This window comes from Ambystoma mexicanum, chromosome 11 (assembly GCF_040938575.1).
Source record: "Ambystoma mexicanum isolate Mex_15411 chromosome 11, UKY_AmexF1_1, whole genome shotgun sequence".
Classification (NCBI taxonomy): Eukaryota; Metazoa; Chordata; class Amphibia; order Caudata; family Ambystomatidae; genus Ambystoma; species Ambystoma mexicanum.
Genome location: NC_090934.1, coordinates 687,932,355 through 688,076,533, shown reverse-complemented (window position 1 = coordinate 688,076,533; position 144,179 = coordinate 687,932,355). Strand labels below are relative to the sequence as shown.

Here is a 144,179-nt window from a genome sequence, read left to right as displayed (position 1 = left end):
CAGTTATTCCAATATCACTATGAATGCCGAACAATAATCTGGATGCTGGTCTTCCTTTAGCACCTTTTTATGCCGGATTCAACAAGCAGTGATAACCATCACCTCTCGGGGGCTCCAGGAGCAAGCCCTCCTGTACACAAAACATATTGACTTGATGAATCGGAGTAACACTTGCAGACAGTAAATTAACATAGCCCCTAGAGTTCCACGAGAGTCACTTGATTGTTGTAAAAGAAGCAGCCCTAATAGATTTGAGTTACTAATGAGTATGCGCATTCAAACAGGCCGCTTCCCAATTCCAGTCCATACCATCCCATGTTGCCCATTAAATTATTTATTGCGTGTCTACCAGCCCGCCCATCCTGAGAACAAGTAATAGTTAGAATTGGCTGGGGCTGGAGGGCTCGTATAACCTCAGATTGAATACTGGGCTCAGACATGACTGTCAAAACAGGGGGATTAGAGATTTGGACTGTAATTTGATATGAAGAGATAGGAAATCCCTAAGCCTCCAGTTGGGCCGAAGCTGTCGAAACCGAGTCCACAACTAGCCGAAAAGCAAAGTGGAGAATGACTTTATCTAGTCTTAGATTGTTCCAGAACTCCACATGCTTAATATCAGATGAAGTCAGATGGGATAATGTAGGCACTCTGGTGAGCAATTTCAGTACCGCCGTCCTATTCAGGAACAGTTGGACACAGTCCTTCAACTCCCAAGATAAGAGAAGCTGCATATTCGAGAATTCCCATTTGGGGGGGCTGATAGCTCAATTGGATCCTTATTAACAAGTTTGGAACAAAGTTCCCCCAATGTTAAAAAGGAGGGTGTTCTATCGCCCGCAGGTTCACCAAGGGACTCCTGAGGACTCAATCTTCTTTCTTCCTGAGCAATGGGTGGATTCAAATTAATGTTTGTAGCTAGCAGGCAATGGGCAGTCATTTCATGAACTTGTGGGGCAGCCACAGACTGCAACACCAGAGATCTAAAGATGCTCCCCTCCAGTACAGGGGCATTGGTTAAAGGGCCCCCACATTAATCCCCAAACCAGATGGCAGGATTTCGGATTGGTGATAAGTTGTACATCCAAAGCCACCGGCGAGGTCTGAGGTATTGCTTTACATGTTCTCATACCATGAGGTTCAGAGGGAAGGTGAGGTAACAACAGATTCCTGAGGAATTTTATTAAACCCATACCAGCATTCCTATGAACACGCTTCCTGTTCTTTGATTTCTTTGTAGCTGGTTGTCTGCTTGATGATGCCACTTGGTGTTCCGACTGTTTTGCATCAAAAAATACAGGTACCTTCTTTGTCTTACCTTTAGGGGCTCCAAAGACCAAAAAAAGGCAATCGAGATCACTTGGGTGATCAGCCGCATCCATAACAGTCAGATCAATGTGTAAACATGCCTCCACCATAATCCCCCTAGAATCTTCAAAAAAGCTGTCCACAGCTGCATCCAAGAGCTGCAAACAGCATCCAGCTACCTCCTCGGCTTTGGGGCCACTGCTCACTTGAGGGTTTAATGGCGCCCTTATCAGGGACTGTGCCCCCACTAGATCAGTGGGGAAGACTCTTCGCATAGAGTCAAACAACAGAGACCACTCCAGGTCTTTTAAAAAAGATTCCACATAGGACACATTATCCATCAAGACAGACAGTAAATGAGTATTTGTTCACACTGCCGTCGAGACCAGCTCAAGTTGGTCATATAATGCCTTTAAGGCCAATCGTGCATTTACACACACATTTCATGGTGCTAACCATTGATCTGTTGAACATAGCCCCACACTCTCTGACAGCTGACAGCTGTTTCCCATTGTTAAGACAGTGACATCTCATAGTTGGCAAGCAATTACTGGGAGCTCAACCTCCTGGATCACTTGAGATGATTCTTCGGTGATCAACAAAGCACCATTAGGACCCAAGTTCAAAGAGGCAGTTTTCCTCTGGTCAAGATCGGAGAGGACAGTGATCGAGGTATTCACATTGTGAGGGATACGATTTTAGGTTGCAGCAGGACAGCAATCGGTGACCAAACATCATCTCCGTCGAAGTAGGAACCAAGTTCTAGATCTGTAATCTCTTTTAAGATTTCCTTATTTTTGGTAAGAATAGCCAGAAAAGAGCCATTATCCACCGGGATCACCTCTGAGATGGAACCCAGATCAATGAGATGGCCAGTGGATGAGCAAGGCCCACAATTATTTCATTCCGGAAGGAGAAAGATTAGCAGTGAGATTTACCAAAGTGGAAAACCCTATCCCCTACTGCATGCCTCGGAATCCCAGGAGCAGCTGACTTGGGGGGGGGGGGGTCCCATGCGCTGTATCACAGAGTTGGAGTTGAGACTTGGAGGGCAGGGTGGAAGCGCACTTGCTTCAAGTCCGGAGAGCAAAAGGATGGAACTGCCTCAAATAACAAATTCTTCAATTGAGCCGGGCTAACAGAATTCCCTCACCCCTTCCAGTCCTCACCACCATCATCAAGGTTAAGTTCCAAAAAGCTTGAGTTTTCAGGGACTCTCCAACCAAATCCAGGATAGACATGTTTAAAGGTAAATCTTCCCATGACACAGGGTTCGCAGCAGATACCGACACTGGCTCAGGTAAGGGAGTGTAGAGCTTGCCCCCCATAAGGGGAGACTTGCTTTCACTATTACATGCAAAGGCCTGGGTTCTCGGTTCACAGAAGGGGCCTGCAGGGCCTGGGGGATGTACAGTAAGCCATGTCAAAGACTGGGCTGGACGAGAGAGAGAGAGAGAGAGAGAGTTACAACGGACGTGTGCGTAAATCATAGGTAGCCATTTCAGGGAGGGGGTTCTCCAACAAATAGTGGTTTTCACTAACACAACTCGCAGAGACAGGAGCTCTCACCTCCACATAGATGTACTCACGACAAGGGCACGAGAGGAGCTTGGTCATGCTCCCCAGGCCGCTCCCTGCCGCAAACTGCCGTAACTGCAGACTTGCAGACTCCACGGCACACCGCACCCTAAAAGAGATTTTCTCACGTTAGCATGTCAGAAATGGTAGACAGACTTCCACATGATCCTGCTTCACACTCGCACTGCACTGCCGGTAACTGCAGACTCACAGACTCTGTGGCGCTCAGCGCCCGAAAAGAGATTTTCTCATGTTAGCACTTAAGAAATGGTAGACACACTCGCACTGCACTGCTCTGCTGGTAACTACAGACTCGCAGACTCTGTGGTGCTCCACGTCTAAAAAGACATTAGCACGTCATAAATGTTAGACACACTACCACAGGATCTCACATCACACTCACACTGCACTGCTTTGCCAGTAACTGTACAAAACTTTGAGAAACCAAGTGAGATAATTTCACAAATTTTAGAGACATAAATGGAGAATATAACAAAAGGCCACAGGAGGAGAGGTCTCAGTTACCTAAAGAGGAAATCAATGTTAAGAGAGAGAAATACCCAACAAGAAATGGGTATATATCTAAGAGGATAAAAGGGAGAGAGAGAAGCCATGGAGCAAAATACTAAGGACAGAGATTACTATGTCAAGTTCAAAGACATTTAAGAGGAAAAAATAACCAAAGGTCCCAGGAGGACTGGCTTCTGATACCTGTAGGGGAGGATAGGTCATTAGGACCCCCCTCACATACATCTCCGACCCAGGTGGAGACTCATGGCTCGTTGGCAGCCCCCTCGCCCTAAGGGCCCAGGAGGTGGGGGGCTGCCGATCGACACATGAGGCTGCACGACTACAGTATAAGACATAGCATAGACCCCATTTTGTATTAAGACAACTCCATTGTGTGTAAAAAGGCGCTAAAATCCAGTCCATGCAAAGTTGCTCGCACACTCGCACACACAGAAAGATGCAGCCAGATCCCTGCTTGACTGCGCTTACAGGATTATACACTCCCCCCAGCCTCCACCTCATGGTAGATCCGCTGAAGGCTTGTTCTCACGAGCAATCAGACACGAACAAACAACAAAATAAACACTGTATCACTTGGCCTTCCACAGTACATCATTTGCCCCAGCCGTGACCGGGCTTGTTAGAAGGTAACGGAAACCAGCCCAATCGTGCATTCCCTGACCCTGTACCAAGCCCTCTAAATTGGAATGTGTGGCGCCCCTCACCCCCACCAACCCCGAGGCACCTTGCATAACGAAATAAGCATTTGTGTAATATATGTCGTGTTGACTAACGTTTGCTGCTATTCTGGAGACGTGTGATTTAAGAGTAATATGTGATCGCTCCTGTACATGATGTAACAAAGCGCATTTGTAATGCACGATGAACAACCGAGGCAGTGGAGGCAGATTGTACTGTGATGTAATATGCAGTGCTCTCTCTTACACACAACCCAACCTAATGCTACCTCATGTTCCTATGTCAACTACTGATGTGAAATGCTGTGTTAAATGGCAAAACCCTCTCCAGCCTGTGTTCCCATATTAATGTAAACATATGTGTATAATACCAGAAGCTCCAAGTGTTGCCACCCACCATTGCCAAAAGTACGGGGAGCTGCCCTGTGCAGGGAAACAGGCCCAGAGGTGTAAGGTCGTCTCCCCCCTCCTCCCTCCCAGGCCCGCCAGGGATAGCTGGTGTTCGAACAGCACAGCCTCGCCTCCCCTCCCAATCTTGCTGGACCCGCTTCAAGCATCCACCTCCCCATGTCAAGAGGCTGCCACAGCCTGACTCTATGAATTACAAGCTACCTGGTCCTAAATCCCACCATCTCCCGGGCACCGGTTACATGCCCCCCACGGCCCATTGGTATCCCCGTTCACCCCAAGTTAATGGCCCTCGAAGGGGGGCACCCACCCTTGTACTAACAGATCGTAATACCGTCCTTCATTATAGCCACCAGGACAGGGCGATCGAATAACCCCGATCGAAAGTACCCGTGGCCCGGCACATGGTCTCGTGGGACTACCATAATTGAACCCAAATGTCAGTACAACAGATGGATAGGGATGCCCCCTATCACATATCCATGTCCCTGTCTCCTCCTTGAGCTAAGGTCAATGTATTGCAGGATTTACAAAGACACCTGACATTGTAGAATGTGACGAATGATTACGAGTGTGTGGCCACAAGGGCAAGTGTTAGAGCAGCCACCAATCTTCAATACAAGTTATGTCCGGCCGGCAGCTCCACCCCGAAGAGCCCAGCTGACCCGTCTAACCCGCGTGGCACCGCACAGACGTCCGCCAATCCTGGAAGCAACTGTATACAATGTATACCACCTAGTCTTCACCACCCAATCCCTAAGACTATGTGCCCCCTATAGCTTGTGTCATGCGTGACGTTATTTTTGTAATAAGTAGGACTGTCTTTGCTATTGTCAGACAGAGCGCTCTCGGAGTTTGCAGAGTCCTTTGCATGCCCTATATTGATTTAGATAAAACCCTTTTGATCTCAACCGCACTTGGTCCTGGTCTCATTCCCCTCCTGGGGTGTGTCCTTTATTGCTTCTCACTAAGGGGGGTGCATTTTTGGAGGACGCTCACATTCAGTAGTGACCCCATAGACGTGATTTATTTTAATAATTGTCCCCTTGGCACAAGACGGCCCCAGTCTCAGTGGAGAAGCACGGCGCGCCTGCTCAACAGAGCCACCCACCTACGGCAACTGGTACGCAGAGACGTGCGCACGCATTTAGGGCGAGAGGGTTCGGGTCCCGTTTGAAAAAACCCTTAGTACCGCTCACCGGAGCCGGGTTGGGCCATTGAGTGTGAGGCCGCGCCGCTTGGACGGACCAAGTCCGGAGAGTCTCGGATCAAGACAGGCACGTGAGTATTAAGTGCGAGCGATACTAAAAGGGGAAAAAATCGAGAGGACAAGGGGAAATAAGTTGGGGACATAGAGGGGACTTTCTAATACTTTCTCTTTCTTTGCATATGGCCATTAGGATATAAAAGTGAAAAAGGAAAAAGAGGACGGGAACCGAACTCTGCAAGGGGGTAGAAGGCGGCACCGCGTATTGCTATCTCGACTAGTGCTGGGAATAAGTAAAACAATGGAAAAATAAATTGAGGGTGTCTAAGTAAAGAGACACAGTAAATACGTTAGAACTAGCCTTTCTTTCTCTTATTCTTATTTGGGGTAAAACAAGGTCCACATAAGGGAATAATAAATTAAAAAAAATATATATATATAAACAAAAGAAGGTGTGTGAGGGCTAGGGGGTGTCACCGTAGAGAAAGACTAAGGGCCAGGCAGGGAGGGTAAATGCTATGCGTGTATGTTGAAGTATGACGAATATCTGTCGTGTGTTGTGCACATTGTGTGTTTATGGGTTTTTGCAATCGATTGTCTCTATATATTAATACTGATTTAAGTGATTTCCAGGTGGTGTGGTCAATGTAAGTGTGACCTGGTAAAATTTGAGAAAGAAATGTCTTTGGTGGAGTAAAAGTATAAGTTGATCGTTAGAAACTGACAGTGAGTAGAGCCCCACATATACAGCTACACAAGTATAGTGATAGAGGAGATTGACTGAAGAGAATAGAGTAACACAGGTCTAGAAATGGGGGCGGAGACACCCTTAGCACACATTTCTAAAAGTTTACCGGGACATGCGGAAAGAATAACTAAGTACCATGACCAGTGGGTCACGGAACTGAAAGGGGAGGGTCTCCCCCAGCTTTGGCCACAAGGAGGGTCCTTTGATAAAAGTGTTCTTGATATGGTAGCCACCTGCATATTCCTAAAATACAAAGGAAAACATTTTCATAACAGGAGAGAAATACTAGATCTGTGGCGATTATTCAAGCAAATACCCCCACCGAAGAAAATAGACACCACACTCGATCAACCTGCCCTCACTGCCACCCCATCAGCAAGAGCAGAAGGTGGTAAGGAGGACGGGGGGAAAGAGGGACCGGTAGAGGTAACCCGATTGTACCCACTCTTGAATAAGCCTCCACCTGCTGAAGGGTATAGTGATCCCACATACGTGCCCACCAGAACCCCTGCCCCCACCGCACGACCAACAGCACCACCACCATATGATTGCCCCCGAACAAGTGGGCAGGCGAGTACGCCATCAGTGAACCTATGTAAACTAACAGAAGACTTAGATACACGACTCTCAATAGCTAGAGAAGAGCTATCAATGATACAAAGCATATGTGAACAAAGTGAGCCAGGCACGACAAGATCAGAGCGATTGTCCCAATCACACACCCTAGATAAATCAAATGAGGAGGGGTGGAAAAAGGGGGAGATACTATTCAGGATACAGGAGGAGCCCACAAGGATAGCAGAACTGGGAGCACACAACCTTGGAGGGAGTGCAGAGGGGGAAGAAGTGGCGGACGAAGGCAGAGAAGAGCTATGGTGTGATATAGAAGAAGACGAGCAAGAAGCTGGGAGATTAGGGATGGCCACAGGAGGTGATTTAGTGGAGTTTGGGGAGACACTATTAGGAAGAGCAATGGAACAAGAATGGACTGGGAGATTAAGGAACAGGATGGGAAGGATGGCCCTGGTGGGAAAGAAAGGGACAAAGGTGAGTATTGGGAGAGGAAGCAAGGGACGCCTACAACTCCCACTGATACACCGGGGGGCGGGAAGACCAAATTACATACCCTGGGCACAAATGGATAAGGTTTATTTTCTAAAATCATTGCCCCTGCTATCCGGAGGAGCCAGTAAGTGGATATGCGCCTTTGTGAAGCAAACCGCGGGAGTACCCCTGGCCATAGGAGATGTCAGGAGTTTACTTATTTCAGCAGTAGGTGACCAATCAGACCGGGTATGGGCAAAAGCAGGTTTCCCGGGAATAACATTGGATAGTGACAGACATGAAGGCTCTGTTTTCAAAACAGTGCGAGCGTGAGTTTGGCACGCGTTAAGGGAAACCTTCCCAGACACGGCAGATTTACTGTCAGTGATGCAATGCACCATGAATGATGGGGAAGAGGCTATGGATTACATTTTCAGAGTGCAGGAGATGTGAAGAGCTGAAACGGGTACGCCGTATGACCAATCAACATCCTTATTTTAATTCATAATAAAAAGGGGGCTCCCGAAAGAAGTCAAAAAAGCGCTTGATAAAATAGCAGGAATCGAGGCGAAGGGATGGCCAGAAATACAGAGCATAATAGTTCACCATTGCAAAAGAATCAAAGAAAGGGAGAAGGAGGTGATACAAAAAAGGCTGGCAGATGAAGCTAAACGAATACAAACAAAATTAGTGAAGGTCGCTGTAGCAGCACTCCCCCACGATAGAGACGCAGAGGAGGAGGAGGGATTGGTAGCGATACAGGGGAGGATGGCTGCAAATTACCAGGTTACTCACTGTAGTGACCACCTTACTCCTAGTCCATAGTCCCCTTTCCTCAATACTTGTGGGACATCTCTCCGTCCTGTGGGATGAGACCGGAGCACTTTGTAAAAAGCATCCAAATTGTTTTTAAAAATGTGTCCCTCCTCTCTTTCCTGCGCGGGGCCCGGCACGCGGCTGTAACCCCGCCCACCTTAGCTCCACCCATCAGTCCTTTTCTATCGCCAGGTCAAAGACCCATTAGCAATAACAGAGGGACCTTATTAGAGGGGACTGCGGGCGGGCGTATGGAGGAAAGGGGACTATGGACTAGGGGTAAAGTGGTCACTTCGGTGAGTAACCTGGTAATACTCCTACGTCCCGTCCCCTTTCCTCCATACTTGTGGGAGATTCCCAAGCACCCCTTACAGGAACTACGGGTGGATGGAAATACCCCTTACTGAAACAGGTTCTTCAGCACAGCCTGACCAAACTGAGCGTCAGCTCTTGAGCTCATGTCGAGACAGTAATGTTTACAGAAAGCAGATGGGGAGGCCCAAGTAGCTGCCCCAGCGATGGACTCCCAGGGGACATATTTCTGAAAAGCAACCAAGGCTGCCTTGCCCCGCACCAGGTGTGCATGGATACCCTTGGGAGGTTTCAGCCCTTGGACGGTGAAAGACTTTGTGATGCAGGCGGCGATCAACCTAGAAATAGTTGCCTTAGACGCCGGCTTACCCTGAGGGGTACCGAAGTACACAAAAAGTTGAGAAGAACTCCTAAGCTCGGAAGTCCTGTCCGGGTAGAATTTAAGAGCTCTTCGGTCATCAAGACAGTGTAGAACCCTTTCAGCCTCTGAGGCAGGGTTCGGAAAAAAGACCGGAAGTGAGATTGACTGATTCAGATGGAATTCGGTCACCACCTTCGGTAGAAAAGCCGGGTTTGTCCGAAGGACTACCTTGTCCTTGTGAAAGACCAAGAAAGGATGCTCCACCGACAATGCCTGGAGCTCACTCACTCTCCTTGCTGACGTAATGGCTACCGGAAAGGACACTTTCCAAGACAAAGGGCCTCATTACACGGAAGGCGGTGAGCCATGGCGCTATTAGCGCCATGGCTCATGCCGGTAAAATACCGGCACCGGCCTTGGCGGAAAGGGGATTTACCGCCCCATTCCAAGGTTGGAGGGGCGGTAAATCCCCCTTCCGCCATTGCCCTTCCCCATTCCCATTTCTGCCCCATAGGGCTCTATGGGAATGGGGAAGGCGCTAATTACGGCACCGCAATTTTGCGGTGCCGTAATTAGCTCCGAGGTCCCTTAGCGGGTTGGTTTTTAACGCCTGCAAAAAGCAGGTGTTAAAGCACCAACCCGCTAAGGGACCTCGTAGTAAGGCGGTAATGGTTAACGGTCACCGTTACCATTAACGGTGGCCGTTAACAATTACCGCCTTCCGTGTAATGAGGCCCAAATACTTGAGGTCCACCCATTGGTTCAAAGGGTTTATGGCACAACGCCGTCAGGACTACATTTAGGTCCCATGGCGAGTGCGGATTACGAACCGGAGGGTAGAGGCGTGTCAAGCCAGCAAAATGCCTCTTCACCACTGGGTTAGTTAGAGAATAAGAACACAGGTCTGTAGAAAGGTAAGCGGAAACCGCTGAGAGATAAGTCCTGCATGACAGGACATGAACCCCTGACTCTGCTAGGGAGGACACAAAGGACAGCACTGTGTCAATCGTGGCCACCCTCAGATCCAACTTCTTTTCCAAACACAAATGACAGAATCTGAGCCATTTACTCTTGTATTGAGATCTAGTCGAGGGTTTTCTGGCTGCCTGGATAATGCGCATGTTATCCGCAGACAAACTCAGATGCTCTAAAGACTTGAACTCAGGCACCATGCCGCCAAACTGAGCGATTGTGGGGAGGGGTGCCACATCTGTTGTTCCCCTTGGTGAAGAAGATCGGGAGTTACTGGTAACCTGATCGGCGGATACACCAACAGGTGTTGAGGTTCTGAGAACCAAAACCTGGCTGGCCACCACAGGGCTATGAGTAGAAGGGAACAGTTCACTGAGTTCAACTTCCAAATTGCACGGTGAACTAGAGACAGAGGTGGGAAGGCGTAAGCTCTCATGTTGTGCCATGGAATCTCGGGAGCATCCCCCAGAGAGGAGGCTCCCAGCCCCCCTCTGGAGACATACTGAGGAAGCTTCTTGTTCGCCGCCGTAGTGAAGAGGTCCACCTCCGGTATGCCCCAGCGTGAGAAAATCCATGAGAAGACCTCCGTCTTCAATTCCCACTCGTAGCTGACCACTGTCCGCCAGCTGAGGGCATCCGCTGTGACATTCAGCTGGCCACGGACGTGCACTGCAAGCAGCCAGACACCATGAAGCACAGCCCACTCCCAAATCTGGATGGACAGGTCCACGAGGGGGGGAGACTTTGTTCCCCCTTGTTTGTTTATGTAATACATTGACACCACATTGTCCGTTCTTATGCAGCCCACCTTGTTGACAATGAGCGGTCTGAACGCCCTGAGCGCTAGGAAGATCGCCAGAAGCTCCAAATGATTTATGTGCAGGAGCTTGTCCTGAGGCGACCAGAGGTCCGAAACCTGAAGATGATCTAACGTCGCACCCCACCTTTGAAGGGAGGAGTCTGTCATGATTGTCACCATGGGGACCGGGTCCTGACACCCAGCGCCCCAGACAGATTGCTGAGAGATGACCACCAATCCAGGTCAACTCTCATGGAATGTAGAATCCTTATCTGCATGGAATCCGGATCCACTACCTGATGCCATGAACTCCGAAGAGCCATCTGGGTCCGTCTCATTTTGAGACGAGCAAGAGGAAGAGCAAGTACACATGAAGTCATGAGACCCAGAAGCCTCTGGAACCACCAGGCCGACATGCTCTCCGACTGCGCAAACATTTGACACGTGGCTAACAGATCCGCCATTCTGTCCTCAGTCAGATACACTCTGCAGTCGATCGTGTTCCAACGAAAACCCAGGAAGATCAGGTCCTGGGAGACCGTCATGGAGGATTTCCACCAGTTCGACGACAGCCCAAGATAGAACAGGAGCTGAAGGAGAGACTGGAGGTTGCCCGCTGCTGCCAGCGGACAAGGGCTGCGTACGAGCCAGTCGTCCAAATAAGGATACACATGGATACCATGGAGACAAAGATAGGCCGCAATCACCGACATCATCTTCGTGAAGACACGCGGCGCCGAGCTGAGGCCAAAAGGAAGCACCCGAAACTGGATGTGCTCCTCTCACAAAGAGAAGCGGAAATATCTCCTGTGTGGATTCCAAATCAGGATATGCATATACGCATCCTGAAAATCCACAACGCTGAGCCAATCGCCCATCTGTAAGGAGGAGCGTATCTGGCTGAGCGTGATCATCTTGAATTTCTCTTGGGGTAGGAAAAGATTGAACTGGGAAAGGTCTAGGATGGTGCGCAGGCCAGCTGGTTGGGTTTGGGCACCGTAAACAGCCGGGAGTAGAAGTCCTCCCCTCGCTCCCCAAGGGGAACGGGTTCCACAGCTCTGAGGTCCACAAGTTTCTGAACTTCAGCCTTGAGGGAGGGTGAGCCCGACAGCTGAAAAGGAGGGTTGAGGGGTGGGGTAGGGCGTAAAGGTAAGCGGAAGCCCACTCGAGCGACTGACAAGACCCATCTGTCTTCTGTGATCGTCTGCCACGCCTCCTAATGAGACGCAATGCGTCCTCCCACCGGGGTCTCGTGTGAGCGCAGAAAACCCTCATTTGGCAGGTTTATCGGTGGCGGTGCCACCTGAACCCGATGAGGAGGCTGAGAAGCGGGAGAAAAACCACATGCGTTGTTGTCTACGGTGGTTATTCCCCGCAGGAGTATCCACTCTGCGAGATTTGCGGTCGGGAAGCCCCTAAAACCAGAGGAGGGTTGACTTTGCGACAATGGTCTCTGGGATTTGAAAGGAGCTTTGACCAGAACAGACAATGATTTAGCCGTCTGAGTGCTATCCTTGGTCTTGGTGAGCTCTACATCAGTAGTAGAATGAAAAACCTCCTTACCATCGAATGGAAGGTCCAACACCTTGTCTTGCACTTCCTTAGAAAATTTAGTGGCATGCAGCCACGCCTGCAGTGAGGTATCAACCCCAAGCATCAGGCCCGAGCCAAGGTGTCTACGTGGTGAGCTGCAGCCTCCAGGAAATCCTGGGCCAAGACTCTGGCATCGGAAAGGCCTCCTTTGAAGTCTTCCAACTTCTCGACCGAGATGTGCTCCTCAAACTCCGACAGACCTTTCCACATCCGCATGTTAGCTCCCGCCAATATCAACTCAGCATTGGCCTGCCTGAACTGCAAGGCTGAGTTGGCAAAGATGTTCCTCCCTAGGGAGTCCAGGAGCTTGTCTTCCTTTCCCAAGACCTGAGTAGCCGTCGTGGAAGAGGATGCTGCAGGTCTGGATTGCAAAGTAGCCGCAGCCACCACTGTGGAGGAGGGAGGCGGACAAGACGACAGGGACACCTCTTCCGAAGAATGCAGCCTGTACCTCGTCTCAATCTTCTTATTGACAAAAAGTCCTGAGTGTGGCTTTTCCCAGACTCTTCGGACCTCGGCCAGAACGTCCTTCTGCAGGAACAGGCCAGTACGCTCCAAGGGAGACAGGGTGAACGCCCCAGAAAGCACGCCCTCCTGCAGAGCGGGTGGCTCGGGCACCGGAACATCTAAGAAACTCATCATGTCCAGTACCCGGTCATGAAAGGCTCTGATAGAGCGGGGAAGGTCCTCGCTGTCCTGGCCGTGTCAGGCACTGCCTTGTCCACTGGGGACAATGGAGGCACAGGCGGAAGAGCCGGGGGAGGCACCACGTGCAAGGGAGGCACCGGCGGAACCACCGGCGGAACCACCGGAGGAACGGGTGCAGCCGGAGGTGCAGGTGGACATATCTCCTTGAAAAGCCCTTTGAAATATTCCCTCATGGGGTCGGTGCGCATAAGCACTTGAAAAGTACAGAAAAAAGCGTCCTCAGGAGATTGCTTCGGAACCTGAGGCGGCCTCTCATGATGTGGGCAAATCCAGGGACGTAACGGGGAAGGGTGCCACACCGGCCCCTCCACCGACGTATCCACATAAATCAAAGGAGCCGCCCCCGCGGGCAACAAAACATTGTGCGGAAGAGGCATCCAGGCGTTCCAATCATAAACCGGCCGGTAAGGATGCGCACAAGGGACCTTAGGATCACCCAAGGGACTGCGCCCTACACCAGAGGCTGATGGCGTAGTTGTAGGGGTAGCACCTAAAATGGCCACCGTGGTTGTGTCGGGAAAGGGCGCCATTTTATCCTCATCTGAGGGGAACTGCAGCACGTGAGGAAGTGAGGCAGGGGTCCCTGTCGATGGACCAGGGGTCTTAATCTTAGCCTTAACATAAGTAACCTCGGCCGAGCCGGTACTATGAGGCCTGGAATGTTTTTGTGACATACCAACTGCCAAATTAGCCTTCGAAAGAAAGGACCTCGGCACTGACGGTAAAAGAAGAACTTTGCTTCTTTGCCCCCTCAACAGATCTGGTATCATCACAAGAGCGGGAACAGTGAGCAACCGCTTTCACCGACAAAGCCTTGTCCGGCCTCTTAGAACTGTTGGTAGCTTTAGCCTCTGAACGAGGGACCTTGGACCCAGGCCCGGTAACAGCCTTATCTGCACGGGCCTCGAACATCCGTTCGGTAACAACCAGCCCAGCCAAGGCCTCTGGGCGCACCCCGGTCTTGTTTTTGAGGGAAGCCGACGGAGAGGCCTCAGAGCGAGCTCCGGTACCCCACGATTCAGTAGAACTGGGTCTACAAACAGCCCCCATAGGAGGGGCCTTGGAGCATACTCCGGTGTTCACAGGCCCCTTACGGAGACCCTCGGAGAAAACTCTGGTAGAATTATTAGGCCCAACGGGCACCTCAGGGCGAACCCCGGTGACAGAGCGATCAACGCCCCTCCCGGACCAAGAGAGGAACCCGGAAAGGTATCACCTGGCCGGAGTGCTCTGAAAAGTAAAGAACTTACCGGGCGTTTCTTCTTCTCGTCGATGAACGCCTGAAAATGCAAAGGAGGAGTTTGTCGGAACACCTCCTCCCACCGCTCCAACCGACATTGAAGTTCCCGGACCGAAAGGGAGTCACAGTAAAAACAGGAGTCCCAACGATGTCCCGGACCCAAACACTCTAAACAAAGAGGATGGGGATCCGCCCTCACGAGGCGACGGTGACACGATGAACAATCTGGAAAGTCTAATTTGAAAGACATAGACAGACTAGTAAACAAACGCTAACGAGAGCCAGAGAGGAAAAAAGGGAAGAAATATCTTCTGAGGATGCAAGTGCACCCGGCCCCGATCGAGCAGAGAAAAGGACTGCTGGGTGATGGGCGGGATGGAGCCAAGGTGGGCGGGGTTATGGCCGCGTGCCGGGCCCCGCGCAGGAAGGAGAGGAGGGACACATTTTTGAAAAAAATGTGGATGCATTTTACAAACTGCTCCGGTCCCGTCCCACAGGACGGAGAGATGTCCCAAAAGTATGGAGGAAAGGGGACGGGACGTAGGAGTATTGGGCGGTCAACGGCAAAGAGAGTGGAATGGACAGAAGGAATACGCAGGGCAGCAGTGGCAAGTGTGGCACCCCAGCAACAGGAGAGGTGGGTACAGGGGGTGCCGGAGAGGTGGACAGGGATATGGAGGTAATGGCGGAAATGGGGGACCAGGTCCCAGAGGAGACCAAGGAAACTGTTGGAATTGTGGGAGGTGGGGACATTTCTCACGTGAGTGTAGAAGCAGCCCGAACACAGCTTACCAAGATGATCAGTATTGCGGGCACCCCCATCCAGGGAGCCCCTACGGATTGCCCCGCGACGGGGGAAGAGAACAGCAAGAATACAGAGGGCAAGAACAAAATAGGGAACGACCACATAATGTTCAACAACACCGACAAAGTAGCGAACACCTCCCCTACACACAAAATAACCCCTTCACCACGACACCAAATGGTGCACCTGGCCCATGTGGAGGAGTAGCAGTAGTGTCAGGTAATGTCTTCAGTCAAGGAGGAACGACAAGACGCCCAGCATAGGAAAGCCCACAGGGAGCACTTGCGTGTCCAATCCTATCGACAACCTTCAATGCAACTGAGGAACCATTGATAGGGGCAGAGATAGGGAATAAGCAATTCATCTTCTCGGAGCCGAGAAGTCATGTATACGTGAAGGCCGGTTTCTGCTATCGAATCGTAAATTGGAGACGCAGGGGTTCTCTGGGGCAGTGTTCGAAGTTCCTTGCACAGAAGATTTGGATGTGACAGTAGGGGGAAAGACAGTAAGGGCACCCCTATTTTATTATGAGCAATCCCCTGTCAACCTACTGGGGAAGGATCTCCTCAGCAAGCTTAACATGACTATTTTGTTTACCAGAAGAGGAGGGATTGTTTGCTCAACCCTAGGGATGTGCTCTATGCGTGTAATGCTAGTGATATATTCGTGAGCAACATGCCCATAGGTGCGCGGCATACCGGTGGACCCAGATATGTTCATCCATGGGTTAAAAACATTGGCCCGAGTGGTCCCAGAGTTAAAAAAGCTTGAGTGGAGGGTGCCAGCAGAATTTGTTTTTCGTCCAATAGCGCGCCCAGAGATAGTGCCAGGGACAGTCATGTCACTGGACATACATGCAGTACAAATCTCAGTCAAAAGAATAGCTGTAATTGCAATGGACATACACGGGTGCGAGTGGCGTACAGTGTTATGCATAAACGCCGACATTGCACTCCAAGATCTGTCAGATGAGGAGCTTTTTTCAGACTCAGAGAGTGATGGAGAAATCACAATGGAAATAGCGATCCCTTGTGGTAAAATAATGATACAGCAAAGACAGGTGCCAGTACAGCTCATGGTGGTAGTGGGGGCCCCACCGTCGTTTTTTAATGATGACATGCAATCAGTGCCCTGCCAGTTATGGACAGCAGGACCCCATGACGTGGGGCTACTACATGGGGTCACTCCAGTGAAAATTAACCTTAAGCCTGGAGCCATACTGCCCCGAGTAAAACAATACCCCCTGTCCCGGGAAGCAGAAGAAGGGATAAAAGAAACGATCAACGCGCTAGTGACACAGGGGATAATAGTACCCTCAAACTCCCCATGTAACATATGCATTTACCCCATCAAAAAAGCAAAAGGAGGGGCATGGAGGATGGTCCAAGATCTACGCCCACTTAATGACGTCATTCAGAAAGAGTTCCCTTTGGTCTCAAATCCTGCATCTATTCTATGCAGTATCCCAAAAGATGCATCTAACTTCACTGTGGTGGATTTGAAGAATGCATTCTTTTCCATACCACTCGCAGAAGAGTGTAGATACCTGACAGCATTCACCCTAGGGGGGAGGAGGTATAAACACTGCAGATTGCCCCAGGGTTATTGTGAGAGCCCCAGCATATTCAACAGAATATTGAATGAAGACCTTGGAAACATGACAGCAGACAGCACGATAATTCAGTACGTGGATGATCTACTGATCTGCAGTAAAAACGAAGCCAAATGTAGAAAAGGCTCCATTGCCCTCTTGACATTGCTAGCCCAAAAGGGGTAAAAGGTAGACAGAGCAAAATTGCAATACTGTCAACGTGCAGTGCTGTACCTGGGGCAACTGATTTCGAAAGACGGCAAGAAAATAATACCAGACAGGGTGGCAGCCATTTCAGCTGTAGGAAGACCAAAAACAGTGAAGGATATGCAAAAGTTCCTAGCCATGTGCAACTACTGTCGTGCATGGATATTAAACTATGCTCCATACACACGCCCATTGCTTCAGGCACTCAAAGAAGCGCAGAAGGAAAATACAGAGATACAGTGGGACTCAGAATTATGTGATGCATTCACCTCACTCAAAGAACTCATTTCAAGCGATCCAGTGCTCGCGAACCCAGACTATGAACGCGAGTTCTACCTGTTCTCGCACTGCAAGGGAACACTCATGACAGCAGTCCTAAAACAAAAGACATCACTAGGTCACAAGCTTCTAGCATACTACAGCGGGACACTAGACGCAGTAATGCAGGGACACTTCGCACCCCTCACCCCCACCAACCCCCGAGGCACCGTGCATAACGAAATAAGCATTTGTGTAATTTATGTCGTGTTGACTAACGTTTGTTGCTATTCTGGAGACGTGTGATTTAAGAGTAATATGTGATCCCTCCTGTACATGATGTAACAAAGCGCATTTGTAATGCACGATGATCAGCCGAGGCAGTGGAGCCAGATTGTACTGTGATGTAATATGCAGTGCTCTCTCTTACACACAACCCAACCACCACAGCCGCCGCGATCGCCATTGAGAAAAGCGCCACCATAGTAATGGGATGTTCAGTGACACTATACATGGAACATTCCTTGTTCGCCATACTAGAACGATCAAAAAAGCACACTGACCACACAGAGAGCCACTGCATACGAGGTAATTATATCAAGCACCAACATACATGTAGTAAGGTGTAAGGTAGTAAACCCTGCAAGATTCATTCAGAACCATGCACTTTGGAGGATGTACAAGCACATGACTGTGCAACATATCAAGGAGAGGAACGGGGTGTAACAATAGTGAGTGAAAACGCGCTAGCTGAAGGTGAAATATTTTTCATAGCCGGGTCAGCCTCCATAAATTCAGAAAAAGGAGAAAAACATGTTGTGCGATTGGAAGAAGGTGAGTACGAAGTGCTAATACAGCAGCGCCTGCCTGTCCATTTCTCAGCACAAGCGGCAGAGCTCATAGCATTGATTGAAGCGCTGCGTGCTGCAAGGGGGTGTTCAGTCACAATCTACACAGACTAAGCATACATGACCACAACAGTACATGGTGGACTTGCAAGGTGGGGGAGAAGGGGATTTAACAGGGCTGATGGGTCTCCGGTGCAACATACAGAACTCTTGAAAGAGCTTATAGAAGCCTTGAAAGACCCCACTGCAGTAGCAATAGTCAAATGCCAGGCCCATACTACCAACACCGATTTCGTCTCTTTGGGAAACGCGGCAGCAGATGCTGCCGCAAAAGAAGCATCCTACTTTGTAAAAGAAAGGACAGGTGAGTACTTAGTGAGGAAGGAAACAGTGGAGGACCTCCCAGACGGTTACAACACTATGCCCATATCACAAATATTAGAGCTACAAGAAGGAGCAACAGAAGAGGAAAAAGAACTGTGGGAAAAGAGGGGATGCAGCCAGTCAGCAACTGATTTATTGTGGTGACAAAACAACACAGGGAAGGTGGTCATGCCCACTAAATTATTAGAAGTGGCCTTCCAGCAATTGCATTTTCCCGCAAACAATGCAAAACAACACATTGCTGCAGAAATACAAGATCACTGGTTCGTACCTGGGTTGCAAGAACAACTTTCAAAATTGGCAATGGAATGTACAACGTGCCAGATATACAATTCAGGCATGACTCTAAGAACATTAAGAGGGATAATACCCAAGCCAATAGGTCAATTCAGAGAGCTGCATATTGACTATGCAGACATGGGGGAAAGGTGCAATGGAGCTAGGTACATGATAGTGGTAGGGTGCGCATTCTCAAGGTGGGTCGAGGCAGGACCATGTGCACGTCCTGATGCAAGTGCGCTGCAAAATTTCTGGTGAGAGAGGTATTCCCCCGCTGGGGAATTTGCGACGTAATTCGCTCAGACAACGGCACTCACTTTGTTAATGACCTCTTTAAGGAAGTGACATCAATGTTGGATATTAAGCACAAACTGTGCTCGATTAATCACCCGCAAAGCAACGGCAGGGTGGAAAAAATAAATTGCCTGCTTAAAGGAAGACTCTCAAAGCTTTGCTTCACTCTTAAAAAAAACTGGGTGCACTGTCTCCCCTTGGCCCTATTCGAGCTGAGAAATCAGCCCAGCAAGGACCACCATCTGTCACCCCATGAGATTGTGACAAGAAGACGAATGCACACAGCAAGCTCACCCCTTCGCAGACATTCTGACGCCCACAGGAGCGCAATCATGCTGGGAGAGGAATTTAATGAGTATCTGACAAAACTCACTAAAGCAGCTTGCATGATAGCAAGTCAGCTCGCACCGCCATTCACAGGCGAGGGAGAAGGAGACGCATCAAATACAGGAAAAGAAACACCAACAAGGCAGCTAGAGCCAGGAGAAATGGTGTATATCAGAAGCTTTGTACGTAGGTGGAATGCCCCAAGATTTCATGGCCCATATGAGGTAATTAATTGCACGCCCACGGCGGTAAAAGTGAAGGGCCTGAGATATTGGATACATTTAACAGACATAAGGAAAGCTTATGACAGTATGAATACAGCTAACAGCACTGAAACAGATCAGGTTCAGGACACACAAGAGTAGGAGGGCAAAGGCATAGCTGCACTAAAGTTCACATAACTGTGCACATGAAAATGAATGCCGATATACGATGAAGAAAAATAGTTGAAAAGAAAATCATAAATACATGTAATGTATAAATATTCTATGTGTGCCAATCATTAAGAAGAAAGTGTAAATAAGTGAAATCTCTCTCTCTCTCTCTCTCTCCTTATCGTTCACTTCCTACTCACGCTGTTGAAAAGTTGAGAAATGTAAGTTTTCTTTATGACGAAATGCTTCATACCCCTTTATGTTTCAATATGTAGGAGAATCCATGGCAACGAACAGGCAGCCTGCAACGACTAGAGATAGGGAACTTAGGAATGGACATGTAACATTAAATCTGCGTACTTCATATGAGCGTGGCTTGACTGTTTGTGCAATTATATTTTTCACACTAATGTTCGGGCTTGTAATTTACTGGGCCGTTGCATTTATCTCCATTGAGATAAATGAGGGGGGAGGTAATGCGACCATTATGGAGAATGCAACAAAACTGTTTAAGGAGGGTAATTATTTGATATGGGATGGTTTCTAGCTGATATGGGGGTACGGCCCTCACCCCGACCAGGCTAAGCAGCATAATGTTAGCAGTAACAGCCCAACTACGCTCCCAAAGCCCCAACTCAATGCAAAAAATGTTAGTGTATATGATTTAAATGATCGCAATCCCTCTATATCATGGCTATATGACACCACTGCTACCCTGCCCACCCCAGCAACCAGTCAACCAACAGAAAATGTTTACATCACAGATAGAATGAAAGAAAATCCAGAAATGACTAATAACTTCATGACCCTGTATGACGAGTGGGAAAAAAGGGGGGACGGGGGAAAGGGATAAACTACTACGGGCAACCAGGAATGTGAAAAGATTAATTAAAAGCACTAGAAGGAGGAGAGAAGGGGGAGGAAAAGGTATGATGAATACTCCGGCCTAGGGCTAGATACAATAGAGGACCCCAGACACCCACACCAGTCTAATAAATGGTATGCAGACATGAGCTCCACAGCAAAGCAAACAACAAATGAGAGTTGCTATGTGTGCTCATTGATCCCCCATGCCTCAGGTACACCTAAGGTCTTGCTGCCACAAGAATTGCCTCTCACAGATGCCCAATGTCTCCTTCATCTTACCCTGTGCAGAATTAAGAACACCTTCCAGGCACACACGGTATCTTTTGAAATGATGCAAAATGAGAAAACATGCTACTCCAGAGTGAAAGGAGTGGTGGGCATGAAATAACCTTTTTTCATCATAAAAGGAACATTGTTTTCTGAAAACAAATGGAAGGATGACGTGATAACATGCAAAGCAGAAGTGCTGTGAGGATTGCCAACAGAAAAATTACAGTGGATCGAGAAAACATGCACCCCGGTCTGGACCGAACATATCTCTAAGCTAACATGGGTGAGCGCAATCAAAAAACCATTCAAACTGCAAAAACAATTGGACTATGAACTGTACTTCCAAGGGGAAGGAAAAATGGACATAGGAAGAAACAAAAACTGCAGTAAAACGCTCACGATTCCTGATATGAGGAAGGGAACGGCAGCACTCATGGACACTTACTGGGTGTGCGGCAAATGAGCATACCTGCACCTCCCGCCATCTTGGAGGGGCACATGCTCTCTTGCGACGCTGCAGTCTGCTCTAATGGTAATACCAGAAAGCCACATCGGAGAAGGGCGAACACCAGCAGCTCGGGACACGGAGACTGTACGACCAACCGAAGAGCCACCACTATATGCCCTGTCGAAGGACAACATCCAAGGGGTCGTATCCAGGAAACGAAGGTCGTCTAACTACATATCCAAGGCTTCATCCGAGCTACTGGCACAAATCCCAAACCGGTACAGACTGTTCAGCGCTGCCGAAGCTTTCTTTGCATCCCTTGTCCCAAGCATCCAGACACGAACAAATGCAAAGTGGCTCCAAATCACACGTTGGGAGCTGATCCAACTAGCCAACGACACTGAAGAAGGGTTCAACGTGATCAAGGTGGAATTAAGGGATCTGAGGCTAATGGCGATGCAGAACAGGTATGTCCTAGACCTGTTGACGGCGATGGATGGAGGTGTTTGCCGAAAAATCGGGAGCGTGTGTTGCACATTCGTGCCTTCTGAAGACGCAGATAATGGGACACTATCGCACGTTATCACTGCAGTGCACAACTTGGGGGAACGCATGAAGAAAGAAGGCGGCGCGGAGGCAAGCACATGGTTCGACAACATCTTTTCATGGGTGCCTTCCGGGATGGGACTTGCTGTCAAAATGCTGATGCCCATCATCGTGTTTTTTCCCTTCATTTTTTGTGTGTGCCAGCTGGGTCTTCGCTGCTGCGCAGACGCGGTCCCCAATGGAGCAATGATGATGGTGACAATGGGCAACACTAGAGGAGTTGCACGACCGCAACAGGAGGCACATGTGCAGACTGGTGAGAACTCTGAGCCAAAGTTTAGAATGGTCCCGATGTATTATGATGGAGATATAGTGGATAGGTTATATCACACTACGATAAAGGAGCCTTTGGAACTAGAATGGTACACGGAGGTATGGGTAGACCTGGAGGGAACAGGGGACTGTATATATATATATGACCTGCACGCCAGATGAGTACGCTAGAAGGGGGGAAAGCCTCCGGGGAGTCTGCAGAGCCTGGATGCCTATAAAAGGAACACCAGCAAGGGAGGAGGCAGTGTTAGATGAGAAGGAACGTGAACGGTTGGGGGAGCTGCGTTATTCGTTACTTAAGTAATGAAAGGGGGGAGATGTAGGTGCGGATAGGTCATTAGGACCCCCCTCACATACATCTCTGACCCAGGTGGAGACTCATGGCTCGTCGGCGGCCCCCTCGCCCTAAGGGCCCAGGAGGCGGGGGGGCTGTGGATTGACATGTGAGGCTGTACGACTACAGTATAAGACATAGCATAGACCCCATTTTATATTAAGACAACTCCATTTTGTCTAAAAAGCCGCTAAAATCCAGTCCATGCAAAGTTGCTCGCACACTCGCACACACAGAAAGATGCAGGCTGACCCCTGCTTGACTGAGCTCACAGGAGTAAACACTCCCCCCCAACCTCCACCTCATGGTAGATCCGCTGAAGGCTGTTCTCACGAGCAACCAGACACGAACAAACAACAAAATAAACACTGTATCACTTGGCGTTCCGCAGTACATCATTTGCCCCAGCCGTGACCGGGCTTGTTAGAAGGTAACTGAAACCAGCCCAATCCTGCATGCCCTGACCCTGTACCAAGCCCTCTAAGTTGGACTGTGTGGCGCCCCTCACCCCCACCAACCCCCGAGGCACCTTGCATAACGAAATAAGCATTTGTGTAATATATGTTGTGTTGACTAACGTTTGCTGCTATTCTGGAGACGTGTGATTTAAGAGTAATATGTGATCGCTCCTGTACATGATTTAACAAAGAGCATTTGTAATGCACGATGATCAGCCGAGGCAGTGGAGCCAGATTGTACTGTGATGTAATATGCAGTGCTCTCTCTTACACACAACCCAACCTAATGCTACCTCATGTTCCTATGTCAACTACTGATGTGTAATTCTGTGTTAAATGGCAAAACCCTCTCCAGCCTGTGTTCCCATATTAATTTAAACATATGTGTATAATACCAGAAGCTCCAAGTGTTGCCACCCACCATTGCCAAAAGTACGGGAGCTGCCCTGTGCAGGGAAACAGGCCCAGAGCTGCAAGGTCGTCTCCCCCTCCTCCCTCCCAGGCCCACCAGGGATAGCTGGTGTTCGAACAGCACAGCTTCGCCTCCCCTCCCAATCTTGCTGGACCTGCTTCAAGCATCCACCTCCCCTATGTCAAGAGGCCACCACAGCCTGACTCTATGAATTACGAGCAACCTGGTCATAAATCCCACCATCTCCCGGGCACCGGTTACTTGCCCCCCACGGCCCATTGGTATCCCTGTTCACCCCAGGTTAATGGCCCTCGAAGGGGGGCACCCCCTTGTACTAACAGATCGTAATACCGTCCTTCATTATAGCCACCAGGACAGGGCGATCGAATAACCCCCCCCCTCTGTACCCCTGGCCCTGCACATGGACTCATGGGACTACCATACTTGAACCCAAATGTCACTACAACAGATGGATACGGATACCCCCTATCACATATCCATGTCCCTGTCTCCTCCTTGAGCTAAGGTCAATGTATTGCAGGATTTACAAAGACACCTGACATTGTAGAATGTGACGAATGATTGCGAGGGCGTGGCCACAAGGGCAAGTGATAGAGCAGCCACCAATCATCAATACAAGTTATGTCCGGCCGGCAGCTCCACCCCGAAGAGCCCAGCTGACCCGTCTACCCCGCGTGGCACCGCACGGACGTCCGCCAATCCTGGAACAGCAACTTTATGCAATGTATACCACCTAGCCTTCACCACCCAATTCCTAAGACTATGTGCCGCCTATAGCTTGTGTCATGCATGACGTTAGTTTTGTAATAGGTAGGACTGTCTTTGCTATTGTCAGACAGAGCGCTCTCGGAGTTTGCAGATACCTTTGCATGCCCTATATTGATTTAGATAAAACCCTTTTGATCTCACCCGCACTTGGTCCTGGTCTCATTCCCCTCCTGGGGTTTGTCCTTTATTGCCTCTCACTAAGGGGGGTGCGTTTTTGGGGGACGCTCACATTCATACCTAAAGAAGAAATCTATAATTTGAGAGTAAAATACTCAGTATTACAACTGCTAAAAAGACCCAGAATCTGAGGATGTAGATAAAATAGACTGAAAAGTGTGAAGAAGCTCCTAAGAACCAAAGCCAGTCTCATAAAACAGATATCGTAAACCTAGAAAATGCAGAAACCTTAGAGACACCCTCCCTCCGAAAGGATTATGAAGATTGTCCTCTGAAAAGAGAACACAACAAAGAGTCTGTGGATATGGGGGATGCACCTACTCCCTATCTTATCTCATAATCCATCCTTATTCCCGACAGGCTCCCAAGCCAACTTGCGTGAACTTGACCGCAAGGGAAGGAAGGACATACAAGGTGCCAACCCAAGGTCATGTGCGAAACATTAGCAACCTCAAGAAAATTCATACCGAACTGTCTAATGACTCACACTTTCTTTGTAAAATAGAGTCTAAAGAAGGAAGATCATATGCTCCTATCCAGAAAGAAGGTCAGTGTGATTTATCAGCTCTTGTAGACAGAGAGTTACAGGCAATCTTGATTTAAACAATCCTTTGATAAACTCAACCTAGGAAGGGGTGAGAGTCATAAGATTCTTCTGAACCTCTTCTAGGAGAACTCCAATCTTCTGATGGAGAGGATATTTCTGTCAATGAGATTGCAGATCTGGAAACCAAAATTGGGCGGCACCGTCTGAACCATCCGGTGATCATCGTGGCTCCAGAGGACACTCCCTGTTTACTGGGGTATAATCTTCTTCAGAGACTGTCCCCTCTGATTAATTGCATGAGCCAGGTTCTCTGGACCCAAACAACCCGTCCCATCAAGCTGAAGAGAAGTACCAACTAGATTAGCCTCAATAATATGTGTCACTTGATTGATTGACATCCCAATCAAATTGAGTTGAATTTTTAAAATAACCAAGTTCCCAAAATCAATATCATCTCAATATGAGAACAGAGGAGTGAGGGGACCTCATCCCAGATCCTAAAAACTAATCTCCCTCTTAAAAACAGATGGTTTTCCATGTTCGAAGGATATACATTAAAGTTCTGTGTTCAGGAGGAAACCAAAGAAATCCAAGTGCTCCTGAGAAGAGTTCAGAACTGCTAAGTCATACTTACCAATATCCAGAAAAAGGGCAAACACGCATTCTTCCCCATTCTGATAAATGGAGGGAAAGAACCTGTGCTTGCCAGAGTATGTCTAAAAAATTGAAAAAAGCATCAGAAGCAAAGCACTGATTCAGTGACTCCAAAAAGATCAGACCATTCCCTGCTTTTATTTGACAAACAAATGTGAAGTTGGTCTGGAAACTCAAAATTCAAAATATGTCCTTCCTAGCAGCTGTATGTTAAAAATTTCGATTGGCAATAAAACTATTGACCATAATGGTTGGATCGTTTGAGATGTCACTTCTGAGTTTGATCTGGTATGGGATATTCGCTACTGATTAATGGGAAAGTTTGGGCATGACTGGGGGGTGACCCAATGGACTTTGACAATGTTGAGGAATCATTTCAGTCAGCTCTATTGTTGCCTGATGCTATTGAAGTCCAAGCAAAAGCAGGGGTTACTATCCCAAGACAGTTGCGATAATTCACAGTATGGATACAAATAAAAAGAGGAAAACCCTGAAAAATCAGGAAGCGTTCATACATTTGAGGTATACTCTCTAACAACAAGGATTATGTCTACATCCAACACACTGGTTTATCTAAAATATGACACCATTCGAGTATTGGTGGATAACATAGACGCTCAAAGTGTTACTTTGCGCACAGATATCTCTATTGGAATTGCAGTCAATTCCCAATACTATTCGATTGATTTAGAAAATGAAATCATGGGCCCAATTTCTAACGATTGCTACAACAAGACAGACAGTATCCCACCAAAAAGATCAACACCCGACAGGGGACATTTCTTGGTGTAATCTTCATGCCCTTACAGGGTAGACATCATAGAAAATGAAATAGTATTTAGAGTTAATAATAACTGTCTTGAATCTGTATAAACTCCTGTCCAGGTACACACCTTTAAAATAGATCCCTCCACCCAACTGGAGGATACTTCTGAAGTATGAAAACCAGAGATATTTTTGGGTTTCCGGCAGATGGTCGAGGAACAGATCAGTCTGCTGATGCCTGTGAGACCAATGAACAGCGATAACAGCTGATACAGGTATTTTGGATTTCCAGAGAATCTTTTCAGTTGACTCTTATGATTGTGGGTGTACAACTATCCATTCAACAAAAATACCAACAGACCGTGAACTGGATTTCATGTTTGTGAAACAATACCGGTTGCAACTCGCGTCCATGGAATCACTCACAGGGATCATCAAAAATCTGGAATCCTATGGCATAATTCATCCTATCCACAGTACCTTTAACAATACAGTACCGGGGATCCGAAAGCCGAATGGAAATTGGAGACCTGAGGGAGTTGAATAAACAGGTCCACATGCCAAGGTGGCCTCTTCCCTATATTGATCAAGGACTGCCACAAATCCAAGAATCAAAAGTGTACTCAGCTATTGACTTGACAAACAGCTACTGGACAGTACCCGTGAATAGGGAAGATCAGTATAAGCTTGCCTTTACCTTCAGGGGCAACAACAGACTTGGAACCGTACACCCTTTGGATACATCAATTCAGGAAATTAATTCAACATTTTCTGCCATGCCTGATCTGAATGTAAGAGGGAGCTTGGCTCATATGGATGATCTGTTGATAAAAAGCTCAACTGTGCTCAACAGTTGCAAAAAGCTGGTACAAAATGATCTTTCCAGAAAGCACAATGGTGCAAAATCAGAGTGTAGCACTTGAAAACACAGCTGAGGGTCTCAATCCCCAGAAAAAGAAGGTTGAGGCCTTACTCAAATTAAAGTACCCCATAGCTCTGCGCGAGTTACAGAGCCTCCTTGGACTAACAAATTATAGTCAAAAAATCAGTGAGGATTATGTAGAGATCACTCAACCTTTGGTCCATGTATTGAAGGCTGGGGTAAAGTGGGAGTGGGGTGAAGCACAATCTGAGGCAGTGAAGCAATTGAAAATAAGCCTGTCACAAGCTCTGTGTTTGGCTTACCCCAGCAAGAAAAATGAGTTTTTCTTACAGACTGGTTTCTCAGATACCTGCTTGATGGGGGCGTTATATAAAAAACATGGCAAAGTCAACAAGGTAATCTATGCAACAAGGTAATCTATGCTAGGGCATATGTTTCCCCTATAGAAGAAAAATGCAATGATTGCTAGAAAGCACTTCTGGCATTGGTGTGGGTGTTGAGAAACGAATGCCTATTTATTCAACCATTACAAAATCTACAAAGTGATAGAATACAGGGTAGGAATGTCTCTAATTCAAGAATCCCTTCTTTTATTTTGTCAATGCTGGGCTTTCCTGTGGAGGTCAGGTACAGCCAAAGTAAAAAAAGAGCCCTCTAGCTCAAGGATTGGCAGACGTACATGATTGTGATGAACAACATTGGCTTGAGGACGAAAGTCTAATTACCAATAGTAACATGGAGGCATACCTGGCATCCCCACACAAGGTATGTGAAAAAAAAACACTTATCAGGGGATACCCACAGTTTATGTGGATCGGTGTTCCTACCATATTACCAGAGACAGGGAGAAAGAACTGGTTGTTGGATAAATTATCTTCACTGACACTCTGCTGGTACAAAATAGGTCCCAGAAGTAGTCAGGTGGCAGAGCTGATGGCAATTTATCAAGCTGTCTAACATCAGTAAACCACCAAGTCACAGGACTGGTGATCATCACCGATTCTGATGATGTGCAAAATTGGCTTGTGGAACACTTGATTCATCTGATAAACAGAGGCATGCTTTGTACAAATAATGAATTGTTAAAACATAGTTGATTAATCCAGACTGCTGTTGATCTGGTGACGTCTAATGAAATGACCATCTACTGGAAGAAGATCAAAACTCAGTCTAAGATATAGGGTCCTGATAAACATGGACATTACTTGGCTAATCAATTGGTCAAACTAGGAGCTCTACAAAGGGACTTCATACATATGGAGAACCTCCTGGGAGATTTCCAGGTCACAGCAGTGACCAGATCACAATCTTGCACTGACAGTAAACTTACAGCTGCTCAGTGGAGTAGGGATGCTCCTGATGCAGACTTGATCACTGCTCAAAAAGAGGATCCCATTATTGGCAAGCTCTATAAATACTTAGAAGATCCAGTGGGATTTCCTCTGGCAGAATCAGACTATAAAGGAAAGACGTATTTTGTATATTCTGATGAAATTTCAGAATGTTTAAGATTCAAGGTGGGCTCTTGATGAGGAAAACTCAATCAGTGTGTGGTATCTACCGCATTCCCAAGTCTGATTCTCAACCATGCCAGTGATGAGGCCACTGCCAGTCATAGGGAATATCAAAATACCCATAGGAAACTGCGATATGGGCCAGGATCTCACCACATATTTAAAGGGATGTCTTGGGTGTGCTCAGTTCCAGACGAGTTCTCCCAGACACATAGCTCCATTAAAGATATGAGAAATTACTTTACCATGGTCTGATTTGCAACACAACTTCATTGAACCGGAAACCCGTTCTTTAAGAGGAAACAAATATGATGGTGACATGCCTCTTTACAAAGGAAAAAATGAGTGCCTTCGTGCCCGAAATTGCATGGCAGAGACAGCTGCCACTTTGATGATGTAGCACATCTTTTCTCGATTGTTCGTCTAGAAAAGATTGGGTCTGATAGAGGTAGTAATTTCACCTGTGAAATGTTGACAAAGATGTGGGAAATTGTAGGAGTGGAAAGAAAAATCCATATCACCTAGCATCGAGAGGGGATGTGGAGAATCAAGTGGGCAAGCCAAGGTACAAGCTGGACTGAAGATAGACATTCACAAAGGTACTCATGGAAGAATAGTACCCAAGTCTGGGAAGGCACATAAATATCACCTGGCACCAGAGCTGGAGTGGTGGACAGAGATTACAGAGGGGAGGCAAAGGTGATCCTGTTAAGCCTTGGAAACACTTTGTTAAGGATGGAACCAGGCCAACCCATCATCCAGTTGATATGTGAGAAGACATTGAATCTGTCCCTCAAGGAGGTTGAGACCCTGGATTCCAGTGAGAGGCAGAGGCAGGATTTGGGGAGATGAAAGGACAACAAGAATGGGATGAACACAAACACCCTGAAACAACTTCTGTCAAATACGCAGAATCCCAGCAAGCAGACAGGCCCACTACTCTATCAAGCCCAGAAAAACATGATTTAGTAAGACACTAATAGCACTCCACTTTTGTGGAAAGGGGGGGGCTCTTGTATTGAGTCTGGGTGAATCCAAGAGTGACTGGGTCACCTATCACACACTACTCATACTGAAACAGTTCAGGAAAGCCATTATGGAACTAGCCCACTCCAGCCCAACAGCAGGACATCAACATATGCTGCTCAGTTGATTTTACACGGTCAGGGCATATGCCCAATTCAAACTGTTATGTGTGGGTTGTCCAACTTTTCAGACAACCTCCCGGATGGCATACCCACAGCACCATTACAACCATTATGAATGATAGAGGTACCCTTTTCCTGGATTAATATAGATCTGGTTGGCACACTGGAGCCCTCTAAATCAGACAACAATTACATGCTCTTAATTGTCAATTTTTTCAAAGAAGTTGAGCAGTTCTTCCTCTGTATCTTTCCATATTCCAAATATGTCGTCGATGTATCTGATCCAAAGACCCAGGTTTATGTCTTCTTAATAGTGAAAACTCTTTGCTTAAATAACATCATAGTAATAGAATACATGTTTCAGAGTTGAACACTATGGTTTATTTTATATGCCTTACTACTCAAATTAAGTCATTTTGAACCTTTAACCTTGCACACATTATTATGATCCGCTAAATGAATACACACTGCCAGTCCCCTAATTGCTCTGGCTCAGTAGACATGAGATTACAATCACGCGCGTCTACTTCGAATGGGTTGGTCACCATGGAGACATCCCCGCCCCCTGGCTTGCGCCCGAGGGTGGGGCGCGAGGCGTACGTGCTCCAGTCTGGACCACAACGCCTCGCACCGTCTCCATGGTGACCTTTAAAACGAAAGGTAAACTAACGCTAGCGCGTTGTAAGCGGCTCACTCTGCGGTCACTTTTTGTGCACTACAGAAGCTTAGCAAGTACAGGAGTAATAGTTAGATTTCACAGACCTTATCTACGGAAAGATTTGAGGAAGAACTGCTCAACTTCTTTACATATCTTGACAACATAGATGCCCGCATTCAATTTACTCAAGAACACTCCCTGACTAACATCCACTTTTTGGATGTAGACATTAAGATTACTAACACAGGCTATCAGACCACCATCTTTCGAAAACCTACAGATCGGAACAATCTATTACAACGCCTTAGCTTTCATCAACCGAGTCTCATAAAAAACCTTCCATACAGCCAGATGCTTAGAGTTAAAAGATTGGTAAGTGACCCGGAAGACTACAAGATAGCCATTCAAGAAATGGGGAGAAAGTTCCTTGAGAGGGGATATTCGGAAGAAGAAATAAATACAGCCCAGTCACGAGTAGCCACACAAAGCAGAGAAGACCTATTGAAGATAAAAACTAAGCAAAAGTCTGCTCCACCACTGGTCTTTGTGTCTAAATACTCACGTCAAAGTAACCGAATTAAGTGTATCATTAAAAAACATTGGAACATATTATGTGATCAGAGAGTAGAACACCTGTTTAATGAAGTACCCACATTTGCCTATCAGCGAAGTCAAAGCCTAAAAGACAGACTTGTTCAAACAAAACCTACACTTAAGAAGAAACTCACAGAAAGAATTGGAACATTTCCTTGTTTGAATTGTAGCAATTGTAGTTACGTGATGAAAGGAGAAACAGTGAAACATCCCCATACAGGAGAGACAATCAGATTGAAAGATTTCTCTACATGTGACTCAATTAATGTGATTTATGCCATCAAGTGTCCGTGTGGACTGTACTATGTGGGTCAGACGTTACGAGCAGCAAAATTTAGGTGGAATGAACATAGATCATGCATAAGGAACCAAAATCTGAACTCAGCGGTGTCAAGACATTGGGATGAGAAGAGACACAACCTGGCTCAAATCCGCTTTGTTATCCTAGAAGTGGTTTCGAAAAGAGACACCCACGAGAATTTCCAAAGGAAAATGGATCAAAGAGAATCCTTTTGGATAGACCGTTTGAGTTCCCTGACTCCAAGGGGGCTCAATGAAGAAATAAACTTTATGTGTTTCTTATAATATCATGTCTGTAAAAGAGAATCAACTTTAGATTTTATTCACAGTAGATTGATATTTTCTATGAAAACAACCGCTGCTATTGTTCCGCTATTTAACCGCATTTTATATTCCTTGCCATGTCTTTTTCTAAGATTACACAAGATCTAGGTTTATGTCTTCTTAATAGTGAAAACTCTTTGCTTAAATAACATCATAGTAATAGAATACATGTTTCAGAGTTGAACACTATGGTTTATTTTATATGCCTTACTACTCAAATTAAGTCATTTTGAACCTTTAACCTTGCACACATTATTATGATCCGCTAAATGAATACACACTGCCAGTTCCCTAATTGCTCTGGCTCAGTAGACATGAGATTACAATCACGCGCATCTACTTCGAATGGGTTGGTCACCATGGAGACATCCCCGCCCCCTGGCTTGCGCCCGAGGGTGGGGCGCGAGGCGTACGTGCTCCAGTCTGGACCACAACGCCTCGCACCGTCTCCATGGTGACCTTTAAAACGAAAGGTAAACTAACGCTAGCGCGTTGTAAGCGGCTCACTCTGCGGTCACGTTTTGTGCACTACAGAAGCTTAGTAAGTACAGGAGTAATAGTTAGATTTCAAAGACCTTATCTACGGAAAGATTTGAGGATGATATAGTGTTTTTGTTAAACTTTTTTGTAGATCGTGTTGTATCCTCGCACAACACCACGATTTCAGCGTTCGGCATGACTAAGGTATGACACGCACGCATAGTTGTAAGAGAGAATATGCACACTATCTCCAGTTAACTAATTGGTATTCCGTTTTGCTTTTTTCATTATCTCTACAAATGGACGTGATTCGCGGATTGGTATGTGATTTTTGTAATAACCCTTAAACAATGGTTGTTGTATGTATATATACTATTAACAATGTAATAAGTCATGTTTTATTAATTGTTTGTTGCTATGATACCGCCCTGATGAAGGATTAATTCCGAAATGCATTGGCACTAGAGTATTATGGGCAATTGGAGATGCAAACTCATTGTGTGATTTACATGAACAAATTTTGGCGGCAAACATCACAGGAATGTGAATTAAACAATTCCTGTTAAAATATTCCTTTGGAAAATATTTCTTTGAAACTCATTACTTTTATATCATAAACTGGATACCTAATCTCTAATATATTAAATATTGGCAACCTATTTGGGGCTAACTGAGATGCGCCTTTCTTAACAAAGTGGTCTCACTTTGTTTCTTGGAAGTTTTTTCAAGAGCCTGGCTTGCACATCTGGGGCAAAACCAGACTTTCTCAACCAAGCGAATCTCCTGGTTGTTTTACTTGCCGCCATTGCTCTGCTGATACTGTCAGCTGAATCAATGCCCGTCTGGAGGGATTCGCACATAGCGTCTTTACCGTCCTGTATAATATTCAGGAACGCATCCCTTTCTTCTCCCTCCGGGATGCAGTCAGTCGCTGTAGAAGCACACTCCCAAAGTGTATGGCTGAATCTAGCAAGGGTGCAAGTAGCATTAACAGATTTTAAAGCCATGCTAGATGCCGAAAAAACTTTCTTTGCCATAGTATCATATTTTTTATCGTCCCTGTCCTGTGGGACGGTAGGATAAGCCGTCTTGACATCGGTAGAGGATGCTGCCTGTACCACCAGACTTTCTGGGGATGGATGTTTAGACAAAAACTCCGGGACTGTAGAGGATACCCTGTACTTTGTAGACAGTTTTTTATTTACTGCCGGTACGACATCTGGGGTTTCCCAGTTTGTCATAATCTTCCTCTGAAGAGCTTTATGAAAAGGCACCACAGGATCCTCCTGTGGGCCTTTGTCAAGAATATCCGTGAGGTCATCTTGTTGGAAAGATTGTGAGGGTGCAGACCACCCCATAAACTCTGTGATCCTGGCCATTAAGGCTCTATAGGGGGTTTCAGCATGTTCCCCCAGGTCTGGCCTAGCAAACTCCACCTCAGGGGAGGTGTCTAACCCACTTGCCTCATGTAAGGAATCATGAAGATCCTTTAACCTGCGTTCTTCAGAGGGAAATTCCTCTCTAATTGGGGTTACAGGTCCCTGCAACTCAAATGTGTCTTCCTGTTCAGACAATTCACCTTCTTCCATAATTGAGGACATAGTTCTCAATTGTTCTGAGCTCATAAAGGGTGTAAACCCCATTTCCAAAGCAGAGGGTGCCGAACTTGTCATAATCGGCCTCGAAAACGTCGATGACGTCGACGCCGACGTCGAAGGCTTCGAGCGTGGCATCGAAAACAAAGGCGGAGGCCTCGAAGACCTCGACAGAATTGGAATTCTACTCGACAATCTCAAAGCCATCGACGTGGAGGACCTGGGGATAGTCACTGGGTGTGTCGTAACCGTGACTTTTCTTGGCGTCGACACCGGTGTCGAAGCTGGCGTCGAGTCGACAGACTCGTGTGTCGAAGGTCTCTTCGACAACGGCGTCGAAGACAACGACGTTGACGGAACCTTCGTTGACGGCGTCGACAGAACCTTCGAGGAAGGTTTGGAGGTCATAGTCCTACTCGAGGGTTCGTGACGCGCCCGAGAGGTTTCCTTTGCCGGGTACTGCGACTCGCGGCGTTTTTGACCTTCGGGTCTTTCGACCAGAGCATCGCTCTCGGCAGTCTTCGAGGGGGTCGAGGCCGCTTTCTCGAAGACGCTCATCATATTTTTGCGGAATTCCTCCCATTCAGCCCAGGAACTATGTTTCGTGGGGCACGGGATTCTCTTTGGCGAAACAGAGGAAGCGGAAGACGGAGAAGGGGATCTTCAACGTCTCCTCTTCGAGTGCTTCGATCTCGAGGAGTGATGAGACCCACTCCGAGATCTGGAGCGCAAATGGTGACGAGGAGACGAATGTCTCGACTTCGTCGAGGAAGAAGAAGCTTTAAAAGTCTTACCTTTCTCCAGCTTCCCCCTACGCTCCTTCAGGGCCTTAGCTGTCATGGACATACAGTCCTCGCACTCCGAACAATGGTGTTCAGCTCCCAAACACCACAGACAAACTCTGTGAGGGTCAGTCAGCGACATCTTTTTCCCACAATCTCGGCATTTTTTGAAGCCGGATCGAGGAGTTGTCAGTTCCGACGAAGAAGCCATCGAGTACGGATCGAATAACTCGAGGTAAATAGGTTTAACTCTGACAAAACTGAGCAACTGTATTCCGAGGCACTGAGTAAGCGCGAAAAAATGGAACTGAGCAACGGGCGCTGCGCGCGGCCTTTATAGCCAGGATGACATCGGCGTCGATACGGCGGCTGTCGAGGGACATCGACTCGGAGGACGTCGACGCGCAGCGCACTCTTGTGAAAAAATTTTCCAAGGCCAGCAGAGCTGGAAGGAGATATCTAAGATGAGGAATACGTCGGAGGACACAATCCCTTCGAAGCTCAAAGTTGACACAAGAAGGCCTACAATATGGGGGCAATTTCCAAGTGCGAGACTACAATGAAGGTCCTATTACCAACAACCCAAAATAAACTGTTGGCCAGGTGGAATGGACATTATGTTATTATAAAGTAGTTTCCCGTGAACATTTAAAAAAGCAGACTGGCAGAAAACCTCACAACTTTATCACATAAATAAGCTAAAAAGTTGGAGGGAAAAGAATAAACACAAACTACTTCTAATAAATGCTAACAGCAGAATAATGCTGTTGCCCATCTAAATACGGGGTGTGACTGTCCTGAAAGGCTTAACTACCAATGAACAACAAATGTTAGCTTCTTCACAACACCTGGAAAAGTCACGGCAATCATGTACAAGACAGTGGCCCACCAGGGGGATTGTATGCCTTAAATCATGCCATCTGCAAGAGGTTTAAAAGGATATTGGCCTAGAGGAGCTCAGAAAATGTTAGATCAAGGAGTCATCAAAAAATTTGATAGTGCCTGGTCCTCACCAAATGTCTTTGTCCAAAGCCAGACCAAATGTGGTGATTCTGCATTAACCTTAGACAGCTTAATGGGATCTTCCAATTCAATGCCTACCATGTGCCCTGAATCAATGCACTTGTGGAGGAATTGGGACAAACAAAGTTCATATCTAGCCTAGAACTGGCAAATAAGTGCTGCCAGGTCCCTCTGGATGAGGAGTTGAAGCATAAAAGGTCTTTTGTATATCCCTTTATATTGTCCTATTCCAATGTTACACTTCGGCATACACGGGGCACCCTCAACCTTTCAGTGGCTAATGAATCATGTATTTGCTGCCTTTAAAACCTTTGCAGGAGCTTATTTGGATGACATTGTGGTCCACAGTCCAACCTGGAAAGAACATCTAGAGCACTTCAAATCTGCCTGTGATCGACAGAAGGAAGACAAACTGATGGCAAACCTGGCGCAATACCATCTCACCCAACACTCAATGAAGTGCCTGGGGTTCCAGGTGGGTAAAGAACAAGTCCTACCTCAAAAGGTCAAAGATAAAGCCATATAGCAAGTGCTGTATGAGGTGTTAACCAATTGGGACTCTGCGCTCTCCTAAATTAGATTATGTTTTTCCACTATTTCAAAAAAGAAGAAAGAGATTTCATCCACTAAAGCTGCAATGATCTGGTGATTGGGACACTCAATCCAACCTAAAAAATATACTAATATGCAAAATGGTCCAGACACCTTTGCGCTGTGGATGAGTTATATGAAGAAAAAGGGACAACAATATAATCTTGGTATGGATCCATTTTATAGCAATCTTATAATAGAATCAGTTGCAATGTGCATTCATCCAAAAACCTGAGTCATAATCACATTTATCCAAAAACCAAAATCACAGCCACAATCCATAAAGTACATTTTTCCAAACACCTGAATCATAATCATAATCTAATCTTACAATAACTCATTGGATAGCATGTGCCAATGCTTTGCCCAACGCGGCTTTTCGAGGTTGTTAACAAAACTCGGCATTATTGGTCAATTGCATGTCAAACCTTGAGTACATTAAAAGAGGATGATTTCTGTGTATTTGACACTTAGTCACATTAGCGTTGTGTTTTAAACATCTTGTTAAATTCAATTTTTGTCTGATGCTTGAAACTCCTTATCCGTTGGTTGCCTAACCAAAATTTATGTGATTATTAAATTTCAACTTGACCATTTGGATAGTCTGATTTCATAACAGAAATCATTGATTCCTTATATTCTTTCAAATGCATATGCTATTTCAAAGTTCTTCTAATTGGGATAACTGTTAGTCATATTGGACCTCATTACGAGTCACCCAGTATGGAAATAACGGTGGCGTTAAACCCGCTGCCACCGTTGTTTCCATACTGGGTGATTCGGAGTCCTGCAGGCGGAGGTGTCATTCCGGCCAGGTCTGACCTGGCGGGTTTAACACCGCCCGCCTGCAGGCGGACGTGGAAACACAGACACCATCACGAGATGGGGCCGGTGTTTCCATGGTCCCCATTCCCATTGAGTCCCATGTGACTCAATGGGAATGGGGATTTACCAAATTCGGCCTCTGGAATTCCCTGGTCACCGGGGTTGTAATGCCCCGGTAATTCTGGGAATCATGGAGGCGGAATGGTAATACAAGTCCGGCGTTAACCGAGCCGGAAACACCGGCAGGTTACCGCCAGACTCGTAATGAGGCCCATTGACTTAGTCTGAAAATGGAGTGCTGATTCAGTGCCAGAATAGTATTTCAATATTGTCCTGATTAGGGTAGCTGTTTCAGTATTGCTCCTCAGGCAGAGCACCCTGGATCCATATAGCAAGTGGCTCTCCCAATTATCAAAACTCAAATGCAAGCCTTTCCTTGGTTCGGTCAGTTACTATAAGTGCATCATTCTTAACTTCTCAGGTACGGCTGAACCCCTGGCCAACTGGCTGAAAAGGGACCAACCCAATAGCATTCTGTGGTATACTTAGGCTCAAAAAGCCTTCAATCAGCTAAGCCCTTTGTCAAAGACCAATTCTGATCATTCCACATTTCTGCAAAGAAATAATTCTCCAGACTGATGTCTCCTCAGTGGGTATAGAAGCTGTGCTGTAATAAGTGAAAGAGAGTGAGGAAAAACCCTTAATGTATATTAGCCACAAGCTACAGCCAAGGAAAATGAATTACCCCATAATTGAATTAGAGGCCCTACACATCAAATGGGCCAAGAATGGAGTGAGGTACTCCCTCACATGTCGACAGTTCAAATTGATGACTTGTCATGTACCACTAGTATGGATGGCAAGGAATAAAGACACCAACTCCTGGGTTCTGATATGGTTTCAGCACTACAACATGTTTCATTTACAATTGAGCATTGGCCATGGACAAAACAGGCAAATGTAGATTTTCTGTCACATTATTCAACGTTAGATAGCCCACAAGGAGAGGAACCAGAACAAGACTTGGGAGAAAGGGTGGAGCTATATGACAAGGCCAGGAGATGTGAGAGCCCCTCTCGGTCAGGGTCTAGGATCAAGCCAGGGAGCAATCAAGAGTCCATCTTCAGGGAAACTACAACATCAGAAGAGGTCTCATTTTCCCATCCCTTCGCTGTGTGGGCATGTTAGTGTGCAGACCTTTATCTCTAGCTGTATCTCCCTAAAATCAATACTCACTAGTATCTTTCTGTCTTTGTCAGATCCACCCTAGGAGCTATGAAAGGAGCAGATGAGAAGTCAGTGTTGCTAACAGGATTATGGAATGAGAAAAGGCCACTGATGAGAGCTGAAAGACTAAGTCCAAAGAAGGCTGGAGAACCCAGCACTCCATGGTAGAAGAAGAGAGAGACCACTGAGATGCATGGCAATGTAGGGAGACTCTCAGTATTGCTACGACAAGCATTCAAGGCCACACTGGAAAATTGAGGTCTTCTGGACCACCAGGGAAGGGAGATGACCCCAGCCACCCTTGGAACACTTACCGGTCAGTTCCCCCAGCCGCAAAGCCGGAGCACAAACTGAAACATTGAGCCTCCTGCGGCACCATCCCTCGTCCATGACGTGCCTCTGCTTAGAAAGTAGATGGGCCTGTCCTCCTTTTGAAGACTTCCCTATGTACACACACACAGACTGGGAGGAAAAGACAGGGCAGGATTGTCCAGATAACACTATGGTTACTGACTGTATATATACTGCATTCTGAAACTTAGGCCATTCTCACACTATACAGGACCCTCATACATAGGTGTGTTTTTCTCCCGTATCTAAACTGCATTGTGAAAATATATTATTGCATTGTGAAAGTATTTAAATTGCATTGTGAAACTTAGGCCATTCTCCCACTATGCAAGACCCTCACGCCTAGGTGTGTTTTTCACCTGTATCTAAACTGCATTGGGAAAGCAGTGCTGTCCTTGGTTTTACCTTCTTAGCAAAGCGTTCATCTAGCATAGTGTTCTACTATTGTCTGAGCTCTTGTTGTTTTGTACAATTGTTCACTATTGTCTCGTCTCTCTGTCTCCTCTGCTTGTGCCCCTCCCTGTGTTCTTCCCTAATGTTCTCCCACCCCCTTTTCCTCCTCTCTCCTCTCCCCACCTATTCTATGGTGTTCTCTCTCTCTCCTATCCTTTCTAACTGCTTCTCTATCGACTATCCTGCTCTCCTCACTAAATCTGGTAGGATGAAGTTTAAAAAGGACATCCTGGTCGCCAAAGCAGGCCTCCCTATCACTGGCACCTATGCCAGTGCTTCCTCCAGGCAAACCCTCACCAACATCCTCTTTGTGGTTCCTTTGCCAGACCTATGGACTTTCCATATGGTCTCTGTGCTTTCTCCATTCTCTTCTTCTCCCATTAATTGTGGCACCTGTTGGGAGGCTCTCCTGGCCTCCTTCCACTCCTCTAAGGTCATCATTAATGTTTACCTGAATGGCACCGTCGTGGTGCAGGGCCCTCAGGCCGACCTTCTCCTCTTTGATAGAGGCTTCCCACACCTTGTCAATTTCCTTTCTTCTCCTGCTGTCCACTCTCTTTCCTCCACAGCTTCCTTGCCTGCCCCTGCTGTCTCCTCTGCCCCCCTTCAGGCCTCTACACCTCCACAGGGCGTACCTCTGATCTGTATCCCTCCCCGGAAGTCTTTCAAGGATGACAACCTCCTCCATATTGCCACTCTCAACTCTCACTGAGCTGTGAAACACTCATCTGACATCTGCCGCCTCATTGAAGAACTTGACCTTGATGTCCTCTGCCTCACCGAGACATGGTTCACTGCCATCTCTGTCACAAGTTTTGAGACGCTCCTCCCTGATGGTTACAAAATCCTCGCCCAGGTCCAATTGCTCCTGAGGGGATGTAGCTGTCAGGACTACTGACCTTACCACTACTGGCCTTACCCACTACCCCTGTTTCAATCCAGCAGCATACAGAGGGACACACAGCCGAGTGGCCTCCGCGACCACATGTATCCCTAAAACATCACTGGGTGCCATGTGCCAATCTAAGAAAGAGCAAGAAGGGGAGTTGGGTTCAAGCTTGGTGAACCTGGCGCCACATTCATCTCCCATTGAATTAATAGGAGCTCAGCTACTTCCTGTTCCTCCAACATGGAGGAGGACTAGTCTAAGCAGCATTAGCATGCTGCAGTCCTGCTTTTTGGGTGTGGCTGGGTGTGGCTGGGTGTGGCTGCCTATATAAGCCACACCCAGGCAGGCAATCTCTGCTTCATGTTACTCTGCTCATGCAGCGTAACGCTCACCGGCATCGCTCCTGTGACCTGCAAGGAAGAAAAAAGAAAACAGCAATTACTTGGAATACTTTTACAAAGGATCCAACCCATGACCCCTGCAACACTCTCCTTGCTGTGATCCTGTGATAATCCTGTTCAGCAACAGACAGTGGACTTCCTTGTCATCGTGAGGGCTCCCTCGTCGCCGCAACTCACCTGATCCTGTTGGAAGACAAACAAGAAAGCTCAGTAAGTGAATCCATCAGCGTGTGCATGGAAAGCAGCGCTTAAAGAATTCCGGAAAGCACAAACCTAATGCGTGCCATAAGGGCAGCATTCTACAGCAACGCATGCGGCCAGTGCACTTGTCCCAAGGAAGCAACCCCTCTGAAACAGCAACGCACACAGAGAAGCAGCATTACACAGCATAGACTTAACACAGATACAAAGCACGAGAAGGACAGTGGGTGCGAAGCAATGGACTACTGAAACGCACACAATAGACTTTGCAGCAATTGAGCAGAAACTGTGCTCTTCATTCAAAAGACATAAAGCCACACCGCAGCAAGTTGGGCGGGGTACAGATCCTTCAACCAGTGACACAACTGGTTCCACGTTACTGCGCCCCTTCTAGAGAGACAGCAGGACGGAGAGCTTCATTTCCATTTAAACAAGGTGAGCACAGCCCACGGGGGGTTGGGAGCCAGGGAAGCTACATGGTGGAAGGAAGGACCCTGCCAACACCTTTCCATAACGCAGTTCTTACACATCTCTTTTAGAATCACACCTGGGGCTCCAGATTTCCCCAACACCACGGGCCTGACACAGGTTCCCCAGAGAGAAGGTTCCCAGGTGTTCCTGCAGAGCTAAGGTGAATGTAACAGAACACAAAGCCACTTTTGAAACCTCTGCCCGAGCACCATGGAAACCTTGGACACAGATCAGTTAGCCCAGTTGTTAGGGGAACTCCGAGCTGAGGTCTATGATGCCCGACAGGAGACAAATGCCATACAGAGGGAGTTAGTGGTGAACAGAGACCACACCGATGAGTTGGCTCGACAGGTGCTCCAGAGTCAAGCTAGTCAAGCCCCATTGCCAGATAGTCATCCTCAAGCCCAGGCCCCACCTACAACAACGCCCCCCGTACAGGTGGTACTGCCTGGTGCAGTTCCCTTGGCCCCGCCTGAATGATTTCTGGGGGAACCCAAGAAATTTGCTATCTTCATGAACCAGTGCCGCTTGCACTTTCTTTGTAGGCCCGGGATGTTCCCCAACGACCAGTATAAGCTCACGTTTGTGCTATTGTATCTGGGGGGAAGTGCAGCCGACTGGTCAATACCCCTAGTGAACCGGGACAATCCTTTGTTGCGGGATCTTGGAGGGTTTCAACTGGAACTTGAGAAATTATTCACCTGCCACACCAGAGGTCAGGCCTTGGACAATGAGCTGTTGTCACTTCGACAGGGTAGCCAGGACCTGCTGACTTACATAGCCACCTTCAATAGGCTGGTCGATGAAACCAACTGGCCCAAGGAAATAAGAACAACCCTGTTCTATCGGGGCCTGAGGGGAGAGTTAAAAGATGTACTTGCCAAGTCGTAAATCCACCGGGCAGCTGTGCCGAATATATTGATTTTGCAGTACAACTGGACCACAGACTTCAGGATCGTAAAACTGACCGAGCACGGGCGGAGAGGAGATCGATGTACATACATCCCAGAGAGAACCAACCTCGTCAACCAGAAAACCAACCATACCCTTTGCAGATCGGGGGAGTACAGAGTCTGCCGAAAGAGAGAAAAGAAGACAGCAGCAGCTATCTTTGTATTGTGGGAAGGCAGGACATTCCTGCGCGAGTGCCCTGTGAAGCCCCCCCCGAAAATCGTAGGTGCCCTAGAAAAAGAGACTCCTGAATTCGATCTGGAAAACTCCAATGCCCGGCAAGTGTAGGGGTCCGTTTGTCGAGCGAGGAGAAGAAACCACAGACCTCACACTTCGCTGTGCCAGTGATCCTGATTTGCCATCAAAAGCCATCAAAGATGCATGCGCTAAAGGTGTATATAGACAGCGGGGCAGTAGGCAACTATATCGATCAGGACTTGGTAGTCCAGATTGGTCTTCCCATGTGTCCGAAGGCTACCACTGAGAATGTCACAACCGTCAACGGTACCCAGTTATCTTCCAGCCCGGTGACCCACAGCACTGACGTTGTAACACTCCTCTGCCAGAATGGCCACAGAGAAAACATCAACTTCGACTTAATAAGTGCTCCCCAGTTTCAGCTGATCCTGGGAATCCCATGGTTGGAGGCTCACAACCCGCACATCGACTGGCGTACTAGTTTGCTGACCTTCTCCAGTGAATGCAACCATTCCTGTTACACGGCTAAACAGCGCCCTCCAGTAGAACATGTTTGAGCGATCTAAAAAGAAGGACCGATGCTGGGCCTAATGGGTATATTACCCCCCCCCCCCGCTTACCTTTACTTCCAAGATGTCTTCCGGAAAGAACAGGCAGAAACACTGCCTCCGCATCGAGCGGACTGTCAAATCGAGCTCGTTCCAGGTGCCCAGGTCCCTTGCAGCCGCATCTATGCGTTAACTGAACAAGAAAACCGCCACCTGAAGGCCTACCTTGACCAATACTTGCCGAACGGTTTTATCCGGCCATCCAAGTCTGCGGCAGCCTCGCCCCTCCTTTTCGTACCAAAGTAGGAGGGGGACTTCAGGGCTTGTATAGATTGCAGATTGCTGAACCAGATAACAGTGAAGAACAGATACCCGTTGCTTCTCATTCCGTAACTCCTAGACCAGGTGAAAGATGCACAGATATATACCAAGCTGGACCTCATGGGGGCGTATCACCTGGTACGAGTAAAACAAGAGGACGAGTGGAAAACAGCATTCAGAACAAAGTATGACCTCTATGAGTACCAGGTGATGCCCTTTGGGCTTTGTAATGCCCCAGCCGCATTTCAATACTTCATGAATGATGTGTTACGAGACCTGTTGGACATCTGTCCTATAGTGTATATCGACGACATCCTGGTATATTCAACCACAATGCAAGAACATGTCAAACATGTACGGGCTATCCTGGAAAGACTTTGGAAACATTGGCTGTATGCAAAGCTAAAAAAGTGATCCTTACACGTCACCGAAGTTGAGTTTTTAGGGTTTATTTTCACCCCTCATGGTATCCGGGTGGACAATCGAAAGGTGGACGTGATTCTCAATTGGCCCTCACCAACATCGGTCAAAGGCGTTCAGAGCTTTCTAGGCTTGGCAAATTTCTATTGTTGGTTTATCCCTGGCTTTTCTCAGATCGTGCATCCAATCACCACCCTGCTGCGCAAAAACCAACGCTTTGTCTGGTCCACAGAAGCTGAAAAAGCCTTCCGGGATCTGAAACAGTTGTTTACCTCGGCCTCAATTCTGCAACACCCAAAACCCGATCTCCCATACGTGGTTGAGACGGACGCCTCCAATATCGCCATTGGGGCAGTTCTCTCACAGATGAACCCTTAAACCGTCCAATTGCATCCAGTAGTGTTCTGGTCGAAAAAATTCTTCCCTGCTGAGAGTAACTACGCCATCACGGACAAAGAACTCCTTGCGATCAAAGCGGCATTCAAAGAGTGGAGACATTACCTTCTAGGGGCCCGGCATACAGTCATGGTAATTACCGATCATCGTCATTTGCAGTACCTGAAGTCCGCCAAGGCACAGACATCCCACCAACTAAGATGGGCTTTATTTTTCGCGGAGTACGATTAAGTCATCACCTACTGCCTAGGAGTGCATAACGGCAAAGCAGATGCCTTATCCCATCTGGGGGAAGGGGAAGATGCGTACACGGTACCAGAGTTGGTTGCCATCATACCTGAAAACAAACTCTTTGGCGTTACAACAGCATCGCCACTGGACGGGCTAAAAGCTGACATACGGCGCCAGATGAGCACAGAGGAACTACAGGCCTGGACCTCGAAAGGCGTACAACATACAGTCATTGATGGAGTTCCATTCTACAGGGGCCGCCTCTACCTACCAACAAAAGCTCAGCAGGAACGGGTCATCGCTAATTACCACGACACGTTAGTGGAAGGACACCTAGGAGTGACTAAAACGATGGCCAAGATCAAACGAGGCTACTGGTGACCGACTTGGCAAAAAGATATCACTCAATTTGTGCTTGCATGTGGTATCTGCACACATAACAAGGCCAGTAACCAGAAACCCGTGGGGCTTTTTACGGCCGCTAGAGGTTCCCCTCATACCCTGGCATATGCTATCCCTTGACTTCATCATTGACCTTCCCCCCTGCAATGGCCATAACACAATCCTAGTCGTGGTGGACGCGTTCTCGAAAATGGCTCACTTTATTCCTTTGAAGGAACTACCCACTGCGTCCACCCTGGCGAAGGTTTTCCTAGAACAGGTCGTCCGGCTACATGGTTTCCTGTCGGTTCCAGTGTCAGATCGTGGCAGTCAGTTTGTCTCCAAGTTCTGGAAGAAGAGTTGCAACCTGGCACAGATCGATGTGCGCCTGTCCACCAGCCATCACCCTCAAACAGATGGCCAGACAGAACGAACCAACCAGGCGCTTGAGCAATATCTAAGGTGCTTACTCCACCAATCAGAAGGCACATGAAAGACATGTTATGGGTCGCAGAATACGCCTACAACAACTCGCAGCCTTTTATGACCGGATAGACCCTGTTCCACACCTTATATGGCCGACAGCGGCGAACCTCCATTTTTGATCTACCCGAGGAACTAGAGATGCCTGCAGTGAAAGCCTTGCATACAAAAATCAGCCAGGTCCTCAAAGATGCCACTGAGCAGCTGGCACAGGCCAAGGAAAGGCATAAAAGGTTTGCGGACCAACATCGGAATGAAGCCTCTGTGTATAAAGTTGGAGATGCCGTATGGCTAGCATCGAAACATGTGCCCACAAAAGGACCCAAGGGATTCCACTCCAGATACCTCGGTCCATACACCATCGAGTCCATAATTAATCCGGTCGCTATGAAATGAGCATTAACCTCTAACATGAACATCCACCCAGTTTTCCATGTGTCCCTCTTGGAACCTGCCCGGCCAGACACCTGACTCACTCTGCAGGGCACACTCTGGATGCTCTGATCTCTACAGACCTTCCCCTTTCGATCCCTCTCACCACTCGTCTCTCCTGGAGTGATCACTTTCTCCTTAACTCCCAGCTCTCTCTCTCAATCCCTCAGGCCAAGTCAACTCCAGCACTGCCACCTACCTTCTCGGTCATCCGGCCCATGAGGCGAGTGGCAGTTGAGGCTTTCGCTGCCACTTTCTCACCACTCCCTCCCCCCTCAGCTGACTTACACCCTTATACAGCCCTCTCTATTCTCCACTCTGCTATCTATGATACTCTTGATGTTCTTGCCCCTGTCACGAGGATCCGCTTGAAGCCCAAAGCCAAGTGCAACTTCCGGTTGATTCCGGTCGCAAATAGGTCTACTTGAGGGGTTCCCCAAAGGGCGAAGATCTCTTGAATGACTTCCTGAGCCAGTTCCCATTCATGGGACACCATGCTCTGCCTGCTCAGAGCATATGCTGTCATATTCTCTTCCCCGGCTTGATGAACTGCCGTTAAAGAGATTCCTTCCTGAATTGCCCAATACCAGAGCTGCGTTGCCTCTCTGCACATAGGTAGTGACCCTACACCTCCTCTTTTGTTTAGATAATGCATGGCCACTGTGTTGTCCGTCATTATCAGGACATTTTTTCCCCTGACAGATGGCAGGAAAGCTTTCAGCGCTAGTCTGATTGCTCTCAGCTCTAAAAGGTTGATGTGTTGTTTGGACTCCGATGGAGACCAACGACCGCTGATTGTCAGATCGTTGGCATGAGCTCCCCACCCCATGAGTGAGACGTCTGTCACTACTGTGATCTCTGGCCATGGTTGCCAAAAAAAGTTCTCCTTTTAGGATGTTCTCTGTACAAGTCCACCATAGAAGATCTTGTCGAACCTTGTTCGGAATCTGGAGAAGATCCGTCATTTGACCTGAGAACTGGGACCACTGAGTCTTTAGAGCCCATTGAAGGGATCTCATCCTCAAAAATGCCTCTGGCACCAGGAAGATGCAGGATGCCATGAGGCCGAGCAACCTTAAGAAGTCGGAGGCCTGGAGATTTTGGGCATTTTGGAATTTGGAAACCATCTGAAGAATGTCTTTAGCCCTCGACTTGGGAGGCGAGCTCTTTCCCAAGGATGTGTCTAATACAGCTCCTATGTACTGGAACTGTTGGTAATGTGTCATTTGAGACTTCTTGAAATTTAGGGAGAAGCCCAGTCTGTGGAGGAAGTGGCAGGTGACTTTCAGAAGATCCAGTGCTTTTTCGGCAGAACGTGCCCTGAACAACCAATCGCCCAGGTAGGGGTAGACGTGAATCCCCCCTCTCCTGAGGTGTGCTGCCACCACTACCATTAACTTGGTGAAGACCCTCGGGCGGAGGTCAATCCGAATGGCAGGACTCGAAACTGATAGTGTGAGTCACTAACTACGCACCTCAGGTATTTTCTGTGCTTGAGATGAATCGGCACATGAAAATAAGCATCCTGGAGGTCCAATGACACCAACCAGTCCTGAAGTTGAAGGGCCTGAAGGATCTGAGAAAGGGTAACCATCTTGAACGTGTCCTTCCTGAGGAACTTGTTCAAGTTTCTTAAGTCCAAGATGGGTCTCAATCCTTTTTTGGGGATCAAAAAATACGGGGAGTACCATCCCTTGTTCTTCTCCGCTGCAGGTACTGGTTCTATAGCACCTTTCTCCAGCAGGGTTAGAACTTCCTGCTATAGGAGCGGGTCTGAAAACTTCAATGGGTGTCTCCCTGGTTAATTGATTTGAGGTTGCATTAGAAAAGGAAGGCAGTAACCTTGGGCTATAATTTCTAGAGCCCAAACATCTGAAGTAATGGCTCGCCATTCTTGCAGATGCTGTGACAGCCTGCCTCCTACAGGTGTTTTGTGATGCAAGTCCTCAAAGTGGTTTTGTGGCGGTTGTTGCAGCCGCTGATGGCAAAGAGGCTGCAGCTGGAGCTGGCTTTGCACGTTTTGCTCGTCCACTGCAAGTGCCCATTTTCTGGCCCCTTTGACTGGCCATTCCTCTCGCCTTCCCATATGAGGAGTAGTAACAATAGGATCGTCCCCTCCACGATTGTCCTGGCGCACGAAAAGGCTGCGGTTGCCTAATAGCAGCCCCTAAAGATTTTTCAGCTGCTTTTGAAGTCTGCAACCTTTCAAGGTTCTCGTCAGCCTTGCTGCCAAAAAAGGTGAGACCTGTCAAAGGGCATGTTCAGAAGGCGGTTCTGTACGTCCGGCGCGAAACCCGACTTCCGTAACCACGCAAATCTGCACATTACCGTGCTAGTGCCCATGGACCTGCTTACACTATCCGCAGTGTCCAATCCAGATTGAAGGGATTCCTGCACGGCTTCCTTTCCATCTCTAACGATGGCTAGGAACCCTTCCCTTTCATCCCCTTCTGGTATGTTCTCTGCCGCCATCGCGATGCACTCCCACAGAGTGTACGAAAACTTTGCCAAGGCACATGTGGAGTTGGCAGATTTTAAAGCCATACTCCCAGCTGAAAATACCTTCCATGCCCAGCCATTCACACGCTTATCGTCCCTGTCTGGAGGGATAGAAGGGTACGCAAGTTTGTTAGAAGCTGTGGCTGCCTGTATGACCAGACTCTCGGGAGTGGGATGTTTGGACAGATAGCTGGGGTCGCTACTGGCAGGGCAGTATTTTGAGGTGAGGGATTTATTTACTGGAGGAATAGAATCCGGAGTTTCCCAATTCTTGGCCATCCTATTTTGCAGGGCTACATGGAAGGGTAGTCCTGGGTCTTCGGTGGGACCATGGTCCAATATATCTGTCAAATCATCCTGGATTAATTGGGCTGATGGTCTAGCCCATCCTAAGTAATCTACTACCTTCGTCATTAACTGACGGTATGATGGACTGGCATGCTCTCCTGGTTCTGGTCTGCCAAAGTCATTTTCAGGAGATGTGTCAATGCCACTTGCATTGTGTAATGATTCCACCAAGTCCCTCATTCTGCTTTCTTTGGAAATCAGGCATTCTGGGACATTTGGGGTGCCATATTCTATCCCAAAAGGTACATTCTCCTCATCAGATCTTTCCTGTTCCTCAAAAATTGAGGTCAGGGATTTGAAAAACTCCTTCCTAGGGAGAGGCTTGAAAACCTTCTCTGGGAGAGGAGGAGGAAGAGGTGTATTGCAGGGCTCTAAGGGTATTACAGGTCTTGTAACCCTGTCTTTCCCTTTTTCTGGCTGGCCTGGCTTGGCTGGAGCCTTTGGCGCCGAGGACTTCGGGGTCGACGTCGACAAAGGCGTCGATTAAATAGTGGCCTGCTTCGAGGGCGTTGAGGCGCTCTTCGAAGAGTTACCCTTCGAGGTGCGTCGGGTCTCGGACGGCGACGGTGACCTCGAGCAGTCGACTCGACTCAAGTGGTCCTTTTCGCTCAGTGTCCTGGAAGGTTCCCTATCCTTTCTTTTTCGATCACCCGGGCTCGAGGGCGCGCAAGTGTCGGAGCGATGACGCTCCCAGCCGGCTTCCCAAGAAAGCGCAGACCGAGGCTTCGCTTTCTCAAACACCTCCATCATTTTGACTCTGAATACTTCCCACTCTTCTGAGGACAAATGTTTCGTGGGACATGTCATCCTTTTTGGGGACACGTCTGAGGGCGAGGTGGAGGGGGACCTGTGGCGTAGTTTCTTCGATTTTTTCGTCGAAGACGAGCGATGGGAATCGCTTCGGGACCGATGCCTTTCGCATCGAGGGGATTTCTCCTCACTTGACCTCGACGCTAGAGGCTTTACAGCGGGTTTGCGACCTACCTGTAGTTTTCCCTCCTTTCTCGCAAGGCCTTCCCCGTCATCGCCTGACACTTTGTACAGGCCTCCATGCCGTGGTCTCCTCCGAGGCACCACAATCACTCTCGTGCGGGTCTGTGATCGACATTTTTGAACCGCACGACTTGCACTTTTTGAAACCCGATCTCGGGTTCGTGGTTGGCATTGATGACGAGGACATATTCGTTTATTCACTATTCTTCACAGAACTCGAGGCGCACCGAATCTCCGAAGCAACGTATACTGTGGAAAAACGGAACTGAGGCCAACGGGCGCTGCACGTTCTACTTATATACCCGATGACGTCACACTCAGCAGAGGCCTTCGAGGGACCATCGTCTCGACGACATCGACGAACGGCGCCTTCTGCCAAAAAAAATTCCGAAGAGCAGCAAAGCTGGATGGAATACATCTAAGATGAGGAATACATTGGAGGACACAATCCACTCGAAGGAGGAGTGTACTAGTGAACGGAGCAATGTGGTAGTGAGAGGAGGAGTGTAGTGGTAGAGAGGAGGAGTATGCAAGTTGAATGGGAGGACTGGTTACATCAATGTGTGGATTAGAGGAATAGGAGGAGTGAAACAGTTGAGGGACTGAGGATTGGTGGGAGGAGTAAATTGGAGGAAGTGATAGGGAGAGTATAAGAGAAGAAGTGAGTGGGCATAATCAGACTATGTAAAATCCAACAGAGTAAGTGCAAGGCATGGTCCAAACGCCAATGGGAATACTAACCTCTAGTTAGAGTGTGGACAACTAGGAAGTCTCTGAGGGAATTTAGAGGGCCATTTTATTAGGGATTCCCCATTAGCAAGAGGTAGAGATTAGGCAGGTGGTCTTCAAACTGGGGGCTGCCCCCATCTGGGAGGCCTAAAAGATATTTAGGAGGGGCAGACTCATTAAAAAGGCTTTAAGATTACTGTTTTTAATGTACAATATAAGCAGATGTTCTACTGCTTAGATTTTCTATCAAAAGTAGTCACCTTAATCCTTTTTAAAGAGCCTGTGGCCGCCTGTACATCCTTGGGCCTCCCAGTGGGACCGGGGGGCAAGAAACAATAGTTTTAGTCAAAGGGGGCTCTGTATGAAAAAGTTTGAATTCCACAGGATCTGACAGTAACGGTTTATTTATTTAGTTATTGTACACTTGTTAGGTGCTTATGCAGGAAGTAAATACTGTTTCAAAGCTCCCAAAGGGCAACAGGGATGGAACAAGGGGAAGAGAAACAATTAAAATACATAAAAATAATAAATACAATGGGGGGAGGACGGTTAGCGTTAGGTAGCACTGAACAGAGTTATGGGTGCCTGGGCCGAGGAGGAAATCCCAAAGGAGATGACATAGTCAAAGCAATCGACCCAAGGCCCACAAAAAGTAAATAAAACCCTTGAGCCATCCTCAAGCCTCACAGTGTTCTTGTGGCATCTATAGCACAGGCCTGAATTTCCACTTAGTCATTAAAGAGAGGATAGGGAGAGGAGAAGGTGAAGCGACCAAGATGGTAAAGTGAAGAATGGAATGATCAGAGAGGGGTCAGAGGAGGGGAGATATTGTAGATAAAGACAAGGTCAATAGAGTTCCCACCAGTGTGGGCAGGCTGTCCATGGTGGGAGTAGAGGGAGTGGTCACATAGGAGGAAGTTAAGTTCTAGGCGGGAGGCGACAAAGGGACTGTAACGTTAAAATGTCCCCCATCATGACAATGGGGGTGTTCACAGGAAATGACTCAATGAGAAGGTTAAGATCGGGGAAGAAGGAGCAGAGAGTAACAGTGGGTTGATAAGAGACCCAGGACAATGAGAGGAGATGGAGGGAGGAGTTGAATAGTGGCATATTTAAAAGAGGAATAGGTGATCTCAGACAGGGATAGATGGGCAGTGTTGTGGGCTTTATTGATAAGAAACCCCACGTCACCAACGTTGCCAACAGCTTGGAGAGTAACAAAAGGTAGAAGAGTGGGAGTGGACAACTGTTAGTGAGATGGGGTCATTAGAGGATATACATGTTTCTGTGATAGCAAGAAGGGAAGGTTGAGGGCTGTAGGGGTCAGGGTTGTAGGAAGACGTGTTGCAGAGGGATTTTGCATTCCAGAGACCAAGTGAAAGAGTGAAAGGAGGTGGGGGAGAGGAGCATGTGTTTTGCGGTAGGCAAAGGGGATAGATGAGGTTGGAGGTCCTGGGAGAATGGGAGTGTCTTGTTTGAGGGTTGTGGGTGTGAGATGGTGAGGAGAGTGGAAATGAGGTTAGACTGAGTTGAGGCTAAAGGTTATGCGAGAAGGGGGGAAGAATAGTGAGTAGAAGGAGTAATGGAGTGCAGTCACGGTGAATGATAAAGGGTAGAAGAAATAGGACAGTGAAGCCAATGAAGGTAGAGTGCTGCCCAAGAAAGGAAGCGGGGATTAGCGGAAAGAGAAGTGGTGGCTCTGGCTTATGAGATGCAGGGGTAAGTTTTGAGTTGGCCTAGAATGGGGCTATAGGTAGCCAAAAGACAGTTAACAGGCACAAACAGAAAGGTTCCTTGGTCCTGTGAAATAACAGAAGCTCTGTAGTGGAAGGAAAGTCAACGGGTGGAAAGTTCCATACGTTTGGAAGCAGGAGTCTGCTGAAGGGTGAGCTTGGCGAACTCCTGGCTTGAGTAGGGGTTCCAGCTGTACGCCCTTTCCAGTCCTAACTGGATGGGGCCCTTTGCTCTGCTTTTGGGTCTTACCTGATGACACCCAGATAGGATGCCCAGGAGAGACTTAATAAGAGGGACAGTGTGTCACATGACCAGCCAATCACAGTGATCCAGGTGGCTTCCAGACTTGCAGTCGAGGTCCTGGGTGTTGTAGGCCCAGAAAGCTTGGTTTTGCAGGCAGAACCCTCAGATGGTGCACAGGGTAGATAGAGCAAGCTCTAGTATTTTTCTTGCTCTTGGAAGCCCTACAAACTATTGTTTTTCAGACAGCTGTGCCATTACAGAAAGGGACAAACAATGTACAAGCCAGGCTTTCATCCCATGCCAAAAGGAGAAATCCTAGCCTAACTGATTGGTCACATCCTGTCGGCGAGAGACCACAAGTAACCCGGGATATCTGTCATCCTCACTTGGCTACATCAGTAAGGTCTAACAGAGGTCTGCAGGCATGCTAACCTCTAGGACCATCCCACTTGAGTTGACTTTTGGTATGAAAAGTGGCCCAGGAAAATGCCAGTTGTTATGAACTATGCAAAACCTTCCACCCACCACGTCGTGTTCTTTTTTTTAAAACGAGGGATAAACAGTCGGTCTGCTCGCAGTGATGAGCCTATGAAGTCATTGCCTGTGATGTGGTGTCATATCATGACATGACACCTGCCTCCCACACTCCACACCATTATAAATGTCAAAGTTGACTTGGCACATTAGTGTGCATGAGACAGAAAGATGTGCCTGTGTGGTGTGTGGCTGAATGTGGTCCCTGCGCGTTGAAGGGTGTGCCAATGTCCCGGACACACTCCCAATGGCGTATGTCAGTTTTGCCTCAGGCCATCCAGCGGGTCATGAGGTTCATGCTGGGGCCCGCGCGCCCTGCCTTGGTCGCCAAGCATGCCAGAGTCCTCCCGGAGCGAAGGTCCGTCTCCGTTTGGAAGATAAAGGGTCTGGGGAGCCGGGGCCCGGGCGTGCGGCGCGCTGTGTGTGTGTGTGTGTGCAGAGCCAGGGCTGGCCGGGCAGGCTTCTCTTCACGCCTGAGCGCCTTCTGGAGAGCCGCGCCGCTCGGAGCGGGGAGGAGGCCGCACCTGGCCTTCGCTGCCAGCCATCTCCGTCTATTGACAGCCAGATAAGCGGCCGGGAGCCGCGGCGTTTCCAGCGCGCCCCTCGAGCACCCTGCTGGGTTGCAGGGATCCCGAGACCCTTAATGGCAGCAGCTCCAAAGACACACGAGCCAGGCACCTTTCCGGGAGCCGAGGCGAGCCTTTTAACCCGGTGAAACATTAGCCTTCGCTTCCCGAGAAACCCGCCTGCGCCCGGTTGCACGTCTACCGTCTAATGCGAGCAAACACTGGGGTCATGTGTGATGCATGGGGTGTAAACTGTGTAGGAAAAACGTGTCTCAAATCTCTTGACAGATTGGCACAGGTGGTACGATGGATGATCTGACAGGTGATTACAGGGGTGGACTGGGGACCAAAATAGGCCCTGGAAATAATGTTCAAAGTGGCCCCATATTACACAGTTTCAGCAAGCCCATCCCTTTTCCTATCAAAAAATGTTCAAATAAAATAAGTTACCACACAAAAGAGCCCCAGGGTGCAGGGGCCTACCAAGAAATCTCCAGAGTTCCCGATTGGCCATTCCACCCCTGTGGGTGAATGGATAGCACACCGGTGGTGCAATTTCCACCAATGACATTTAGCCAGATTAGAATCAAAATATCGGCCGCCTTGCGCCACCTGTCCAACTAGCACTGGCTTCATAAAGCATACGGCACACGTCACTCCTTCTGGGCGCTTTCGCAGGTGGTGTTATTAACAACCACACACAGTTGGACTGTGTTGGTCCTACTAGGGCTGGGCCCTCTGGCCTTGGACTACACGAATAGCTTGGAAGTGGGCGGCCAAGTCAGTGAGATGCCCGGCGACACAATAGCAGCCGGAAGACATTCACACCATTCGTATTTAAAACCAATACGTAAGCGGGCGATACCCACATTTCTAGTCATTTGAATTTGACAAGGTGGGGGTGCAACCCTGAAATGTGTGGGGGGATTTGAGCATACTCGTTAGGATGGTACTACCCGTACTGTATACCCGCTCTATAAATGTCGACACAGCATAAAGTAGAGGGCAGCCACCAACGACCAGTCCGTGGCTCTTTTGGGGGACAGAGTGCAAGGAGTGCGGATCTCTTTGCGTGAGATGTATGTCAATTTCTCGGGAGCACCCGTACAGCTCTGCTAACAGCATCGGTGTGCTAGTGGGTAGCCAAGGTTACATTAACCCGGGCTACTCAGCATACCTAGCGCCAAATAGCTCCTACTGCAGAAATCTGTGTGTGACCTGCAGCTGGCAAGGTCAAGTCTGCAGGCGGCGGGGCAGCCTTTCATCCTTCCCATGGCAAGTGGATGGAAAGAGTACCGCTGCGTGACAGCGCTATGAAGCACGGCCATTGAACCAGCTAGCACTAGATAAAAAGCCAGATGTAGGGGTACCTTGAAATGCATCATTGGCGGGCGTGGTGGCCGCCAGGCCAGAGATTCTTATCTAGCATTCGTCCCAATGTGGGGGAATACTCGTGTAAAACGGGTAGCTATGATGGTGAACTTGATAACGAAAAGCTGGAGAATTCGTAGTCAGCCTATTCTCTGGGAACCAAGTGAGAAGTCCACGCGCCGCTCGGTACTAAGTCACAGAAGTGTCACTGCGAATGCGTAGACGATGGCTCGGCGGGTTCAAACCTCACTGCGGAGCATTCTGTGCAATGGCGCCAATCGCAGTTCATCCTCCGTCAACGTGTTGCGTACGTGTGGCGGCGGAGTTGGGAACCATTACACTAGTAATCAGCGCCTTGAGGCCTGCCCGCCATCTGGAACAGTGTATTTGGACAGAATCCTGCGAGTGCGCTGCTGCTCGGCTGCAGCCTCGCACGGGTCCCTCCTCGGGGTTAGCTGCTCCCCTGCGGGCAGAGTTCTGCCCTAGGGGGCACGTCCGAGTGGCATGGCAGCAACACCATCCACAAACCTCAAAGCGGCAGGGCAGAGAACAGCCACGTGGCAGTGTCCAAAAGGGTCGGGGCGGGGGTTGCTTGGGTTCTAACAAAGTATGTGAACATACTACCTACCCCCCGTTGACTAAGGCTCTGAAAACGCAAAACCCGTCCTTCGGCGACCAGTCCACCCGTATGCGCAGACACCGTGGGACGCTGGTCACGGCAGGTGGCGTGCCATTTATTCATGTGTTTCCTGTACTCGCCCTGTTCTCTGGACAATTAGACCCTGCCATGCGCCCTCTTGCGGGATGAAGGGCGCAATAAGAATAAACGGCATCAACCTTTTATTGCAAACAATGGGTGCTAGTCTGGTGGAGTGTAAAGTTACCCCATTTTGTGGTCATTACGCAAGGTCGCCTTGGGGCAAATTTACAAAATAATGAAATGACAAGAGACGAAAAACGTGAACACCTGGTGTGGATGTTACATGTAAGGGCACGCTGCAACACTATAACACATGTAATGACTTGAAGTGGCAGGCGCTTAGGTGGGTAAATTATAGGTTGAGGAACTAGTCGGGCCACTTTACATTCACTCCTGTTTTGCCCACTTGGGCCAACACCGTGACCCTTCTAGAAAAAGCAGCACCCTAGTTATCATGCTGTGCCCTCGTACCCATGCCAGCCTACGTCGGGCGTGTTTACAAATGGGTAAACATTCAGCACCGGGTGTTACCTAACTGGGCATTTAGGAGCATGAAATATATCACCGTTTTCCCCAAAACATTCTTTGTCGTTGATATTCGCAAGGTGCAGTGTGTTTCAGAAAAAAAACGGCTGGACAGACAGCTGCACCCGCCCTGCACCCTTTTGGCAGACACCTCCTGCACTAAGCCGTCCCCATTCACCGGGAGGGTAAGGTGTGCAGGTGCCCGAGACCACGCTCTGCCCGGTCTCGTCTGAGCTCCCTTACTAGCTGCGCTCCAACTCCTGGCCATTATGACGTCACCGGGGCGTGCTGGCCAATCAGGGCGGCGCTGGCGTGGGTATTAAGGGAAAGTTTGTGCACCGCCAGACACCCTCCTTTTTACTGTCACTGACATTTCAACTGGGTGGCAGATTCTTGGGTGGAAATGGGAGATCAAACCTGCCGGTTAGAAGCGGGCGGCGAATGAAAAGTGTTGGAGTCAGCAGACCGTGCTCTCGGCCGGTGTCCGCGCCGCCTGTCGCAGGTAACACTTTGATCGTGCATGCTCGCAAGCCGCTCGCCCCTGCGCGCTGCCTCCGCGCCTGGGGACCACGGGGTGTTGTGACTCTTCTTGCTGTTCCTGACTGGCCGGTGCCATCGGTCGGCTGAGGTCCGTGTACAGACCGGCGTGTGCCTGCGGTATTTGGGGCTGGTGTCTCGCCACGCGGTATTTGGAGAGCCCACTAGCCGGTGGCCTGCACGTCGACAGTCTTTTGAAATGATGCTGTGGTTGCTTTTACCGAAATGGCGTGCTCTAAAATCTAGGAGACGATTCATCCACCCTCAGTCCTCAGATTTACGTCGATCCACTGACCCCGGTGCTGGGAGTCAAGTGGGGCAAAGTTGGTGCGCGAAAGTACCTGCCCCACACAAAATGCACCGACTTCCCGGTGCAGGTTGGTAGGGGGGAATGCGGGCCACACAGCCGGGGAGCACTTTCCGTCCCCAGACCGTGTGATCCATCAGACCCTTTACTTAGAGAGACCTGCATATTAACGATTTCCAGCGAGGTAGAACGCCCGGCTACTGGGGGACTCTGGGAGTCTATACGTGTTTCTTAAAAAACCCCACAGATGCAACCGAAAACCCACCAACACCTGCACCCCCCTAGAAGGTGACCCCGCCGCCCCGAGCTAAATGTTAGGCTCGGACCTCAGCAGCCGACTGGGGTCCTGCGTCCAGAGGGCCGGGATTGGCGCGGAAGTCTGGTGCTTTTCGCGAGTTAAGGGCACTTTTCCCCCTGCCCTGCGGTGTGGCCCCGGCCTGTCACCTTTAATCAACAGGACTGTGCCCGCTGCGCGCAGGCAGGTTCTCCCACCGCGGGCATTAATTATTTACATTAAAGCTCGAAGAATACGGGGTGTGTTCGGGCAGTGGATGAAATGCACAGCACAATAATGCCACTTCCGGGGCCACGTGCATAATGCAATCTACGAGTTGTAAACGTGTATGTGTGTATAATGCATACATATATATATATATACAGACACACGCATCACCTCAACGGAGAGGTGCATGTGCGTGCGTGCGCGCGCGGCTACTGCCATTTGAAGGGGGTCTGGGCTCCGTCCGTGAATCATTCACCGGGGTGGGTTTGCCTGCTCGGCCCCCAGTCGCCGCGGTGCCTCGGGAGGACGCATCTCCAGCAAAGCTCCGGAAAGTGGACTTTCTCCTCCGTGATAAATCGGGCCCCATCCGCCCTGGGCCCGGGCCCGCCTCCCTAATTAGAGATGTTTATGGGAGATGGTGTGTATCCAGCTGTCACACCGGGGAAAAGCTGTGACATAATTACCTCGGACCAGATAGTCTTTTGGAAGCGCATAGGTCGCTGTCAGTTGACTCCGAGAGCGATAGCATCGCACCCGCTGATAATAATGTGTGTTATTGCCCTGCTTTACCAAAGCCCCCTCCCCTTCTCCCCGCCGCCCACAGCCTGGAAAGGTGTCGATCGCAAAGATGAGCTGTGATGCAGGTGCCATCATGCCAGACGTCCATGGTCACTCTCTGCCAGGCTCTGGTGCATATCAGAATCCACGCGCAGATAATGAAGGCTTATATCGGTGTCCCCAAGAAGAATGCAGATGCACGGGGCCGAGTGATTGGCAAATACACATCTAGCTCCAGTGTTCGATAATTCGCTTATATTTGTGTGAAGGGCTATTGGAGAGGGTGTCTTGCCTTATGGCCTGGTTTACAAAGCGTTTTGCAATGGGATTTTCCCATTGAAAAGCGCCTTTTCTCGAGCTCCCTAAAAACGTGTTTGATGTTTACGACGCCTGCGGTAATTCCGCTATGTTGTGTGGGGGTGCGGAATAAATGCATGAACACGAGTAGCCATGAAGGTCACATGTTCACAGTACGCGAGGACAGCACCACTCTGTCTGAAAATACAGGTCTGGGGTCTGTACTCTGGTAGACAAGGGCCCGGCCTTTTTATGGCCCCTCTGCCGCACACAGTTCTCCGGGCGCTAATAAAAGTCCAATCGCGGTGATTAGAGTTTATTTAGCGGCAGATTAGCTGTTAGAGAGACGGGAGCAGCTTGCCCCAATCAATACCGTGTAAAGCGCCCCCGGGGGACACCCACATCATTCTCCTTGCAAGGGCAGTCCCATAAGAAGGCGTTCCGATGGCCTCGGCTGTCGGGATCCGCAACTACGAATGTCTAATATGGCCAAACCGAAACACAGCCCTGCCAAGGCCAGGAGCGTGAACCGTGCGGTTTTCCATAGGCACGCCGGGGCGGGAGTTGGGGGGGGGGGGTGCCCGGCCTGGAGGGTGGGGGCACTGGCCGCGTTTGGACCTCAGGGTGCCGGGCTCTTCCCGCTCTACGAGGGTTAAAGTGCATCAAAGTTATTGTTCGTAAACTAGAAAAAAGCCCCACTTAACTCAATGTCCGCTGCATTAACGCTCTCTTCTGCCTACACAAGGAGGCATGGCGTGTCCTGCGGGCATGGCCACCGTGGGCTGGCACGTCACGAGTCGTGTATCTCTTCTCCGCCAGACTAAACTGGACAAGTGGACTTAAAGCATTTTTATTGGTACGAAAAAAAAGTGACTTGCTGAGTGGGTATTAATAGGAGGTGACGACCCAAGAGTGCCCGGGCGGCCTAGCGTCCTGCAGCAAGGGGCGCTCGGCTGAGCACGCACACTGGGGTGTCCCCTCCGCGTCAGCTGGGGGCGCAAAGCGCGCAGAAAAAGGTGTGTGATAGCAACAGTGCACTGTGGGCCTGGTTCACAGAGGTCTTGTATAATGGTGCACCCGAATGAAAAACGCTCTGGGAGTCAGGCCCAGCGTGTTCGCGTGTTGCCGGAAATCGGGTCGTTTGTCAAATTCTTCATGTTTATATACAAAGCAATGGCCCACGTACCACTACATCTTCAGAGACAACATATTTGCAAGGATGCATTGTGCACGTGCTGTTACAGCCGGAACGAGCACAGCGCCACACACCGTTATGCTAAACATAGTTGATGGTGATATAGATTTTGGGTACACAAAATCCACAGCAGATAGCCCTGTACAAAAACACACGTGCCCCGCCGGTTACGCACAAGCGAGCTGGCACCTGCTACCGAAAGACAGATAACATTAAGTCCAACTTTCAAATTGACCCTGCGTGCCTTTCAGTTAGAGATGTGCGTCGAAGCATCACACACGAATATTGACACGAATATTGACAGGCACGGTCTGGGGCACACTCGGCGAATGAAAGGGTCTCCCAATGTTGAAAACGGGGACATGTTTGGCACTCGAGCATGTTTGCAACAAGGGAAAGAAGATGAATTGAGGACTATGCATTTCACACGTGTCCATCCTCGTGTGCGAATGGTGCACAGGAGGGGAAGTCAGGGGAACAAGCATCACGGGTCCCAGAGCAAGCAGCAGCACCTTGCAACACTAGTCCTGTGTCACTAGGCACTCGAAAAGCCAGTAAGAGAAAGTCTTATTAACCTGTGATGCGCCCAACTCATAGAACAAGTGCTAAACCCCCCAAGACCCCCTCCCAGCTCAACAAACACCCACACATAGAAACACACCTGGGGGGAAAACACTGAAGAGTTGATTTATTTATTCTAGCACTGCGGGCTGACTTTTCTCATTGAAAGGATAAACTACTACATTCTGGCAAGATTCCTGTGAGAGCAGCTATGGGTGTCAAACCCGCTAGAGAAACAAAAACAAGGCCCTTGTCTGGCGCTCAGCGGCGCCTCCATAGAAAGGCGCGATTCAAAATGGCGTCCGCGGCAGAGCTCTGCGGGCACTTTGCAATGACTTCTGCGCCCTCCAGTCTGGGCAGGTACCGGAGCTCCCACACAGCCCGGCCCACGAGTCAGGCGAGGGACTTAGATCAGTGCAGCCAGACTGAAAGGCCGCTGCCACTTCAATGGCCCCCGCGAGAACATTCTTGGGCCTGGTGCAAAACTTGCTTTCTCTCTCTCTCTCTTCTTTCAACTTTTTTTTTTTTTTTGGCCTGCGAGTCTGAAGCTCCTCTTTCGCCCCCGAGAAGAAGTCCTGATAAATCAGGAGCAGCCCCGGCACCCAGCCCCCTTTTTGTGACTGCTTTCTAGTACACCCCCACCCCTCCCACACACCCCTACCCCTCAGACCGCCCCTTGCATTGGGATGACGTCAGTTGCATTCACCCTTCCCCTCCCCTTGCCAGTTTTTTTAGTTAAAACTTTTTGGGGAGGGGACACAAAGCCCACTGTGCCCCGAGGCAAAATTGCTCCGTGATTAGTGTTCGCTTTGGAGGCGACGCATTCGAAACGGCTAATCCCGGCGCTGGCTAATTGAGAGGCTTGTACAAATAATATACGAGATTTTTTTTGTTGCTCGAAGAGCATATCAAAGTTCTTTTTCCATCTTTTCTTTTGCTTTTCTAAAAGCGGACCGGGGTAGATAAAAAGGCGAAAAAAAGACCTTCTTTTGATATCCATGTTGCAAAGGACCTCGCTTTCTTCTCTTCTTCAAAAGGGCCACATCCGAATTCTTCTGCGAACTTACTTCTCCCATCCAGAAATTTGCAGCGAACACACGGAGATTATTTTTTCGCTCTTCATCTAAAACAGACGCTCAGATTTCGCGTGGGATTTTCGGGAAAGATTCCAATCCTATTTGCAAGGGGCGAGCCCGCCGCACCGGATGACTGACACGCGGGTTTGTATTTTTTTTATAGATATCCTCTGTGTGCACGAGTTTATGCCGCCTGTGGTTGCATGTTCAAGTGGTGTTGTTCCCCCTGCTGCAGCTCCCACCGCCCTAGAAAGCGTGCACAGAGTGGCGTTCTCGCCCGCGTTTGCGATGCGCCTACAGGCTTTCATGTTAAAGGTTTCTTTCGGTGGCAAGTTGCGAACTCCTACCGTTGGTAGATTGAAGACCACGTGCAAAGTATTCTCGCTTCTTCCAATTATTTGATTGATGTGCGTGCATAGCAGAAATGCAAATGTGCGATGCCTGGCTCGTTGGGCTGCATTTAAATGACTGGAGTGAAAAGGTTTGCATGGCCGAGCACTGGCCAGCCCTCCCAGCCCCACATGTGCGGGCTACGGGGCAGCGTTCTCCCGCGCAGCCTCATGGGGCGGGAATGTGTGTGTGTGTGTGTGTGTGTGTGTGTGTGTGTGTGGGGGGGGGGGGAGGTGGGGCGGTAATGCCACTCTTTGGCTTTCCCAGGAGTGAGGGGGTGACAACGCTGCTGCCGACCTCCCCCGGTTTGAACGGCATGGTGGAATACACTCTCAGTCACTCCCCACAATTCCGGGCTCTAGGGGGTATGGTAAATATTCTAATTGCTTCCCAGCTAGGGCAGACAATGGGTGCACTGCCCGCAGGACAAGCAGCTGCAAGGCAGAAGCTCAGTTGCACCCTGCCGGGGGTGGGCCTCTTTTCTCAGTACACCACCACCACCGGGAGCTTCCCTGTGATGTTTTGGGGGGCTAAAGGAGAGGGTGGAGGACCTACGGTACATTGAGCAGGCCAAAAGAGGGTTCGCTAGAGCGGAGTGTGCTAAAGTTGGGGGCTGAGGGAAGGTGTGAGCGCCAACTCCCGCGTGACTATGAGGAAGGCTACAGCACGGGGACCCGGGCAGCTTCTAGAGCAAATAGACGGCCTGGCTGTTACTGTGGACAATTGCAGTGGATGGGGTATAGGATGAGGCACGGGAGGGGCAGTGGAACACTGGAGTGGACTGTGAGCGATGAGCAAGGGAAGGGGCTGTGGAACGCTGGAGTGGAGGGTGAGCGATGAGCAAGGGCAGGGGCTGTGGAACGCTGGAGTGTAGGGTGAAGCATGGGGCCCAGGCAGGGGCTGTGGAACGCTGGAGTGGAGGGTGAGCGATAAGCAAGGGCAGGGGCTGTGGAACGCTGGAGTGGTGGGTGAGCGATAAGCAAGGGCAGGGGCTGTGGAACTCTGGAGTGGAGGGTGAAGGAAAGGGCCCAGGCAGGGGCTGTGGAACGCTGGAGTGGAGGGTGAAGCATGGGGTCCAGGCAGGGGCTGTGGAAAGCTGGAGTGAAGGGTGAAGCATGGGGCCCAGGCAGGGGCTGTGGAACGCTGGAGTGGAGAGTGAAAGGTGAAGGGTGAGTCCTGGGCAGGGGTTGTAGAACGCTGGAGTGGAGGGTGAAGCATGGGGCCCGGGCAGGGGCTGTGGAACACTGGAGTGGAGGGTGAAGCATGGGGCCCAGGCAGAGGCTGTGGAACGCTGGAGTGAAGGGTAAAGGATGAGTCCCGGGCAGGAGCTGTGGAACACTGGAGTGGAGAGTGAAGCCTGGGGCCCAGGCAGGGGCTGTGGCACGCTGGAGTGAAGGGTAAAGGATGAGTCCCGGACAGGGGCTGTGGAGAGTGAAGCATGGGGCCCGGGCAGGGGCTGTGGAACGCTGGAGTGGAGGGTGAAGAATGGGGCCCGGCAGGGGCTGTGGAACGCTGGAGTGGAGGGTGAAGCATGGGGCCTGGGCAGGGGCTGTGGAACGCTGGAGTGGAGGGTGAAGCATGGGCCCAGGCAGGGGCTGTGGAACGCTGGAGTGGAGGGTGAAGCATGGGCCCAGGCAGGGGCTGTGGAACGCTGGAGTGGAGGGTGAAGCATGGGACCCGGGCAGGGGCTGTGAAACACTGGAGTGGAGGGTGAAGCATGGGGCCCGGGCAGGGGCTGTGGAACGCTGGAGTGGAGGGTGAAGCATGGGGCCCAGGCAGGGGCTGTGGAACACTGGAGTGGAGGGTGAAAGATGAGGCCTGAGCATGGGCTGTGGAACGCTGGAGTGGAGGGGGAATAATGGGGCCCGGGCAGGGGCTGTGGAACGCTGGAGTGGAGGGTGAAGCATGGGGGCCGGGCAGGGGCTGTGGAACGCTGGAGTGGAGGGTGAAGCATGGGGCCCAGGCAGGGGCTGTGGAACGCTGGAGTGGAGGGTGAAGCATGGGGCCTGGGCAGGGGCTGTGGAACGCTGGAGTGGAGGGTGAAGCATGGGGCCCAGGCAGGGGCTGTGGAACGCTGGAGTGGAGGGTGAAGCATGGGGCCCAGGCAGGGGCTGTGGAACGCTGGAGTGGAGGGTGAAGCATGGGGCCCAGGAAGGGGCTGTGGAACGCTGGAGTGGAGGGTGAAGCATGGGGCCCAGGCATGGGCTGTGGAACGCTGGAGTGGAGAGTGAAGGGTGAGTCCTGGGCAGGGGCTGCAGAACGCTGGAGTGGAGGTTGAAGCATGGGGCCCAGGCAGCTTCTATAGCAAACTAGAAGTGGTGAAGGATGCGGCCTGGGCAGTTAGTGGTGGCAATTGGAGCGGTAAAGCATGGCCCAGTTCTTCTGTGATAGGAGAAGAGGTAATGCACGAGACGCAGGAAGCTGCAATATCAGACTGGGGGTGATACGGGACCCAGGTAACTGCCATGCCATACTAGGGGTCGTGTGGGGCCCAGGTAGGTGCCAGATAACACACTAGAGATGGTAAAGGATGGCAACCGGATAGATGCTGTGTGATGCTACAGGAAGTAAAGATTGGAATCCTGGAATCTCCTGGTTAACGCGGGAGGGGGCTAAGGAAGGAGCCCTCCCAGCTCCGGTTTCATGTGGGAAGATTTAGAGAAGAGGACCCTGACATTTCCTGCATTACAACCCAGTGGTAGCTGGTGAGGTCAAGGCAGCAACTAACTCAAACAAGAGTGGATAAAGGTTCTGAACGGGGTAGCTGCTCTGTGATACTGAAAGGGTTAAAGGATTGGACCGTGCAGCTCCTGTGTGCCATGGAGGTGGGGAATGGGGAGGGCCTGGAGGCTCCTGGGTGATTGTGCGGGTAGCCTGGGCAGCTGCTCTGCTGGTGGAGGGTTAGGGGAAGGGACCCGGACCCGGGCGAGTTCTGTGTATGGGAGGTGGCCCGGTCAGCCCCTATGTCCTGGAGTAGGGGAAGCTCCTGTGTGACTCCAGTGCTACTGGAGGGGATGTCGGGGGGGGAGCCGACAGCTCCTGGTTGCGGCTGGAGGCCGGGCAGCCCCTCTCGAGAGCTGGGGATGACAGTGCGTGACGGTCCCGGAGCTCATTATCCGTCTCCCATTGAGCGGCCCTTTCACTCGCAGCCTCGCGGACTGGCAGAGTCGTTTGTCTCTTCATTGTACTTCCCCCCGAATGCAATGCCTGTCAGGGCCCCTTATTCACGTCCAAAATACTTTATTGATGAGTTCTGACTTTTAGCACTTTTCACATGTCAAGAGAAGTCAAGTATATTCCCCTAACGGCTTCATTTTACCTTCTAAGCCTTGAAAGTCTGCTTCCGAACCCCTCCTCCCCCTCCTGCCCCAGGTCCCCTGACTTCTGTTATTCTTGTGTACACTTTTTTCAACGTTTTCTTTTTTAGGGACCCCTGCCGGGGATCCTTTGGGGATACACGAATGGGCCACCCTCGGCTCAGACTGGTGCTCCCACTGTAACCCTCAATGCTTGCCCTGGGGAGCGGGGGGGGGGACTTTGGGGTTCATTGAAGTGTGCCCTAATATCCGGGCATTCAGCACATAAAGTTTGTGGTGTGTGGTCAGGACAGTGGAGCTGCTCCTTCCTCGCGCTCCCCCCGCCGCCTGGCAACCCTCGTTTTTGGAAATAAGCAATGCAAGAAAACAGAGTAACACCCCGGAACAGTTGGATATTTGCAGACGTGTGCCGAAAAAGTGTGTGTTCCCATGCCAATATGGGAGAGTGTGTGTTTATCCGGGGCCTACACAAGTCTTTAGTCAACAAAGGCACGTGGGCAAAGTTTGTCTGAGTGGCTACCAAGGACCCTTCAGGGCCTCTCCCAAGAGTCCTCGGTACACACAGGCACAAGGCAGAGTGTATATTTGCTCGGCACTCTGTGCTGGGCAAAGCTTCCCCTCCCGGGAAGGGAGGGGGAGGGGGCGCGGGGGGAGCTGCCAAGCTCGGAGAGCTAGAGGGCGATTCACAGTTTTCAAAGCGCCTGTCTTACAAATATTTATGCCTTTTACATGTGAACGTTATTTTGCTTATCCCCATTGTCTGCGCCAGGGGCTCTCTGTTTGAATGCTAATCACGCCCCCCTCTCCCCCTTGCACACAGCGCACACAGCGCCGGGGTCTTGTGTGAAAAGCAGACCTGCAACTTATTTACAGCGGGCCGTTATTGATTTACCCCGAGGGCCCATATTTAGGGGCGTTATGTGATTTTTCCCCCCAAACCAGACTAGGGGGATCATAATACATTACGCTAAATAAAGCTACTGATTGGGACCTGTTCGAGTTGTTTGCAATATTGCATGCTTGCTAAAAGGAAAACAAAATAAGCATTGAGCAACTGCTTTATGCACAAAGGCATACGTCTCGAGCATGGTCGGGGCAGTACTATTCCGCACAATTCGGTGCCTGCACGGGGGCCAGACTGCACTGCCTTCCTATTCACCCGGAGGAACCAATTGAGAGCAGACGGTGGAGCGAGGCGTCCAATGGGCGCCCGGGAGGCTCCGGCAGCGCTTTGCATAAAGCAATATTTTGTGTGTGTGTGTGTGTGTGTGTGTGTGCGCGCGCGAGAGAGAGCAGAGGATTTGCATGTGTGGAGTGATTAGTGGGTTTGAAAAGCGAGCCCAGGCTCAGCCTCCAGTCCCCGCTCTGGTTAAGGCGCAGGAGGAAGTGTTATCACTGGAGATGATGACAGAGGTCAGGCTTTGCTAATGGGCCAGTGGAGATGCAGGGGAGGCGAGGCAGCGAGCGGAGGCACACATCCAGCACCACCACTCCTGCACTCGAGCCCTCGCCAATCAGCATAGGTGTGCTCTGCCGAGTCCCCGACCGTCCTCCCCCTCGCACACACAGCTCCGCCGCCGCCGCAGCCCCCTGACAGGCCACTTCACTGTCAATCTCTCTATCCTTCCCAGGGACGCTGCCTCTGCGCCGCGCCGGCAGGCTCACTGGAGAAACTCCTTTTACACAAACACCCCAGCGGCACCCTTCCCAGGCAGTGCCCTCCGTAAAGTCACTGGCAGCCGGACAGGATGCCTCGGACAGGTGAGTCCCTTCCTTCCTTTCTCGCACCTTTTCCGTCCTACCCATGGAATGGATACTTGGCAGACCGGTGAAAGTGGGCGGGGTGCCGGGAGAGGTCGGTGCTGGATACCCGGAATGCTTGGGAAGTCAGGGGGGTCCAGAATCTGATCTTGGCGGAAGCGGGTAGACTGTAGATAACCACTTGAAGCGGGGTAGCTAGTGGCCGATAGCCCCCTTCTGCGGTATCGACCCCCCTCCCCAGTCGCGAAAGTGTTGCCTGCCTGTGGAAGGGAAGTTCTCCCAATGCACCGTGGGCGTGTACCCCCTCTCTACTCTGACGTGGGAGACACTGGGTGAAATTCGCGGGTGACTACCCCCGGGCTGCCACCAGCCCCACCGCACGGGGTAGTGGCGGGGCCCCCCTAGACAAGTGTCCGCTGGATTGATGGGGCAGTGGGCGGGTTGCAATTCCGTGTAGGGGGCGCCTGCACCACACACCACCTGCAGAGGGCAATGCCTGGCACACGCTGACATTCCCATTGCACCCTCAAACCCCATGCATTTAGAAAGATCACAAGAACAACTTCCTCTCGCCGACTTGGCTACAATAATTTTGACAAAGATCCCTGTTCTGGACAGCTTTTTTTAAAAAAAAAAATTAAAATGCCTCCTGCATTGTATTCGTTAAATAATATTTGTCATGCAGTGGCCTGCACGCCTTGGTTTGCAGCATCGGCACCTTACTCGAGAACTTTTTTTAATGCATGAACGGGTTGCAGTAATTTTAAACCCATGTTACTTGCTACGAAGAAAACACAATGATATACACACAGGTGGGGAGACGGGGAGGATGGTGGCGGCCAACACTGAGCGTTGAGGGTCGGAGAGGGTCAAGGAGAGAGAACGATAGGCAACAAGTGAGAGAGAGACGGAGAGAATGGATGGGTATCCTAAATTGTCACTCCTCAAAATGCAACTCCACAGGCGTGGGATGCTTTAAAGGCTACCCGCACAGACAGCGCGTTATTTCACGCGGAGACGTTGCGCGCAGCGACGGCACTGCGGCCTCTGTTTACAAAATGAAAGCCACGTCTCACAGCTCAGGGCATCGCACATTCCATTCATATTGTAGGGAGGGAAAGGTGAGTGCGGCCATACCCGGGTACAGGGGAAGGAAGAGGCGCGAGTGTGTGGAATGGTGTTCGGCTCAACTCAGGCCCTGCCTTTCACGTCGGGTGCACCACACTCCATGCGGCGTGTCCCTTATTAACAACTGGGAAAGATGACCTAACAACCGCCCCCACCCTCCACAGAACCCACCCAAAAAAACTCAAAAGGAGAGTTGCCAATTTCAGGAAAGCCCTTATTTATTTACAACACGATTGCACTGCGGTGTGCGCCTTGAGGAGCCTATCTGGCTGTTTTGCGCTTTCATTTCCCTGTTAGGACTCTCACACGAATGACACGAGACAACAACGTGTAGTGCTTCAAAAAAAAGGAGCCAGGGTTATTCCATAATTATCTGTGAAAGTTGATGATATGTGTGCCGCGAGGGGGGCTACAGGGGAGGCGAGGTGGAAAGTTCAGCAACTGCTTGTGGGTTTGCCGCGTGGGCCCGGGCGGCGTGAAGCCGTGGGCAGCAGCGGGGCCTGCTCTGTTTGTAATGAGGAGAAGCCTCCGGGAGCAGTAAATATTGACCACTTGGTGTCTGCTCGCTGGGGGTGTCTGCAGTGTATTCCTCGCCCGCCGCCGAAGGCGACTAAGAACTATTTACTGCATTACACAAAGGCCGCGGCTGAATGGGTTAGGCGCGAGACCCCATCATCATATGCGGGAAAGCAAAAATTAATATTCATTATGGCAGCAAAAGAAGCCTAGCAGTTATTTTTTTCCCTTCTCCTAAAGAGGGAGAAAATGAAGGCTGGGACGATACCATTGCTTCACCGCCTCCCCTTTTTTTCTCTGAGCAAAACCCCCCTGAATGGGCGCCTTTATTGCGATTGTCTCTTCCCAATTGAGCCCCCCGCTGCGCTGTTGTATCTTTTTTACAACCCCTAACAACTCGCACCAGTAACACAATTACCTCTGGAAATTTATAACGAGAAATTACTTTTCTATTTCAGCGAAGAGGCGGGGAGGGTTGGGGATGCGGGTCAAGGCAGGAGCGGGGGGCTGCTGGCCCCGCTCTTTTGTGGCGTGGGGAAGGAGCCCCGGGCCGGGAAGTTGGGGGTTGTGTTGCTGCATGGGGGGCTGTGGGGGGGACACTAGGCTTGGCTCGCTGAGGTTTGGGCAGGGAAGCAGAGAGGACGCCATTGTTCGCTTTCTGTTGCCTTTGTGCACCAGTTCTCACCCCCTCCTGTTTCCACTTTTTAGAGCACTGAGGCGAGGTAGACAGCGTGTGTCACTGTACAGCGAAGACCTAAACGCCGCGAGAAACAGAGGGAGAGAGAGCAAACACGGGGACAGCATCTAATCACCGAGAAGCGGCACTTATGAGGGTGAGGGCCGCTGGTGCAAACTTTAAGACGTTGTCTCAGACAACCTGCCTGCACAATCAAATGCAAACGTCAGCTCCAAAATACATGTTAGGCCCTGGATTTCGCCCATTCGGTCTGATGAAGCAGGCAGGGAAACTAATTACACAAGGGATACACTTCAAAAAGCTGTAGATTATAATTTCTTTATTTCGTTTTCTTTTACTTTAAAAAAATATCGCCCATGCCCTTTCCCAACTGTTTGTGCGCAGTAAAATAATTTTACCCGCTCCACCTGTTATTTTTTTTAATATACTTTTTTTTTTATAAAATGTTGTTTTGTCCTAGAGGGAAGATTTTAACTAGCGACAAGCAGATGCGTGAGCCCTTAAATTGCATGCCAAGAGAGCCACTCCGCATTTCAGGCAAGTGCAAGAAAATCTCGCTGCGCACTTTCCCGCTGCTTCGCGAACATTCCGGCCCCGGAAATAACCGCATTCCTCAATCTAAGCCTCTATCTGCCGAATTCCTGAATTGCATGTGCTGGAAAAATATATATTTATGCATAAACGCACTTATATATAGAACCTTCCTTTACAATGACTGCCTAAAAAGCCTTTTCAGTAAAAGTAAACTGTCCCGCATGGGATGTGAGTTAGTAGTACATTCCGCCTTCCCATAAACTCAATGCTATTGTTTTTGTCCCCAATAGGACTATATAAGGGAGAGACAAGGGATTGCGCTGGAGCAGTTCAACATGCAGAACAGTGAGTTTTTCTGTTTATACCTGTATGTGTGCGTGCAACCGTGTTTTGCGAAGATTGTGTCGAAAATCAGTATTGTACACAGAAAGACAGCAATGGCTGCCGGTGTTGTTGCTTGTGAGCTGGGTGTGTAAGGTAAAATGCTTGGGGCATTTCAGGTTGCCATATCCCACAGTGTGTGGGGTGCGTGCGTGTGTGTTGTTGTATCCCATTGCTACACAACATGTTGTTTGCATAACTGTAAACGCTCACGTGATCTCACTTTTTCCTCCCATGCTGTGGGAGTGCGGTAGCTAAGTACATCGTTTGCTTTTTGCCTCCCGGGCTTTTTGAGGTTAACGCGTGGAGGTGTGCAGGAGGTTTGCAAGAGGCCGCTCCCTTAACCCAAAGTGCGTATAATTATATCTGACTCAGGGGCCTAGCTGCATTTACGACACAGGTTGTCTTTGTTAGAGCAGGGGTTGTGTGTTTTTTTCAAAGCGTGTTGTGAGGTGAAAAGTTCACGAGCCGGTGCGGCGAGAAGCCTTCTCGGCAGATGCGCGTTTCTTAAAGCAAAATGGCGGCATCGCTGCAATTTCTGTGGGAGGTATTAAGCTGGGAACCCGCTTGCACGGGGATTTGAGGTGCGGGTGGAGGGGTGCGTGGAGGGGTAAGTGTGAGTCGAAATAAATACAATCAAGAAACAGTGTGTTTACTTGCTGTTCGGGAAGGCCTAGCCAGGGCGCTTGCCGTGCCAGAAGGCCTGAATGCTTACAGGCCTCGAAGTTACAAGTTTACATGCATTGAAGTTCATGTTTACACGCCTGACATCCCTGTTTACAGGCCTTGACGTTCGAGTGCACACATTACGTTCTGTGTTTACAGTCCATTGTAACCAGTGAGGAAGGGCCGGGCAGGGAAAAAACGCACACGGACATCACCTGCTCTGTCGCAATTTGAATTTACTGGAGACGGTGTCACCACAGACGCGGACGTCTGTTAAGCAAGAGGGAGACACAGCCACAAGCAGTCGGCGAGTTAGATTACGGGTTATTTTAGGGACAAACTTTGCAAAAATATCACATTTTTGGAACCATACAAGTAAATCGAGCGTTGTCCCAGATAATGTTGTTGATCTTTCAGAACTCGGCTTCGAATCGTAGGGGGGCGGGGGAGGGAGGGTAACTCCTCAAACGTTCACCCTACAGAAAAGAATGTTTTGAACAGAACTGCATTTGAGTAAGCATAATATATACAAATATAGCGCTTAGAAGGTTGAGGTGTCCACCAAAGATTACAATATGAAAAGACGATTCTATTATTGATTATGATTTCTATTATTAGCCGCAGTATTAGAAGTGACATGAGTTAATACAGAGAGTGTAATCATCGATAACACACTGCCAACAAAGACAAACACAAGGCGTGTTTGATGAAGTTGGGAGAGTTTGGTCAGAGTCTGGGTCTGATTAAAACGCTTTTGTCAATCCGGGCATATGAGCTTTCACAGCCAAGTAATCCAGAGCATGGACGCGTCACTGGAACGTGCATTTCAGCACACATAGGCCAGGCTCTGTATATAACCTCACGTTCAGGACTAGACATGCCGAGCAGAGCACTCGCATGCGTTCTTGATAGTACAGGCACAGTGCACGCGTCCTTGCTTCAGTTCATCTCTCAGCTATGCCTCGGGAATAGTCCGCTCATTCCTTTGGGGGTGTTGGCTCCGGGACGCCGGTGGTTTAGCCCATGTTTCGACGCTATGCACTTGCACGAGGGGCAGTTTAAGTCACGCGGGGGGGGGGGGGGGTCTGTAATGGGGTTTTTCGTGCGCCATTTCCCGCCGGCACTCCTGTTCGGTTACTGGGGGTCCGCGGCCTGCCGTGCTGCCTGCCGGATTCCACTGCGCGCAGGCAAGCGCGCAGCGCAAGTGGAGACAAGGGGTGTGTTTGCACGAGGCGCTGCCGGCCTGGGCCTCTGTGTGCGGGGCAGAATCGAGTGAGGAGAGGTCGACGCCGTGGCCCCACGCGTAACATACACTACAGTCCAAGGCAATTATAATAATAATAATAATTTCGCATTTATATAGCGCTACGAACCCTCAGGTATCTGAGCGCTGCTTATTATTACCCACGGTGTGTGGTGCTCATTTATCGACCTCGGAAGGATGAAAGGCTGAGTTTGACCCTGATCACAACTGGGCCTTTCCAGATGTAGGGCCTGATTTATCGGGTTTCAAAGGGGTTGCTTCACTGTAAAGCTCGTTAGTACATCAGGCCCTTAGACTCAGAAGTTGAGATTCGTGGGTGGCTCCGCAGTGATGTATTATTGGACAGTAAACGCCCTCTGTGCTGTGTACTACCAGACCCGCTCAGACCCTTTGTAAATGGTGGACACGCTTAGAAGGTCGTGTAATGCAAGGAGAGTTAAAGGGCGAGATCGGAACTTTTGCTTAAGTGCACCAGAAGGTGCTGAAAGCAGGGATGCTTCCAACTGCACTGAAGGGTGTGAAATGATTTGCATTTTACACATGCGCAAATTGGTGCGCGCAAATAACGTGTGCAAGCTATTACAATTCGTTGATGACATTGATATATACGGGAAGACTTATAGGAAGATGGATATGCAATTATATATGATTGGATGTACGCGTCTATGGGATGTTTATTGCCGACTAATGCAAATGCGACTAGCGCCAAGAGCGGTACAATCTACAATGAGTGCTACATGGGCTGTGAGATTCCCCGCTATGTGATGCATGCCGAATGTCTACACATTTAACACGAGTCCGCTGTCCGGGTAACCACGTAAGATTGGGCAGTGCCATAAAAAACGCACAAATACAAAACAACCTGTTTTCATCAACCCTCTGTTCAAAAGTGAAACTCGTGTTTCCACACAGCGTGTGCCCAATCCAGGGCATCGTTTGCATATGATGTGCCCAGTTCTGGCAGGGGTTGGACGCCTCCTTGACCACTTGTCCAAAGTGAAAACAGTGCATACACCCAAATCGCCAGTAGAAACCAATGGCAACACGAGTATACGTGTGGCTCGCGTTAAGCACATTCGTGAACCGGGGGGCATGTTCTGAACATGGGTCGGCAAAGATGTGTTCATAAACTACGTTCACAGAAGCACGTGTGCGCGTTCAGCCGCTACCATTTCAACGGGTATGTATTTGTAAAATGAATGTTTATAAAAAACGTCGATAGGAATATATATATATATATATCTGCGCACACATATGACGTGATTGGTTGCGGGCTTTCGTGGTCCTGGCCACTCTCTCGGGCAAAGTGAATTGAAGGCGTGTCTCGGTTCACATTTCGGTATATTGCCATAATATGTTATTTAGTCCACACACGAGACTGCACGCGAAACCAAAAGGTTCTACCGTTGTACACACCTCTGTGATGGACAGACAGACACGCGGACAGTCGCTATACTTTACTGGAGTCCCTGCCGCGCACGCACAGGTGACAGATATCCGTGTGCCGGCTGCAGCACTAGGCGGGCCTGCACTGGGAATCCAGGCCACTGTGCCTCAGTTACCACAGCACGCAGGCCTAGGGGCGGCGCCTGGTAGCCTTTCCGTTTACATATGGCAGGTGCACGCCGCGCCTGGCATTGTTTCCAGTCAATGTAAACACGTGCACACTGGTGCCCGGCGAGTCCTCCTGGTCCACATGGGCACCGGTACACAGTGCTCGACGGCCTTTCTGTGCCGCGTGTGCACAAGTGACTGGGCTGCACACACTGCCTGGCCATCCCTATGCGTACTACGTGCACGTGTAGTACGCGAGCGCCCGCACAAAGTGGCTGGCGGCCCCTCCGTGCGACGTGCACAAAAGATTCGCCGCACATGTCCCCTGCGCCGCATGTATGTGGCAGCGGCTGCACACGTCGTTAGCCCGGCACCCCGGGAAGGGTCGCGCCAGGCTCCACGGGCTGTGTGCTAATAACTCCGGCGTGTATATGGTGCAGGGCGTCCAAATTGACACCATATGTGTTCCCATTAGAGCGCGAGCGGAGGAACACAGGGCGCATAATCACCGCCACCGGGCAGAGCTGCGCCCCTCTCCAGGGAAATTATATCATGATTAAGGCTTAACCTCTGAAGGGAAACTTTGATTCGCCTTCCTGCGCTGTCATCCTTTCGGCTGACAAATGCGCCTGTAACGCGGAGGAATCCCCGCCACGTGGGCTGCATAGGTATGGGGAGAGGGGGCAGGAGCGCGCGGGCACGAGGCGAGGTGGGAAAAGGTAGAGGTAAGCATGCGGGACGATGGAGGGGAGGGGGAGGACGACGGCGAGCCTTCAAAAAGAGCGAGCGCTCGACTAGGAGACAGAAGGAAGTGTGAGGAGGAGGGGTGGAGGGGTAGAAGGGCCGCGCAGGTCAAGAGAGAAGGAGAAATACAGGCGGTGGGTCGAGGGGGTGCGTGAAGGGCGAGGGGCGATGATATGAGAAGTCATTCGCAACGCGCCTGTGCACAGGTGTTTCTCGGATGCATTGGAGTGGGTGGGAACATATTGTGGGGGCCGGGACGGAAAGACAAGTATGGGAAGGGTCAGCGCATGGAGGTGAGAAGGGGGGTGGGGGAGCAGCAAAAGCCTAAGACGATGTGAGAAGAAAAAAAAGAACCGGAAAAAAATTAGAGGAAGACAGTAAAAATGGGAAAACTAAGGAAGAAAGAAGAGGAGAGAGCCAGAAAGAGGGGGAGGGGGTGAGAAGCGGGAAGTGAATGAAAGAGAAGATAAACCACACGTGGAAAAGGAGGGAGGGCGAGAGTTCAGATAAGGAGAGAGGAAGGAGGCCGAGCCTGTGAGAGGAAGTTGCTGCGAGTATAAGAGGTGGCAGAGAAGCGGCAGCGAGAAAGCGCCGGGCAGGGGGGCAGAGAGAACATGATTCCATGCAACACAATTCTAGGTACCCGTCCCAGCTATTTCGGGACCGCGAACCCCTCCGCCTCGGCGAGCTCGGGAATTAATTCATAGCCAATTATGGGTCCCGCGAAGCTGGAGAGCGTGGTGTTCACGCACCGAGACCGAAACGTGCAGGCATCACCTAGTCATTACCATGCAGCCTTCTGCGGCTTAGCGTTAAAATGGGGGGGGGGGGGGGGGGGAGAAAGCGCCGGCATGTCACTTCGAATCGTGTGCATGCGGCGCGCTGCCCTCGGATGTGTCCGCACACAGCCCCGGGCTACCTTAAAATGCACGGGCCCTGGAAGGGGCCTGGCGCGCGGCGGGCGGAAGGGGTCGCCTCCATCACGCGCCCATTTGTCCTGACGATGCGCTTTCCCGCAGCAGAGCCGTGTCAGAAAGTGACATGCCTGCCACAAGTGCTCCGGCTGAGCCTCTCAATTAGCCTCCCATGCATGATCCGGGGCGACTTCCGCCCATTCCCAGAAATTAAGCTCAAACTTGACGTGCAGCGAGCTTTATTTTAAAGACAAATGTCAGAGAGGCTCATCATATTTCCCCCCGCGCTTATCTGTGGACCTTATTTATTGCACGGGAGCGCGGGCTCCTGGAGTCAATTTGTCAGGAGGCTGCGGCGAGGAGAGAGCTGGAGCAGTCCGTCTGTTGGAGCCCGTCTCAGGTTGGGGATCTCGGTGCAAAGGCACGGGGCGCCCCCTGCCCCCCCCCCCCCAACCCACCCAGCGGCTTCTGCACTCAGGGAGGGGGAGCACTTGCTGAAAGGACTTTACGGGAAGGTGTAGGGTGTTGGCTAGGGGCGCGCTCAGTGGGCTAGGCGTTCTCCTCTGTGCCGTGAGCTCCTGTGGATGCAGGGGGGTGTGGGGTGGGGGGGGCTAGATTCGTAGAGCCAGCACAGCTGTGCACAGCTGCTCTGCTGCCTGCAGCACGGCTGCCTTCCTTCTGGGATGTAATTGGCTGCCCGGGCGCCTGAAGGATGTCTTTCTTTGAAAGTGTGTATTTGCGCCTCACCTGCCTCCTGTGTGATTCGCGATCTTGTATCGATCGGGGCGGACGGGCTCTATCTTAGAGGGTTCTGCCTCCTACGCCCGGTGTCTTTCAGAGTGAAGACAACTCTGGCTCGAGGCTTGACTGGATACTTACCACCTAGTTATGCGCTTTTTTTTTAAAAAACATTGCTTGTTTTTCATATGATTTTCGGATGCAGAGCAGGACATAGCTGCGGTATTAATGGTTACCTTTAGTTCATATTTTTTTTTTTTACAGAAATGCAGTATTTGTGTTTGTTCTTATTTGGATTTTGTTTTATAAAGTGGTTAAACGCTTCCTCTAAGAGGCTATTTCCACAATTAACGTGAAGCGCATTGTACTCTCGTTTACTTGTACTGGCGGTGCTGTGATTGGACGGGATGGATTATAACAGAGCGCTTATTTTAACTCCGCATTTTGATGCAAAATGCGTAAAGAGCACTTTGTTTCGGTTTGCGCATGTTTCTTGGGGTGCCGTGTTGATGCAATGTGTGGGGTGACACTGGGAGAATGTTGCATGCAGGGCTGTCATGTGGACGGGGGTCTTGGAGGCAGAGCTGGGCGGGGAGCCGCTGCGGATCGAAGCTGAGCTCCTTCTGTGTTTCTCCCCTTGCCTCTCTCGCAGGTCATAGCGGAGTGAACCAGCTCGGGGGAGTGTTCGTGAACGGCCGACCCCTGCCCGACTCTACCCGGCAGAAGATCGTGGAGCTCGCCCACAGCGGAGCCCGGCCGTGTGACATCTCCCGCATCCTGCAGGTGAACGGGCTGGGAGCCCCCCGGCCGCGCCACACAGCGCTAATACCGTGACTTAAATAGCACCACTTACGCTAACTCTTTCCGCCCAGTTTATCAAAGCACACATTTCATCTGCTAACCATTTTGTACTTGGTATGCATGTAGATTCATTTAAAATATTATGTTCAAATTATTAAATAGATTGTAAGTAAAAACATGCATTACAAATATTCTGTTATGTCCAGTCTAGTCCAGTCTGGGGATTTAACAAGGTCGATTTCTTATAGAAATTCGTCAAACTTGTAGTTTGTCATTGGGCTGGGGGGGGGGGTGGGTTGGGGGGATTCATATCTGTAAATATATTTATTGTTGTGCCTGGATAGATTTTAATAGCAGACGGCCAATTGAATATAGGCGTAGATGTATTTTTACTGTAAGGTTGTGGGTGTAATGCTGAGCGATATTACAAGAGTACCTTCCTTCCTACGCTGTATTTTTAAGTATCACTTTTATAAACAAATATATATATATATATATATATATATACATTGTAGGGCCACACGTGTAATTTTAAGAAAAACTTTTAAGTAAGTTCTCATACCATTTAAGGTATATTTTTGTATTATAGACCCAGGCAGATGCAAAAGTCCAAGTGCTGGACAATCAAAACGTAAGCTTGTCATTGTTTATGCATACTTAAAACATTTTATTAGTGTCTTGAAATTATTAATAATGTGATTTTCTGTCCGTTTCCCTGCCCAGGTGTCCAATGGGTGTGTGAGCAAGATCCTAGGCCGCTACTACGAGACGGGCTCCATCCGCCCGCGGGCCATCGGAGGCAGCAAGCCCAGGGTGGCGACGCCGGAGGTGGTCAGCAAGATCGCGCAGTACAAGCGCGAGTGCCCGTCCATCTTCGCCTGGGAAATCCGGGACAGGCTGCTCTCCGAGGGCGTCTGCACCAACGACAACATCCCCAGTGTGAGTGCGGCGGGCAGGGACTCGGCGCGCAGGGGCCGAGGGCTGGGCAGTAGCCCGAAGAGTGTGGCCCTGTTTCGTGGAGCCATTTGCGTCTGAAAACGGGGATTTGTGGGCCATTCTGCCCGCAAATCCCAATTCGTCAAACAGGGATTTGCACGCAGAATGGCACGCAAATCCCCGTTTTACACGCAAATAATTCCACGAACAAAGGCCCGCGTTTCTAGATATAACGGCCAGCCTTTCCCGTGTACCTATACAACTGTAATTCACAAACGCGCATGCACCTCATATTGCCACGGTGTGTACGCCCTGCGTGAGCCATGGGATTTATTTATGCTGCCATGATAACATGCATTTATGTTCCATGTTAGAGCATGCTACAGGCACATTTAATAAGCATATTCATTTACTTTTGGGTCACGAATGTATGTTGCGCTAGTGTCGTTAAATCATGTGTACACACTCACACAATATAGATAATGTACATTGTATTTTATTTTAGTTTTTGCCAAGTATGCCATCAGTTACGGCCGCACCCGGCTACTGTTTTTTTTCTTCTGTCAGTTCAGAACATATATACTTATTTGCAATGGCGCCAATCACAACTGTGCTTGGAGTCTGCGTGCATGCCTGTATCTGTTGATGACTGAAGGCATGGCTTTCGGTTGGTCTAGGGAGTGTAGCCGCTTCCTAGAGCCCCTGACCGGAAGTGGGTCGGCGCGCCGAGGGCGGGCATGGGGCTTGCTTTGCAGCTGCGGCGTCCCAGGTGCTCCGGCCTTTAACTTCCCTACTCCTTGCAGGTCTCCTCAATAAACCGAGTGCTCCGCAACCTGGCTAGCGAAAAGCAACAGATGGGCGCGGACGGCATGTACGACAAGCTGCGGATGCTGAATGGGCAGACGGGCACCTGGGGCACGCGTCCGGGCTGGTACCCGGGCACCTCGGTCCCAGGGCAACCCACGCCAGGTAAGAGGCCACGTCACCATGTGTATCTATGCAGAGGGGCCGTGAGAGTGTGTGTGGGCCAGCGTGGTTTCCAATCATCTTTTAGCGAGACGCACGGCGCCCACGATAATAGTAACACAAACTTAGCCGCCGTATTTCACTTCTGGTCCTATAAGGCTGTACGGCTTAGACTCAACGGTCATGCATGCCTATGTATATCAGAGTGCCCCCACAGGGGCACAACCCAGACTAAAATGTATTCGTGCCCAATGCATGAAATTTCCCCCATCCAACCTTAAAGCGACTGCAGAAAACCCCATCACACGAATCGTTCTGTTTCCGTCCCACCGTGTGCGCCCGCCGTCGGGTTATCCGAACATAAACCCCGCCCTACCACGGCCCGAACCCGCCTTCCAGTGGGTCTTGCGCTTTCCCATCGTGGCAGTTCGCTGCCGCCTGGATGGCACCAGTGCAATGGGTCGAAGCCGAACTTCTCGGTATCAACCAGGTAGTCCGGGGCCTTCAATATTCATTAACGGCCTCTCTGATTCACTGACCGCTGTGCAGTTTCTCAGCGCCCCACGGGGCGACTGCACCCACCAAACAAACAACAGGCAGGACGGGTCAGAACTTGAGAAGTAGAGGAATGCGCCCCCGTCCGCCCCGCCTTCTATGTACCTGAACCGAGTTGAAAGGGGCGGCGCGCTCCCTTTAAAAAGCGCGTCCCTTCTGTCATGGTCTCGGTGTATGTGCAGAAGTCACGAGGGGGTCGACCTAGATGCAGCCTTCTGCTCACTGGACCCCCACATCCGACATACAAAGATGTCATGCTTCGGCGGTCAATATTGTATTGAGATGGGTCATCAGAACAGTTATTGCTTGAGCGCCTAGAAACGATGTATATGATTTTTGCGCTACTAAATGCTCAATACGTGTGTTCAAGGGTACACTTTACTGCCATTGTTTTTACTCTGTTCAATTTATATATGCACACATACTTTCTAATAACCCAACCTAGTTAAACACCAGATTTTTGAGGGTGAATTGGCCAGCTGTACACTTTGCCCCGAGCACTGTCCTTGGTTTTGCTGCGCAGTACAGCCACGTCTGGTAGACTTCTGCCGCAATGTGTTGCTGCCACTAGCGACAACTGCGTCGAATGCCCCCGACTGATGCTTCAAGGAAGCGCGCTGCTTTATTAAAATGTGAACACAATTCTGCGTGCAATGAAATTTTGACTGTGGTGGTGTGTCTCTGCTGTGCACAGCCAATTGTCCAGTGGACCATATAGCCCGGAATTTGAATATGACCTGCCAAGTGTGTCTGCAAAGGGGTTTCGGGTGAAAGATAGGACACGGGGCCTGGATTGGATCAGCGCCCCCCACAACAGGACAAATAAAACAAATACTGATTTAAAATGTAAGCGATCTCGATAAATTCACTTTCCAAACAACGTCGAACTTTACTCGCCAAGATGAGTCTGTCCAAAAAAACCTGGTCGCTACACACCCCTCGCCCCCCTTTAAGAAAGGGGGGAAACCTGCAACAGTAAGCCGCATATCTGGTACAAAGGATGTTTCTGTCACACGCGAGAACGTGTTATGGGAACAGCCCTGTCGCCATGTAATTGCTCATTAGAGAACGCTTTGTTTCTCATTAGGCGACGTGAATGCGCGTCTAGCTGGAGGAGACGTCTGTAGAAAGGTTCCACAGGAGAGTCCGGGCACGGCATGGCACCGCTTGCCAATTAGGCGTGCGGGATATTTAAGGGAAGGACACAACTTAAGGGCAGCGGGACGGGGGCGAAAGGCCCTGCGTATTGTACAATGCGTCCCTGTGTGTTATTGGTCCGTACAATGAAAGCGAACAGGACCGTCCCCACCTGCCTCTCATGCAGGCCGTGGGCGAGGGAGTGGGGGTGCACGTAGCGGACTGCGCGGGTCCCACTTTACGAGTTTACCTAAAAAAGTGTTTTAATTGATTCGAATCGGTCGTTACTTCCGGGGGGCTTTCAGTTGTGTTATTTTCCCAAAAGCAAAATGTGGCTTGATTCCCATTATTGTGTGTGATATTATTGCCTCACGGGTTATTTATGTTTAGTACGTTTCCACAAAATGTCTTCAACCGCATTCTTAACCTGCCGAAAAAAAATGCGACCATGTTTGTCGTTGATATTATCCGGGTGTGTAGTGTCTTTTACGTACATTCCTTATTCCAACAGGTTCAGAAGGATCACCATTTTTATTTCTTATTTTTTGTAAAATAAAGGGACTGAAGCGGCTGGGTTTGTTTGCCCAAGATGACATGTGTTTGCTTAGATGGGGGGAGCCGGGATTGTAATTTTAAGCACAATAACGACTCTGAACCAGGAGGCCACAAGTGAATAGAGCAGGGTGCCGCAAAGGCATCCGGGTTCCCTAGTGACCTAGAACCACTCTATTTGGAGAGGTCTCGCGGCTTTGGCGGTGCGCGTGTTCTTTTCGAACCGTGTGCCGCCGAGGCACACGGCCCGACCAGCGGGCTTTATTGTGAATGAAGCTGCTCGGTTTGGACACAAACCTACTCCATATTGAATTGCGTCATACATGTGCACGCCAGTTTCTGGTTTGCCTAAAATGCCCCTGTGATCCCCCAGCCATCATTAGAATGCAAAGGACGGTTTGCGGGTGGTATATTCGCCTGTAATACGTGCGACCTGCTTCTTAGCTTCCTTAATGTATTCCTGAACCGAATCACAGGAGACTGTGTTTATAAATGCACCCCTTCCCCGGCGTCTGAAACATAGTTTGCTAATTTGGAATAATAACACAGCTGAACCCTTGAGGCAAATTCACACTACAGCATATTTGTGTCCCACGTGTGAGCACCGTACTACGATTTCAGCAGCTAGTCTGTACATACTATGTTATGACAACAACAGATTGTGCATGCACGTTACGACATCGGCATATAATATGGCCAACGCACACTATGACGGAAGCGGATGGGGCGCCCCCATATGACATCTCACAATCTATGACAACATCTGGTCTGCACGTCACAGCCGTTTGTGTATCCACACTATGACATTAGATAGCGGGCCTGATTTACAAAGTGTTTTTAATGGCATTGGGCCATTGTAAAACGCATTTGTATAGTAGGCCATATCCATAGCGTACTGTGGCATCAGGAACAGGTGTGCACACAATACCCTTATATCTGAAGTTATGCCACAGACCATACTATATCCATAGCAGACTATGACAGCAGCAACTGGTGTGCATAGAACACCCTTATATCCGATGCTATGCCACGAAAGCATAGTATATCCATGGCGTGCTTTGACATCAGCAACTACTGTGCATAGAACACCCTTATATCCGATGCTATGCCACGAAAGCATAGTATATCCATGGCGTGCTTTGACATCAGCAACTACTGTGCATAGAACACCCTTATATCCGATGCTATGCCACGAAAGCATAGTATATCCATGGCGTGCTTTGACATCAGCAACTACTGTGCATAGAACACCCTTATATCCGATGCTATGCCACGAAAGCATAGTATATCCATAGCGTACTATGACATCATCAGATGGCGCATTCGCCAAATGACATCAGAAAAGAAGCCACCCTTAACACATTATGTATTGACACCCGTTGTGTGCTCAATACGCCATGACATCAGCACCTTGGCTGTATACATAATACACTGTCACATTAGCAGATCGGGTGTCCCCACTCGGACGTTAGCAGACAGCGTATCCACACCACACTAGGACATTAGTAGGAGGTGTATGCACACTATGAGAGCAGCTGGTGTACACCTATTATCAGGGCTGGTGTAGAAGGTAGTATGTTCGTACAGCTCTACGATATCCGCATCAGCAGCCGGTTTTCCATGCTACACTATGAGTTCAGAGGCTGACATATCTACCATGAGACCAGCAGCTCATGGGGGGGGGAGGAGTCCGCGGGTGGGGTACCCGAACCTTTGCATTCAGCAGCTGATCTGTCCACCACGTCATCAGCAGCCATTGTAACTAGAGACAGGCTGTGAATCTGCAGCGCTCTATCTTAGCCACGCCACACAACATGTCATCAATACCGGGTGTGGTCCGCATGACGTCACCAGCTCAGTTATCACGGGGCATTTAGCAGCTGGTGTATGCACCCCAGCTTAATTAAATACAATCCACTCGGACGCCAGCAGCAGGTGTATCCACACTAACACACCAGGAGCTGGTTCTACCTCTACGTATTCTGACCTGAGCAGCTGGTGTATCCAGACCACACCGTGACGTCAGAAGCAGGTGTATCCACACAAACACACCAGGAGCTGGTGCAACCTCTACGTATTCTGATAGGAGCAGCTGCGGTATCCGGGCCACACCATGACGTCAGCAGCAGGTGGATCCACACTAACACACCAGGAGCTGGTTCTACCTCTACGTATTCTGACAGGAGCAGCTGCGGTATCCAGGCCACACCATGACGTCAGCAGCAGGTGGATCCACACTAACACACCAGGAGCTGGTGCAACCTCTATGTAGTGTGCCCTGAGCAGCTGGTGTAGCCAGACCACACAGTGACGTCAGCAACAGGTGGATCCACACTAACACACCAGGAGCTGGTGCAACCTCTGCGTATTCTGACCTGAACAACTGGTGTATCCAGACCACCCACACAATGATGTCTTCTGCAGGTGTATCCACACTAACACACCTTGAGCTGGTGCAACCTCTACGTATTCTGACCGGAGCAGCAGGTGTATCCAGAAAACACTGACGTCAGCACCAGATGGATCCACACTAACACCCCAGAAGCTGGTGCAACCTCTACGTATTTCGACAGGAGCAGCTGCGGTATCCAGGCCACACCATGACGTCAGCATCAGGTGGATCCACACTAACACACCAGGAGCTGGTGCAACCTCTATGTAGTGTGCCCTGAGCAGCTGGTGTAGCCAGACCACACAGTGACGTCAGCAGCAGGTGGATCCACACTAACACACCAGGAGCTGGTGCAACCTCTATGTAGTGTGCCCTGAGCAGCTGGTGTAGCCAGACCACACAGTGACGTCAGCAGCAGGTGTATCCGCACTAACACACCAGGGGCTGGTGCAACCTCTGCGTATTCTGACCTGAGCAACTGGTGTATCCAGACCACCCACACAGTGATGTCTGCAGCAGGTGTATCCACACTAACACACCTTGAGCTGGTGCAACCTCTACGTATTCTGACCGGAGCAGCAGGTGTATCCAGAACACACTGACGTCAGCACCAGGTGGATCCACACTAACACCCCAGGAGCTGGTGCTACCACTATCACCCTTCAGCTGGTGCAACCTCTACGTATTCTGATCGGAGCAGCTGGGGTATCCAGAACACAGTGACGTCAGCAGCAGGTGTATCCACACTATCACCCCATCAGCTGGTGCAACCTCTACGTATTCTGTCCTAAGCAGCTGGTGTATCCAGAACAGACACTGACGTCAGCAGCAGGTGTATCCACACTAACACACCAGGAGCTGGTGCTTCCGCTTTCGCCCCATCAGCTGGTGCAACCTCTAAGTATTCTGGCCTGAGCAGCTGCTGTATCCAGAGCACACCGTGACGTCAGCAGCAGCTGTAGACACACTGACACACCAGGAGCTGGTGCTTCGACTATCACATCTTCAGCTTGTGCAACCTCTAGGTATTCTGACCTGAGCAGCTGGGGTATCCAGAAGACGCAGTGACGTCATCAGCAACTGTAGCCACACTAACAGACCAGGAGCAGGTGCTTCACTATCACCCTGTCAGCTGGTGCAACCTCTAGGTATTGTGACCCGAGCAGCTGGTGTATACAGAACACACAGTGATGTCACCAGCGTTCATAGTGTCGGGCATTTTGTGACATTTGTATATCCCGGGCAACCAGAAACAGAACATCCGCGGGTCTATCCGATTTAAGTTCTCCCATGTTGTTCTTACTGGCTAGGGCTCTAACCTCTAACTGAATCGCTTCCAAAACGGAAAACTTATCTGACGTCCACGCTACTCGGTATTCGGGTTGTACACGGCCCCTCGATTTCAATGTGTATGATCGAAACGACTATATAGGCAAAGTTGATGTAATTATACTGCATTTTAAGAAGTCGCCGTTTGGGGCGAAAAGGAAAGAAGGTGAATGGGTCTAGTCTTTAAAACATGAATCCAGGCTTACAATACAGCGCGCATGCGCATCTCGCCTTTCCGCGAATCATTGCTGCTCTTTGCGTTCAGCCTATTGATGAAATAGGACATTCCCGAACAGACCCCAACTGGCATGCACCACGCATGTCCAACAGGACACGTGGACGTCCACGCACTGCACGGAGTAAGGCCTCACAAGTGTGATTTCTTGAAGAGAGCACGAAGAGATGCAGTCTAAACGGTAAAGTCGCAATATGCACTGAGAGAGTCGTGTTTCTATGGAGAGTCGCGTGCAGTTTCCAGCCGCCTGTCGAGACCAGTGTTTCTTCCTACACCTGCAGGCTTCACGCAAAAGCAATGTGCAGCCATGCAGCTAACGCGGCAGTGCCGAGACCCTGGCACATTGCGCACTTTGCGCACAGACGTGCATATCAGAATAGCGGCAGGAACTCGCAAACTGGAGTGGGGGCGCCATGGAGTTATTCCCAAACATACACGAGGAAATGCAGACCAAGAACGTCGGGTTTTCTTGGTGGGGGTGTGGGGGGGGGTCCTTTCTCGTTCACTGCCCAATCTGCTCCCCTCCCGTATGTGCTCTTGGGGTTTAAGAGAGCATTAGGGCAGAAGCATAAGGGGAGGTTGGGCCCCGGAGGGGGGCAAATACGGTGCCCATCTGACGAGCGCCATGCAGCAGCGAGCACAATCGTGCCTCCATGAGGCCTGTCAGCGGAGAAAGAGACGTCTCGATCCGCCAGAAATTCTCCAGCGATTTAGGGCGGTTTAAGGATCAGAGAGGCACTTTTTGCTTATCTCGCCCCCGAATACCAGGAAAGCCCGCTGTGGGGTTTAGACACTTTCCCTTTCAACAGACTCTACAATGTTTTGATCCGGGCTCGGGAGCTGAAAGGTGCCGCGATGGGTTTGCTATCTTTTTTTGCTTGTTTTCCGCCTCAGCGCTCCGGACACTAAGGAGCGGTTTCATTTCCCAGCGTCTTTTCCCTGGAAACAAACCCCGGACTCGGCGTCAGATGGGCGGCCCGCGGGATAATGGGCCGCGCATTCACCCCGCTTTAGAAGGATTAGGTCTGGAAGGTGGAACAGTCTATTGAGCAAAGCCTCTGCAACGGCTGCTCGAGGAGGGCCTTTAAAGGAGATATCTTAATTGTCTGCCGACATATTTTGTAAGGCAATAGCAGTCCTGTTGCGCGCTGTTTGGCGAACACTGGCAACGACGAAACCCTTTACAGCTGCAGATGATTTGAAGGAAAAAGTGCACTTCTGGGTATCCGATTAGGCAGAGGCGCTACAACGCACGATACGTATCGCGGGTCCACTTCTCCCAGATGGAAACAGGGCATGGCAATTAGTTACTTCTTCGCCGTCGATGTAATAATGAGCGTAGACTGGCAAAGGCACAGAAAAATAATAACAGCAAAGACGTGAAAACCAACTCTGCGCCCTTAACGCCTTTCCCGATTACCAACAAAGCCTCAGTGGCATTTTTTTCTTAATGCAAAAAACGGGGAACACATACATGATAACTCTTTCAATGGGTCCGAGCGATTTACCATCAATTGGCCTAAATGCGTAAAGGAACTGTTCTCCATATAAGTTATAAAAAGAGGAAATATGTATGAAATGTAACATTTGCGGAGTACAGACAGTACAGGGGAAAATTCGAACGTTCATTTTCTACAAAGTCCGTTTTATTTTTAAATGTAGGAAATGTAATTCGATAGTAAGCTATTTTTACAATGACCCGTCACTTTACACTGACGGCTGACCCGCTATAATGTGATTTCACGGCTTATTTTCGAGAGGGAGTGGAAATTTTAAGGACAAGGGCCGAAAGAAACATGTTTCGCAGTTTCTCATTCCAAAGTGCGCCAGGGAAGATGTAGACCAGCACACACCAGGAAGCCCTTGTAACCGGCACTCGCCCCCCCCCCCTTCTACACCTGGCTCTTAAAACGCATCAGGCTCAAGGCCCCGTGGGCACGCATCATTTGCGCGCCCAAAATAAAAACAACGCGAAGGCAAACACACACACACACACTCCAGCTCTCTGACAAGACTCAAAGAGTCACGCAGCAAGTTTGAGGAGTAAATAAAAACAGGCCCTTGTGTTCGAATATGTGAGCTGAAGCTTATCTAATCTCGGCTAAGTAGTTTTCGCTCTTTCTGGGGCTGAGTAAACAGGCCCAGTGTATAGAGAGGGGCTGCCCTTTCTCCCCCGGCTCGCATAGAAAGCGCGAGTACTAAATGGCACCGAGCGGCCCAGCCCAGGGGACAGTGATTAATGACGGCGGTGCATAAAGGTTAACACACTGCCCCTGAAAGGTCTGTTGACTGGGGGGCTCGCCGTACAATGCGTCCCGCTGCACGCCTCCAGAGAATCCCTTTGTCACCTCCCACCGATTGTGTCCGCTGAAATTCTGCCCACCAAAGTTTGCCAACCCTCCTGCACCCAAGAGTTTAATAGTTTCCCCAACTCCGAGGGCATTGTGTGCCGGTGAAAGGCGGGTCCGTCCCCATTCAGGGCCCGGTGGCCACCTCAATGGATCTGCTGCAAACGTCCATATGGTGGTCACTGCGGATGAATCCAGCTCTTTAAGGGGGAGGGGGGTGGAGGAGCAGAGAAAGTTTAGGGGGGGTTCTGAACATTGCAGAGTGCTTGAAAGGGTGCCACCAGATTCTGCCTCGTTTTTCTCTTTAACCCTTTGAAGACGTTGGCTATTGTCCACGTGGGCCATAAAAGGACAGTGCAGAGTGGATTCCCACAATATTTAAAGGGCAGAACAGAAGTTCCCTGAACGCTGTTTATGCTCCCGATTTTAACTGCATTGTCTTATAACTCTGCTGTGTGTGTACTCTTTGCTGGGTCCTCTAGTTCCCATCTTACGTGCATTTCGTCGTGGTAAGCTTCTCACACGGCGCGTGAGACCCTTTGCAAAAGTGACAGGACAGGCCCTTGTTGCCATGTGACATTACCACACCAACCTACAGGGAAAAAAATACAACAGACAACGGACGTTTTTCATGCATCTTGGAAAAGAACTAATCCATACACCATCCCCCCACACCCCCCCCCCCAAGAAGATTTTGGAGAGAGTCGTCTCAGGTTATACAGCGAAGCCAGACACAGTGCAGACCCTAACAAAACCTGAAAGGCCTTGCAAAAACTTTATCCCGCTTAATGATAGAAATTACATCAAAAGTCTTAGGAATGCACTAATTAAAATTGTACTCTTTACGTGACATGCCAAGCGTTCAGCTGCGGAGCTGCACATTCACCGGGTTTGGTGAACTCGCTATCAATTCTTTTCAAATTACATGTTAAATTTTTTTTCCCTAAAAAAAAAAAAAGAAATCTTACTTTTCCCAAGTGCCGCACATTACAAAGAATGGACAGTCCCTTTATCTAAATATAAAATTCCATTTTCAGCAATTACAGCCTGCTCCTGTTGATGATATAATTACAGCTGTGCTCAGTAATAGGTGTCAAGGCAATGCACACTCATACAATAGTTGAATAAAAATGCAGAACAATGCAGCCGCTTCCAAATTCACAACCTTTAAAATGAAATTGACTGTGCGGGATTCAAATAAAATACGGCATCAATATTTTTTTTAAAAGATTACAAGCTTGGTTTAGTTTCCTAATACACGTGTGCTACAAACCTTTCAAAGTCTAATTGATAACGCTGGGATCACTTATTATAGATTATCCGAATTAACAGAAAACACTTAATAAAAGGTCTAATACATTTTAAACTCTACTGTGGAAAAATGCATGTCTTCTCACATTCTGGGCACAGTATTTTAAAAGAGATGAACACTGTTTAGCAGTTAAAATGCACATGTGTACACCTACAAGTTTCAAATGTATACTTTAGGAAACAAAAACGTCAGAGGGTGAATTTATTGGAAATGGCTGTCGGCTAAGGCCTGGTAAAGGACCGCAGTTGGCCCTGCTGACCTGTTTCCTTTTCTATGCATGTTATTCAAGATGGCTGCCAGCAACAGGAAGGGGGAGGCGAGAACACGAATTCCATCAGCTCCAACGGGGAAGACTCGGACGAAGCGCAGATGAGGCTCCAGTTGAAGCGGAAACTGCAGAGGAACAGGACGTCTTTTACACAGGAGCAGATCGAGGCGCTGGAGAAAGGTACGTCCGAATGACCTAGGTTACAACGCCGTACGTCACGGCCTTCTTCAGAGTGAAAGGGAAGTCTTCCCGTACATTCTGACCCCTAGTCCGCAGGGCCCTCGTTCTGTAAGCAAGGCGCCCCCCACTTAGGGCATGTGTCGTTTCCATCGCCATCACTAAGAAGCAACACATGCCATGGTGGAACCCCCTGAGGACCACGCCCCTTTAGCCACCCACAATTTGCGTGCTGGGAGTTTTTTTACACGTGCTAAGTATGGGCCTAGAGGCCCTGGTATGCATAGTTCTATTGGTTACCTAAAAGGCAGTACAGCTTAAAGGTGTCTCACCGGTCCAGGGGCCCATGCCGTCATGATCATGAATGTGTTATGTAGGGTTGCGTAGAGACGAATGCGTGCGCATACCCGTCGCAGGTAAACAAGGACACTCATCGGACGATAGTGGGCGCTGGTAAAAACCAGTCTGGAAAGACAGGCATTATTGCTGTACCTTCACTAAAAAAACATTTGTAGAGCGAAATCGAAATGTTATTAATATCAGGTGATGCGATTATATAGGCCTCATGTTTCCGTTTACCTCCACACTGACGCGAACGCACCCGTCATTCGTGTGGAAAAATGGCAACTATTACTCCCGAGGGAGGAGTGATTGCAGCTTTGCATCGCCAGCGCCTTTATCGTCTGTTAATGTCATCTGAACTAACGCAGTAATAACATTTATTTTTGCAGAGTTTGAAAGAACACATTACCCTGACGTGTTTGCCAGAGAGCGATTAGCTGCCAAAATAGACCTACCTGAAGCACGAATACAGGTACCCGAGACATGGTGCAATTAAATGCCTTGTGATACGGATGGGTGACTTTTCAAGGCACTGAAAAAAAACGCTAATTACCGCCGGGCACGTGGGCACTTGTGGATCCCAGGAGGCCCAACTCGCATATCCGCCAACCAATCGTAGAAGCCTCTTACGCACCAATATATATTTTATTTGAAGCAAATACGAGAATTGTATTTGTTATTTTATTTGGGTGTGTTGCTGTGGGAGATGAATATTGCATGTGATGACAGCTCGGTCTTAACTTGGTATTTTATATGTTTCTGGTGCCTATTGATTTCATTTGTTATTTTCAGTCAATCTACCATTAATTTTCTTACTGGTCATCTGTAATCAAGTATACAAATCTAGCTTTAAAAATCCCTATGCCAAATAGATCCAACAGAAACCATTTGGCATGGGGATCTTTAGACCTAGACGTATGCAGTTGTGTACCAGGGAGCTGTACGAATTGTGGTAGAAGAGTTCTGCCATTTAACGACTTTGTACTTTTGGCTGCCATTTTGAGTTGGACAATTTGTATTAATTTTTGGCGGCTTCTAGGTGTGGTTCTCGAACAGAAGGGCGAAGTGGAGAAGGGAAGAGAAACTGCGAAACCAGAGGAGGCAAGCAAGCAACACTCCCAGCCACATCCCCATCAGTAGCAGTTTCAGCACTAGCGTGTACCAGCCAATCCCCCAGCCCACGACACCAGGTAATCCAGCATAGTGGCAAAGCACCTGAGCAATGTCCAAAGGCGGTAATGAGCACGGCTTCCAACATCAGGTGTGAAATGCGTCTACAGTTATGCATTGCTATTGCTGAATTCCGTTTTATTGTAGTCCTTAAATAATAACGGGCAAATTAAAATTGCAAGCAACAAAATCCAAAGAAAGCGGGAGTAGATGACCATCTCACCCGTGACATGGAATAAATAACATGACAACTCTGTATTCAACAGATTTTTACATTGTGTGTATGCTGCCCTTAACCTAACGCGTTGTATTTTCATTTTAGTTTCATTTACATCAGGGTCCATGTTGGGCCGAACAGATACCTCCCTGACAAACACATACGGTGGGCTCCCGCCCATGCCCAGCTTCACAATGGGAAACAACCTGCCTATGCAAGTGAGTAATGACAAAGCAGGCAGCCATTTTGAAACGTGTTTATTTAAGTGTGTACATATGTATTTCATGTATAGGCCGAAAAAGGAGAGCGGACAAGCACAATTCAATCAAGTTACAAATTGATATGGCATGCGCTGAATAGAACGATGATGGATTTGTCAGGGAGGAATGGACAGTGAGTTAGATATTTAGGACTCTGCATGATGGATGAGCATTTACTGGCAGAGCCCCGAGGCAATTATTCTGTGCAACACACGTTGCTAATTAAAACACAAAACAGGAGGACAGTGCAACGTACTTGCTGCCCACAGCAGGGTTCAACTAGCTTAAATACTTATTTCAGCTGTAAGCAGCAAGGTCCATGATCATGTATGTCCATGTGTATAGAGAAAGATACGGGATGCAACGTTGTAAAGGTATTTATATATCTGTTGTTCCACATATCACTCCTGTTTATGTGAAATAAGTCATTTTAGGGAAAAGGCACTTTGTATTGTTGAGCCCATTTTATCCAAACATTTCACAACACAATTCAGAGCCAGATTTGTAGAACGTGTTGTTGGCAGCAGATACGCTGCCTGGCTCTGTAAACCATGAGACATTTGTGTCATATAGCAGAACCCCGATTAGCCAGGCAAAAGATGGGTTTTCAGACCAGGCCGGATTTGGCAAAATGAATCCCTATTTGTTATTTTTCACCACAAACTCTTTGAGATACACAAGGGAGCATATTTTGTGTAAAATGTGTAGTGCATTTTTATGCACACCCGGTCCATAACATTAATGAAAACCGCCATTTCCACACAGAACCAATTTATGAAGCTGGCCTACATTGGCTCACAAATTGGCCCACGCTAGCCAGTTGGGGTGGTCCATTGGGAATTGGTTTGTTGCCCTGCAGGCCAGAAATAAGCTGGTTTTCAGATTTGTTGTGCAAGACACAACATAGCGTACTGGCACTTCATTGGTTGTATTTAATGATTAAGTGATGATGTGCGTGATAAGATTGGACACCACAAGTGTTTCATCCACTGACAAATCATTTTTACAAGTTTTTTATGCAAGTTGTTTACTTAACCTGCAGCTTGAGGGCGGCCGGTAGTTGATATGAAAGCGGTATAGTGTTGATTTCAGCATGCATGGCTGGTAGGCACTGTGAGCTATGTGTAAACCAATATTTTTCACATAATCTATAATAGTAATCTGACTTGTATATTAATAAGAGCTGTGGTCAAGCATTCAGAGCGAATATATATCGCAATGGAGTCTAGGGGTAATGGACATGATTTATACATCAAGCAGCAGCTGTTAGTATGTCGGGTCAGGGTATATACCGAACAGGAGTGAGTCATATTCTCAGACCCATTAGGCCAATGGATTGTCTGCATTGGAACTGCAAACCCTATCGGGTCCAAAAGTATACAAAACTGATGGCCGAATTACTCTGCTGCACCAAGACTTAGGTGTTAAGGGGTGACTGCATAGTCGTAGCCATGCTGTATAGGAAGGGCAAGGTTAGATTGTTCCTGCTATGACCCAGTGGCATTGCTTGCCGCTTGTACGAACAGGGGTTGCATGTATGCATATTTGTAATAATTTATTAAGGGGCACTGAAAAGAGATAACACGCAAGGCCAACCAGCTATATAGTATAATTTATAATCCACACCACACTGACAGTCCAACTAATTTCATGTGCAAGGTGATGCAGCAATTCTAATTCACCTGAGTTAGGGTACTTAAATAGGAATCGCTTTCAGCCTGGAAAAAGACCTGTGGTCGAAACATGTGTCAGCTGCCCTTTGTTGGGATTTAAACAAACTTGTATTATCAAACAAACTTGTTGCATTCTTAAAAACCACAGTCAGCGCAGCGTGGTTGTGCATCCATTGATTTGTTACATTTGGAACTCTTGGGGCAAAGGTTTCACCCAGATGCGACCATCCACAGCTGACATCTATCAATCAAGGATTACTGTAAAAAGAACCCCTTTAAATTCAATTATTGTAGCTCCGCACTGACAAGCACATTGGATCTCAGTCTCTTGCCCTGCCTTTTTTCAAGCACTGAAAAGTGGGTTACCCTGTCTATTGTTTCAACCCCTTTCAGTTCAAGTGGTTGGCAGCAAACCGAATTAGATGGAATATTATCATGATTCGTCTTGTTGCATCTTCTCCTACTGCTTCTTAACGTAAAAATGAAATTGTATAAAGTGAACACCCTATCTAACTTTCACATGATAAACAATCACACCACAAATAATAAAATACATCTAGAACTGATATTTTGGCATTGTAATTGATCTGGGACAAAAAAATAGTGATGGAAGAAAAAAAAAAGTAGCCAGCATTCACAAATCAGAATTCACGTAGTATTCAAGAGTGGCATTTTGCCTGGATATTTGGGGCAAATAATGTATTTTAAAGCATAATGGTCCTGTAAGATTGCATACAACTACCAGCTGCAGAGTGCACCAGGGAGGTGAAGTGGACCACAATGACCTGTCAGGCTGGCCCTTCGGGCATTGCTCTATTGCCCTCTGGGCCAGCCAGAGTCTGCGTAGGACAAAGCATTGGGACAACAATCCCATTCCTGGGGGCTTTGTATTTTATTGGAATAAGAGGATCATAAACAAATAAGGAGAATCGTATTAGGCATGGACATGGTTACAACCATGAGTTACATGGAAGAGGGGCCAGAACCATCCCATAGGTAAGAGGGGAAAGAGAAAGGAGTAAAGTTGAAGTACAGGAGCAACCCAGCGATGAGACGGGAGCAGTCGAAAGGGCATCACAAGACCAGCACACTGAGCAGAAGGGGGCCCCTCGTCCAGTCCATCAGTGAGAGAGGAGGTGAGGTGGCGAGAAGGAGAAGGCCCAGAGGCAGCTTGTTGGTGTGTACGAGTTACAAAACAAGTGGAATCAGCAGCAGTGTAGAATCATGAAGAATCCTACTCTGGTCTTCTCAGGGTGTGCAGGTGAAGCAGTTAAGGGATGTGCCTTCAACTGGCCATCCAGGTGATGGGTGCCCTTGACATGTGAGTCGTTGCAGTGGGAGTTCATCACATGGTCCGCTGCTCTCCTAATCAAGGTTATTGTTTGTCTTTTGGGTGGGAAGGTGGTTTGGTTCAAGTGAGCAGCACATATCACAGGCAGAAGGGTGCCTGGCAAATGGCATAGTCAGATCCCAACTTTCTGCACACAGGATGGTTCTGGGAAAACAATTCAACTCCGAACTTCATCAGGGGGTATGCCTGCAGGGTTCCTTCAGGTTTATTACATTGTTCAATGCTCTGCTGTGAGATATATGTATAGGATCACTGGTAATGTGGGGAGTACTCCCTCCCCACCCCCACACAACAGTGCCACACAAATAGACCTTGATATTCTATCTAGCCCTGTATATGGCTGATCTAGAACCAATGAATCTCTCCCCCTTGAGCAATGTTATGCCAAGAACCAAGCCTGTGTACAGAAAGAATATATACTTATTAAATAATAGGTTCAGTTAATATTTTCACACATGCAACTTTCGCTGTGGCACAAAACAAAGCTATAAAAAAAGACTCCCTTTTTGGGAATCGACAATAAGAAAAACGGAAATTACACCCTATATGCGTTTTTCACCTTTGGATCTCATGGAAATAGAGAACAGGTCAAAAAATCAGTTCAAACCTTCTATCACACACAGATCCCTTAATGTCAACATTAGACAGTACCTTGGAACATTACAAGATCATGAGCATTAGCATTCCTTGATAAGGTTTAGATTTAAACCAACTGCAAACGTTTTCTATGTTCAAAAGCAACTTTACACTTGCAGTGCTTTGTACATGTAATTTGAAAATGCTAGCAGTTTTGAAAGCACAACAGACTTTTGATAATACTTTGGATTGATAGAACCCTTCTTCCTCCGCCGCTATGCAAGCCAGAATCTCTTCTATCACTTTCTCACTCTCTGTAGAGAGTCTATATTTCAATTAGAGACCTCACTTTATTTCGTTTAGCAAGACACCTCTCTCCACGAGCACCAAAAACCCTGACATTCAGTGTACATTTATTACCCCTCTGCTTTAAGGCCAGGTCTGACAAATGGTGAACAATTAGGATTTTTTTTTAGACAAGGACACCCCTTCCCTTGAGGGAGTTTTGGGGTTCGGAATGAAATTGGGAAAAACAACTCACTTTAAATGACTATTTCTTCTTCCTGGGAGCGTTTTTCTTAATTTGGAATGTTAACAACATCACCCAGTGTTATTTAGCTATAGGGTAATTCATTTAATTATTATTTTGTAAAATGCTAAGGGTCTACTTCCATACCCCCACCCATTAATTCAGGAGAAGGTATTAAATCAAACAAGTCCCCACACTTGGTTCAGTTAGACACATTACTAACATAGAATGTCTCTGGGGCTGGTGCTCAGGGATACATCAGCATTTCTGGACCCTCTGTTGGAGAAAGCGGGGATCTGGTCAGGTGCTTCAGTCATGTATAGCCACCAGCATTCATCCCGCTATTTGGTTCTCCTTGCAAAGATCCCAGCATCTGTCTATGTTTCCCTGATTTCCTTCAGCACTCTCATCAGCAGTTGTACCCCAGGTAGTGTCACGCACCTCCCAGACAGGGTTACATTCTGCAACCCTCTTTCAGTTCTCACTTAGATTATTTTAGGCAGCTCTCCTCTCCTCTGGCGTGTGCATCCACTTTTGAACCTCAAAACCACTCCTCGGAAAATTAAAAATGAGGAGGTGCTAGCTTATTAGCCCTGAATCTTAATTGGACCCCTATGGTCCCCAAGGACAAGCTCCTCTCTCAGAATATGTTCCCCGAGTTATGTAGTTGAAAGGATGGGAGGGATGAATCCACCCACTGGAGTTTTCACCTAAAAGGTTTCTGCATGGCAAAAGTTTGTATCTTACAAAAAAACATGACAATATATACAGAGATGCCTCTAATCATGCCAGACTTAATAAAATGATTCCCATGTTTGCACGAGGTTGCACGTTCAAACAGTGGTTTTTCATGGTTTACACAACAAATATATTAGTTATGAACGTGACATTTTCTACCCAACTATCTAATATATTAAGTTATCCCATCTCCAAATCTCTGCTTTGCGACATTTTCTGGAGAGTTAAGAACACATTTAAGTTTGTAACTCAAGTCTGAATGGTCGAATTTTTATATGGATTACTTCCATAAATAGGCATTTTCAGCAGCATTTTAGTGATACTTGAACCATTATGCTGTGACCTATGATTCTTGAGAAAATGAACAAACTATGATCATTCATTTACACTTATGGGAATCTTCAAACATATATGCAGATCCTCACTCTCATTCCACATTTAAGGTTAATTTCTCCTAGGAGCAACCAATCCACTCTCTGCTGCTCTGTTGTTGACTTGGGCCTGCAATTAACCCATCAGTCTTTCTTCTCTCAAGGAGAACAGGCCCCAATAAAATGCCTTCATGGTCACTGCTTGCGTGTTCTGAATAGAAACAGAGCCCTTACTAGGAAATAGAAACTTAAAGTCATACCTCTAGAAACAGACACTTATATTTGTGAAGGTTACATTTCATTGGGCATATGAGGCCTTCTGTTTATTTTTAATATATTTGTACCTTGCCACGACTGTTCACTTTCCCATCTGTACATTGTTTTTAAGCTGCACATGCACTCCTTTCCAAGATCGCAATATTTGTATTTACAAATGATCACTTCATGCTTCAATCACCTCGAAGGAAAAGTAGGCACACTTAGTAAGTGAATTTGTCGTTCTTTGAAAACATAATTTTTGATGGTGCAGCTGAAAATGAAATGCTGCATTTTTTGTCTGTTAGTTCACAATGTGCCTTTCCATTTCCCTTCTGTAGCCTGGTTTCGTTTTTCACATATTCCTGGCCTCAACTGCAGAAGTACATACATTTGAATTCACTAGGCACATTAGCAATGTTGAACTTCTTGATGCTGGCTTTTCAGTCTGCCAGTGTGCCTTCCCATGACAAGAAGGTATTTCTGCACATTTTGAGCCTAACATGGCCTTTCAGTTTATTTGATCCTGAGGCTGGATTTTAAACACCACACTGCCCAATCAGGGCCATTGTTGTCTTGTGGGTATGTGGCCTGATTCAAACTAATGCATGGCTCATTTTGGGACCAACATGGCCTTTCAGTTCATTTGATCCCGGGGCTGGCTTTTAAACACCACACTGCCCAATCAGGATCATTGTTGTCTTGTGCGTATGTGGCCTGATTCAAGCTAATAAATGGCGCTACTGTAACATAAACAGGAAAGCTACTAAGAGCCTCATAAACTTAAATCTTGGTGGCCGCAGTCAACCATTTGAATATATTCCACCTCTGGATCTCTATGGGAAGATAAACCTGAGAGAGAGCTCACTATAGCCAATAGGGACTCAACATGCCCATATATTAATTTACCTCATCATAATCCTAATGCATATTGGTACCTCACAATGCATAGTCCCCAATATGCTAAACTTCAGGCTCCACCATCACACAGAATACGACATCTTCAGTATTACAATGCCGTCAAGAAGTTGCAGGATAGAAAAGCTCTCCCACGGCTACAAATTGATCTCCTTACCTGATAGGAAAATAATGTAAATGGGACAGTATAGCTACACATGACTCAAATGCCTTTTCATTTACCATATCCTTAGGGGAGAACATGGAACAGGTTGGGAGATGCAGATATGAATTTCAACCTTATAGTTACTGAAAGCTAGCAAATCCATTTAACATCCCACCTCACTTGGTATGAATGTTCTACTATTCATAGAGCCACCTCAATCTGTTGTCAATAATCAAAATTGCTAGTAGAGGGATTTGACACCTTCATCCATGAGTGGAGATATATCTACCTCTGCTCGAATCAATGTTCTAGATTCAGGACATTGGCTCAACATTGCTTTCATATATGCAAATAAGAATCCAACCCCTATTGATATATGTAAATGTATATGTATCATTGAGAAGACAGTTTCTAACCAACTCGATAATCGGATTAATCAAAATGGCCTGTCATTACCAATTTGGGTTCAGGCTAAAATATAGCACTAAAACTGCCACCATCTAGGTCATAGATGAAGCTCTTCAAATCATGGACAGAAGAGACTCACGCCTCCTAGTTCTCATTGAGCTCTCTGCCATGTTCAACATGGTTAACCACCTCACACGGATCAACCTACTCACAAACAGAATGGGCTTCTCAGGCACAGTTCTCAAGTGGTTTGCATCTTATCTCTCTTACAGGCAGCATTCTGTTCAGATGACCCACTAGCACCAGTAACCCGTGGAGTCCCACAAGGGTCCTGCATCTCCCCAACCATGTACAACCTTTATACCAAACCCCTCTTTGATCATCTAGATGCCCTCGGCATATCGTACACAAATTATGTCGACGACACCTAAATCCTCCTCCCCTCTCTGGTTCATATCACCAAGACACCACAACCATCAATGAAGTTTATGACATTGGGCCTCATCCCGAGTATGGAGGTAATCATGGAGCTATTTGCGCCATGACTACCTCCCATACCGGTACCGAGTCCGCCCTGGTCCAATGAGGACTTACCAGTCCATTCCAACCTTGGAGGGACCTGTAAGTCCCCAATGAAAAAAACATTCCCCATTCCCATTTCATCCCCCATAGGGCTAAATGGGAATGGGGAAGTAGCTAATAACTGTACCGCAATTTGCGGTACCGTTATTAGCTCTCTGGTCCCTTAGCGGCTCCCGCTAAGGGCGTCTAGTAAAACCAGGCGCCAATTGCGGGACCCGCTAAGGGACCTCGTAGTAGGGCGCAAAGGGATTACCGGCACCAATGTCCTTAACGGTGCCCGGTATCCCTTTGTGCCCTACTCAGAATGAGGCCCATCGTCCAAAACTGGATGGCAACCCATCAATTGTGCCTCAACGATGACAAAACATAGATCCTCATTGTAGGCTCGCACTCCACCCTCCGCAGCATTGACCCAGTTTACAAAGCTTTTGACATTGAGGGCAATGGTATCCAAACATCTTCTGCAGCCAAAACCCTAGCCATCTACATAGACACCACCCTTGACCTCTCTTGCAAGGTCAACACTATTGCTTCCTCTGCTGCCTACACCGCAAAACTATTAATGCCAGCAAGCCATTCCTTACCACAACTAACTGACTCACAGTAGCCTGAGACATCACCGGAGCCAAATTGGATTACTGCATAGGTGTTGCCAGCTCTGGAAAAGATCGGGGGCTGTGCTAATTTTGGGACTGTCAGGACTGGGGGCTAGCTAGCCTTTTTTGTTGCAACGCCTGAGCTTCTATCTGGGGCTACAACCAAAAGTCCCGGGGCTAGAGCCCCCTCAGCCCCCCATAGCAACACCTCTGGATTACTGTAACGCTCTCTTTGTAGGAACCTCCGAACGCAACTTGTGCAAGCTGCAAACCATCCAAAACAATGCACTGCGAGCAGCCCTAGGTTTGTCCAAACACAACCACATCACAAAGGCCAGGAAAGATGCCCACTGGCTTCCAATCCGTGAAAGGATTACATTCGAAACTCTCTCCATCATACACTGGTGCACCACGACCACTGCCCTGGCCTACCTATCTCAACAGGTGAAGAAATACTCCATGCCTTGCTCTCTAAGATCCACAAACAGCCATCTACTCAGAGTGCCCACCTTCACCAGAAAAATCACAGGAGGACAGAGCTTTCCTGTCATGGCTGCCAAGCTCTGGAACAATCTCCCCATCACCCTGAGAAAGGAACCCTCCTATTGGACCTTCAGAAAAAAACAAAAAATGTGGCTTTTTGCCTAAACAATCCCCTGAGCTAACTAAGACATTCAGATACCTGTCTCCCCCTCCTCCGCCCCTGCTCCTCGAACCAAGACGTTTAAGATAGCATGACACCCCTTCCTCCCCGTCGTGTTTTCTAATTTGTTTCTTGCATTCGCTGTACTCTGTATTTTATTTTTTGTCTCACTAATGCCTAGATACCCAAAAGTTCCACGCGCTGCAACAAATGCAAAAGTAAATAAATAGGTCAGACACACTGTGTGGTCACCTGCAGAGGTCAACAAGACTCACAACTCTCCCTGGTGATCTTTAATCTGTACATGGGGCTGTTGGGATTCTGGGATTCCGACATCTCAATGACCCCAACATCTCACTCCACCAATAGCCAGACCACAGCCAATTATACTTAAAAGTGACAGGTACATGGGACATCTCAGACCTCAGGAATTGTTTTGCCTCCCGAAACGCCTGGATGACAAGCACATACCTGAAGCCTGATCCCACAAAGATGGCATTTGTTCTACTCGGCCATCCATGTAAGCAGGCTGCCATTGAAGGGCGGATCTGTGACATACACCTTGACAGCTTCAAACATTACTTGGCCCAACTGCCAAATCACTTGGGTCTTCTAAAGAAGGCACTCGCTGCTTCCAACAACATATCAACCAAAAAGTCCCAATCCACCTGGTATTAACAAACCCTCCTCTGGAGTATAAAATCCCCCCACCCCAGAAAAACAGTTCAGGCCCTGGTAATCTCCCACATCGCTGATGGAAACTCCCTCCTCACGAGCATTGCAGTGATGTGCTTGGCCCCGCTGCATGACTCATAACTTCCAGTGCTATGCGGATGACACTCAGCTCATTTTCAGGCTACCTTCAGCCACCTCTTCTCCTTCTCTCATCTCTGACTGTCTGTCCACCATCCAGGAGTAGTGTGCCTCCAATGATCTCTGCCTTAATGCCAATAAGACTGGGATTCTCCTCATCGGCACACCCGCTCCCTCCTTTCCTGTCACTCTCTGGCCGGCTTCTCCAAGCCCTCTTCCTGCTCCCACCAGTGAGGCTAAAAACCTCAGGGTCATCTTCGACTCCACGCACTCCTTCTCGCCTTACATCTCTGACATCTCTAAGAAGTCACACTACCAGCTGCACCTCCTCAGAGGTATTCTTCAATTCCTCTCTTTCCCCCAGATGCTCACTGTCTCCAGAGCTCTGGTTCTCTCTAGGCTGGACTATTGCAACAGCCTCTTTCTAAATCTGCCTGCTTCTACTCTCTGCCCTCTGCAACTCATCCAGCACAGGACTGCGAGACTTGTCCTTGGCCTCAAGCCCAGGGATCGTATCTCTCCAGGATTGAAATCCTTGCACTGGCTCCCAGTGGCTGCGAGGATTATGTTCAAAACCCTCTGCATTGTCCACAAGGCCGCCTGGGGCCTCAATACCTTCAACTCTCTCTTCCTAAATATCTTCCTCCTCGAGATCTCCGCTCACCCTCGTGTATAGGCACGTTATAAATACCATATCATATCCGCCTCCAACTCCCTCAGGGTCAGTCGCTTCTCCAAGCAACAAGTTGGTGGTAGATCTCTTTCTTCAGCTCGGGCCTCTTTCTGGAACAGCCTCCCTGAAACTTGAGGAGAATCATCTCTGGTTCCGGAAGCACCTCAAAATCTTTCTCTTTGCCTCTGCTTTCTCTCCTCCGGTGCTCTGCTGATTTTCCTGCGAAACTGAAACTGCACTGGCTACCTGGCCATCCTCTGATCTCGGGCCCATATCCCCTCCCCCGTTAGTCGCACACCTGCACTGCCTTGCTGGCAATCCCCGCACTTGGGGACTGTTTCTGTATCCCTACAGTCCCACTACCAGCACCTGACTCCTGATGTCTGCACTTACCCTTGCACTTGCCACCAGCTGGCTGTACTTTTACTTATTGTTTATTTATTCTATTTATCCCATGTACTGCACTATCCCCTCCTCCTCCTCCCCCCGCATTTTACCCTTTCCCCCTTCCTATGCACTTGCACGATCTGAATGACACCTGGTCTAGTAGGATCGTTATCTCGTCTTCCCTCTGTTCCCCCTGCCCTGCCTCATCGCACCTTGAAACACTTGTGTATAAGCGCGTTATAAATGCCATATCATATAATGGAAACCAGAAAATCAACCTTATTTCTCCCATCCTAAGGGAGCTGCGCTGACCTCCTATCCCACCCAGAGTATGCTTTAAGGCTACCTGCATTACGTATAAGGCAACCACTGCTCACACACCTGGTTCCTCAGCAGCCAAGCCAAGGCTAGGCCTGAGAAGAAACTGGTAAGTATCATGCTATCTCCTGCCCAGTTGAATACCATCACAGTAGTAAACCGAACTGCACCAAGGCTAATGCAGTTCAGAAAGAAATTCAAAACCTTATTCTTCCGTCAATACTTAGGTGCCACATAGGCTGCTTGCATTGCTGTTTCACATCCCACCACCATGGCCAGAGCATTATGTGCCACATACTGCAATTCCCCCTTCTTACTGCATATGTTAGACTGAATTACACGCACCGTGCTCCATTGCTTCCTAGCTAGGTATGCACTATATATAAAAAAAAAACAAATACAAAAATGGTGCCAAAAACATCAGCATAGTGATAGACAAATGAGCCCTGACATTTCACACTTTCGCGCTGCGCTCAAAGGTTCACATGCTCACTGATGAACCCTGGCACGGTTGAAGATAAAACATTGTTCCAAGGAGTCCTGTGCACACAGAACATGTGCCCAAATATATGTTGCATATATTTTCAGTGGAAGAACATGAAAGGTGCCCACTTAGGTATGGACCTCCCGCCCCTTGCTCTTCTTAGGTATGACTGTAAACATCTATAATCCCATGTATATTACACATCATGTTGCAATGACTTCACAACAAGGCTCATGAGACAATTGATTAATCTTTTCTCTACTTTATTGCTTTATAAACCCCCTTTAATACAGTTATCATACCAAACTGTAAATGATAGATGGCTGTTCAGGCTCTGTGCATATGACAAACTATGTGGCTGTCTTGAAGTCCTTCTCGCCACCCAATGCCCAAGAGCCATCCCTACACCAATGAAACATTCATTTTCACTGCCATTCTCTGGTCAGATAATATAAGGATATGATCATTTATAGTTAAAACATTGTTTTTGCTGTTGTTAAATTGTCTTGGTCTGCCTAAGGTAGCAGCCTTTGCGGCCATGAACGCCTATAATGCAGTTACATTATCCCGTTAGCCTAATTAAGGCGTCCCATTCTTGTTTTTCTTTGAACAAATGGTAGTTTCCTTTCTAATCTTGCCAAACACAAAAATGAAGCCAGACGTTAAGAATTATCAATGTGTAAGGATAAATGCATGTGAAGAAAAAAGTTAGGCAATCTAAACTCCCTATGCAAAGGCTTTGCAGCCTACTGCAGAGCACAAGTGCCTCACAATAACTGTTGCAGGCAGTCATTGTGGGCTCTCATTTGGTTCCTTGGCATGGATGTTGGCATGAGGAGCTAAGGGCATAAGAGACTTCCCCTGATTTGCATTGATCAGAAATTCGTCTCTGCTTGGTTTATACCTTTTTCTATGATGAACTAATGTTTGTGTTAATTTAGTGCACACAGTATTGAAGTGAAACTTTAGCAAATGGTAAAAATGCAACAAAATAATTTCATGTTATTGAAAGTGCCAAAGAGTGCAAACATTAGTTTCAAAAATGCAATGCAAGACAATAACAAGTTTCAAAACAGCGTTCGTAATTAGTTTATGAGATGATGTGAACGCTCTAATTTCAAAACCCATATTGAGGTAACCTTATCGGATGTAAGAATTGTCATGAGCTACACAAAATATAGAAATGGCTGATCCCATCCACACTGATGCCATTTTGTTGAATTCAGAGAGATCCTCAAGCTTCTTCTTTGTATGCACATCCCCCGTTTACATTTATCAGCTGGTTTAGTACTGGACCGAGAGAGGGTAATGTCTATTGGATCTTGGATTCTTCCCAATGGATAACATACTCCGAAGTTTCTTCCGCCAAACCCATAGAAAGCAGATTGGCACTCAGGAACCAGGTATTTTCGGTCTGCGCCCATCAACAACACAGGTTTCGCATCTGCTTTTTCCACTGTTACATTAATGAACCCCACCCCCATTTTTCTTACAGCCAACAGTGGCAGACGGATGCTGAACGAGGACACTTACATTACATTACATTACATGTAGACACTGCTCAAAACGGAACCACTGACATCTGCACTAATAACTTTAGCTGTGGCAAACTATTGATTGACATGCGCAATTTATAGGTGGGAATGGAAAAGGAGAATATTACATTTCTAGCAATATTTTAACATGCATTCTTTATCGCATATCCGTGACCACTGTCGAGCAGGCATTCAAATTCAACTTTCTTCCTAATAATTCTTTTTGGCCCTCTGAGTTGTTAATTTCACCCCTTTTAGGGCCTGTATTGGTTTAGAGGTGTCACAAGCTCATTGATTGACTGTATCCATAATTGATGTTTCACAAATCTTTTTTTACATGTGTTCAAATGTAAGAGGGCTAGTTTAGTTTGGCCAATACAGGCCAAACAATCCGAATGACCTTAGGGGATCAATGCGGAGCCAAAAAAAAATGTTTAATTCTAAAGATTTCAAAATTTCAAAATCCTAACGTGGGATTTGTTTAATGTGTCATAAGATATTTAAATATATTTGTGTTTATATTTGAGGACAGTACTAGTATCTGACCCATCAGATGCAAAGGAGGCAAACTTTAATTTGTATGGTTGGAAACAATCAATTACAATTTGACCTACTCTCTATTTGTGATTTAAACATCCACTAATACACATTCCAAGTTTACTGATGACATAATTTTTAAGTTGGAATCAGACGTGAGCTTCAAGAACTGAAACCAACATGAGTTTGACTTATATCTTTGCAAAAAATATAACCCTGGTTTATGAAAAGAGACATTGTTGGACAATAATCTAGGAACGTTTAGTGCATGTTTTAGAGCACAAGATTTTAGATTTTCACGTTTTGAAATACGCCGCCACCACTATAAGTGAGAAAGCCTTTTGCTATGCAAAACTCCAAGGAGATTTGGATAGTTTTACCAAAGCTCTACTTCTCCATCAGAGAGGTCCACAAATAAAAAAGCAATTAGTTGGGCATTGTGCAAACTAGCGCTCTATGTGACACAATTTTACATTGTGCAGTTATGCCTCCCTTACGTCAGCTGAATCATTTCTTCCCACCGTCCCTTTTTCTTCGGTTCCCATTGGGAACATTAGATTCCTGTTCTCCATGCCTGAGGCTTTTATAACATTAAGAAGACCTGATGCTATTGAATTAGGCTCCTCAGACAACTCCTGCCATTCTGCACTACGTAGGACAGAGCTACTGTTGTGGTGTTCCAGTAAATTTCTCTTGGATCACTGGAACTCTCTGTATCATGTATCCCTTTAACCTCCATACAATTATCCGAAGAGATTATTTAGAGAAACACATTATTTCAATTAATCAATGTATGAAGATGAATATACATCTAAATAAACAACATGCATAGAAGGCACACAGCAAAAATGAATGTACATGAGCCTAACACAATTACAATCAGCCCAGAAGGCCAGAGGACACAAATCCCACATGAACACACTCCTCATACACACATCATTCATAACCCCCCCGACCCCACTACCAAACATCCGAACAATTCAATAACAATGTTCTCAAACTGTGGAAAATTGGACAACACGCTTAAATGGCCGAAGTCGTGAAAGATGGCTTCGACTTTTCATATTTCCATCTTTTGGCCAAAACAGTGATCTTCTACAACATCCAACCCATTTCGATGTATATGATTTGCAAATCCTGCATGCCGCTTTGGCAACTTCACTTACTGGAGTTTACTAACATCTTCACTGTGCCACACGAAGTTTGCATTGTTGACTCACATGCTTGCAGTTTGGCACTGTGGACATGATTTCAATGTTCTTCAGAAATAATCCCCTGATGAAGACATGACATGTTATTATTCATATACGTCGGAACTGGTTGGCCAAAAGATGGAAATATGAAAAGTTGAAGCCATCTTTCATGACTTCGGCCATTCAAGCTTGTTGTCTAATTTTCCACTGTTTGAGAACATTGTTATTGAATTGTTTGAATGTTTGGTAGTAGGTTTATGAATTATGTGTGTATGAGGAGTGTGTTCATTTGGGATGTGTGTCTTGTTGCCGTCTGTGCTGATTTAGGCCCATGTAAATTCATTTTTGCTGTCTGCCTTCTATGCATGCTGTTTATTTATATGTGAATTAATCTTCATACATTAAAATAATGTGTGTTTCTAAATGATCTCTATGGATCATTTTCTGAAAATATCAGATGTTGTTCCCTGGTTCCGGGGTAGTACCAGGGTTCCCTGCTAGTTCCCTTTAACCTCCAAACGGAAGTTGCAGGTTTCTCAGAATCCCACGATTAGGCTGTAGACACTGTACCCCTGAGGACAACATACATAAAATTGGCAATTGTGCATTGATGGCATCATTAATGATATCATATCAAGCATGGCGCTAGGAAGTATATCTTTGCAAACACCAATATGTAACAAGAGAGGTCATTTATGTTAGTATGTTTGCATGTCTGTCTCTGGTGGTGTCATCCAAGGGGAAACTCGAATTCCTGGACTCTCCCCGCAAGTCCAATGAGTAAAAAGCATCCAAGCTGTTTTGTTCATGCGCTGTTAAACTTAATCCTAAAATTACATTCTGTGGCGCCAGTTATGTAAACAAAAGAATTGCCGCTTTTAAGTCATGCGATAAGTTAAGTAACATCTACGTAAATGTATGACCTCTATGACTGAACTACTCACTCGTGACCAATAGTTCCTTCCCTCACTCATCACCATTGTGTGTAGCATATCGATCCTTAATGTAAAACACAGCAAAATATGCATAGATGCATATAGATATACATATTAAGAGATATAAATGAATAGGTGATCTCTGACATATAGCTCTGGTCCTAAGAGAACATAAACCTGTTGGACTTCTCTCGCAATACTGGCACCCAATGACATTGCAAGTAACACCCTTTAGACAAATAGAGTGCAGAACTACATACATATTCATACTTCTGGCACTGGATAACGAGAATGTGAGATGTTCAACAGGCTTGGGCTGGCCTATAGGGCGTTATGGCAATCCCCGAAATGCAGGCTCAAACCAAATATGAACACGTTTGAGTTACTTGACTGGGCAGCTAGTAATTTTGACCAGTGTTACTGAGCAAATATTCATTAAAATGTTTGATTTGCAGCACATTTTACCCCAAACTCCCCCTTCTGCACTACTGAACAGTCTGTCACAAAAGGAACAATTTTACCATTTGCGACTTTTTCATTGGTAACCGAGCCAGATTTCTGCACTAGCCCAACCCTAATGTAGATAGATAGACCCACAGATATCTATGATATGGCTGCACAACCCGTTCACAAGTCTTCTGTATGAGATTCTTTACTGTATCTAAGTAGATCACCTTCATCCTCGTGCTTTGATCCGTTGTCTTGGTTACTCAATTTAAGGGCTCAATTGGATTTATTTAGCATAACCTTCCCCTTGTGAAATCATGCTGCCTTGGATTCTGTATCGACTCTAGTCAAAGTGTTCTATTATTCTTTCCTATATTAAAGATTCCTTTAATGCCACGGCCACCAATACAGGCTAGCTACCCTGTGGTTGCAGGGCCCCTCTCTGACCTCCTTTTATAATAGACTTCCATCTTACTTTCTCCAATCATCCAGAAGACGCCCCCTCTAGTTAGAAGAATCTGAATGGATTTGCTAGTGGTGTTTCCGTCCGCGGCTGCATATCAGCTGATCTCATTGGCTTGTCTGCATTGCAAGCTCCGGTTGGGACACCATTGTGTGTAAGAGGGTCAGCCCCAAGCTTCATTCCATTTATTGTCCAGCAGTTGACCAGTACTTTCGCTTTGATTTTATTTGGATAGTGAAAACACGTGTCGGTTGATCAATTCTGCTAATTTCCTGTCTTCTGCTTTACATGTCCCAATTCCCCTGTCCGCATCATAGATTTGCCATTATATTTCTTCCTTTGAATGACATATATGCAGAAGGTTATCTCCTCGCTTTATAAATTTTCCATCTCTCTGCGGTTTTGCTCTCGTGACTGCGCTGCTAGCCTCACCCTCCTTGTTCCACTGGTTGCTGTGATTCTGTGTAAATGGTAAGGTGGTACGTGTATGTGTGTTTGGGTCTCTTGGGTTCTATAGTGGCATTACCAGTTGCTTTTAGTGGCTTGCCTCACATATACATTTGCTATATCTAAAATGTCCAACTCTAATTAAAAATTCCTCCAACCCAGAATAAATATTTTTTTCAAGCGTTTCTTGAATAAATCCCACAAAAGTTAACAGTTGGCTGCTCCAAAGTTTGGAGTCTTTATAGTTGCACATTTTGCTTCACCACCCAAAGGCCTTATTTATTGGCTGATTCTGATACTGTTCTTAGTTTGAAACCCACCATTTGGTGATAAGACATCAGGTCAACATCTACTAGAACGTCCTTAACATTGTCCCATCTGTAGGACTATGGCCCATCCTTTTCAGACTGGGATTGGGACTGATGCGTGAGGATCCACCTGCAGATAGACTAGGATGGCCATCATCCTTGATGAAGAAGCAGCTGGGATGCTCGACCTGACAAAATGAAGTCACCAGCAGCATGCTTACAAGTGCAAGGCGTCAGTAGCTTCAAAGAAAGTGTAATCTATATGAACCCTGATTGAAGGGCACCTATATATCCAAGCCTTTTTCTCTAACCCACAGAGCTTCGTTCCCAGCATATTCCCCCACACTCCAGTTAATGTACTGCTGCTATACACAACCATTTCCACTCATGCCAGCATTCTCTAATCTACTTTGAATACTGTTTTGCCTTAATACGACTTTGAGAAACTTCAAAGAAAAATGATACAAAGTCTGTCCGCCCATGCCCTGTCGCACAACTTTTATTTTGTAATGTGTTAAATGTCCCGCCCACGTTCTCACCCTTAAACCCTAACATACATATATGTGTTTGGTCGGCTTGCTCAAAATGAGTCGACCAAATGCGCAACCAGCTAATTTAGGTCATTTTATTCACTGCTCCACACTCTGTACTACTGTCCCTGGGTCTTCCCCCAGCCATTTCCTCCATGTATCTTTCCATAGTTTTTTTTGTGCGACACACTTGCTATCCGTCTGTCACACCATCTCTCCCTCAATCCATTTCTCAATCAGGCTGTGACTAGCTGTCTATCGGTATGGAGCCTTTTAGCTGTTGGTCTGTCTGTCTGTAACTGTGCATCATGGTCCTTTCGATATATTTGTGTCACTGAGTGAAATCGGAGAGTATGTCGAACAAGCATATGGTTGGGGCAACGCAGAGAGCAAGAATGGGCAGACCCGGCTGTTGTTGTGCAGCAGCTACAGACAATGTCACAGCAAATCCTCACGACGTCCAAACAGACGTCCTCTCTACCTCACTGGAATTATAGTTGCCTACATAGGAACAGCTATACATCACGGAACACACACATTAGTACTTACAAACGTAAGCCTTCTATCTTTCTTTTTCTGTCTTTCAATCTCACTCTACCCGCCTCCCCCTTCAATTCTCCCCTCCCCCTCTGTTTATCTATCTTTCTATCTAGACAGGAAGTGGAAGTCAGGAAGTACAGTGTTTGTGTTTAACATCACAAATCTGTGCCCTCCACTTGTTGTAATGTTACTTTTCTTTCTTCTTACAGCCCCCAGTTCCCAGCCAGGCCTCCTCCTACTCTTGCATGCTGCCCACTAGTCCGTCAGTGAATGGGCGGAGCTATGATACATACACACCTCCTCACATGCAGGCACACATGAACAGCCAGTCCATGGGCACAGCTGGCGCCACTTCAACAGGTAGGCGTCCATTCATGTTCCACCCTGGTAAACCTCATTGAAGTGTTAACCTTTGATGTTCTTTATTTGAAGCCATACATCATCAGTTGGTCTAGCAGAAGACTTCCTCTTCCACTAGTAGGGCATTACCTTGCCTTCTGATTACGGTAACCAGATGACTCCATGCCATTGGGACACCGCCTTTCCAGTACATAGTTTTTTTAGAAGACCTTGTGAATTTTCGAAGTTGTAGCTTGGCCATGTTGATGTTTTCTGATGCCACCCGCATTCAGCGACCCAACCACTCAAGCAGAGCACCCTCTCATGCACACATCACCCCATGCTTCTTAACATGTAGATGATTACCCACCTTTACATCTGCCTCACGTGTTCACCCTCTATCCTACTAAGCACCCAAGCCGAGGGTTCTCTTGCAGGACCCAAAGTGCCAAGAGGGCAGACAAACGCCCGGAGCCATGCTGTCTAAGATCCAATAACATGACAAATTGGAGGTAAGCATCTGATCCACAGAGGTGTAAAGGAGAAGAGAGCCCAGGGTTGGAAACCAGGTGTCACAGGGCTATGGAGTCATCTGGTGATCCCACAACCGGAGCGCCTTCCAGATAACTGTAAATGCTAGGGCCTTTTAGAAAACTGCTTCTTGATTGCCCATTAAAAGCTGGTGTACATTCACCTGGGCACTCTGTACACTGGCTGCTGGTGAATAGCCTTGTCTGCAGGGTCCCCCTCAGCTAGCATCAAGCCTTGTGTGCATAGACTCCTGCGCAGGAACAAGGGTCATGCGCATTCCTTGATCTGCGATTTCACAGATGCCCCAGCTATGGCCAGGTGTCATGTGCTTAGGTTGTTGCATGCAATCATAACCACTGCAGCTGAGAGCAAGAGACATGTGCTTTGTCGACTGTGTCCAATTACAGCAGCCCTAGCTAGGATCGGGGACCATGCACATTTGCTGATGGCTGCTGTGGCAGGCAGAGCCCACAGTAGTACGTTGCTGGCTATTGTATCGGTTCCAGGTGACAATTCTGGCATATGAAGGCCACTGAAAGAATGCAGGTGGCAGCCTTGCTCTGAACACCTCTCCCCACAGGGGGAGAAAGTATGGTAGAGAGCTGTATACCCTGGGACATTCATACACTAGCATGTTCACCAGTGGTCGAAGTGTACAAAAAGAAGTAGTGGAACTGTGTTCCCTACTGGCCTGCACCACTCCCCCACAAACCCCATTGCCACACCTCCTCCCATGCACAATACAAAACCCAAAACCCATGCACTTGCTCTTTAAGGGCAGTGCACTGAAAGTGCAAGTTTCAACTTCTTCCTACACTTTTATTTTAAAACGAAACCGTTCCGGGCGGTTTCTTTTTAAAATAAAAGTATAGGAACGGTAAAACTTATTTAAAAGAAGTATAGGAACACCACTCCCGATCGCTCCCGCCCACTTCGACCACTGATGTTCACCTAGAGGTAGTGGTGGCATCACAGCCCTCAGACCAGCAGTAAGCATCCTGTGAATCGGCTACTGGTTCTAACCCCAGACCACCAGGCTAGGAGTCGGCACCATGTGCACTGGACGCTGCCTACTGTGTCCAACCGGAACCATCCGAGTGAAAAGCCAGACCTGGGCACTCTGGGCCCATTAGCTTGCTCTGCGCCTTAATGTGTGTGTCTGGCACATTAACATCGGACTACCCATATAACTGGACCGTAGGGGGAGAGAAGGAGAGAGTGTGTGTCCGTCTATGCGGGGCTATACTTTTACAGATGAGCAGATTCAAGGGCCTAATTAGACATACGGAGGGAACGGGTATGCAAGGACGCCGTCCAGTACACAGATTTAGCAAGTTCTCCTTGCCCACCAACACATATGGGCACTGTGCTATTTTGTAGGTGCTGGATTACATTGGTTTGAGTCAATTGACTGCTTGACGCAGTCTGTTGATGAAACCAAGTGAATTGAGCACCAATGAAAACAGCACAGTGCAATTCAACACGGGCTTAGGGCTCGGGTGAATCCCCAGCACGGGACAATAAAACAAGAGTAGCCAAGGGCGACAGCCACCCCCATAATGTAGGCCACACCCCCTCATTTTCTCATCCCACTTAAATAGGATGATCAGATAAAAAATGTTAAAAAAACGGGACAGGCCATAGACATAGAAATAGGAAAACTGTAAATACAAATAAAACTGTAGTCCTACTTCTATGCTGCTGTCCTTTGACGGGTGCTGGGAGGGGGTGTGCTCACAAGCACACTCCTCTCATTGGAGGAGAGCGCCGGGAGGGGAAAGGGGGGGGGTGAAAAGCATTTCACGCCCCCATTCGCGCAGGAAGAGTTGCGCCAGGACCCGATTTTTGGATTTTTAAATCCGGTCCCAGCAAAAACAAGGACTGTAGCCACCCACCCTTGAAACCCCGGACTGGGTTTTTTAAATTAAAAAACTTCCAGGACACAGATTTCCCCGGACTGTCCCAGGAAAACCGGGATGTCTGGTCACCCTACACTTAAAGCACTGCCATTAGCACTAATTTCTAAGACGCCCGCCCAGCTTCACCACATGAAGGCACCACCATTGCCTTCTTCCCACTTACACCCATGGAAGAAACCACCCAGAGGCATAGGCAAGGACATGGTACTGCCGAGTGGGCAAGACCCACCCAAAATCTAAAATGCCCACTACGATGTGCTGTGTGGGCATTTACAGATGTTAATGTCACTGTGGTGGGCCCAACTACATTAGCTTCAGGCCCGCTTGTTAGACAATCCTGGCTACGCTCTGAGCACGCCCATTCAGAAGCACGCATAGAGGGGGCCTGGACATTTCTTTTAGCTTGCTAAGGGTCGCACATTGTGTTGCAGCCAATATGTTCAAGAGACTCTTTTAAAAAAATAAAATAAAAAATGAATATTTGTCTCTCGAGTCCTGAAAAACCACAAAAGCAGGGGTACGGGTTACCGAGGACCAGTAAGGGGCACCGTAATGTATGTCAAGTGCACCATCACAGCTGTGACTCTTAGTCATAGGCACACGCTGGGTTGGTATGGCTGCGTTATGTTTGCTTCGGTGCCACCTTTAAGTCAATATTAGTTTTGCAGTGAATAGCGCATTGTACAATTTTCTGTGAATTCGTCATGGTCACAGATGTGCCGACATCACTCCCTTTGATGTCAGTCCGGATATGGGGCAAGGGCGAATTACGCCATTTCCTGTTGCGCTAGCCCTGTGATTTCGGCGACATTAAGCTAAAGGGGTCAGAAGTCCTCTCCTCCTAGTTCACGTGATCAGGGTTCGAGCCCTTACTCCAGCATGGAAACCCCGAAAGCGGAGGTGTATGGTGATGGGGTGAGAGGAGGGTCAGCAGAATTGGTAGGCTGGGTTGTGGAGAAAGAGCAGTGCCAAACGTGCAGGGGCATCAGAGCTACTCGAGATAGAAACTGGGGATGAAACGAGGAGTGTCTAACAAGCAAAGAGAGAGTGGTAAGAAAGTGTGCGACAGGAAGTGGGTGAAGGAAAAAAAAGTGATGAAATGTGATACAAGGAAAGGACTGAAAGAAGAGAGGCTGCCGAGTACAGCAAAGGGTGGAACATAATCGGGCCGGGAACGCGGACGGGTGAGGGGGAATGTGTTTGGCACAGTTGCCTGCTCATGTGAGTAGGAACGTGTCGGATCTGTATGAAAACATTTTCAGACACCTTTCTCAATAACATAGTTTTGTTTAAGGTCGCTCCGCCCCTTTTTTCCTTTGTTTGGGGCTATGATTTCTTCAACCCATCGTTATTGAGAGACATTTTCCGTAAAGGCGATATACTGGGCTCCGCTTGCCACTGAAACAGGCTCCGCTCCAAGCACCCGCCAGGAGACACGCCGCCCAACACAGAATGCGAGCGGGAGCATCACTAATCCACCTAAACCCAAGTGTGGCATATCAACACAGGCCTCCCCTAAAATGACAGGGAAAGCGGAACACATCGCCACATATATCCCACGAGCCCTACTGCTGCTCTGAGAACCTTTTACTTAGCCAGAAATAAATTCGAACATACGCATTGCCGTTTTGGAATGAGGTTTTTGCGAAGATTGCCAGAACGTTCAAATCGTTGGATAGACGGTTCCGTTCAGGTTTCCCTGCCGAATCTTCGTGCTGTACTCGAACCAGACACCACGTCGTGAATTAAAACGTCACTACGAGCGCACACGTCCTTAAAGGCTCTGGAGTTGGGCAATAACAAGCCCAGAATTGCAATTATTGTTTTACTTAGTAAAAAAAAAACCTTCCGCGAGGCACGCCCAACGTCACTTATCCAAAAACAATGCAATTCCAGGCATGGTTTTAGCGGGCACACGTGCCCCATCGTCCACTTTACGAAGTCTATAACCCCGGGGCAAACTAAACCCGGGGCATATCGGCATTTAAATACAGGATGCTTGAATAAAAGTTAAGCACCATTAATTGCATGGCCGTGCAATACGAGGCATACCTTTTAATTGCAGAACAATGCAAACATATCTGGTATTTACATGGATTTTTCTAATAAAAAAAAAAACAGTTCGTTGAGGTACTGAATACCAAATGGAGAATAAAGTGAGTGACGTGTGCAAAGTAGGGATGGGGTGGGGGTGGGGGTGTAGTGCACCTGTGTTGAAACAAGTCCATGAAAACGGCTTGCTCGTGTGGGCAAATTTAGAAATTAAACCCTTTGCTGTTTTTTTTTCTCTCCCTTGCAGGTCTCATTTCCCCTGGAGTGTCAGTCCCAGTACAAGTTCCCGGCAGTGAACCTGACATGTCTCAATACTGGCCAAGACTACAGTAAAAACCGGGCTAACCTGGCCAGTGACTTTATGGAAAACAGTTGGATGTTTAACAGTGTTTTATAGAGGAAGAGCACGGAGGACAACAACAGCAACAAAAAACTAGTACACCTGTACGTGATCCGTGCCCTGAGTTGGAAGGCTCAGGAAAGACTTTGTACAATGGACCTTTGCACAATTTGAAGGCGCTATATCAGTTGGAACAAATCGTCATTTTGGTCTACAACCTTTATTCATTTCGTGTGCTATTTGTAAATGGGCATTTCTATGTTAAAAGACAAGAACAACGTACAGAGAATGGAGGGACTTGTATTTTACCTGCGCTGATGACAATAACGTTTTTTCAACAAAGCAAAAAAAAAAAATGGAAGCCATGATGGACCAGCCTTGGCCGGGGATTTCAGAGTTTCGTCGCCACATTTTGGAAAGTTCTACCACGCCGTGCTTAAGCAGCATGGCGCTCCACCTGGTTTTGTATCATTGCACTGCATATAGACTAAAGCTGGAACCTCTTGTGTACAGACACGGGACCAGGAGAACATTATAAAGAGTGACACCTGTCCGGGCACAGCTTATGTGCAGATACGGGTGCGGCGAGAACTCAAAGAAACAGGAAACAAGTTTGGTAGAATTTTTTTTTTTTAGATACGGTAGATTGTGTCTTCGATATAATCCAATTTGTTTTATGTCGAAATGTAAGTATTTGTCTTCCCTAGAAATCTCCCAGAACGATTTCTATAATAAAGTTAATTTCATTTATATTTGACGAGAATATTCTATAGATGTTTTATACACGTTTTCCATGCATCCCGTGTTTCTATTTTTTACGGCGGGGGAGGGCTCAGCAGACGTCCCTTGTTCTTAGCTATAGGTGTGCCGCGTGTTCACGAGTCCGGTCATATTTGTGCATTTTTAGAATTCATTTCTAAACAATTAAAGTGCTTGCAAGAGCTTTCAAGTTAAGTGTTTTGAAGTTGTTCACAGCGACATATCAATCGTAACAATTGTTGATTGTTCAAACCATGCCAAAGCATTTGTAATTCATTGTATTATAATATTTTCTTTTTAACCTTATAGCGTGGTCTGGCACCTTTTGTTACTAGGTTAGAAGGTGGCGCTGTGCGGCTAATCTTTTGAAGTTAGGGCTCTCTGAATAGCTGCAAGCGTTATGCGTGAGATTTGGGTAACTTGCAAGATAGTCCCCCCTTTATTTTGTCCACAAACTGTCTTGCCCACATGGAGCGGAGCACGTCTCTGGCCTCACCTATATCTAACGTATCCCAGGGCCCTGTACGTCTCCACGCTCTTCCACGCACGCAGGGACCCACCCACGTTCTGGCCTGCACAAGACAAAAGCGCCACAAGGGCAAACCAGTGGATACCGCATTTACAAACATACTTTATGGGCGAATGTCTTATTTGAATGCCAAAAACGGCACAATTGACAGTAGTGTTATTAAAATGGCAATTATACTGTACCAAAGGAACCTATAGATCAGATAACGACTTTAACTACATAACACTTGGGGCCTCATTTACACAATTGCTTTTCAATGACGTAGTCCCATTGAAAAAGGCTTTGCAAATCAGGCACCTAAAGTATTGCTCTGATTTCAATCGTGGCCATATCGTGCATCCTCTCAATTGTTGCAATCAGATAATTTAACTTAGGAGCTACTATCATGAAGTATAATTTAAGGTTAATGTTTTTGCTAGCATACGCTGATATTTGCTACATTTTCCACCTGTGCTGTACTTTTTGGGAGGAGGGGAGCAGCTGGGAGGGCTTTTCTTGCCAAGAAAACATCAGAGCGTAGACAAGCTGGCAGCCACAGGTCAACAAGCTGCCTGCTGAAAGGGTTAACTAATTAGTCAGCATAAACTAAACAAACTCGTCAAAAACGTCCAAGGCAGCGGCTGGGTGTATGGCATTGAGACTGGACCTCGGTGGTTGCAGAGAAAACGGTATGTCACTGGAATATGAATGTAACAATCATGGCAACAGTTTGCCCCCAACGAACGGCCGGTGTGGTTAGAAGGTAGAAAGCACTCCAGCGCGGTGGAAGTGGAATGACCTGCCTTTGAGTGTGTCATTCCCACACACACCATCTAGAGCAGAGATCTGCAACCTTTGGCTCTCCAGAGGCTTTGGACTACAGCTCCCATCAGCCCTAGCTGGCATAATTAATGGTGAGAGATCATGGGAGTCGCAGTGCAAACACCTATTCCAGTGTCAGAACATTTACATGCTGAAACTGGATCTCAGAGAATCGATTTGTAACTGGCCAGCTGCAGTTCGTACCAGGTTGGCCACAAAAGACTAGGCACTTAGTCAAACCAGGAGTTAAACAGGAAACAGATATAGAAAGGGGCTTCTGGGTTTCCGTGAAGAGTGCATGGATGTTATTAATATGTGCACTCGTATACAAGTGTGCATTTCTCAGTGAGAACTAGCATTCAAGTAGGCACTGGACATGTAAAGATGCTAAGTGTGAACCCCCCAGCCTCACCCCTAATGGAGTGGTGCTGGGACTCTGTGCACAAATCCCAGCAGTAAACGGTGCTGAATATCAAAAGCATCATCCATTTAGCTACAACAGTGTTTTCTCACAATGCGGCAGTGTCATAAAGCTCCTTAAGCATCCCGGGGAGGCTCGAAGAAGATATCGCGTATCGAGGAAGGTGCAGAGCAATTCGGCAGGTGGGAATCTCCTAGTAGGCCCACTTCTGGCTAGCATTGTGTGACATGTTTCCTGAAGTCCAGGCTGTTGCCGGAAGTGAGGTGTTGGGAATCTCCTAGTAGGCCCACTTCTGGCTAGGATTGTGTGACATGTTTCCTGAAGTCCAGGCTTTTGCCGAAGTGAGGTGTTGGGAATCTCCTAGTAGGCCCACTTCTGGCTAGCATTGAGTGACATGTTTCCTGAAGTCCAGGCCGTTGCCGGAAGTGAGGTTCTGGTAATCTCCCAATAGGCCCACTTCTGGCTAGCATTGAGGGACATGTTTCCTGAAGTCCAGGCCGTTGCCGGAAGTGAGGTGCTGGGAATCTCCCAGTAGGCCCACTTCTGGCTAGCATTGAGGGACATGTTTCCTGAAGTCCAGGCCGTTGCCGGAAGTGAGGTGCTGGGAATCTCCCAGTAGGCCCACTTCTGGCTAGCATTGAGTGACATGTTTCCTGAAGTCCAGGGCGTTGCCGGAAGTGAGGTGCTGGGAATCTCCGAGTAGGCCCACTTCTGGCTAGCATTGAGTGACATGTTTCCCGAAGTCCAGGCCGTTGCCGGAAGTGAGGTGTTGGGAATCTCCTAGTAGGCCCACTTCTGGCTAGCATTGAGTGACATGTTTCCCGAAGTCCAGGCCGTTGCCGGAAGTGAGGTGCTGGGAATCTTCCAATAGGCCCACTTCTGGCTAGCATTGAGGGACATGTTTCCTGAAGTCCAGGCCGTTGCCGGAAGTGAGGTGCTGGGAATCTCCCAGTAGGCCCACTTCTGGCTAGCATTGAGGGACATGTTTCCTGAAGTCCAGGCCGTTGCTGGAAGTGAGGTGCTGGGAATCTCCCAGTAGGCCCACTTCTGGCTAGCATTGAGTGACATGTTTCCTGAAGTCCAGGGCGTTGCCGGAAGTGAGGTGCTGGGAATCTCCGAGTAGGCCCACTTCTGGCTAGCATTGAGTGACATGTTTCCTGAAGTCCAGGCCGTTGCCGGAAGTGAGGTGTTGGGAATCTCCTAGTAGGCGCACTTCTGGCTAGCATTGAGGGACATGTTTCCTGAAGTCCAGGCCGCTGCCGGAAGTGAGGTGTTGGGGGTCTCGGCCAGATAGAAGCCGGATACCTTGGACTTGGGTGCTGCGGACACTGTAGTATGCCAACCCTGTGGGTTCCGTCTCTCTATCTTTGAAAACTGCCCCTGCATGCTCCTGCACTTCAACTGCCCAACCTGCTGTGTGGCCTGCTCTTTTACCTTAATATGTACCTGGGAACCTGAGTTGGGGGGGGCTGTTTTAGGGGTGTGAGCCATTGGAGGTATAACAGGTGGGGCTGTGGTTAGCAGGAGTATTCAGGCAAAGTATTCTGATCACAGGGTTAGGACTATGGTTGAGGGACTCCTAACCAGAACCTTTTTTAAAAATACTTTAGTAAATGTCCTGATTCTATCGCCGTGCTCTTGGGACCCGACTCATGATGTGGGGAGAGCATGTTAACTCTGAATCCGAGGCTTGTGGTTTTAAGCCCCAGAAATGTGAAAGGTGAGAGAGAAGTAGCTCCCCAAGCAGTGAAAGCATTTAGAAATGCGGTTTGCTAGACACTTGAATTCTTATCCTCATGTTATGTTCAAGTCAGGTAGCTATTCTTGATTTAGATATTAAACGATCACATGTCATAATGATATTATTAATAATAATCATACAAAGGTAACATACATTGATACGATTGTACCTTGTGTTAGGGGCAAACCCCAATATCACAAGTGTGTCTAGGGCCCCTAAGGGTCCAGGATCTACTCAAGGACAGGAGTCTTTGTCATGTGTTGGTTGTGGTAAGGAAGCAGGGGGTAGGTATGCTGCTGGCCAGGATAAGTGACCAGGGACCGACCAGTGATCCAGACGTGTAGGATGATAAGCAACTGGCTGCACAATAATAATAATAATTTGCATTTATATAGCGCTACGAATCCTCAGGTCTCTGAGCGCACAATGGCATGGTGATGTCTCCAAAAGGAGCTTTCACTCTGGTGCGAAAGAGGAGGAAAAAAAACACCACGGTGGAGCCATTGAAAAAGCAGTGTGGTAGCTGAGCAGATCCATAGCAGCAAAGACACATGTCACGATAATTGCAAAATTGCGACCTACTTTTTTAAGCGTCGAGTGTATCTGCCAGGGGTTGTCATTCAGTAGCGCCTCTAGGGAGATCTGACATTGCTGTCAGAAAACAATGTGGCATATTTAAAAAATGTATGTATTTTCTGAAGGAACTATTGCGACAAGGACATAGAACAGGGACTAGTTGTGGTTCAAATGTCTATGCAATACATTGTATCCAAATTGGATAATAATTCTTAAATCGATGGCAAAAGGGGTACAGCTTGGACTCTTCGTACATATTATTGAACTTTTTCTGAGTGGGGCTTACACATTTAAATGAACTATGCAAATATATCCACATGCTTTTACCTGCCTGTTTTTCTGAAGTCTGGGATGGATCTCACACCCCTATAAATCAGGGATTCCCTCTCTGGGGCTTCTGGAATAATGCCATGGGGCTTTTTCTCATGATCTGGAGTGGTGGTTGGCCATTTTGAAATTGCCTACGCATGTGCTTGTCAAGAGTTACGTGAAATGTGTCTGTGTTGCAAAGAGGACACCATTTGCCCAAGGTACGGATACATTGATTTGAAAACCTCGCAGTAAGAGAACAGATTCTCAAAAAAAGGGTAGAACTAATTCACAAATAATACCTGGGTTTTTTCTATTTGCAATTAAACTAGTGTGCAAAAGGCATGGTTATTGACAATATATTCCAGAAGGTAAAAACACGATGTGTGCATTGTCGCTCACAAGTGCAGACAATGTTCCTATGTGTATGCACATGGCTTACAGGTACATCAAAATGTTGAACCACCCAGAGAAATGATTCCCAGACATCAGCACGCCAGAACCAAGAAAGTGCAGAGTCTGAAAACCAGCCAGAGAGTGCTTTCAATGGGCACCTAGCAGAGAAACCATATACCGTTCTTTAAATGGCTCATTTTCGAGTTTTTTTTAATGAAAATGTATCGCTGAAAAAAACCCTAAAAAATATAGGAGGTGGGAAAAGACATATAAAGGGTTGGGCGTTCAGGAATAGTAAAACAGTAGGGGAGAGGGGTTTTGGGATAACCCCCCCATCCCCAAAATAAAAAAGGACATTTTTCAATTGGTTTTTTCGGTGGAAAAGGTTCGTAAAAAAACAGTCTAAAAAATAGCCATTGATGAAAAAACATAGAACACAGAGAAGCATAACCAAACTTGCCCCACAGCTCAAAAAAATGTGCCGCAATTTAGCTGAAAAAAGGATCAGGTAGGGCCCAAACCATGTGGTCAAATATAATCCTGATCCTTGGATTGGCATCGATCAAGGATTTGGATTAAAAACACGCACATCCTTAACATGTTGTATTTCCCCTGTATTTTTTTACATTCAAATGTCTCCCTTGAATCACGTAGGTGCACACAGAACAGTAATGTTTACAATGCTCTTGAAATTCGAAAATGTAAGCAAAATTGATATAGTTACTAGCAAGCAATGGGGTGTGGGAGGCAACCAAGTCATCCTACAGGGTTTGGGAGTGGTGGTGGCCCACAGCGATAGGACATCACTTAAATGGATTGGGTGCACGGCTGGGGCATTTGAAATGATGAACATCCCAGACGTATCCTCAAATGGACAGGTCAGATGTGAGTGGGTGCAGGTGAAGAGAGGACGATTCATGATAATGCTGTTACTGGTGGTGGTTGGCTAGCATGGGTCGGGCAAGTAGGTTGAGAGCAGTGCAGAGCAGGGCATAGTAGTGGGGTGCTGGATTGTTTCAGATATAGTTAAGAGGGGAAGATGCAGGCATTGTGTCTACAGAGTGATGTGCTAGCAGTGTTCACATCAGGCGGTGCAGGGCTCCAGGAATGGTTTTTTAGGTTGTTCATGGGAGACTGCTCGTCATCCATCGAGTCGTAAGGCGATGGGAGTGTAGTGGAAGGTTTATGGGTGGCACCTGGGGAAATGGGCAACTGAAGGTTGGCATTGTGTGACCCCGTGGGATAAGCATCTAGCAGTGGATGGGTGGGGTCAGGTGTATGAAATGTTGTGTCCAGTGACCCACCTTCTTGAGCCTAATGTCTTTCCAGCTGGCGGCAGGGTAGAAGGACCTCTTAGGACTAGTAGAGACAAAAGAATCAGACATGGACCAAACATGCATTGTTTCTCAATCTTATGGGTCGGCCTGCCTCCTGTGCCAGGTGGCTGTGTGGCACTGCTGGCTCCCTACTAGGGATGAAACTCAGGAGTCCACTCGGGTCCAATCTTGCAATCAAAATGGTAAAGTTCACAAGACAAGAAAATGGAGGGGGCATAAAAAAGTTATTTAGGGAAGCGTTCCTGATCGGTAGTAGGGCAGGCTTCACCAGCTTAGTAACGCTTGTGGGAATCAAGAAAGGAGATGAGGTTTATGTAATGTGTCCAGCACGTAGGGTGGCTTTAGGGGGCATGACAGCTGCAGTGTTGGGTTGCTTGCAAAGTATACAGGCAGGGCTGTCTGGTAGATCGAGACAGAGATCTGCAACCCTCCCCCTTTGGAGTCGGTGATGTGCGAGTAGCAGTGGACACTCCCGGTTGAAAAGGGGTATGAAAGTGTGCTGCACAAGTTGGGGTACTTTGGAGCATAGCGACATACCATGGAAAAAGGAGCACATGGCCGTGGTGTATACACCACTACAAATGGATGAGTTCTCAATATCTTGGGCTAGTTGGATGTAGCTCGCCACTCCTTGAAATGGGGACTGTATCTGTACCCATACATTGCCCCACCCCCATTTTCTTCCTTTTCTGCACTTAATCAGACCTACCCAGTCTGCTACCATAAACAATGCACTTGTCACTTGCTGGCTGCACTACCACTGTTTATTGCCTCCATTATCTATTATTTATTTGTATTTATTATTATTTATCTGTTCTCCTCTGCTCCACACTCTCCACTCTCCCCCTTCCATGCACTTTCTCCCCTTTCCCCTTCCAATGCACTTGCACTTTCTCAATGCCAGCTCAGTCGTTTTGCTGTTAACTGCTGAAGTGCAGCTTGGTTATGGATGGGAATTCTGCTGAGTGGGTCAATGTATCCCACACCACTCGGCCGGCCATACCTTGGATGGTCTCATCTCCTCAGACATCTCCCCCTCAAAAACTCTCACCACTCCTCTCTCTTGGACTGACCAATTTCTGCTTTCCTCTCACCTGAAGCTCTCTGTCCCCCACGCTAAGCCCACCCCAGCACTGCCACCTACCTTCTCGTTCATTCAGCCCATGAACCGTTGTGTCCGTAGATCCCTTTGCCATTACCTTCTCTGCTCCTCCTATGCCTGCGGCCGACTCACACTCTGACACAGTCCTCTCTAACCGGCACCTTTCTGTCTCCAACACTCTGGATGTCTTTGGCCCTGTCATGAGACTCCACCTGAAGCCTACCTCCAAGTGCTACTCTTGGTATGACTCCAACCTCGCCGCCCTGAAATAGAAGTGTAGGGTGGCCAAGAAGAAGTGGAGGAGGCACGGAAACTGCTCTCCTAAACACCCATGAAGATCTGCTCACCAATCTCTACTCAAGCCTTCCTTCTGTCCTCATCTGCCTTGAACCTCCTCTGCTTTTGACAAGGTCAATCATGCCATCCTGCTCAATCGACTCTGTACGAACCTGGTCATCACGGATCAGGCCCTGGAGTGGTTGACCTCCTTCCTCAAGGACCGACCTTCCCAGGTCCGTCTTGGGTCCTTTCTCTCCACCACCTCTCTCTCCACATGTGATGTTCCCAGGGCTCTAACCTCTCACCCTGGCTCTTCAATGTCTACCTGGCCCCTTGGGCCCACCTGAGTTCTACCTTCTCCACTAACCTTCAGTGTTATGCAGATGACCCTCACCTCTCTTTCAGGCTCTCCTCAGCCACCTCTCCTCTCTCGCTCATTCCTGACTGTCTTTTCACAATTCAGGATTGGTGGTCCTCCAACTATCTCTGCCTTAATGCCACCTAGACTGAGATACTTCTCATTGGGGCTCCTGCTCCCGCTTTCCCTCGTTCACTCTGGCTGCCCTCCTTGGGCACTCTTCCTTCGACTTCCTATGAGGCAAAAAAACCTTGGTGTCATCTTCGACTCTACGCTTTCCTTCTCTCCTCACATCACCACAGACCTGTCCAAGAAGGCCCACTACCAGCTGCACCTCCTCAGAGGTATTCTTCCTTTTCTCACTTTCCCCCAGAAGTTCACTGTCTCCAGTGCCCTGGTTCTCTCTAGCCTGGACTACTGCAACAGCCTCATTCTCAATCTGCTTTCCTCTACTCTCTGCAACTAATCCAGAACAGATCTGCAAGACTTGTCCTTGGTTTCAAGCTCAGGGACCATGACACTCCAGCACTGAAATCTCTCTGGGGGCTCCCAGTGGCTGCAAGGATCAAGTTCAAGACCCTCTGCATCGTCCACAAGGCTTTCTGGGGCTGTGGCCCACACTACATCCAACTCTCTCTGCCAAAACACCCTCCGTCTTGAGTCCTTCACTCAGCCACCTCAAACTCTCTGAGAGTCAGATGCTTTCCAGGCAGAGAGTGGCGGGTAGATCTCTCTCCTCTGCAGTAGGGCCTCTCTCTGGACGGGTCTCCCTGCCCCTCTCATACTTGAACCGGACCACCTGAAGTTCCAGAAGCTGCTCAAGACCTTCCTCTTCACCTCTGCTTTCTCTTTTCCGCGGACCCATCTGTCTGTTGCACTGACTGGTTGCCTGGCTACCCTCAGAGTCTCACTGGGTACTAGGCTCCTCCATGACCAATCACCCCTGCACTGCCTCCGGGCCTACCGCGCACTTAGGGACTGTAATCGTAACCTGACAGTCCCCAGCCTCCTTGGACTTACCCATAGCCGTGGCTGCACGTACTCAGAGTAATGCTGCCCTGATTGCACTTCCCTCTTCCCTCTCCCTTCCCCCTCGCCCCTTTCACTTTGCGTTATCACACTGGCACAATCTGAATGACACAATGCCCAGTAAGACCATTGTTTTGGCCTCCATCTGTCTTCTCTCCATTGTCTTGTCGTGCGTAGAAAGACTTGTGTACAGGCGTGTTATAAATTACTCATCATATCATATCATATCGTAGTGTCGGTTATAAGTAATGGTGAAAGTGGACAACATTTTTTATACAGGACTCACCAAATAATGTGTTCACAGTGTAAACAAAAATGAAAGGAGCAGTGGAACTCACATTATGGGGTGGTCCAGGACGCCCCTCCCCTAACAATCATAAACCATGACAAATTATACAAAGCTAAAATAATCCATTCGAGCGGTGGGAACAACTTTTTAGCTTATCTTTCTTTCTTTCCTTCTTTCTTTCTTTCTTTCTTTCTTTCTTTCTTTCTTTCTTTCTTTCTTTCTTTCTTGTCTTATGTTTTGCAGAAAACCTTACACTAAATAAAAACATCACCTTATAAACTCATGCACAAAACAGAACTTTTGATAAAATATAACAATAGCTGAAATCAGAGAGACTTCTTTTCCACTCAAAAGTAATCGCCAAAATTGATCAGTTGAATCATAAAAAATATCAAAATAAATTGAGTTTATATATATCGCACTTCAATACGGAGATCATACTCTAAGCTAAGCGCAGGACCAAGATTCAAACTGGGATGCTCTACGTTGTTTATTATTTAGGAAATAAATTAACATATTCCTTCAAATGATTCAATTTGGCTCTGTGGGAATAATTATTTTCACATTTCTGTAGACAAACCTATTTCGACATTTCCTTTTTAAAGAAAGAACATCTTAAACAATCACCTCTTGTAAAATCTATTAAGGTTATCAAATTCTCACAACCACCATAAAATCAGTTAAAACATAACATAAACCCAAATTAACTGCCACTTTCAAAAGCCAATATAGGGTGTTCGTCTTCACAGAATGTAACTTATCATACAACAGCAATTTCCTCGACAAAGCACATGCGTATAAAAATATAAATGCCAATTCTTTCTAATAACTTGTAAAGTAAAAAGTTGGCATCGACTCAAAATACGGCCTCCTAATTGGGTGAGCCTATTCACCTCCAAAGAAGGGGTGAACAGTGCTTAGCTTGTAAAAAATAAAAACAAATAAGTGCCAGGGCCCAAATATTTGTTAGCACTCCTGTGACGTTGCAGTGGGCACCACTGCTGCCACTACCCATAGCTGTGCACCACAGTGTCGACATATTTGGGAATGCACTACAGATTGTGCCTGCTCATTGTGGCTGATGGATGCTCGGACTATCACCACTTCATAATTAAAGCAAGTCTGAGACAATAAGTACCAGGGCTCAAAAATAAGTGCCAGGGCTGAGCCCTGGAAAACACCCCCACAAATTAAGCTTGGGGAGTGACATGAATTTCACACAGCACTGTGAGAATTGGTTTCATTTTATAAGCCATTAAAAGAGGCCGCAGTCATTACGATTTTTACATATTAAAAATACAGAAAATGATACACTTCTTCCTCTGATTCTAGGTTTAAAAAATTGAAACAATTAGGAACACAGTAAGCAGCTGACTAGATTGTCCCCCCCATGCTGTCACTCATAAGGACTACCACCCAATACCCAGGATGATTGACAGCATGGGAGTGTCCTGAAAAAACTATGGAGAACATTTTTCTTTTTCCTTTTGCATCCTTACTGCACGGTACTTTTCCCAATGATTGGTAGAAAGCAGGGTTAGATATCTAGCCATCTGCACTGTTAACAATATTAGGTATATATAGGGTCACAATTCTCTAATATTTTCCTAGAATAAGGATTCCGCTCACTGGAGAAAAACCAAATCATTCTAATAATAGCCACTAACAACAGGTAAACTCAGCGGCAACTGAGCATACTGGGCATTTGGGCGCATCTCCACCCATCATACACAGGACGTCATTATTCCATCATGCAGAGTGCTCCATTCAGGTTATAATAACTACATACTGTCTGCAGGGCCCGAGGCTTTAAAGACCTTATGAAGCTGCACAAATTAAAAAATATGATAAGTACTACATTCATCCTCGAAGAGGACAGCACAAGGATCATTAAAGGTACCATTAATGGCAATGCTATGCTACATTAATACAGAAGAAAGCAGGAGAAAAATAATGTTGTGATATAGTATGGTCCTGAAGATTATGCACCCTGTGAGGCCATTTTTGGAGCGCAAGTAGTGTGAAACACGTGTTCGCCCATGTTGTATTAATTTATTATCTCTTTACATTTTTTAAATACAGCATAGTCAATTGAAACTATGGATTTCTTCATACTTTGAGAATACTATGTACACTATTATAGTTGTTAGGAAGGGATAACTTTCATCCCATGTAAGGTAACAAATACGATGCTGAAATTGGGGATGATACTTTTTGGTTTCAATAAATATTAACAGATTGTTGATAGACAACATTGAGTCTGCAGCATATTGTGCTTTTGCACAGTTTTGGTCCCTGGAATTTATTCTTTGGTAAACAAAAAATCTGTTTTTGAGTGTTGTGTGACTGTATGCATCTGTGTGAACATGTGCGCACATGTGCATGTGTCTCACACACAAATATATAAACCCTTTTCATGGTCTTGAGGTGACACATAGTTTCCATACTCACAGCAGACATCTCAAGATTTCTTTCGGTATATGCAAAAGCATGTTGTAAATGCTTCCTAAAGCTTTTGGCATACTCATGAGTAGTAGAGGAATTGACAATGTCCTCCCCTGTGCTCTCTACACAAGATGTTGAGGCAACACCACCTTTCTACCAGTCATGAGTTCAAATGGAGACATCTGGGTTGTGCAATCAAGGGTACATCCCAGAGCCATCAGAACCAGGGGCAGGTGCAAGTTCCATCATGCCAAAGAGTCAACAATAGAGTCTTACAGACTCTCTCAATTATTTTCAGTATCTCTCCACTCCTCTGTTAGATGTGGGGATGGAGAGAATGTGGAGTTTCTTTACACCCAAGAACTCCCACATTTTAGTCATCACCCCACTAGTGAAGTTACTTCCTCAGTACAGCTCTGCCCTTTAAGGAAGGCTGACCTGAGAAAGGATGTGGTTTCCCAATTACAGTTCAGGGATGGGAGACATGCTATCCATTTTGTAACTAGGAATGTCAAAGTCAGCAGATGCATATTCCCTCTGTTAGAATGAGTTACCGGCCCAATTAAATCAATCAGTAGATCAGACCGTAATGTAATTCCTCGTTTCTACAGAGGAGCCAAGTGTGTTGGAGAACACAGCAGAATTTGTACACAGACCAGAAAGTTATTTAAATGGATATTTAAGCCTTGACTGATAAGTGGCCAATAAGTGGCCTCTCATAGTTCCTAAAGAGCCTTCTGAAATTCCTGATGATCGGCTGTTGTCACATCATGGGTATAATTTAATATTATATTTCTGAAGGAGGTAAGTACTAACCACTGGTCATACCAAGAATGGGGGTTCCTAATCAGAAGTCCAACTTAAATTTGAAACATCTTTTGAAATGTCATCAACACTCGTAAACATTCCTCCCCTGAAAACACTGCTCATTAAAGTGGAATTTGGCTGGGTCTTGGAATCACTTCTGGTTTTGTTGGCACGCTCTACATTAGAATGACCTTTGTGTTGGTTCCAATGTTTCATATTGTTGGATACTATGAAATCATCAATGGTCTGGATCAGTTTACCATGTTTTCAATGACTTGTTTGCACAAAGCAAAACCCAGCTTTCCAATTGACCAGATGGTCAACAAATCCATTTAAACTGAATCTGTAATAACAGAAAGTTCATGGAGCTGTTGGCTTCCGAGGGTGAGAACAGCCTGATAAATGACCATCAACTCTGCAACCTAATTAATCTTGGTTACAATTTTGCAACCAGCAGAGGGATAAGGAGTATCATCCACCCAAACATTTACATTACAAGCCACTAATTCGTTTTCACCATTTCCAGTAATATGGTAAGTACATTGTGACAAATCCAGAGAATTAATTCCTTCTCCTCAAGGGGAAGCCCCCCTTTGAGGCTATGAAGGTGTGCCTGCTCCACAACACCCTCCCTAGGGGTTGAGGCAAGTCGGACCTCACTGCGAAAGACACCCCCTCTGGGGAAAAGGACTCCCATTGCTGCAAGGAACTCCCTAGGCCATTCCTCATAGTGGCATATATGGGACTATCAGAGACAGAGAGCATTGTGAAGGTTCTATGTCATTTCATTGCGGGATGATTTTTCACTTGTTTGTTTCTTGGGGAATCCCCCACCGAACCCCCATCCACTTTAATTGTTTCTATGATCCCGAACACCCACACCCCAAATATATATATTCCAACCCCCCTAAACATTTGCGGTAAAACGGTAAAAAACCCTGCAAAAAAACATCCCGTGATGAAAGGACATTATACCCATTGTGAAATGCAGAGATTTGGTTGAAGAAAAAACATAAGTCACCACGAGCAACAAAGACAAACTGTCTCTTTAAGGAGAAATCTCCATTTAACTCAGATGAGTAAACTAGGAGAGGTGGATACACTGGGAAAGATGAAACAGAGTGAGAGCAGAAGCAGGGGAAGCCCTCTGACAGCATTACAGCTGAGAGAGGTGAGTGAAGGAGAGCCACAGAGCCCACGACTTTCAGAAGTGGTCAGACTGCAAGAGTGAAACGCTGGAGGCCCAGTGTCTATCCACACTGGTGAACCTAGGAGACGGGGAACCAAGTCCCAGTAGTGGTGTGACTACGACAGCTTTGCACTGGGCAGTGCGCCCGTATAACAATGCCGAACCACACCGCTGAAGAAACAGGAAGAGATCTGGTGACCCACAGCAAACCCCAATTGACAAGAATGAGGAGACTGAGAGTGGGACACTGCCAGACTGAAAGAGAGAATGAGGCTGAGCCAAAAGGAAGAACCATAGCTAGCGCTGACCCCAGGGATGTTTTCCTACCAACTCAGATGCAACGGGGAAGACTGGAGAACTGGGGGGGTCACTGTGGAATAATTACACATCAAGAAAAACGTATCAGAGTGAAATTGACGAGACATGGAATGGAAAGGTGATAAACTGGAACAATGTGAGTCCTGATTGAATCGGTAAAAGAGACTAATAATCATTGGGTACAAATACCCTGGGAAGAGGGGGAGATATCCCACAAGACAAGAAGTGCAGAGTGGAACATATTGGGAAGAGAATCTTATGAGTGTGAAGTAAAGAGCAGTAGGGCCTATAAGAGAGAAACACTAAGTAAGCCTTCTCAGGAGAGAGAAAACGTTAAATTCCAAGAGGCTCTATCCCAACTAAGTAAGTATATGTCAAAAGAATCAAAAGTGCATAGTAGGATTCCAAGATAGCCGCCGACACTAAGTAGACATGTCGACTGCAGCTCCTGAGCTCCTGTGAACTGCTAATTGGCAGGGAGAGCGGGTAGGCAGCTAAGTGGAGTCAGGGAGGCTGAGCGAGCGGGGGAGATGACCCCGGAGCACTCTACAGCATCACCTTCACAAAAACGGGAGGGTGTTAGGGAGAATTCTCTGTTTAGGCTGAATTTCCTAACCTAGTGAGTCCCCCAGCAGCTTTGCTGGATTACTGGAGTTTTATTTCTCCTGCCAAGAGTGGGACTCTTTTTTTCCCACTCTTGGACATGATTTGTGGTGTTCCTTTGAATGTTAATGTGTTTCATGGGCTATGGGGTCCTTTACTCCATAGGGTCTCATGTGTGTTTCCTATGTGTGTTACACAGCACCCTCCGTGCAGTAACACCGGGGTATCATAGTGACCCCCCACCATAAACTCCATACCCTGGGACTGACTACTGTCTCCCAGGGCATGTTAAGTCACCATTGGCTTTACTAGCCCCAAATTACTAACAGAACCAGTACAAACCATCATATTGTGGGTGTACTGGTAGGGGCAATTCGATTGCCCCTGGGTCTGTTGTCGAGGGGCACTGTCCCGTCCCCCCTCGTCGAGTTTTGGCTGGTGGCAGTGGATACTACTTTTTATATTCAACCGCGAATATAACTCTATGGGATTTTCCCATTGTTCGAGGCTAATACTTTTTTTACATAGCCTCTAACATACCGCCGGTTTATATATTTAAGATCAATTCACCGGTTGGTATTTTCTGCCAAAACTCGGTTTTAAAATGACGTTTGTGTTCGCCTCTGTAACTCCAAACCAAAGGTCGGGCCCTTTGTTCCACTTTTGGCGGGCTTCTACACAGAAGCCCTCCAAAATGGTGCCACTCTGTCTGGGTACCACAGGGGGTGTGGGAGGGGGTTTAGGCACCTTGGACTAAGTTGCCTTGCCAACCCAAGTCGCCCTCTTGTGTGATTGGCCCAAGTGGTGAGCCACCCCGCTCACCACTTAGCATGTTTGATTGACAGCTAGGCTGAATGAATGGGGGTTTTCTGCATAACAGAAGCGCTTTGGGGACTGGAACTTCAGAAGTCGCCACAGAACCTGAAAATCCAACGAGGGAGAAGCTGAGCCGACCTGCTACGACGCCACCACCGGTGGAGCCCTGCTGAACCGACTCACCACTTCCCAACGACAGAGGAGATCTCCCTGTTGGAGAGTCTTCTTCCCTTGACTGGTGGGCACAACCAGTTTACCTTCTTTTCTTGCATCCCAGGACGTCTCGTGGTCGAATTGCCTGTGCCAAGCACCCCGCAACCGGATAGCCACTTACCACTGGACCGCGAATAAAAGGACTGCTCCTTTTAATTGAGAACTCCGCAGCTGGTTTCTTCCCTAGCAGTGCAACGGACTCCTGTTTTCCTCCACGACGAGATCCTTTCTTTCCCTGGACGAAGCACCGACTTGCACCCGCTGCCAGGAACAACTGCCCCCGCTGGAGCGTTCTCACAATTTTAAGGGACCGTGTCCGCCAGGCCTCCCTTTCTAAAGATTGCTACAAGGTAACAATAACCCCTTAACCTTCTGGACTGGGCTGGCCGCCTTGACCATCTAACTGGTCCCTTTCTTTTGGTCCAACTCTTTCTGAACCTTTTGCGAGACTTTTGGGCACTTTCAACTGTGTGACCTTGGACACATTTCGACAGGAGCCTCATAAAGTGGGTCCGGCCTTTGTAACTTTGACTGTACGGTTTTAACCTTCCTTCTTCTCCTACTGTGTTCTCTGAAAGTGTTGGGATCTGTTGCTATCTTTGCTCTGCCTTTCTCTCCCTCTTAAACCGATTGATTAGAGTGCCATCTTCGTTAGGCGCTCACCGCTGTCTGAAAATAAGTGTGTTTAACTAGATGTGTTTTTAAATAAATAATGATATCTCTTTTACACCAAGCTCTGGTCAGTGTTTGCTTGTTCTACTGTGTTCTATTGACCTATTGTGAATACTCTATATACTGCCTAACTCTTCTTGAGAGAAGTCTGACTGCTCAGCCACAGCTACCAGGTAAATTTGGGTGGTACAGACTGCTACCAATTGGGTTTACTGCCAACCACCTGTAGTCTTAAATCTTTTGCAGTGGTCCCAGAGGGAACTGCACAGTTTTCTGCCTAACAGAGGGCGAAGCAGGAAAGCGCAGATCGAGGAGCTGAGGGAGAGTGCTGCAGAACAGAGCCACGGGAGGAGAGATGGAGCGGCAAGCAGGACCACACTCCCCGCCCCAGCAGGGGGACCATTCTGCCCAAAAAGCCGTAGTGAATCCAGACGGGAGGCAGCCACATTGAGCTTTGAGGGAGTCGGAGGAGGAGCCGGACCGTAAACCCCTGGAAGGCAACACGGCTAAGAAAAGGGAGAAAGCAGGCCGGCGGCAGAGGAGCCTTCATGACGGAGGAGGAGGAAGGCTCTTTCGGAGGGAGTAATCAGACAAGGGGCCCCTCAAGACAAGGTACACCAGGGGAGGCGCAGCTAGAGGCAAGGGAAAATGGGAAACAACTCACTGCAGAGTTGAGGTACAGAGGGGCCACATAGGGGCTTCTGCCCACTGACAGACAAAAGGAGGACAGGCCCCAGGGTCCCCCACTTGTAAACAGGAATGGGGGAGGGGGCAAGAAACCGAGCAAACTCGGAGGGCCCAGAAGCATCCCAGAAAACACTACTAATCAGAACCCAGTGCACCAGAACTGAAATCTGAAATTGCAAGCCATCGACTAACATGCCCCCACCATCGATGAGACAGACTTCCAAGTAAACACAGGACACTGTTGTATGACAACGCAAAGGCCCTCCGAAGGCTTTCCTCAGTACAACCAATTTACAGGCTGCTGGAGACTGCAATATCCATCTCATACTGAAATGATCACAGCATAGACCCCGTTGGAGCAGGACAATCCCAACAACTCCCTGGCGGGTATTAGCTCACTACATCCCCCGCTACTTCACAGTCTACGAGAGAGGGAACCCATAGAGTGAAAGCGCAGTGGGCCTCCTGGGAAGACACCTACCTGAAGAGGATAAGGCTACAGAGCACATATCTGACAAAGGCGTAACCCCAAAGCCAAAACAGGGGCCAATATACGAGCACTGGTACTCGACTGTGGAGGACCCTGGGAAGTAGCAGCAGATCAAGGAAAGCACCAGGGGACCCCAGGAGCAACAAGGGCATACCCACCACTCGGGGGAACATCTCGAGTGCTCTTGGAGAAGGCAACCAAGCGACGCATAAATGACATCCAAGACAAAGCGCAGAACGCCAAAGACAGGCACCACAACGGGTGACTCCCTGGGAGCCCTTCCCACATTGTGGCCCGCACTAGAGAACAGGGAACAGAGCAAGGGGAGCAACCATCACCAGAAAGAACGGAAGAACAAATAACAAAAACAAATAACCACCCCCCCAGGAAGCAGCAGATATAATGCAGATGGACCTGGGCGATGAATGAGGAAGCGAGGGCCCCTCCTCGGCAGAAGAGCGAAGCCCAGGCCCTGGGACTGGACGACCGCAGAAGAGAGGCGCAGGAGGAGGGCATCCCTGAAAGGCCCCCTCCTGGATGGGAAAGATCGGGCTCTTGAAGGAGAAGCAGGGAGCGGCAAAGGATGACACAGATGGAACAAACCCCAAAATGCATTCATAGGGGGGTGGTGGACAACTAAGTTGAAATAAGAGGTTAGGGGTAGGGGAGTAGAAAACATGTTGGAACAAGTAAGGGTAGGTTCACCCGGGTGAGGGGAAGGAAGGGGGAAGAAGGGGGAGATAAATCAGGTGTATCCCAAAGTTGGGGCAATGGATAGACTGGGTGAGGGGTCCAAACCAGAGCGGGCAGGGTAGGAAAGCAAGAGGTACAGAATAAGAGAGAGGGCATGAAGGGGAGAAGGGGCACCGACAGGGTAGGGGAGGACAGGGCAGGGAAACTAGCATAAGGGGAGACACCCCTGGAGGGAGGGCACGAAAGGGGAACAGGGGCATGAGCAAGTAGGGCACCAATATAAGGACCCAGGTTCGAGTGGATGACACATAACGAGAGGGGCCTAAAGACCCCCTCGACCGGTCACATTTTAGAAGGGTTTACTAGGGCCCAGGGCCCGGACGTTCTCGCCCTGCAAGAAACCCAACTTCTGAAATGAGATCAGGGGTGCCTCACACTCGGGGGCTTTTCCCAGATATTCTTCGCGTCAGGTCTCGCTAAAACAGGGGGTGCAGGGGTGGCACTGGCCTTTAGGAGCAACATGGACTTCAGAGTAATGGAGGTCATCAGAGATAAGGGTGGGAGATACGTAGTGGTAAGGGGAGAATAAACGGGAACACCATACACTATCGCATAGGTGTACTCGCTGCACACAGGCCAGGAACAATTTCTAAGGGACCTCCTGTGAATCGTGGAGGGCTTTGTGAGGGAACAGGTAATCCTTAAGGGGCCCCTTAATCTGGCATGGCACAAGCTCACAGATAGAACAACACAAGGGACCACAAGGTAAGGGCCAGTCGCATCTCCACAGATAAGGGAGCGGTTCGCGGAAGCCAAGATGAGGGATGTATGGAGGGCACTTCAGGGCCAGCAGGAGGGGCACACATTTCTATCCAGGGTCCATGGGACCCAGTCAAGGATTGACTATATCTGGGCCTCAGCGAGCCTATTGGGTAGGGTGGAGTGGGTGGAGGTGGGCCCTTTGGGAATAGCTGACCATAAAGTGGTCCAAATGAAGATGGGTCTCGGGGAGCATAGACAAGGGGTCTGGAAATGGAAGTTCCCAGAGGAATTGCTGAGGGACCAGGTGATCAGGGAGGAAATAGGGGACAGGATCAGCACTTTCTTTGAACTCAACAATAGTACTGACACGACTGAAGGTACAAGGTGGGATGCATTCAAAGCTACGTTGAGGGGGCAACTCAGCCCAAAAGGCAAGGAGGGGCAAGCAAATGAGGGATCTGCAGACCCAACTAGAAGGAGAAGTCGAGGAGGCATGTCAGAGGGTGTGGGAGACCCCCACAAGGAAAATGCTGAGGGAGTAAGAGGAGCAGTGGGGCAGCTGGGGGTGTTAAGAACTAAAAAAGCGGAAGGGGCGATGCTCTTTGTGAGACAGAAATTGTATGCAAAAGCCAACAGGGCAGACGCACACCTGGCATGCCTCCTTAGGGAAACCAGAGAGCAGAACACAATCACAGCTATCAAGGATAAAGGGGAAATACGACTGGAGTGCCAGGCTTAGTACTATGGCACTTGGTACTATGGAGCCCTGTACTCGAGCCAAAATCCCATGGCCAACCACAAATGGATTTCCTGGGGGCAATAACGCTCCCCAAGCTATCCCAGGAGGCCAAGGAGCAATTGGGACAGGCCATAACAGAAGAGGAAGTGAGGGGTACGATAGCGAAATTACCCTGGAACAAGGCTCCGGACCCTGTTGGCTATCCCGCCGTATTTTATAAAACATACACTCATGTCCTCACCCCTCACTTGACAGGACTATTTAACACATTTAAGGAAAAAGGTCAGATCACGAAAACAATGGAGGAGACCAAGATCACTCTGATCTACAAAGTAGGGAAGAACCCGGAGGACCGTAGGTCCTACAGGCCCATTGCCCTCATCAATATAGATGCCAAAATGTACACCAAGACACTGGCAAGGCGCCTGGAAGGACACCTAACATTACTGATCCATCCGGACCAGGCAGGATTTGTCCGGGGTAGGCAAACGGCGGACAATATTAGGCGGGTGACACACTTAGTGGAGAAAACGCAGAAGATGGCCACTCCGGTGGTCCTGCTGGCACTTGACGTAGAAAAGGCATTTGACCGGGTGGAGTGGCCGTTTCTGTTCAGGGTTATGGAGAGAATGGGGCTAAGGACTTCATTAAAATGGTCCAAGCTAATTATAAAAAACCCAACACGCCTGAGCATGAATGTATCAGTGGCACGCACAATAAGACTGGAACAGGGGACTAAACAGGAGTGCTCACTCTCCCCCCTCTATGCAATCTACCTGAAACCCCTACTCCAGTCAATACGCGAGGCCGAGGAAATTCAGGGAATCCCATTTGCGGGCAGGCACCATAAGGTGGCGGCATTCACTGATGACATGCTCCTGGACCTAACCAACCCGGGGAAGTCAATAGAGGCATTCATGGAACTCCTAGCGAGACTTGGGGAGATATCGGGCCTACGTGTCAATCTGATGAAATCAGCACTCTTAAACCTAACAATAAGCAACAAGGAGGCGCCAGAACTACAGGCAGGGTAACCATTTAAGTGGAGCCCGGGGGGGGGGGGGGTTATTAAGTAATTACGGGTCAAAATAACCCCAACCCTGGCAGTTAGTACACGTCCAATTATACCTCCATGATCAGGGCAATAAAAAAGGATTTCCAGAAGGGGAAGAATCTAATGCTCTCCTGGCTGGGTAGGATAGCAGCGGTCAAAATGGTTACTCTTCGCCGTCTATTGTATCTGTTTCAGGCTATCCCATTGGTGGTCCCCCCAAGCTTCTTTAGAGAACTAGCATCAATAACGAAAGATTTTGTCTGGGAAGGGAAGAGGCCACGCATAGCTCACCACCTACTGACGGCACCAAAGAGGGAGGGAGGGGGATTAGCCCTACCCGACTTTCACCTATACTATGAGGCAGCACAGCTGAGGGTGATTTGAGAATGGTTAACGGGTATGTAAGGGAAACAATGGTACAGATGGACAGGGCATTGGTCCAACATGACCTAGGGGAGGTGCTCTGGCTGCCGTACCATCACAGACCACAACATCTATACCTAAGTAATATAATAAAGGGACTCGCAGATATATGGGAGGGAGATCATGACCTTCCCCTCCTCATTTACCCCGAAATCTACCAATAAAGAATTCATCCCGGGGATTGAAAAAGGGGCATTTGACCTTTGGCAAAGAGGGGGCTGCAGGAAAAACAGAGATATGTACCAGGGACAAAGAGTAAAGTCATTCCAGGAATGTAAGCAGGATTTCAGACTAGGGGAAGGGGAAAGACACAGATATTTCCAGATCAGGCATTGGGTGATGAATGTGGAGGTCAGGGCTGCGGCCACCCGCCCAGTCACCCCATTTGAAAGATTCCTATTGACACAGGAAGGGACAAAGGGGTTGATCTCAGATCTGTGTAGGCTACTAGAGAAAGCCACACCAAGGCAAAACTGGGCCTATATGGCCCGTTGGGACCAAATGCTGAGTAGAGGTATGGAAAGGGAGGACTGGGAGAGACTATGGCGAAGAATACCTAAAATGGCAAGGGCAGTACAATTTCAGGAAGCATGGTACAAGTACATATACGGATGGCACCACACCCCTGCATGCCTGCATGCTATCTACGCAGCAGCACACATTTGGTGGGAATGCCCCAGGATTAAGCCCTTTTGGAGGGAGGTCGAACAGGCAAAAGGGCAGGTATTTGGAGGGGGAGCAAGCAAAGATCCCAGGTTCGTCCTGACCGGCATGCAAGAGGTTGACATGGAGGGGGGAGGTAAGGGGACGCGAAAAAGGCAAGGGTAGTACTGACGTTAGAAGCGATGGCGCTCATTGCACAATGGTGGAAGGGGCCTCTGATACCAACAGAACAAGAATGGCTGATAAAGATATGAGAAATAGAGGCCCTGGAATGGGCCACATACGCTGTGAACAATAACCTGGCAAAGTTCACTGTAGAGTGGGGCAAGACCCTGACTTTCATGAAAAGTGACTTCCAGACCCAATGGTGCCCAAAAAGGCTGAAACTTCTAGACTTACATTGAGGCCCTCCCGAGGGAGGTTACAAGTAAGACTGAGAAATGGAGAGGGGATGGGGAGGAAAAGGAGGGAGTGGGGAAGGAGGAGGGACTGTTTATCATTGTTATGTTGTAAAACAATAAAAATACGTTTTTTTAAAAGTGCATATTAGCTTTGATAAAAGGATAAGACAAAGGTTGAGAGGAGATCCATTGCACACTGACTGGGAAAGAAACAATAAACCCCAAAATCTAAGGAACAAGTTACAAGGTCTGATACAGAAAGTGACGAGAGACTATTTAGAAATACTATTTTAAAAGGCTTTGGATTGAAGAACAAACTCTTTAATAAGTGCCATCTGGAGAAGGGAGTCATTCTCCTGACTTCATTTACTTTGGTTAGAATAGTGGTAGGGTCAGTTAGAGTTAGTTTTTGGAAAGCCGACTATCTTTTTATTTTGAGACTTGTTGATGTCTGACGAGCACCTTAGTAATTTATATAGGCTGACAAACCCCTAATAGCAATAGGAAGAGATAGGCATTATTCTTATCATTTAATACAAATTTGAGAAATGTCAAAACTGTGTCTGTGCTCATTCTGGCCCACCACAACATCCATCCACATAAAGTGTGGGCATCCCCCTGCTGTGCTTTCTACATACACCTTGTGTGGGAAGGCTAGATATGCTTCCATAGTATCAGACGTTGTCAGGTCTTTTGTACAATGATCTTTGGCACAATCAAGTAGATATGCAAATTCTTGGCACATTAGACTTTTTTTTACTTTGACCATACTGGATCTCTACTGCTTAACCCTGTATAGAAAGAATCCAGGATGTTATCTCTGTATAGAAAGAATCCAGGATGTTATCTCAAATATGAGAAGGTACCCGTTTATATCCAATCACTCTGCAGACATTGCAGCAGTTAACATCAGTCTCGGCTAGGATGTGTTCTCAATAAATCAATGGATGTTAAAGGATAGTTCCAGGACTTTTTTTTTATTGTTCCTACGGTTCGGCCATGTGTTTTTAAGCATAAATCGGTAGATCGTAGAAAACTTTCCTATGGACCTTACCCGACTTTCCGTCCATTAACGCACTCGAAATCAGCCGCCATTTTCTGATAATCCTATCATTTCCCCCCATCGCCCTGGCTCACCTGCTTTTGCGGCACTAAATCAAATCCCCCGCCCCTGAAACAGACTTTATCAAAACATTCATATTCCTCGCCTCTATCCGTGACGTGACTGAGCTGCGTAGGCAAACGCGCCCAGGCGTCTTCTACGCGACTCCACACAGAACCAGAAAATCAACACAGATGAGCTCACACAACACAGCGCGCCACAATTGGGAATATGAAACTGTACTTTTAAATTAAACCGCAAGATTGTAAATTTGGTAAAGTACATTTATTTGACATCAAATGTTTTGAGAATATTCAGCGATTTGCATTTTTATTTGCTCACGTTCCAAAAAGTTCATTTTGAGGCACGCAATGTTCCTTTGCTGTACACAGGGTCTTAGATCATCTCACAATACAGCGCCACAATTCGGAATATGAAACTGTCGTTTAAAAGCAAACGGCAAGATTGTACATTTGGCAAAGTACATTTATTTGACATCAAATGTTTTGAGAATATTCAGCGATTTGCATTTTTATTTGCTCTCGATCCAAAATAGTTCGTCTTGAGGCAAGCGATGTTCGTGTGCAGTATACAGGGTGTTGGTTTACGATAAAATAAGCTCTTCGGTCGCACTGATAATCGCATGGCTGTTCCAACAACGAGGCACTAGGCCACCACAACGGTCTGTATGTTGCATCTAGCCGTTAGTACCGCGTAAGGGCATACTTGTACTTGGCGATCGTCCCATAAAATGGTCAGGGTGGTAACGTTGTTCACGCGGAGAAGCAACTGGCGGTTAAAAAACCCATCCGCCGGTGTCTGGTACTCGTGACACATGCAATAATGGATGATGTACCTGTTTGAAAAACATAAAAAATGAAATTAGTCTCACCATCAGATCTTTATTAAAATTATTCATTTTATATATTAGGTCGGGAAATTATTTCATAGCTAGGACAGTGCAACTGGGTATTATACGTCAAGGGGGGGCTGTAGGATAGTGAGACAGTCCCCCAGTGCAGGGGTTGACAGGGAGGCAGTGCAGGTGGAGAGTGGAAGGGCCCAGGACCGAGGTCGCAGACAGTGGACCAGTTGTAGCAGGGGAGAGGGAGAGAGAAAGCAGAAGCAAAGAGGAAGGTTTTGAGGTGCTTCCGTAAAAGGAGATGGTTCTCCTCAAGATAGTGCGCGGAACAAAACAATATGCCACATAGAACGAACAAGTACAACTTAACCCGTCTTTAAAGCTACTGTATAGTAATTAAATTGCGGTATAAACTCATCTGAAGAGTTACTTACATTATATTTGCATTTTCCATTGTGTCTGTGCGTAGGGCAGCCCCGAAATACCACTCCTTCTATGCCGACGTTATTTCTTCTAATGAACGAACATGAAATGGCTTTCGTTTCTGAAATTATATTCATTATCGTTTCTTACGTTATTGCCCCACACCCCCAAAAAGAAGTCTTTCGGGATGGTCCCGGCCTGTCAAGGTCAAATAACAATAGAACCTTATACTGAGTCGTGGGCCATTCCAGCACCCGAGCAAAAAATCAAAGCAGCTGACCTTCACTTTGAACGAGCACACATTCCTAGTTAGCTACATTCAGTGTAAGGCCATCTCACAGGACTTGAAATTTACACTCCATCTTTGCATTTTGTCTGCGTGCTTTGCAGCCCCAGAGAACCATAAATACGGAGACATTCTATATTTTTTGAAAAATGATTTATATTACTGTTTGGTTTAATTTAATGCGCAAATGAACAAGGTTGGATAGACACATTGCATGTACACTGAGCAATCACTTTTATTTACACATTACATAGATACACATATTCAATGGGCCTGCGACATGAGGAGACTCGAGAGAACAGACAATCAAATTACAATCATTTAAACCGTGATGTGTATTTCTCAATGAGCTCTTCTTTAGGTGGACATGGAACAGAGGCAATGTTGGGTGGCAATTTAGTTGTCCCCTGCACAGGTTCGTTCACAACTCCATTTATGTGCCTATCTAGGACGTGAACAATAAGTCTCTCAATAAACTCATATTGCATATCCTCAAACACTGGTTTGATCACCCATTGTTTACTTCTTTTAGTGAAGGCCTTATTGTAGCGAAGCGTCCCTAAAGTTCCGGTCGTCCTACTTTGTTGACGGCCAACATTATGGTTATGTGCCAAGACCGCTAGAAGAGTCCGATTTATCATGCCCTCCATGCCAAAATGCAATCGTTTTGGCCTGTACTTTAGGCACATATTGTGGAACACCACCAAATCTCCTGTGTGGCAGAATTCCGTGAGTCCCCTCAAATCTCTTGTTATAGTTTTATCAAATACAATCTTTTCAATGGCTTTGTGAGTGGGTGATGAAGGAATCAACCACTTCTTCTTCCGTGCCTCCTCTGTGGACAAATGGCCATGTTCACAATTGTGGAAATGTTGGTTTGTGTTCCAACGGTGAACGTTGGTACAGTGTAGCATTACTGACCGCCATTTTTCCAGTAGAATTTCCAACGACCCTCCACATGTTTTTGAGCTCCACCAAAGATGGTTGCTGATTGACTTGGACCACTGTGAAATACCTTGCATTTCTTTTTTTTTACCTGCAGCCGACATTTTTTTATTGATTGTTTTTGCAAGATGCCAAACGTCAAATTGGTGATTTATATTTTTGTACTCTTCTCTCATTGTCTTGGCAATTGAAACGTGTCTGTCCGTGGCTATCAGGTCGATCACCATTCCCCGCGATTGTAGTTCTTGCAATGATGCTACAAAGCCAACTTTCTCCATGGCCACTGAGGATGTACTTTGTGACACCTGCACGACCACCGAACTCACAATTTTCTTACTTTCCATGTCCTGAAAGTGGTAGGTGCAGTACTTGGCTGAAAATCCTGGGCTGTCACACTGTCCATCACCGGCTAGCCTGAACCGTTTGCCCGCGAATGTACTATCAATAGACATTTTTTCCATTCTCCAAGCTTCGCTAATGGCTGGAAATAGATAATCGGTTTGGTATTTGTAGAACTGAGTTTTCGCAATGAAATGGATTCCCACAAACTGAAAGAAAGACTCTAACTTTTTAAAACTTGAACCACTAAAAAGTGCAGCCGCTGCACAAAGTAGATTGCCTGCTGGCAGTTGCCCCAGCATGGGTTGTGCAGACCATGAGAAAGGATGATATTTTGTACAGGTGGCATGTATTTTAAGGTTAGTGCCTCGAATTGCACGAGTCACATTAATCAATGGCTCCCCACATACTTCCCCACCAACCGAATGCCCACATTTCATCCGAATAATAATATCAATCAAACAACTATCGAATACAATGAATTTGGCCTCTTTCCTTATACTTTCACTCTGCATCCCAGCTGGTTCGGCCTGTAACGTTGAGGACATGTCACTCACATGAAAGCTAGAATCTCTGATATCGTCTTCCGCTATGTTCAGTGATATTGATGGTGTTTCATTGTAGTCCACTTCATTCTCTTCCATTGCAACATATGTTCCTTCTCCGGCGATGGGTGAATAAGACAATTTCTTCAACTTTCTTGCGGTCTTAGTTTTTGCGGGTGTGGATTCTGTGAACTGATCTCCGACTGCATCCGAACTACCAGGAGGACATTCACTATCAATGGCTGGATGTGGTATAGCTCGGTTGTCAATCACTTCATATTCTTCCCATTGGCACGATGCATCTCCAGTCTCAAGTCCCTGCCAAAAGGTTTGACAAGCAACATCTCTCGTTCGCTTCACTGTCTGTGTAGATCTAGTTCGTACACCCACTCGCAACTAGAGGACAGATTGGAAAAGGGATGTTCAGTTTAAACACAACTTACAGTATTGAACTATTAACAGTGAAAAACAACATAATATAGTGACCAGGACACTAACCTTCTTTTGCTTTCTTTTCTTTGAAACTTTCTTGCCTCGAACTTCAACATCAGGACACTGTTGCTCTGACTCGTGTGTGCATGTCTACACTTCCTCTTGCGCTGCAACGACTATATTTTCATGATAAGCACATCCATCACGCACTGACGCTCCATCGACTCCCTGAAACATAGAAATTTCATTAGTATGTATAATAATATCGAAAACACAAAATGTACTTGGGGACCAATACCCACGTACATCTCAATAGCAAAACACGAATGAACGCTTTGTGTAGAACATTCAAACGACAATTATTCACGCATAGTTGATCTAGTTAGATGGAACTGTCAAGATCCATACCCTGTGCTCCTCATAGACTTCCATTGATGATATTATTGAAGATGATGCTTCAGTAACTCCCTGAAACACAGTAATTGCATTAGTATGGTTTTCTATTTTGATAAAAAGAACAGAAACTTTGTGCAGGCGTCAACGGCTCATCTAAATAGACCTGCACAAATGATCAGTTGTCTAAAATAAATAATGGATATGTAAATATGATTCGATTTGCTCGATCGTTGGAAGTGTCACCACCCAGAGATCTGCATCAACTACTAGGGGTGATGTTCTTGTAGAAGAAGCTCCGTCATCTCCCTGAAACATAGTACTTGCGTTAATAAAGAAGGAAGTATAGCGGATGTAATCACGTCATATGATTTCGCTTGATCGAACTGTCAGTATCCATACCTCGAAATGCATAAGAACATCAAGGGACGATGTAACTGCGGTGCACACTTCTGCAAGCTGTTGCGCCGACCCGTAACTGCATGCTCCCCCTTCGTCTTGGACTAATGCTCCATCGACTCCCTCAAACATAGGACTTTCATTAGTAATGAACACAATATTGAAAAAAGAAGACACATAGGAGGGCGACGACAGAAGGACATATCAATGGCTAAAAACGAAAGAAACATTGTGTGTAACAATCACGCTACAAGAATGCAAGATCTGATGATCTCCATCGATGGAACTGTCCGGAAACGTACCTCGAGCATCTGAGTGACATCAACGGTAGTCGTCAATACGTTGGACTCCTCAGCATCTCCCTGAAAGACAGTACTTGCATTATTTTGGATAACAATAATTATAACTGAAAAGAAAGACTAGAGGACGAGTACAAGGGTGTACCATTAGGTAAAATAATTACACGATAAATTAAAACTATTGATTTACATGCCTAAAACAAGTCAGTGGCAGAATAGCCAAGTAAGATTACCCGATAGGCGCTTGAAGTGGCTGATGACTGCAATAACGACACGGATGGAGAATCTTCCGCCTTCATATTGAGTGGATACATAAATGGGGAAATTATTGTTAGCTAATGCTACACACTACCGCAAGGCCGAGAGATAAATACGTAAACTTGACTCACCAGTGGAGGGATGTGGACGAATAGAGTGGGAATAGCGGTTGAGAGCAATTTTCGCCTCGCTCGCGGTGTGTTCTTCTTTATTAGCAATGATGTGGAGTACATGTCAGAGGTAAAGTGCCTGCTGCAGATGTGGTATCGATCACCCCTCTTGTCCGCAAAGACTTCTAGGACTCTACTTTCAAGCTCAGACGGTGGATATCCGCAATATCGGACCCATTCTCTTATCTGATCTATTGTCTTAGGGAAAACATGCATTATAGTACCTTCAGATTTATTATGGGTCTTCGAAGGGCAACCGCCAATGGAACAGGCAGGCATTGTGGAAAGTTCTGAAAAGTAAAGATCAACAATTCTCTATGAATACCAATGTAAACTCAGAACATGTGACTAGTTCCTTGCATGTACTGTCTTGAACGAAAAGAAATTGGACGCAAAATGATTACGGTACATGGCCTTACCTTGACGAACAAACAGTTAGATGCAGGGATCAGAGTAGTTTCTTGTCGTAGAACAGGGAGCAGTTCACAGGTTGCAAACTGAGGAGTTTCTTCGAAGTGGTCACGGAAGTTCACAGAGACGAAGAGCAGATAACCAGCACCTTCACGGGTTGACTAGCAAAGCGCAAAGAAGTGCTCATTAGAAATATGAAGTGGGTTATAAAGAATTCGAAACAGGGGTGTGTTTGTGAATGAATGACGTGTATATGTCGTGGCATTATGCGGTTTGCAGGGGGCCGTCCAGCGTGAGGGGGGATGCTTGGCAGGAGACACGGGGTCTGGAGGTAGACATGGGAACAACAACCCATGCTCTATAGACCACTTTGAAGTGTACATGGTCTTTGGCACCTCTTGGCCTTTATCGCTCCCCGACAGCTCCACTTGGCAGCGCAAGTACCCCGGTGCGAACTGCCTTTGATAGGGCGGGGGGTGGATTGGGGCGGTGGTCGTGCAGACAAGACACAGGAAGACTCGTGAATGGAGACACACTTATGTGGATTGCAGGGGGCCGTCCAGCGTGAGGGGGGATGCTTGGCAGGAGACACGGGGTCTGGAGGTAGACATGGGAACAACAA

General features: G+C 47.9%; 1 protein-coding gene across 9 annotated transcripts; it reads left to right on the top strand.

Annotated features, from left to right (window-relative positions):
* Window positions 1–55,937: 55,937 nt before the first annotated feature.
* Window positions 55,938–114,857, top strand: PAX6 (paired box 6). 9 transcript variants are annotated; one of them, XM_069623553.1, is made up of 13 exons: window positions 65,602–66,083; window positions 68,436–68,560; window positions 68,885–68,961; window positions 69,249–69,303; window positions 75,872–76,002; window positions 76,744–76,959; window positions 77,760–77,925; window positions 88,072–88,230; window positions 88,959–89,041; window positions 89,609–89,759; window positions 90,062–90,174; window positions 108,821–108,971; window positions 113,700–114,857. In XM_069623553.1, exons 4-13 carry the CDS (start codon window positions 69,294–69,296, stop codon window positions 113,783–113,785), a joined length of 1,266 nt encoding a protein of 421 aa, XP_069479654.1. In that variant the 5' UTR covers window positions 65,602–66,083; window positions 68,436–68,560; window positions 68,885–68,961; window positions 69,249–69,293; the 3' UTR covers window positions 113,786–114,857. The 9 variants fall into 9 exon arrangements, with proteins under 9 accessions (XP_069479655.1, XP_069479658.1, XP_069479651.1 ...); XM_069623556.1 differs by lacking the exon at window positions 108,821–108,971 and adding an exon at window positions 76,610–76,651; XM_069623550.1 differs by lacking the exons at window positions 65,602–66,083; window positions 68,436–68,560; window positions 68,885–68,961 and adding exons at window positions 60,312–60,759; window positions 76,610–76,651.
* The last annotated feature ends 29,322 nt before the right edge of the window (window positions 114,858–144,179 follow it).

Bases quoted from the DNA above. Each gene is read 5' to 3' on its own strand.
- PAX6 (XM_069623550.1), top strand. The intron at 88,231-88,958 runs GTACGTCCGAAT...TTATTTTTGCAG, and splicing joins GATCGAGGCGCTGGAGAAAG to AGTTTGAAAGAACACATTAC. The intron at 89,760-90,061 runs GTAATCCAGCAT...TTTTCATTTTAG, and splicing joins CCCCCAGCCCACGACACCAG to TTTCATTTACATCAGGGTCC.